The sequence below is a fragment of the Mixophyes fleayi genome, chromosome 9 (assembly GCF_038048845.1).
Source record: "Mixophyes fleayi isolate aMixFle1 chromosome 9, aMixFle1.hap1, whole genome shotgun sequence".
Taxonomy (NCBI): Eukaryota; Metazoa; Chordata; class Amphibia; order Anura; family Limnodynastidae; genus Mixophyes; species Mixophyes fleayi.
Genome location: NC_134410.1, coordinates 2,729,522 through 2,873,700, shown reverse-complemented (window position 1 = coordinate 2,873,700; position 144,179 = coordinate 2,729,522). Strand labels below are relative to the sequence as shown.

Sequence of the window (144,179 nt, the reverse complement as noted above, 5' to 3'; positions counted from 1 at the left end):
TACTATGTTCTCCCCGTGTTTGCGTGGGTTTCCTCCGGGTGCTCCGGTTTCCTCCCACACTCCAAAAACATACTAGTAGGTTAATTGTCTGTTAACAAATTGACCCTAGTGTGTGTGTGTGTGTGTGTGTGTGTGTGTGTGTGTGTGTGTGTGTGTGTGTGTGTTAAGGAATTGAGAGTGTAAGCTCCAATGGGGCAGGGACTGATGTGAGTGAGTTCTCTGTACAGCGCTGCGGAATTAGTGGCGCTATATTAATAAATGATGAAGTGGACATGTACTTATATTATCCTCGCTCCTACAACATATACTGTTATATCATCAGCTATTGTTGAACTACAAACAAAATCTGAACCATGGAACTACCTAACAGTGAATAAAATGGAACATGATTATTTGTTGCATTTTTTAATGTTACATTAAATAAAACCCATCTTAATAAGTTATTTTCCCATACATGGAAACTAACTGCAGAATGACATATGAGAAAACGTTTCACTCCTACGACTCCTACAATGCTCAGTTAGTCTGTGTCATTAAATTACCATGTCCATATATTACACATTGACAAAGACGCCTTCTCCCAGTGGTATAATGTAAATTATTTATTCTGCATTGAAACGACAACACAACTGGTGGGATCCGTAACTTAGATACCTCTTGCCAATCATGAATTATAAATGCTTACAAAACATCGCTACGTAAATCAATAGATTATAAACTCTCTCACCCAAATTACCCCTTTTTTCTCCCTCTATGTGTAAACGCTGGTGAGTGGGGCCCTCTCTGCGTATTGTGCGGGTCTCCCAGTATAACCACAATACTGTATTACGGAATACGCTGAGAGCATTGCTGAAGCAGTAGAAAGCCTAGTTAACAAAATATGGCAACAACATATCAAAATCATTTTGTTTTCAAAATGTTTTATTCAGAGAGGAATTTTTTTTTTAAATTCCACAGTATTTGAAAATATTTTTTTTTTAATTTTTAAAATAAATTTGATTTTTAGACATTCATTTTTTATTTTTTTTTACACTAGAAGCCTAAACATTGACTTTAATTTCCACTGTGCATCTGCAACCTGGCAAAACGTTTCATGCGTGCACACATCTTCAAAGACTGGCCCAGTTTACCAGCAATAACTGTTTATTCATTACTGAAACTCTCAATAATAAGAACAATCTCTTTGGTATGTATCAGCGATGACTGTTTAACAATTACTTGCTACAAATTAACAATGACTATATTTGTATTTCTAAAACAATGATGGGTCTAAAAACCATAAATCTTGAGTTATAACTCAATTAATATGACTTAAACGGGCAATATCCTCTCAAAATAATATCTGTATTAAAACCACCACTCCCCAGAGAAATGTATCTGTTTTATTTTTGTGATCCCAGAAATAACTCTTGAATTCCAGTTCTCTGGCTTTATATATTTTCAAAATGCTGTTCTTGTGGGGGGGGGGGGGGGGGGGGGGACAGGACATTCTGCAACCTGTATGCAGAGATCAGGTGTTAAACTACAATCCCATCATGCACTGCATGTATGTCTCCATTAGCAACGCTAATTAATATTGGTCTCCACCCTGCGCTTTGATCATGTATAGACGATGATAGCAGATAATGAGAATTGCATCTGTCCAAAAGACATAGTGGGATTGTGCAGTGATTTATATGTAGAAAGAATGATCTGAGAGCTGCATCCAGCAAGCGACAGAAGTTGTACTGTGCAATATTTGGGTTAAAACAGCAGATTGAAATTTAAAAAAGACAAAAACACAAACGGTTGTAAGAAATTTTAAAAAATAATCCAGATTTTCCCGCTGAATAAGACTATTTTACATGTTTGGAAGAGCTGGATATCGCAGTAATACGCAGCTTTCACTTGTAGGGCTTCTGTTAATCCAATGCAAGTTTTATACAAGCCCATAAACAGCAGTAGTGGAAAAGACAAGCGCAGATGTTCACCTCTAATGCAATTTCCATTCAATTTCCTAAGTGCCGTCCCTGTGTGCAAACTAGCTTAACGTTATGTTTAGCTTGCAAATTCTTTTAATAAATAATGAATGCAATAAAATGGAGAGATCAATGGAGAGCTGAGAAAATCATAAAAAGGGCCCTTTATTCAGGCTGCTGCTGGCTTCAAACTTTAATCCGGAGACAAATCAATACCAGTTTTTTTGCTGCGTTTCCTCAACCTGTCATACGGCAGCAGATAACCTGAGAGGAGATACCTGATATCAGTCACCTGAAACCGGAGCGCACTGAGAGACGCCGCTAAGCGCAAGGCTCCCATTTAACTCTTCGCAGGACTGCAATAGAAAAACACTCAATGATAATGGGCTCAATATGTTACCGGGGGGGGGAAGGGGGTCAAATTGCAAGTCCTGAGCGCATGTTCTCATCCTGCACAGTCCTGTGACTGATTGTTCTATACACTGGATAGAATTCTCTGCATCATGTAATCCAGAGATTTGTTTATAGTAAACTAAAAACAATAACGATCCTGTTTAGAGTTGATTTTATTGGGTGCAAATCCCACCTAAACAAGGTTTCTCAAAATATGTACGCCCATATTAAAGCAGCAATCCCAAATAGAATTTATGTTTTCTCTAGATAGCTCGTTAAGCACTTTCTAAGCAAGCATCTGTCATTTTTGTTAGCTACAAATCATTATCTCCTTTTCAAAAGCTCTCTGGTTGTCAAACAAAAATGGCTGCCAGACACAGTCAGTCTGCTACACAGACACAGGCTCACAGCTCTCAGCATGTCATGTGATGGCAGACAGGGTAAGAGGATTTTACAGTGCAGCCAGAGGTCAGAGGGATGTTCCAAAGCCTCTCTGCTCACTACATCATGTACCATGTGACTGTGGTTGCCATGGCAGTCCAGAATCACAAACCATTAGTAGCAGCTTGAAGAAACAAACCAAGATAAAATGGTGTAATACTAACATTCTTCTTATATCTCCCAAATCTTTAATACAAACAACCTGATACAAGGGTTAAATTGAACTGTCTTTAAATGTACAGTAGCCTGCACACAAGCTCGATAATGTTTAACTGTGAATATTTAATGTTGCAGATGGTAAAGAAAAACAAGAGTCAGTAATTGGACCAGCAATTTTCTCTCGCTGTACATTAATGACCAGAGGCTGCACATTGGATGTATTTAAGCAATGTCTTGTATTTAGAGAGTCGACCACTGAGCACTGTTAGATATGTCCCCTCAGGTCACCTCTACTCTGTCACACCCCGGACTCATTAGTTCACAAGGCTGGGGGGTCTCCACACACAAATACAGAGACTATTAGAGAGATACTTAATTGGGGAAGAGGCATCACAGAAATGTGGATTCAGTATATCAATTTGATAAATGCACGTAGCCACCCTCCCACCACTGTACATCCCCATGGACTATGTCTGTCTGTATGATTATATATATATATATATATATATATATATATATATATATATATATATATATATATATATATATATATATATAGTGATGCTGACACTGGGCAGATGACAGACACAACAACTTATTGCATGGATAAACTGTTTTTATTGTTCACTTCACAAATAACAGAGCACACTTTCCTAAGGATGACACAGGGCGACCCTAACTCTGGCTACACACAGTCCTTCTGCCTAGTCACCAGGCAACTAACTGGTAGCGGTGGTCCTGCACAATAGAATAATACAGGTTTAAATACAATAAACACCTCCCTGTCTGTAAGAACTTACCCTTCTCTGCAGTACCTGCAGGCTCCCCGGGACCTCACCTGTCCCCATGAAGGAGAGGTGTGTCAAAATACCCGTCTGTCACAATATCTGTAGATAAACTCCCCAGGACAAAAGAGAATTAGAAAACTGTCCCCAATTGATAAATATGTGATTTGCAAACATTATTTTTTTTTTTCTTGCACAACTAGAAAACATTTATACTTATACGCGTGTCTTCTGTCCAGCACTAAATGTTACCCCACCTGTTTTTCAGACAGCAGAGTAGCATCGTTGCCATAATATGAAAAACCTAACAGTGGTTGTGATCGTCTGCTGTGTTCTGTGGTAGTGAACAGGGGATAACAGGTGGAGTGTGGGGTCTGACTATTTTCTTTCCAAATGCCCTTTATACACATCAGTTGAAATTTCCAGCTCACAAGTAGATAGGTTATAAAGAAATTTAACATCATTATAAATAATAATAATAATAATAATAATAGAATATGAAAATTGTCTTAATATCAGTAGGGGTTATGAATTAAAAATAATAATACAAAATAACGTTGAAGTTCTAATAAGGTCTTTAGACCATTAAATTTGCATTTGTGAATGTTGAAGCAACTTGTATTTTAGTTTTATGTGTTTTCTGCTCCGTTCTCCTTTAACACTTGGCACATAAATAATTCTACACCAATAAAGAAACCACAGAGACGACTGGGTTACACTTCTGGAAAAATGAAAATTGGACGATGTGTGTCTAATATTTAATCTGGGAACTGCAGGCTTAAACAAACCTTACATTTCTATTAATTAAAACAATGCAGGCCATAAATCAACACAAGGGAGCAATAAGCCACCGTCAGAACACTTTATACAAAGTCTAAACCCAGGGGGATGTTTTTGTTTAAAGATTTAGTCCATTCGTGGAGGTCTAGATAGGGACCCGAATCTGGAGAGAGAGAGAGAAAAAAAAGAGACAATCTCAGCTAAAATCAGCAAATTAAAACACAAGGAACGTTCTCCCAGCTGCAGAACGTGAATAGGATCCGTCTGCTCTATACAGACAGGACACAAATTGCTCCTCTGGTCTCATTGGCTTTTATGGTTTATTAAATTAAAGACTGGATATTTTTGATTTCCTTAGATAAATTTGCACCTGTCAGGCTGAGGGAGGGGTCGGGGGGTAGAGGGGTAAGATCCTGGGGTGGTTGTATTTAACAACAACTACGTTACATACAAAATATTTTAATCTGCACCACATTAAAAATGTTTACTTATTATTAATACAATCATCGTTTACTTAGAAGTGACCAGTGTGTCGCATAGTCCCGGCAGGTTAGATTGTAAGCACACATTCTCCCGTTCACACTTGGCTGGTATTACTAATCTATACATATTGATGGCCAATACTGTGACCCCTGTAGAACATGTCATGGGGATCACTGGATGTGATCCTGTCTGGGCGAGGGGGAATCATAAGTTCCCTAGTGCAAATCCTAGTGCGAAGCTCACCGTAACCCTATCACATCGCTTCTACACACCCCGAATAGTGACACAACATCAGTTACCAACAAGTGGCCCTAGGGCCACAAAGTGTATCAGGTTTCCCATCACCGCTTCTTAGGGTGCGAGGCCTCCCCAAAATACTGCAGGATCCCCACCGCTAACGTGGGGTGCGGTGAAGTAATAGAAAGTAACAAATTTGACAATTTATTTCATTCCTAACCTCTCATGGGAACAAACAGACCGAACCTTCCCTTGTTATAACGGAGTCTTCTTGCGGCAATTCACATTAGATGTTTTGTATCCCTGACCACATTATTATAACACATGTAATATGTGAATTATCTGCGAATGTACATATAATATACAATATACAGAGCAGGAAAGTTACTCGTTACTTGTGAAGGATCTGAACAGCTCACGGACAACAGATATTTGTACTTTTATTGGAGTTGTAGGACATAAAAATGGATAAAGGAAAACACCGACGTATACAACGATCCTCCATGGGACAGAACACTACAGCTATGGGGAGATCGGGCCGGACGCTCCTCTAACACTTTAACCGTGTGTTGGGCATTGTGTAGATGATTACAGTTAATTAAAACAATTATTGTTCCGCTTCCTCACCATCACCATTTAATAACTACAATTCTCATTCTGTGGACCTGCCAGTTAATTTGCGATGAGGAGAACTCAAACAGTCCTAAAACTACGACGCCCGTCCCACGCTCCCCGGATTTTTACCTAAATCGAAACAAATTTTCCGTTAATAAATTCAAAAGTGTGTCTGATATAAAGACGTTTCTGTACAGCTTTACACAACATCCAGCGTCCTGGATTGTATTTTCCTGTAACGTAATAGTTGTGTAACATTATAATCTACTAGAGACAAGCTAATTAAGATACTTTTCACAATCAATCTAACAAAACTGGGGTTCTTAACCTTTTTGCGGCCCAAGATCCGGATAGAGGTTGAGCGTCAGTTTCAGGAAACGCGGTTCAGTATGAAACACTATTTCCTTTTACGTCCTTGTTCGTTTTAAGTCTATTATATTATTATTTTTTCCAGCCCTTAGGATATTTGCGACTTTATCAGAATAATATCAGCATAGTATTAATTAGTATGAAATACACAATGCTCTTGGTGAGCTATATAAGCAATTTTTTTGGACCTGACTTGCACGATAAGAGCCCCATAAAAGTATATGGACATAAGACTATGGAAAGGTAACAGGTATCTTTGCATTTTATTAAACCAGTATCCTCGATGTTACACAAGCAGATCATAGTAGGCCCTGATTCTCTTATATATCCCAGGAGATTGATAGGTGACATGTCCCGAAAGCTATAATCGTTTATTATCCTCTTCTGTCATTCTCGTTACAATCAAATGTTAACGTGAAAAATGCTTCACCAAACTCACTATTTCCTATTGATTTTTTCCTTTTGCAAATAATTACTCGTTCAATACTAAACTTGACAGCGCAGGCTCAGTATTAAATTACCAAGTCACCCCCCCTCCCCGAATCTCCTTCCCTCTGACCACCTTCTCCTCTCCCTATTTCTAACATGGAATAAAATCAAGAAATGTGAGAATTCGAGTCCTAAACCTGCTTTATTTATTTTTAACTAGCCACATTAGAAGAGGAGGACGCTGGCACTTTAAAAAACCGCTCAAACCTCTTTGGTGATTGCTGACAGAGTATAGGACATTAATGCATCTGTCATGATAACAAGCTAAGAATAACATCGAGACATCAAACCGGGAGCAGAATCTATCTGAAGTGATTCATTCAGATCTGTCTCATTGATTTATTAAACACAGGGCAACATCTGCAGCCTCACACAGCCGCCTGGCGAAATTAATGCAGGATCAATTCAAATGGAGAAAAAGTGCAAAGAGAGATAAATCAAAACACAATTTGCATGCGGTTCCACAATCAGGCTTATTGGGTGCAAACGTTCCCCTTCCCCAGCAAATGTGCTCAAACATTATATTTTATCTCTGCAGAATGGCAGCGTGATTTGAAGCCACAGAGACTTGAGCAGGTTCAGATGCTGAAAAGGAAGAAAAGGAACAGGAGGGTGGGGGGTGGTTTAAGGGGGGGGGGGATATAAAATAAAAAAAACTGCTCATGAATAACCTTTTGAATATGCAACAGGAACAGAGAGCATTAATGCGTTTCTCTCTCTCTCTCTCTCTCTCTGGCTAAGACTGTGGGTCCAGACACATGAATATAGATTAGGGGGAGCATCCGAAGACACAATGAGTTTTTTTTTAACAAGTGTGGCTACAAGATGCATTGAATTTGGACCGTAATATTAACGCAAACTATGTGTCTTCACTGGGGGGTTAAAATAAAGTCTATAGTTCTGAAATAATAATGCAAAAATGTGCGTCTACCATAACTCATAACTAATATTTTTTAATAATAATAATAATAATAATAATAATAATAATAATAATAATATTTGTGTTCGATATTTAGAATACTTAAGATGGGGCCTTTCAAACCATCTCTAATGGAAGTAAACAAAATGTTAAAGAGCTGCACAATCAGCAATTTTATATCATTATAAATGATACCAGAAATGTTAATATAGATATAAATGCCTGTAAATAATATCTATATAAACGGTGAATTCTGATGTCATCACTCCATTATCATTAGGAAAAATAAGCAATAACGCACTGCAGATAATAATGTTTATTAGACAACACTTTGGATTTCTGGGACCTGTAGAAAAGCTACAGCATGGACCTATATTATATGGTCACGGAGGTCCCCAGTGCCTAATATCCATATAATCTACATTAGGGAGTGTAATATCCCACATATAACACCACGTCACTGCTTGACGGTTAGCATCAAACGTGTGCCAGCATAAATCTGCATGTCAAGAGGTTACAACGCTACGTGCACTGTACCACGCTATGGAATAGGTCTGCAACCCTATCAATAAGTGAACATGTTTCCGGCAGATGAGATTTTTGCACTGATAAGAAAAGATATTGTTTCGTCTGGACTATCAGAAGATAAACCAAAGATATAATATAGATATTGTATAAGAATTGAGTACACCACTAAAGACATCTTGGATATCAATATGGATCTAGTTCAAAATTATTTTAAAAGAAAAAAATGGAATAATTCATTAAATCAAAGTGACCGCCATTATCATAATCATCATCATCATCATCATTTATTTATATAGCGCCAGCAAATTCCGCAGTCCTTTTATCCATATTGGGTGCAAGAGGGGCCAAGGTGTGAAGGGTGAAAGGTCAACCGGTCATCACATCAGCAGTGAGGAGCATGAAGACGCATCTTGTATAACGAGAATCATTTCATCAACAGATTTTAATCCTTTTACACACCATTAATTTCACCTAATCTCCTCTGACTTCTTCCCCTCAGTACACTCGCACAAAACACACCAGGCGCCTGTAGCGAAACAACGTCCATTATTCACAGACATATATTTATCCGCTAACCCTTAATACACAATCCAGTATCCTTCTGGTGTAAGAAAGCCTTACACCGCTAAACACGTCGGTGCACCAGAAACACACAGCGCTCGGAGAAAGTGTCCATTTGCCTTCAGTAATTATAATCCTGGCATCATCAGTCTAATAAAAGAGAGCGTATTACTGAGTGTTTGGCTGCGTTCACAGACACTGTGTCTGGTCCTTCCACCAAATAAAATATTGTCTTTATTTACAGACCTAATTAATTTCTATGGGTCTGTGTGTTTTCCAATCAGCCCAGTCGCATAAAATATCTCTCTGGACGAGTAAATCAGAGCGACAAGCCAATGGGAACATGTGTTCAGTGCAGGGTAATTCTGTTTTTGGATGGTCATATCATCGATTGAACTTGTCAGCATCTAGAAATTACACAGGAAAAACGCAGTGTTTAACTCAGTCGCATCTCCCTGTGCCAGTGTGGGGAAAACACACGGACTTGTAGCTGGTAAATCTTCATTAATAGCGACGGAAACACTAACTGCTTCAGGGAAAGTTGGTTTTGCATGGTCAATTATTATTATTATTGCCGTTTATTCATAGAGCGCCAATCATATTACGCAGCGCTGTACAGAGAATATGTAACCATTCACATCAGTCCCTGCACCGTCGGAGCTTACGCTCCAGATTCCCGCCAGTTGCCCCGTGTACGGAATTAGAGAAAACTTCCAGAGAGTTTGTGCTGTTACATTGTTCATTATCGCAATCGTTCAAAATAAACTTTATCGATAAGCTGCTTTAAGAACAAAAAAACACAGAAGCAGTAAGTTTGTTTAATAAAGGATCATTAGTATCCATCACTGAATTACAACAAGCGCTAATAGACAGATAATAATTATAAGAGATTAAAAATGAAAAGTAATCTTCGCAATGGATGCTTAGCCCCAGGGTTGAACAGATAAAAACTCTGATATTCAGAAGTTAAAACTGAAAGTTTCCCCTGTTGTTAAATATATGAACACAACTATCCCTCCCACGCCTGAAAAATATGCTATGATGACTTTATCCCTTTATGCAAATATCACAGCCGCTGTGTCTCTCCCGAGTAACTTTTACAATGTCCTTTTTATCAACTTTATACTGATGCATCTTGTGTATCTGTATAGTGTATCCACACCGATACAGTTGCTGAAAGACATACTGTATATCCAAGTTATAAGTAATTCAAATCTTACAACATTATACAGTGTTAAACACTATGCAAACTGCATCCCAGCAACAAAGAGAATATATATTAATTAAAAAGATAACGATCATAGGTCTTATGTAGCAATATCACGCTATAAATCACAGAGGAACGCTTTGGTCACATTCTATCACCTCTCTCGAAACACTTGTTTCACATTTTTTACTACAATTGTTTCTGTGCATAGATATACACACACATTATATATAATATATATATATAATATATATATATATATATATATATATATAACATTATTCACACAGATATACATAACTTATCAAAGTAAATAACTTGTTAAATCACAATTATACAGGGGCATATGTCAAACTGCATTTGTTTTCAAGGTTTTCTACCTGCTATAATGTCTTAGATATACTTGCTGTAAATTCATCATGAAGTATAGAGCGTTGTTGAGAATAAAAGTTTCCAAGGCTGCTCATTGTATGAATGGAGGTCTGCGGTCACTACCCCCCTTCCATACAGACATTCCACTATTGTTCCTGCAAAGTTTGGAGGGAGTTTGTAGGAATGTCCCCTCTTGCTGACAATTGTGTGATGCAGACTGCATGGGGTCACGCTCACAAGATCAGTACTGGTCTTTTTCTGATCTCCGTGACAGACCATTTATCCACTAAAACAGTTTGTGTCAGGAACATAACACATCAGTAGTGTGTGCAGGAAGTGTAATGCACCCAGAGTACACAATCACAGGTTGCTGTTGTCATTGAAATCAGCTCTTATAAGAGTGTTTGCATTTCATTGTGCTAAAAATGTCAAAAAGCAAAACAAGAGCTAATTCAATTACCAAAAGCATCAACATAATTTATAAATAGATCTCTGGACCTATAATAAACATCTGACTACAATGAAATAGCAGAAACACCAGATCCATTTATAGGAAGCTGACAGTAACATTCACATATATATTTGTAAAACTTTCTAGATAACGTCACAAATAAATATATATTGGATAGGTGCTTGAGGAGGGTTTTACTATACCCAGATGTTTAAATATAAAATATTATTTTTATGTCTTTTAGTAAAACTCATAAGACGCAGGTTGTAACAAAATTAATATTTCAAATATATGAAGTTCTGAAAATGTATTTGATTGTTTATACAAATATTTCTGGTCATTGCTAAAATTATTTACATTTTGGCTACAGTTGCCTATAGGATAATCGAATGCAGTGCGCTACGATGGGGCAGAGAGTTTGGACAATGTACTGAGAAACCTGCTAGTACCCCTGAGTGCCCAGTCCGCCATTTAATACCAGATATGTATGAAATAAACATGTTGTTTGTCTCATTGTATTAAGCTGAAATGCACAGAAGGCATGTAGTGTGTGACTGAGCGCATGTCCCTGTTACAATGTTACATATGCAATCTCTCTCTCATATATATATATATATATATATATATATATATATATATATATATATATATATATATATATATATATATATATATATATATATATATATATATATATATATTCTATTCAGTTGACCCAACAACACTACCAAACGGTATACAGCTTAATGAACTATAAAAAAAAAATATTATTTTTTTTCTAAAAAGATGTTTATGGATGGAGCTCAAATCCCCATGCAATGTATCTGATAAGGTTCTGTAAATCTAAAGCACATTGGTGCAATTCACAACGAAATCTGGTTGCAAGTAATTAGGATTAAGCTAAACCAATACCCGTAAACAAATTCTGTTCCAAAAACGCTACACAATGCACAGCAGGTAACATATATAGTCTGAAAGATATTATCCAGTTAAAACATGTCCCAATGTAAATCAACGAGAAGGTGCAAAACTTACTGTCCCAAAATGCATTCACTCAACAAACTGATGTCAGGGAAAATGGATTTATAGAAACTCTGAAACACACTACAGAAACCTGCAGCATCTTATCAGATATACGTTTGCTTTTTCACTGTAAATTTAACAAATATTTATGTTCAGTATTGATGATTAATCACATATTGTATAAACACTGTTTGGTTTTTTTCAGTACAAAGGTACATGGAGATAATGATCACTAATATTTATTTAAATAGTGCCAGCATACTCTGTAATGCTTTACAATTGGGGACACACACTGAAATAAAAACAAACTGGGGATTAAAAGGAAGACAATGCGGTTAGAGGGCACTGCCTGGTGAGTTTACAATCTATAGGGATTGTTACTGCCTTCATTGTGAAATGAAAGTCATTAGGTCACAGTATCAGACAAACTATTTAAACTATTCATCTCCACAATTAAGAGATTCAAGTTATGCAATGTTTAAAGACAGGGAAATATGTAATTCACTAAAAAATAAAAGTTAGAAAACTATAAACTTGTTTCATTGTAAAAACGACTCGTACAATCACTCAAATCCAATCAGACCGGCATATGCAATAATTTCTGTGTGTGTTTTTTTAACTACTTTAGTATGTGGTCTAAATGTTTGACATATATGTTCATTTAAACCTGCCAAGCACATAAAAAATATAAACTTAGAAGAAGAAAAAATATATCCAGATGTCAAATTGTAGTAAATGACATTATTATAAATATTATGAATATAGAGAAGTTACAGTTATAAATACATTAAAATAATGATGATGTTACAACAGATACACTTGACATTAACCTGCTGTCAGCACAGTTTTGAATGCAGACCAGCACTGTAGGGGTTAAAATTGCATCAGGTTTCATTAACAGGATAAACTCACATACCAGTTTAATGGCTGCACGCAACGCTGAATAATCCTCTAAATTCTACACTGACTGATCGGTTTCATTTAATTTTGGCATCTGGCGTAGCGAACGCTAAAATAAATATATTTTAATTAGGAATCATCATGGCCAGCTCTTGGATACTTTATTATGAAAACTGACTTCTCTTTCATTTTGTGTCATTATGTCTGGGAGGATTGTCACATCGCACACACACTGTGTACGCAGACCAGGTCCTTTGAAATTGCTTCTGCAAAGGTTTGCACAATATAATAGAATATGTTAACGTAGTGAGGGGTATTCTGCAGCGTAAACATTGCTGTGTATGAGAATCCGGCTACTGTGCGCGGGGCAACATTTCCAGTCATTAAAAATGTATCTAGTAAACGATTGAAACATCTACAATAAAAAAAAAAGTTCCCATGAATATTGGATTGAGAGTAATGGAATAATATTGTCTGTGATACAGGAAGATTCAAGGTATCTTTTCTGTTCTCTGTCACCCCACAGGTAACTCATCACCCTGGGATTCTAAAGACCATTTGCCACTCGGAGTCTGCCCACCTAATTACCCTGTCACTGCCCTTCATCCTCACTCACACAACCACTAAACCACACACACAAGACATTTCTGCTAACCAGCGGTGTCTGATCTGGTCACTCTGCAGACCTTGGTGCACTACTATCCCCAGCAGGACAGATCTACTGTACTTTCTACTAAGGCAATTTTTCTGCATTTAAATAAACTTCTTCAATTCTAATTTCCTTGCAAAGCCTAGAGAACATGAATAAATAATGAAAATTAAAACACTATACAGAATAAGAGGAATAGTATTATACAGTTGGTTAACAGTGAAAAACAGGGACAAATCTTTAACACCTGGGACTGTCTGTGGTAAATGATGGGCAGTTGGTAAGTATGTACCTAGCGACATTAAGATATCACCTTCTCTGCAGCTCAAACATTCGCCATCTGTCAGTCATTCTGAGGAAGCCATCTTTCTTAAAGTGGAATTAAAAACTAAAGCTGCATCAATTTATGCGTTTGGAAGTAATAAATCTGTGTTTTAATCTAACCTCCCTGATATCCTACGACTTCAGCATTTGTCGTTAGGGAGCCGACATGTTTTGACTCAACGAAAGCAATACCGTGTTGCAGACATGGGGTTATAGACACTTCTAGGAGAGCAGAAATGTTTTCTTCTATTAATCTATTTGTTTTAAGAGCTGCAATATGTAAACAGACAAATTAATTCTAACACAGAACGCGTTGCATTTTATTTATTGATCTGAGTCAGTGACTTGAACAGTGGGACAGATTAACACAAATATGGCAGAATGCAGCAGGCAACATCTAAATCAGCACAAAGATGTGTCGTAACATTCCAAAAAAGGGGAGAGGATACAGGATACCTTTATGTCGGATTGACATATTTTTACGTTTTTGTTCTATTTTAGCTTTTTTCCACTTTCTGAAATCACAGTTTGCCATCCGCAGCCGTAATGTTCACATCAAATGGACCAAAACCTGATTTTAATACTTCCATTGATGATACAAACAGCTATATATATCCCTATCCTAACATGCATGGACCACTTGTTGCTAACCCTACATGCATATTTACTTGTTTAATGACACATTGTATATATATCTGTGATTAGATACAGTTTAACACCTCATGCAACCCTTTTATACAAGCTGCCCTATCAGAGATCTCAGGTCAGATAAGTCTATATACAGTACAGTATATAGGTAACTCAGTTTTCAGAGACGCAGGACACAATGTATAGAAGGGGCGCTGACGGACATCATATACAGAATGTCTGAGGATTGTTGTACAGTCACAGAGCTCGGAGCAGTGACTGTACCGGAATGATAAGATGTGTCCATATAGGAAGTGTCCAAACACTCTGTGGGCTAAACCGCCTCTGTAACATCGTATAAACAGATACACAGTGTATAAGACAACAGGGTGTGGGAAGGCACAGACAATCATGTAAATATGAGAGCAGACTGGGGTCATCCAGCCTGCAGAATATACCCTATATACTGTGTGTGTCTGTACAGAAAGAAGGGGTTTATACTAGCAAAGCTCCTGTAAGAAACTATTTGCTGGAACAGAAACACCTTAAACATTTTAGGTGAAAACTTCAGAGTGAACTGTAAAATATATCAGTGTGTATCTAACAAGAGGTATCTGGAAGATGCAGAGGTTACCTGATCACTAGATGTTTATAAACTAATAATCTGCACATTACTTATACAACAATAGGTGGATACACCTCCTACATTAAGGTCTATAATTCATGCTCGTCAGCACATATACTAGTACATAACACATACTCTTAGGAACCAGTATAGTGCGACCCCTTTAACTGACCATATACAACAGAATTATAATATTGTATACACAAGTACTTCCTATGTTCGCCTAAATAAAGTATGCATACCGTACGGGTAGAGAAAAGATATATATATTATTACAAAAGGAGTAAATGCAGCAGGTATATGTAGAGGGTTCAAGTATAGGTAGTTTACTGTAAGCTACATGAATGCAGATCTATAAATTGCACACACGACATACATAGGACAGGAAGACCTCCACAAAACAGGCGAGCAGGGACATATAGACACCTATAGACACCAGGTACATACTGTGCAATGCATGCTGGGAACCACCAATCCAACTACTTAACTCATCAAAGTATCTGACATTTCTCCACTGGTCGCTAACTTTCTGTGGTTATATAAAGATACCTCTATATATGCCAGTTATATATTGTAAAACTGTCTACAGGGTTTCTAGACTCTATACGATGCTTATATATAGAAGAGGGAGTGTAGACAGCAGGTGTAATATACTGAATATACAACTACTAAAAAGGACACTATAAGGTTCTCTGTGGCTGTGGGACTAGTCGCCAATCTTGTATATAATACCAAGATCTTTGTATACAGGACAGCTCATGGTACAACATACAGTAGCAGATATTATATATTATCTTGTGCATATACAGGTACATACTGTATAATTATGCCCCAGTCATTTGTATATACAGTAAATCAGATGGACTATTGATGTTAAATACACCGCCTATTAATCAGAATTAAATATTCCAGTATATGACATTTACCACACAGAGCAACAATACACAAGTATCTGGTAGGTGAATATACTTATAATATATGATTGTGTATAAAGTATATTGCAGAGTAACAACTATATATTGGATAAACCATCCTCAGTGCTGAGAATGAGCTGTAACACATGATATTACATATTGTATATACTTTATATGGTGTTCACCAAACAGCACCCTATAATGTATACCATGAATATAGTATATGAGGCATAGTACAACAGGTACTGGATTACTATGTAATACTAATATAATATATACCTGGCAGTAGAAGTACAGTGCTCCATACACAATATAATACTCACAACAAAAGTATAACAGCTACAGACAGTGTTAGACAGAGTATATCTAATAGCTGGGACTCACAGTGAGATATTAAGTACAGGCTGTGTATTAGGGGATGTATCACTTAGTAACTACTGTACATACAGCATACATTATACCAGGAGTCCAGCAGGATTGTAATAAGAGGTACAGTACTAAGCATATTGCAGGTACACTGTAGTAGTATAAGTGGTGCTGTACCCAATATAATACAGGTACCCAGCCATAGTATAAGAAGTACAGTACCGAGTACATTAGTTACCCGGCAGCAGTATAAGGGATCCTGTATTCAGCACTGATATAAGATATATTATAGGTACCTGGCAGTAGTATGAGAGGTACAGTACTCAGTATAATACTTGGTATAAGGGGTCCTGTACCCAGCACTGACATAGGGGGCACATATATAAGATATATTATAGGCACCCGGCAGCAGTATAAGGAGTAATATACCCAGTATAATACTTTGTATAAGAGGTCCTGTACCCAGCAGTGATAAAGGATATATTATAGGTACCAGTAGTATAAGGGGTACAGTGCCCAGTATAATACAAGTACTCAGTAGTAGTATAAGGGGTACAGTGCCCGGTATAATACAAGTACTCAGTAGTAGTATAAGGGGTCCTGTACCCAGCAGTGATAAAGGATATATTATAGGTACCAGTAGTATAAGGGGTACAGTACTTAGTATAATACTTGGTATAAGGGGTCCTGTACCCAGCACTGACATAGGGGGCACATATATAAGATATATTATAGGCACCCGGCAGCAGTATAAGGAGTAATATACCCAGTATAATACTTTGTAGTATAAGGGGTACAGTGCCCTGTATAATACAAGTACTCAGTAGTAGTATAAGGGGTACAGTGCCCAGTATAATACAAGTACTCAGTAGTAGTATAAGGGGTACAGCACCCATCATAATACAGGTGCCCAGCAGCAGTATAAGGAGTAATATACCCAGTATAATACTTGCTATAAGGGGTCTTGTAGCCAGCACTGATATAAGATATATTATAGGTACCAGGCAGTAGTATGAGCGGTACAGTGCCTGTTATAATACTTGGTATAAGGGGTCCTATAACCAGCAGTGATATAAGATATATTATAGGTACCCGGCAGTAGTATCAGAGGTACAGTGCCCAGTATAATACAAGTACTCAGTAGTAGTATAAGGGGTACAGTGCCCGGTATAATACAAGTACTCAGTAGTAGTATAAGGGGTACAGTGCCCGGTATAATACAAGTACTCAGTAGTAGTATAAGGGGTACAGTGCCCGGTATAATACAAGTACTCAGTAGTAGTATAAGGGGTACAGTGCCCGGTATAATACAAGTACTCAGTAGTAGTATAAGGGGTACAGTGCCCAGTATAATACAAGTACTCAGTAGTAGTATAAGGGGTACAGTGCCCGGTATAATACAAGTACTCAGTAGTAGTATAAGGGGTACAGTGCCCGGTATAATACAAGTACTCAGTAGTAGTATAAGGGGTACAGTGCCCGGTATAATACAAGTACTCAGTAGTAGTATAAGGGGTACAGTGCCCGGTATAATACAAGTACTCAGTAGTAGTATAAGGAGTACAGTGCCCGGTATAACACTTGGTACAAGCAGTGACACATACACTATATATATATATATATACACACAATATACCTGGCGTTGGTGCAGTCGTTGTACAGGGTCTCGAAGTCCCTCCTGGTGATGAGCTTGCAGCGGTTGACCCCCGGCTGGATGGCCCCCAGTCCCCGCAGTACCCGCACCTGCTCCACCGTGCAGACCACCGGCGTTATATCCAGCCTCTTCAGCTTGGTGTACACCGTGTGCAGCCCCCCCACCAGGTGCTTGAGGAACAGGTCAAAGACCTGGGGCAGACAGATGAGCTCCTGCCCCTCCAGCACGAAGGACGCCACCTTCACCCCGTGCAGCTCCACCATGCGGCACTCGCTGCTGCCGGCCCCGGAGAAGCCGCTGAGGATGCGGGGGGACAGGGAGCCGGAGGTCGGAGGTGCTGCCATGCTGCTGCTGCTCGCTGCCCGGAGATCTGTCACTCACTCTGTGCCGGAGTCCGGAGCGGCCACAGCTGACACCCGGCCCGGCCAATGGCAGCCGGAGCCGTGGGCCGAGCCCCTGCGCGGATTGGTGGAGGCCGGGGAGGGGCGGGACTAAGGCTGTGTCATTGTACCTGAGCCGTAGGGACCCCATGTGTCCGGGACTGAGGGGGTTACAGGGAGAGGGGTGTGGGGGCAGATGGGGGGTCCTGGGGGGGTGCAGCCTGCTGGGGGAGTGCAGAGGACTAGTAACAGCCAGCACTGCAGGGGTTAAAGTGGATAGATGCTGAGGACAGCGCAAGTCATGTCATTAAATAGCATCCAGCACTGCAGGGGTTACAGGGAGAGGGGTGTGGGGGCAGCTCGGGGGCAGAGGGGGTGCAGCATGCTGGGGGAGTCCAGAGAATAAGTAACATCCAGCACTGCAGGGGTTACAGGGAGAGGGGTGTGGGGGCAGATGGAGGGTCCTGAGAGGGTGCAGCATGCTGGGAGAGTGCAGGGAACCAGTAACAGCCAGCACTGCAGGGGTTAAAGTGGAAAGATGCTGAGGACAGCGCAAGTCATGTCATTAAATAGCATCCAGCACTGCAGGGGTTACAGGGAGAGGGGTGTGGGGGCAGCTCGGGGGCAGAGGGGGTGCAGCATGCTGGGGGAGTCCAGAGAATAAGTAACATCCAGCACTGCAGGGGTTACAGGGAGAGGGGTGTGGGAGCAGATCAGTGGTCCTTAGGGGGTGCTGCATGCTGGGGGGAGTGGTGAGGTCCATAGAACCAGTAACATCCAGCACTACAGGGGTTAAAGTGGAAACATGCTGGGGACAGCGCAAGAGTCGTGGCAATAAATAGCATCCAGCACTGCAGAAGTTAAAGTAGAATGATGCTGACACAGTGCAAAAATCGTGAAAAAATAGCATCCAGCACTGTAGAGGTTAAACTGAAATGTTATGGGGTAGATGCAGGAGTCATGAGAATCATTAATATCCAGCAATGCATAGGTTAATGTAAAATGATTTTGGGGACCATGCACGAGACATATCAATAAATAGTCAGCGCTGCAAGGGTTAAAGTAGAATAAGGCTGGGGACAGTGCATTAGTTATGTTAATAAATAGCATCCAGCACTGCAGAGGTTAAAGTAGAATGATGCTGATATAGTGCAAAAATGGTGAAAAATAGCATCCAGCACTGTAGAGGTTAAACTGGAATGCTATAGGGAAGATGCAGAAGTCATGAAATCATTAATATCCAGCACTGTAGAGGTTAAACTGGAATGCTATAGGGAAGATGCAGAAGTCATAAGAAATCATTAATATCCAGCAATGCATAGGTTAATGTAAAATGATTTTGGGGACCGTACACGAGACATGTCAATAAATAGCATCCAGCACTGCAGAGGTTAAAGTGGAATGCTACGAGGAAGATGCAGGAGCCATGCAAATCATTAATATCCAGCAACGGATAGGTTAAAGTAGAATGATTTGGGGGCCATGTAAAAGTCATGCAAATAAATAACATACAGCACTGCAGAGGTTAAAGAGAAAGAGTTATGGGAACAAATCATGTTTCCTGGGAATAAATAAAGTATCCTGTGAGGTTGCAACATGCAGGGGAGAGAGGAGGATTCCTGAAAATCAGTAACAACCAGCACTGATGCCGATGACAGTGCAAAGTCATGTAGATAGATGCCATCCAGTACTGCAGAGGTTAAAGTAGAGTGATGCTGGGGAAAATGTAAGTCATGTCAATAAATAGCATCTAGCAATGCAGAGGTTAAAATGGAATGCTACTGGGGATGTTGTAGGAGTCATGAGAACCAGTAACATTCAGCAATGCAGAGGTTAATGTAAAATTATGCCGATGACAGTGCAAGAGTCATGTAAATAAACAGCATCCAGCACTGCAAGGGTTAAAGTAAATGATACTAGTGAGACTGCAAAGTCATGTGATTAAATACCCTTCAGTAATGCAGATTTTAAAGTGGAATATTACTGGCGACAGTGCAGGGGTCCTAAAAATCCAGGACTGTAGCAATGTAGAGGTTAAAGAAGACTTATGCTGGGGGCATTGCAGGAGTCAGGGGAATAGATAAAATCCAGCACTGCAGAGGTTAAAGAGGAATGACACTGGAGACAACGCAGGACTCCTGACAATCAGTATCATCCAGCACTGCAGAGGTTAAAGAGGAATGACACTGGGGACAACGCAGGACTCCTGACAATCACCAACATACGGCAATTAAGGGGTTATTGAGGAATTATACTGGAAACAGAGGAGAAGTCCTGATAATCAGTAACATCCAGCAACAAAGAGGTTAAAGTGGGATGAAACTGGAGAGAAAGCAGGAATCATGTAAATAAATAATTTCCAACATTGCAAAGGTTAAAAAAATCATACTGGATACAATGCAGATTTCCTGCAAATTAGTAAGATCCAGCAATATAAAGGTTAAAGCAAAGTGATATTGGTTCAATGCAGATATTCTGTAAACCATTCAAATCCAGAACTGCAGAGTCTAATGCAGATTTATTTTGGGTAACGAGCAAAAGTTCTTAGAATCATCCAGCAATACAGAGGTTAAAATAGAATGATACTGGGGAGAATGCTGGAGTCTTGAGAATCGGTAATATCCAGCAATGCAGAGGTTAAGTGTAAAGCTACAGGGGGCAGTGCAGTAGTCCAATGAATAATGTCATCTAGCAATGCACAGGTTAAAGCAGAATGGTACTGGCACATAGCATCCAGCAAAGCAGCGGTCACATTCGTTTATAGAGGGGCAGTGGGGATCTCTGCAGAATCAGTAACATTCAGCAATGTAGATGTCGAAGTTGAATGATACTAGGTACGGTGCTGAAGCCCCAAAAATAAATACCCTACTGGGAGTAGTGCAGGAGTTTGATGAATAAATAACATCCAGCAGGTGCTCTAGTGACACAGGAATGATAGTGGAGTCCGTGGGGCAGTTCTGTGAATAAATAGTATAGAATACACCAATTCAGACGGTAATGCTGAATACAACTGGGAATAGTGTGTGACTACTGAGAATACATAACATCCAGCAATATAAAGGTTAAAAGAGATTTATACTGGGGACAGTGCAGGGGTACTGACAGTAAATAATATCCAGCAATACAGAGGGTAAAGTGTAATAATACTGGGACAGTGTGGGAGTACTAAGACTCACTAACATCCAGCAATGCAGAGGTTAAAGTGTAATGATACTTGGACAGTGCGGGAGGACTAAGACTCACTAACATCCAGCAATGCAGAGGTTAAAGTGTAATAATACTGGGACAGTGTGGGAGTACTAAGACTCACTAACATCCAGCAATGCAGAGGTTAAAGTGTAATGATACTGGGACAGTACAGGAGTACTAAGACTCACTAACATCCAGCAATGCAGAGGTTAAAGTGTAATGATACTGAAACAGTGCAGGAGCACTAAGACTCACTAACATCCAGCAATGCAGAAGTTAAAGTGTAATGATACTGGAACAGTGCAGGAGCACTAAGACTGACTAACATCCAGCAATGCAGAGGTTAAAGTGTAATGATACTGGGACAGTGTGGGAGTACTAAGACTCACTAACATCCAGCAATGCAGAGGTTAAAGTGTAATGATACTGGGACAGTGCAGGAGTATTAAGACTCACTATCATCCATCAATGCAGAGGTTAAAGTGTAATGATACTGGGACAGTACAGGAGTACTAAGACTCACTAACATCCAGCAATGCAGAGGTTAAAGTGTAATGATACTGGGACAGTGTGGGAGTAGTAAGACTCACTAACATCCAGCAATGCAGAGGTTAAAGTGTATTGATACTTGGACAGTGTGGGAGTACTAAGGCTCACTAACATCCAGCAATGCAGAGGTTAAAGTGTAATGATACTGGGACAGTACAGGAGTACTAAGACTCACTAACATCCAGCAATGCAGAGGTTAAAGTGTAATGATACTGAAACAGTGCAGGAGCACTAAGACTCACTAACATCCAGCAATGCAGAAGTTAAAGTGTAATGATACTGGAACAGTGCAGGAGCACTAAGACTCACTAACATCCAGCAATGCAGAGGTTAAAGTGTAATGATACTGGGACAGTGTGGGAGTACTAAGACTCACTAACATCCAGCAATGCAGAGGTTAAAGTGTAATAATACTGGGACAGTGCAGGAGTATTAAGACTCACTATCATCCATCAATGCAGAGGTTAAAGTGTAATGATACTGGGACAGTGCAGGAGTACTAAGACTCACTAACATCCAGCAATGCAGAGGTTAAAGTGTAATGATACTGGGACAGTGTGGGAGTAGTAAGGCTCACTAACATCCAGCAATGCAGAGGTTAAAATGTAATGATACTGGGACAGTGCAGGAGTATTAAGGCTCACTAACGTCCAGCAATGCGGAGGTTAAAGTGTAATGATACTGGGACAGTGCAGGAGTATTAAGACTCACTATCATCCATCAATGCGGAGGTTAAAGTGTAATGATACTGGGACAGTGCAGGAGTACTAAGACTCACTAAGATCCAGAAATGCAGAGGTTAAAATGTAATGATACTGGGGCAGTGCAGGAGTATTAAGGCTCACTAACATCCAGCAATGCGGAGGTTAAAGTGTAATGATACTGGGACAGTGCAGGAGTATTAAGACTCACTATCATTCATCAATGCGGAGGTTAAAGTGTAATGATACTGGGACAGTGCAGGAGTACTAAGACTCACTAACATCCAGCAATGCGGAGGTTAAAGGGTAATGATACTGGGACAGTGTGGTAGTACTAAGACTCACTAACATCCAGCATTGCAGAGGTTAAAGTGTAATGATACTGGGACATTGCAGGAGTACTAAGACTCACTAACATCCAGCTATTCAGAGGTTAAAGGGTAATGATACTAGGACAGTGCAGGAGCACTAAGACTCACTAACATACAGCAATGCAGAGGTTAAAGTGTAATGATACTGGGACAGTGTGGGAGTACTAAGACTCACTAACATCCAGCTATGCAGAGGTTAAAGGGTAATGATACTGGGACAGTGTGGGAGTACTAAGACTCACTAACATCCAGCATTGCAGAGGTTAAAGTGTAATGATACTGGGACAGTGCAAGAGTATTAAGACTCACTAACATCCAGCATTGCTGAGGTTAAAGTGTAATGATACTGGGACAGTGCAGGAGTACTAAGACTCACTAACATCCAGCAATGCAGAGGTTAAAGTGTAATGATACTGGGACAGTGTGGGAGTACTAAGACTCACTATCATCCAGCATTGCGGAGGTTAAATTGTAATGATACTGGGACAGTGCGGGAGTACTAAGACTCACTAACATCCAGCAATGCGGAGGTTTAAGTGTAATGATACTGGGACAGTGCAGGAGTACTAAGACTCACTAACATCCAGCAATGCGGAGGTTAAAGTTTAATGATACTGGGACAGTGCAGGAGTACTAAGACTCACTAACATCCAGCAATGTAGAGGTTAAAGTGTAATGATACTGGGACAGTGCAGGAGTACTAAGACTCACTAACATCCAGCAATGCAGAGGTTAAAGGGTAATGATACTGGGACAGTGTGTGAGTAGTAGGACTCACTAATAACATCCAGCAAGGCAGAGGTTAAAGTGTAATGATACTGGGACAGTGCAGGAGTACTAAGACTCACTAACATCCAGCAATGCAGAGGTTAAAGTGTAATGATACTGGGACAGTGTGGGAGTACTAGGACTCACTATCATCCATCAATGCGGAGGTTAAAGTGTAATGATACTGGGACAGTGCAGGAGTACTAAGACTCACTAACATCCAGCAATGCAGAGGTTAAAGTGTAATGATACTGGGACAGTGTAGGAGTACTAAGACTCACTATCATCCAGCATTGCGGAGGTTAAAGTGTAATGATACTGGGACAGTGCGGGAGTACTAAGACTCACTAACATCCAGCAATGCAGAGGTTAAAGTGTAATGATACTGGGACAGTGCAGGAGTACTAAGACTCACTAACATCCAGCAATGCAGAGGTTAAAGTGTAATGATACTGGGACAGTGTGGGAGTACTAAGACTCACTATCATCCAGCATTGCAGAGGTTAAAGTGTAATGATACTGGGACAGTGCGGGACTACTAAGACTCACTAACATCCAGCAATGCGGAGGTTAAAGTGTAATGATACTGGGACAGTGCAGGAGTACTAAGACTCACTAACATCTAGCAATGCGGAGGTTAAAGTTTAATGATACTGGGACAGTGCAGGAGTACTAAGACTCACTAACATCCAGCAATGTAGAGGTTAAAGTGTAATGATACTGGGACAGTGCAGGAGTACTAAGACTCACTAACATCCAGCAATGCAGAGGTTAAAGTGTAATGATAATGGGACAGTGTGGGAGTACTAAGACTCACTATCATCCAGCATTGCGGAGGTTAAAGGGTAATGATATTGGGACAGTGTGGGAGTAGTAAGACTCACTAATAACATCCAGCAAGGCAGAGGTTAAAGTGTAATGATACTGGGACAGTGCAGGAGTACTAAGACTCACTAACATCCAGCAATGCAGAGCTTAAAGTGTAATGATACTGGGACAGTGTGGGAGTACTAAGACTCACTATCATCCATCAATGCGGAGGTTAAAGTGTAATGATACTGGGACAGTGCAGGAGTACTAAGACTCACTAACATCCAGCAATGCAGAGGTTAAAGGGTAATGATACTGGGACAGTGCAGTAGTACTAAGACTCACTAACATCCAGCTATGCAGAGGTTAAAGGGTAATGATACTGGGACAGTGTGGGAGTACTAAGACTCACTAACATCCAGCAATGCAGAGGTTAAAGTATAATGATACTGGGACAGTGCAGGAGTACTAAGACTCACTAACATCCAGCAATGCAGAGGTTAAAGGGTAATGATACTGGGACAGAGTGGGAGTACTAAGACTCACTAACATCCAGCATTGCAGAGGTTAAAGTGTAATGATACTGGGACAGTGCAGGAGTACTAAGACTCACTAACATCCAGCATTGCGGAGGTTAAAGTGTAATGATACTGGGACAGTGTGGGAGTACTAAGACTCACTAACATCCAGCAATGCAGAGGTTAAAGTGTAATGATACTTGGACAGTGTGGGAGTACTAAGACTCACTATCATCCATCAATGCGGAGTTTAAAGTGTAATGATACTGGGACAGTGCAGGAGTACTAAGACTCACTAACATCCAGCAATGCAGAGGTTAAAGTGTAATGATACTGGGAAATTGTGGGAGTACAAAGACTCACTATCATCCAGCATTGCGGAGGTTAAAGTGTAATGATACTGGGACAGTGCGGGAGTACTAAGACTCACCAACATCCAGCAATGCAGAGGTTAAAGTGTAATGATACTTGGACAGTGTGGGAGTACTAGAGACTCACTATCATCCAGCAATGCAGAGGTTAAAGTGTAATGATACTGGGACAGTGTGGGAGTACTAAGACTCACTAACATCCAGCAATGCGGAGGTTAAAGTGTAATAATACTGGGACAGTGCGGGAGTACTAAGACTCACTAACATCCAGCTATGCAGAGGTTAAAGGGAAATGATACTGGGACAGTGCAGGAGTACTAAGACTCACTAACATCCAGCAATGCAGAGGTTAAAGTGTAATGATACTGGGACATTGTGGGCGTACAAAGACTCACTATCATCCAGCATTGCGGAGGTTAAAGTGTAATGATACTTGGACAGTGTGGGAGTACTAAGACTCACTAACATCCAGCAATGCGGAGGTTAAAGTGTAATGATACTGGGACAGTGCAGGAGTACTAAGACTCACTAACATCCAGCAATGCAGAGGTTAAAGTGTAATGATACTGGGACAGTGCAGAAGTACTAAGACTCACTAACATCCAGCAATGCAGAGGTTAAAGTGTAATGATACTGGGACATTGTGGGAGTACAAAGACTCACTATCATCCAGCATTGCGGAGGTTAAAGTGTAATGATACTTGGACAGTGTGGGAGTACTAAGACTCAGTAACATCCAGCAATGAGGAGGTTAAAGTGTAATGATACTGGGACAGTGTTGGAGTACTAAGACTCACTAACATCCAGCAATGCGGAGTTTAAAGTGTAATGATACTGGGACAGTGCAGGAGTACTAAGACTCACTAACATCCAGCAATGCAGAGGTTAAAGTGTAATGATACTGGGACAGTGTGGGAGTACTAAGACTCACTAACATCCAGCAATGCAGAGGTTAAAGTGTAATGATACTGGGACAGTGCAGGAGTACTAAGACTCACTAACATCCAGCTATGCAGAGGTTAAAGTGTAATGATACTGGGACAGTGTTGGAGTACTAAGACTCACTAACATCCAGCAATGCAGAGGTTAAAGTGTAATGATACTGGGACATTGTGGGAGTACAAAGACTCACTATCATCCAGCATTGCGGAGGTTAAAGTGTAATGATACTGGGACAGTGCGGGAGTACTAAGACTCACCAACATCCAGCAATGCAGAGGTTAAAGTGTAATGATACTTGGACAGTGTGGGAGTACTAGAGACTCACTATCATCCAGCAATGCAGAGGTTAAAGTGTAATGATACTGGGACAGTGTTGGAGTACTAAGACTCACTAACATCCAGAAATGCAGAGGTTAAAGTGTAATAATACTGGGACAGTGTGGGAGTAGTAAGACTCACTAACATCCAGCAATGCAGAGGTTAAAGTGTAATAATACTGGGACAGTTTGGGAATACTAAGACTCAGTAACATCCAGCAATGCAGAGGTTAAAGTGTAATAATACTGGGACAGTTTGGGAGTACTAAGACTCACTAACATCCAGCAATGCAGAGGTTAAAGTGTAATAATACTGTGACAGTGTGGGAGTACTAAGACTCACTAACATCCAGCAATGCAGAGGTTAAAGTGTAATGATACTGGGACAGTGCAGGAGTACTAAGACTCACTAACATCCAGCAATGTAGAGGTTAAAGTGTAATGATACTGTGACAGTGTGGGAGTACTAAGACTCACTAACATCCAGCAATGCAGAGTTTAAAGTGTAATGATACTTGGACAGTGTGGGAGTACTAAGACTCACTAACATCCAGCATTGCACAGGTTAAAGTGTAATGATACTGGGACAGTGCGGGAGTACTAAGACTCACTAACATCCAGCATTGCACAGGTTAAAGTGTAATGATACTGGGACAGTGTGGGAGTACTAAGACTCACTAACATCCAGCAATGCAGAGGTTAAAGTGTAATGATACTGGGACAGTGTGGGAGTACTAAGACTCACTAACATCCAGCAATGCAGAGTTTAAAGTGTAATGATACTGGGACAGTGTAGGAGTACTAAGACTCACTAACATCCAGCAATGCAGAGGTTAAAGTGTAATGATACTGGGAAAGTGCAGGAGTACTAAGACTCACTAACATCCAGCTATGCAAAGGTTAAAGTGTAATGATACTGGGACAGTGTCGGAGTACTAAGACTCACTAACATTCAGCAATGCAGAGGTTAAAGTGTAATGATACTGGGACATTGTGGGAGTACAAAGACTCACTATCATCCAGCATTGCGGAGGTTAAAGTTTAATGATACTGGGACAGTGCGGGAGTACTAAGACTCACCAACATCCAGCAATGCAGAGGTAAAAGTGTAATGATACTGGGAAAGTGCAGGAGTACTAAGACTCACTAACATTCAGCAATGCAGAGGTTAAAGTGTAATGATACTGGGACATTGTGGGAGTACAAAGACTCACTATCATCCAGCATTGCGGAGGTTAAAGTGTAATGATACTGGGACAGTGCGGGAGTACTAAGACTCACCAACATCCAGCAATGCAGAGGTTAAAGTGTAATGATACTGGGAAAGTGCAGGAGTACTAAGACTCACTAACATTCAGCAATGCAGAGGTTAAAGTGTAATGATACTGGGACATTGTGGGAGTACAAAGACTCACTATCATCCAGCAATGCAGAGGTTAAAGTGTAATGATACTGGGACAGTGCAGGAGTACTAAGACTCACTAACATCCAGCAATGCAGAGGTTAAAGTGTAATAATACTGGGACAGTGTGGGAGTAGTAAGACTCACTAACATCCAGCAATGCAGAGGTTAAAGTGTAATAATACTGGGACAGTTTGGGAATACTAAGACTCAGTAACATCCAGCAATGCAGAGGTTAAAGTGTAATAATACTGGGACAGTTTGGGAGTACTAAGACTCACTAACATCCAGCAATGCAGAGGTTAAAGTGTAATAATACTGGGACAGTGTGGGAGTACTAAGGCTCACTAACATCCAGCAATGCAGAGGTTAAAGTGTAATGATACTGGGACAGTGTGGGAGTACTAAGACTCACTAACATCCAGCAATGCAGAGGTTAAAGTGTAATGATACTGGGACAGTGCAGGAGTACTAAGACTCACTAACATCCAGCAATGCAGAGTTTAAAGTGTAATGATACTGGGACAGTGTAGGAGTACTAAGACTCACTAACATCCAGCAATGCAGAGGTTAAAGTGTAATGATACTGGGACAGTGTAGGAGTACTAAGACTCACTAACATCCAGCATTGCACAGGTGAAAGTGTAATGATACTGGGACAGTGCGGGAGTACTAAGACTCACTAACATCCAGCATTGCACAGGTTAAAGTGTAATGATACTGGGACAGTGCGGGAGTACTAAGACTCACTAACATCCAGCATTGCACAGGTTAAAGTGTAATGATACTGGGACAGTGTGGGAGTACTAAGACTCACTAACATCCAGCAATGCAGAGGTTAAAGTGTAATGATACTGGGACAGTGTGGGAGTACTAAGACTCACTAACATCCAGCAATGCAGAGGTTAAAGTGTAAAGATACTGGGACAGTGTGGGAGTACTAAGACTCAGTAACATCCAGCAATGCAGAGGTTAAAGTCTAATGATACTGGGACATTGTGGGAGTACTAAGACTCAGTAACATCCAGCAATGCAGAGGTTAAAGTGTAAAGATACTGGGACAGTGTGGGAGTACTAAGACTCAGTAACATCCAGCAATGCAGAGGTTAAAGTGTAATGATACTGGGACAGTGTGGGAGTACTAAGACTCACTAACATCCAGCAATGCAGAGGTTAAAGTGTAAAGATACTGGGACAGTGCAGGAGTACTAAGACTCACTAACATCCAGCAATGCAGAGGTTAAAGTGTAATAATACTGTGACAGTGCGGGAGTACTAAGACTCAGTAACATCCAGCAATGCAGAGGTTAAAGTGTAATGATACTTGGACAGTGTGGGAGTACTAAGACTCACTAACATCCAGCAATGTGGAGGTAAAAGTGTAATGATACTGGGACAGTGCAGGAGTATTAAGACTCACTATCATCCATCAATGCAGAGGTTAAAGTGTAATGATACTGGGACAGTGCGGGAGTACTAAGACTCACTAACATCCAGCATTGCACAGGTTAAAGTGTAATGATACTGGGACAGTGCGGGAGTACTAAGACTCACTAACATCCAGCAATGCAGAGGTTAAAGTGTAATGATACTGGGACAGTGTGGGAGTACTAAGACTCACTATCATCCATCAATGCGGAGGTTAAAGTGTAATGATACTGGGACAGTGTGGGAGTACTAAGACTCACTAACATCCAGCAATGCAGAGGTTAAAGTGTAATGATACTGGGACAGTGTGGGAGTACTAAGACTCACTATCATCCATCAATGCGGAGGTTAAAGTGTAATGATACTGGGACAGTGTGGGAGTACTAAGGCTCACTAACATCCAGCAATGCAGAGGTTAAAGTGTAATGATACTGGGACAGTGTGGGAGTAGTAAGACTTACTAACATCCAGCAATGCAGAGGTTAACGTGGAATGATACTGGGACAGTGCGGGAGTACTAAGACTCACTAACATCCAGTCATGCAGAGGTTAACATGGAATGATATCAACAATAGTGCAAGATTATTGCAAGTCCATAGGATCCAGCAGTGCAGAGGTTAAAGCACCGTGGTTATGGTCTTGTCTGGCTTTGGAGCAGTAGGTTCTGTATTCTAAATTGCAAATAACTATATAAACTGTAGATAAACATAAGAAATGTGAGAAGACTGCTCCAATTACTGCTGACTAGAATGGACGTTTAGATCTTACATGTATATCTTATTTTCTGAGTTAATAAATTCCTGCGTCGGTATCATCGGATACTAGGGAACCGTCATGTGATCCGTGGCCACTCTTACCTGGGTGGGCTCCTCTTGCTGTGAAAGCACCAAGACGTTGCCCATTGTGTCCCACCCTGTGGATACATGCACTGAATTGAGGCTGAGATGGGGGATCCCATCTGGCTGAGGTTGGTATCTATTTTTAAGGTGCTGGATCTATGGACTGTTCTGATGCTGGATCTGCGGCTGATGCCCACACACACATCTGGGGACAACATGCATATAAATGTGTCAGTAGGAGAAGCGCTGGGACCTCTCAGGGCCATGACTTGTGTGTCTAATAAGAAGATGTAATATGATTATCCCAAAACAGGACTGACCATCCTAGAGCCCTGTCTATCAATACTACATCAACAATAGTGAAGGAAGGCAGTGACACCTCCGAGCTAACACGGTTCTCTTGTGAAAATTCACTACAGTTCTTCGGCCACTGACTCTCCGCAGTCTAAGACGGATTCCAAGTCAGAGGAAGAAGCTACGGAGCGTGCGTCAAAGAGTCGGAGCCTATTAACCGCGGTGACATCTCTTACATAGAGCTTCCAATCAGAATCACAGAGCAGGTGCAAGTTTGCGAAAGGAATTGGCGGAACTGGGAACTAGAGCAGAGGCCGTAAGATCCAAGCAGGTCCAATATTGACAAAAGATGGAGGAGACACTTAAGGAGGTCCATCATGATAATTAGCTATTGAAGGGCAAACATGAAGGTATAAAGATTACGGTACAGGGACCCTATTAGAACTAAGACTTTTCCTGAGTCTGTCGAGCACAGTTAGAACTCTTCATAATCTGCTTCTTCACCCAATTAGCCCTGTACTTCCTTCAAGACCAGCTAGTGGTAGATGAGGCACATAAAACCTCATGCCTCAGACATCGGAGCCCTGTCCCTCCTGGGAGGCAGTGGTATATTTATAAGTCCAAACTGAAGATGGAAAAGTGGAGGATAAACAGTTTACTGTCTTCCACTCTACTCTTAGAGGTTTGATATTAGAGGGTTACCAACATTTTGAAGGATACTAATGTTAAGTACAAGTGGGGTCTTCCCTTTAGCCTCACCAAGAAGGAGCCTGATGAGGCCTGGAACTGTCTGACCAAAATTAATGTCCCATCTCCCCCAGGAGCTTTCAAGCCAGGTCTGCTGTCGCTACAAGTGCGGAATAACGCCTCCCCCCCAGGGCACCTATATAGGACCCATCCAAACCATGAAGTTCTACTACTACATTGTACTTAGTTAAATCTTCTTCTGTTGGGTTTGATGAGTAACAGTTTTAGAAACATGTTCAGTCGTTTTGGAAGTTACTCTCGGAAAAATATAACAGTTACCTATAAAATTTTAAGTTTTATCGTATTGTTATTTTATAAAACTTTTCTAAGATGTAAATGTATCTTAGCTTAGAATCGTAATACCAGTGAGTCCCTCATTATACAGATTCCAGGGTAAGACCACCAGAGATTAGGGATACCCGGTGCTTATGTTACCTTAAAACTTGTGAGGACGTCCCTGGTTCTGAAAATGAGGATATGTTTTTATTTTGTGGGTGGACTCATTTGTATTTTCTATCATTGTTATCTGAGATTTAGCATTAAAACCTTGAGAGATAGAATAATCTGGTTAGTTATTTAAAACTTTTTTGTAAGGGACCTTGACCTTAATTTTCTGTCTGTAACTTTACTGTGTAAATAGATTATTACAAAGAGTTTTTTTTAACAGGACTAGAGCCTTGTATTGTTCATTCCTATTTATTTAAAGCACTTTACATTAAATATTTGTTTTACGATGAACCATAACTGCAACGATTCAAACTTTTCTCCCTTTCCGAATCTGTCCATGACCTCTTCCTTTCACTTCCCCCTATGCTGAATATGACAGTAATGTATAGAACAAGTATTTTAGAATGTCTGACCCCCCCCCCCCCTCCAATAGGGATAAATGTTAATGTTTTGCATCTTCCCCAAAAAACAACCTAAACTTTTATTATTGTTGGAGCAGATGTCAGGTGATCATGTCCTCTTGTAGGAGACCCATTTCTAATGTACGATCCAGAACATCCCTTACTGTACACCCTGCTGAAAATCCATCTATTGTTTCATTCATGGATAGTGTGGGCACCTTTGGAAAGAGTTGAAAAATTACTCTAAGGTCTATGATACCTACACGAGAACTGACATGATTTTCCTAGAGTGACCTAGAATCCCAAAAATGAATAACACACAATTATATCCTACAACATGTTCCGGCTGCGCTCTGGCTGGCAGCTGATCTGTTCGATATATATCAACTTTTCCAACTACTTCTGCATTATTATTATTATTACCATTTATTTATATAGCGCCACTAATTTCGCAGCGCTGTACAGAGAACTCACTCACATCAGTCCCTGCCCCATTGGAGCTTACAGTCTAAATTCCTTAACACCTAACACACACACACACACACCAAGGGTTAAATGTATCAAGCTGAGAGTTTTCCGGCGAGTTTGAAAAGTGGAGATGTTGCCTATAGCAACCAATCAGATTCTAGCTATCATTTTGTAGAATGTATTAAATAAATGATAGCTAGCATCTCAGCTTGATACATTTACCCCCAAGAGAGATTAAGGTCAATTTGATAGCAACCAATTAACCTACCAGTTTTTGGAGTGTGGGAGGAAACCGGAGCACCTGGAGAAATCTCCACACAGATAAGGCCACAGTTGGGAATTAAACTCATGACCCCAGTGTTGTAAGGCAGAAGTGCTAACCACTGAGCCACCGTTCATGACGCTTTGATGAGAACTTAACTAACCAGCTTCAGAATTCCAAAGATCTTCAGAAGCTTTCACATAGCAGCCAAGAACTTTATGGGCTCAAAGAAGTTAGGAGAGATCTAAACATTGTTTTATCGGCGTTGTGTTGAGAGGAATTTGAGGTGGCTTAAACAAAAGTAGAATATAGAAATATTTTGTTTGATTATCACATACAATAGGGGGACACTTTTACATTTACATGATCCACAAAGAATTTGAACATTTCTATTAAAAATGATACAATTCCCCTCTAAACCTCTCCGGACATTAAGTAGAGAAATATTTTATTCCTTTCAAGGTGTCGCTTTCCCAGACTGGATAAGTCATTTGGGGAGAGACCTTGCCCTGGAAATAAAAGCCCAGAATTCAGGGAAAGCGCAAGGGCATGAGGCTTCTCGGTGGCCTAAAACATTTAAACATAAACTCACCCTCATCTTTACAAACTTTTTTAAGAAGTTCTTTAAAGGAGAGCCCTTTTTACTTGGGGCGCTGGAGGATATAATTACTCTTATACACAAATTATTGCGCCCCAACTGCAAAAGTTGTGAGGTATGGAAAGGGTTATGGAGACTGCAAATAAGTAACATCCAGCAATGCAGAGGTTAAAGTGAAATGATACCGGAGACAGTGCGAGAAGTTCTGTATCATCCGGCACTGCAGAGGTTAAAGCGGCATAGTTATATGTAACGGCGCAAAAACCTAGAGTATAATTGTCCAGCATTGCAGAGGTTAAAGAGGTCTCTTTAAGGATAAACGTGTTGTCCAGCACTGCGAGGTTAATGCAGAATTATACTTGAGGTGTCCTGTGCGTAAATAACTTCTGGCACTGCAGGGGTTAAAGAGCAATGGGTTTGGGCACAATAAATGTACATGGGGGCATTGCCTCTGTCCTTAAAACTAATAACACGGATATAGTGACAGTGCAGCTAATACATGTCCAGCACTGTAGAGGTTAAATCAGTCTAATTATTGGAAAAGTGCCGTTAGCCTCAGAATAAATGTTCTGTAAATGTTGTAATAGAAAGATACTGGGGAGAGGCTGGTGTCCAGCACTGCAGAGGGCGAATCACTGTGTTTATGGAGCAGTGCCAGTGTCCTGGAAAATATTGTGTTATAAATATAAATATTGTAACAGGTAATAGATAATATTATATATATATATATATATATATATATATATATATATATATATATATATATATATACAGAAAATCTGGTGCTGGTCCAGGACTTATGTGGGGTCACTCTTTGTTACTGAGACACCTGTTGCGGGGGTTAAACTAGCAAACAGCCTGTGACTGTACAAAATTCCTGATAAACATACAGGGACTGTTTTCATCAAGGAAAGTAAATCCCGATATGTGCTGTATATTGTGTAAAATCGCTCGGCACACTCCTAGAACTGGATTATACTCCAGTGAATTCAAGAACACTCGATTCATCTTCGAGTGCAAGCGACAATTAAGGGCGGAATGGGCGTATGCCTGTAGTCAGTGTACAGTGAGGGCGTATGCCTGTAGTCAGTGTACAGTCAGGGCGTATGCCTGTAGTCAGTGTACAGTGAGGGCGTATGCCTGTAGTCAGTGTACAGTGAGGACGTGCCCAGCTGGAGCGCACGCAGGAGCGGCTGATCCAAACTTTGGGCATCTCTCAGGTACATGTTTTTCTGTCGTATCACTTGTACCAGCAACAGGTCAGGTGTAAGTGCTGATTACTAGTGATGACGGCTGTGTATACAGCTATAACATGTGTTTGTATCAGGAGCAACTATAAAAATGTATTTTATGTACAGTAGACATTAATTACATCCTAATAAATGTGTTTCATGTATAGTAGTCATTAATAACAATTTGATAGATATATTTCATGAGGTTTTATTAATTAGTGAATATATTATTAACATTTGACTACAATTGAATACTTTTATATTTTCCTGTGTGTTCTGCTTTATATTCCACCTATGTATTAGATGTATTAGATGTATTATCTAGTAGAGCAGAGCGGACCTAGACCCGTATTCAACATGTGAAGTTTGTTTGGATCCACTTTACATTTACGTACTTATTAAAACAAAACAGCAACGCAATTTATGTCTGTTTTGTGGCCCCTAATGAATTAGGCCCCCACACTGTAAATAGTCCAGCAGAACTGGGCTAGCTGAGATGATCTCCTGATAATAAGTGCACTGTTGCCCTAACTAAACATAAGCGGTACAGCAGGGGTTAACGCCGTGTACTAGGAAGGAGGACCGATACATTTGCTGGACTTACTGCAACAAAGTATCATTCATGTGGAGCCCATGTTTCCTGATGGTGACTCAGAGGACAAGTCCCAAACACCTGACGGGAAGAGGCAGATACGTTACTATGTCCAGTGGTAATAATCCTGCTGGCCCTCCGGCCCCCGGGGCCGTATCCTTATCTGCCCGAGGACCACTCACAGAAACAATAAAACAGTATTAAAGGGAATGGGATTTACCACATTTTTCCCACAACAAGTGTACGAGATTATCCAAATTTTACTACAGTTTATCCCTAATGTGAAGACGTTTCCCAGAATCCTGTCTGTAGGTGCCCTGAGATCAGACAACGTTTATATAAGTGCCAGGTCACCCAGTCGTTGCCCGGGGCCAGTGCTGGTGCTATCATTAAGGAGAACCTAGGCAGTTGCCTAAGGCCCCAATGGTTAGGGAACACCAAAAACATACAGATGGCTGACATAGAGTAATAATAATAATAATAATAATAATAATAATAAACTTAATAAAGAAAATTCTGAAATTCAGATTTTTTTTCCCAAGATGCTGTTGATGACATAATCAGAGGTTATTTAGACAGATTGGTGTTAATTTATTTCAGTGGTTTCCTCGGCTATTACTGAGCACAGACAAGGTTTGTAGGGGAGGCGGGGGGGGGGGGACCTACAGAAACGTAGAGAGAACGCTTCCTTTGCCACATTAGAGAAGAGGATGCTCAGGGTTGACAGAATTCCTTATCTTGGTTCTAACATCCCGAGAGAGGGTTCTCTGTGGTTCTAATCCAGGTACTGGCAGTCTTACGATGGGCTCAACCAGGTGGTCTTAAAACGATTCATATCTATCTTCAATTTTATAAAAATGTTTTCTATTCGTATTAGTTACAATCACATCACTTACTGGGAGGGAAATAAATCCCTGAGAGGTGTCTACCGAGGCTTTAAATTCAGCCCCATAATATTTTCCACCCATATATACTGTACATTGTTCTACAGACTAAGCTTTCAGCTGGATTCCAGCTTGGAGTTGTCTAAACTAATTTATTATTCTGATGCACAATTTTGGGACATTTTGACCTCTCTTTAGATATAATTTTTTTCATAGTCCACTTACTTATTCCTATTCAGGTGCCATTTTTATGCAGCCTCTTTTATTATATATAAGACTCCGTTTCTGTAATCTAAATATTTCTTTTTTTCAGGAGTTCCACCTTATTCTACTTATAGGTCAATCCTACATTATCAATTCTGTTCTCATTACCTATAACCTGCTCACCAGCTACACTGTGCACGTCCTCCGTGGGCTCTCTGTCCCCTGACTCCTCTCCTCCGTTGTCTCTGCACCTCTCTCAGTGGCTGTAAACCTGGTAGCTGCTCCCCCACTAACAGCTCAGCACAGGACATGTATAAAACAGGGACATACAAGGTAGACAAAATACATTTTCACTTTCCTTTCCGTCTTCTACATTCTTCTCTCTATTGGTCAGTGATGGGGTCTGTTATAATATCAGAATTGTGTAATATTATTATGAATAGATTCAGCGCCATTTCAGCCGTCACATCTAATTGCAGGTGTTTATCTAAATTTGGAGTTGTGGTGTGATACACATCGCTCATTATACACTATTATCTTATCATCATCATCATTTATTTATATATCGCCACTAATTCCGCAGCGCGGAACTCATATCAGTCCCTGCCCCATTGGAGCTTACAGTCTAAATTCCCTAACACACACACACACACACACAGACAGACAGACAGACACACAATTAACCTACCAGTATGTTTTTGGAGTGTGGGAGGAAACCGGAGCACCTGGAGGAAACCCACGCAAACACGGGGAGAACATACAAACTCCACACAGATAAGGCCATGGTTGGGAATTAAAGTCAAGACCCCAGTGCTGTGAGGCAGAAGTGCTAACCACTGAGCCACCGTGCTGCCCATCGTCGTTACCACCAGTCTTACCTCCAGTGTTACCACTATTCTCGCACTTTAACCTCCATTTTATTATTTCCAGTTTAGCATGAATACTAACAGTTACAGTTACATTCACAAGTTTTACCTCCATATTAACACAACGCTGACCTCCTGATTAACCTCAACACAGTTTTTATCCCCAATTTTATCACCAATTTCACCTCTATAATAACTGTTATCTCCAGATTATTGCCAGAATTAGCTCTAGTTTAACATCAGTTTATCATCATCTTTATCTCCAGTTTATCTTCAATATTATCAACAGATTATCACAGCTTTTACCTCTGGATTATCACTATAACGTCCCGTACATCAGTATCACCACTGTTAAATCTATTAATTACCTCCAGTCTGTCACTACGTTAGCCTCAAGTTTATGGCTCATTTTATCAAATGTTTTTTAACCACTTTTATTTCCAGTTTATCATCACTGTTACCTAAACGTTCACTTTAACCTCCAGTTTAATGCAACTGTTATTTCCAGTTATATCTTCAGGTCACGTGTCGAGCAATTGATTGATCGTTTCAAAAACCAATCTGGCACAGCATCACAAAACACTAAAATAATGTCTGTCTGAGGTTTTGAACCAGGTCTGTATAGAACATCAGGATACTAGACCACTGAACCAGCCTGGTGACCATCACAACGTTTAACGGGGAAGTTTGTCTGAAGATTCAAACCATTACCTCCTCCATCACTGCCGGTAGTCAACCTAGCCGGTAGACCGATGAGCCAGCTCGTTTTTTAAGGAAAGGGTTATGACTTCTCTCATTGTCATCAAGACAATTACCCGGACGGGTGTAACACCACAAATTACTAGAAGGAAGACAGTCTTATGATTCCAACCATAACTGCCTGTAGACCGTTTGGCTATTAGACCACTGAGCCAAGGGTAGCAAAACTTTTCCCAATGGAAATCAATATCCAAACCCAGCTGACCCAACATCAGAAGTATCTAAAATTAATGCTGCTTGAAGATCCAAACCAGGTCCTCCATCAGTACCGTCAATAGAGCAATGGCTCCTAGATGGTTGAACCAGTTTATACGTTGAGAAAAGCGGTTGAGAGTTTTCACAATGGCGTCAATATCATACATCAAAAAATAAGTCTTTGTGAGTATTAGAATCATATCCCCCACCAGAGGAACTAGCTACAAGCCTAGCAGTAGACAATAGTCTGCTTGGGGTTTGGAAGCAGGTACGTCGGCATCATTGCCAGTACTGCACCTGGTTACTAAACCGACATATTACAAGTTATTAATAGGAAGCCTCTCAGTTGATTCTAACCCGGTCCTCCGCCATCACTTCCGAAATAACACCTGCTTACTTAGCCAGCTCCTGCTTCGACCTGGTTGTGAACTTCTCTAAACAGAAAAATCCATCTGCTGCAACATCAGACAGTGTAAGAGGGGAGTCTGTCTAAGGATCTAAATCAGGTTTTACACCAACACTAGCTGAACGCGGCTTCTACATCACTGAGCCTGTGGCTGGTGGTGAGAATTTTCTCATCAGTTGTACTGAACATCAACACCAGCCTGGTACAACTTCTTCAGTAACTACAGGAATTCCAGCTTAAGGCTTGAAAATAGTCCATGGACATTACTGCACATAGTACACCAGGCTCATGCATCAAGTGTGGGTTTAAGGCTTTTCTCACTTTCATTAAACTCCTAAACCAGCCGATGCAACATCAGAATTCACTAAAAGAAACCCTCATCTAGGACTCATCAGTGTGCCTGCTCCGTAATTTGATAGCTACATCAAAGTTGGCCTTCCACTGTTCAGTAGACGTTTTAAGCTCCATAAATGACCTCCTCTCTGTCTCTGTACTTGGAAGTTCCAAATAAAAACAGATACAACAAGAGACATTTTACTTTTCCATTGATTACTGGACTAAAGAAATAGAACGTAAAAAAAAGTTAATTAACGCTCTGTCACCAGCAGAGGGCGCCGTAGCACACCCTGACATTTGTCACCTTTGCAATTAACAGGTGAAGGACTTCTCAGCTGATTAAACCTGTTCCCTGATAACGTCCATTGATTCTTATTCACAATTGTTTTAGACAGGGCTAATGGAAACATTAACTATCCTAAATCAATTAAACACAGACACACAATGTCCACATTCTGTCCTGGCCATTTGTAAGGAACGTGACACTGTAGATGATTTGCTTAATATGACTCTTTGTCTGATGTTCGCTTTATTTAAGACAGCGGTTCCCAAACTGTGCGCCGTGGCTCCCTGGGGTGCCTTGGCGATCTCACAGGGGGGCCTCGGCCAGGGCCAGTGGTAAGCAAGGCGGGAGACTAACATGGTAATTATTTTGGCTTAGGGGTGACTTGAATTTTTTTTGGAGACTTTAAGGGTGCCTTGAACTGAAAAGTTTGGAATCCACTGATTTAAGATATATGAGGGGGAATAGTAGAAGATCCATATACCACCCCCAGCGCCATTCCTTCTTCTATACATTCTCTTCCCGGGACACTGGTCCATACAGGGTCCTCCAATCTGCCAAACTACTCCCCACACCGGCACCATGTCCCCCCTTTTTATATATATATCACACTTTAATACCTCCCAAAAGTTCTGGTTTTGGCAGGACAGTCCTGAATTGCGTACCTCAAAAGGCATGGGTTGAGAGTCACCAAGAGTGGGCATTTTTGGGGTGGATCAGGGGTGGAGTTTGGACAGGTCTGTAGGTATAAATATAGGAAAGTATTAACTATGTTGCAGAGCAGATTTAAGATTTGGTGATGAACACGTCTCTAGCGCTCCTTTATGCTTCTTAATTCATACTTGCCAACTTTTCCTCATTGGCTTTAGGAAGATCCCGGGGGAACTGGGCATGTGGGGGCGGGGCTTGACGAAGTGCAACATTTTGGTCCCGCCCCCTAAACGATTGTCACAATGTTGGCCAATTACAGCAGGGTGCAATATTTGCGTCATTAAGCCACCCCCTGCCCCTTATCTATTGCGGGAAACTGGGAGGTCTCCCGGACATTCCGGGAGAGTAGGCAACTATGCGTTGAAGAAAAGCAGCTAATGAATCTCTAGAGACTGAAGTGTCTTTTACATTTCTGTCTCCATTACTAAAGTCATGTTGTCTTACCTATCAGTCTTTGATTAAATCTTGGTCTCCATGAAAATGGCCACCTCCATAGGCATCAATACATGGACATAATTTCTGAACTGTGTAATCAGATGGCGAAGCCAACCACGTCTTGTACTGGCTCAGCATCAGGGAGAATGCCAGACTCTTCAGGGTGTAAGAGAGATCACCCCTATTTCAGGGAGTCTCCCTGACATTCAGGGAGAGTTGGCAAGTATGTTCTAACTAGCGTTGCTTTTCAACGTCCGTGTGTATACGCTCTAACGCCAAAATTTCCGTACACAGTAGGCACAAGCAGCTTAAAATTGGCACGGTTTGAGCACATACAGATGGGTAAGTTACTGGCATGTGGTTTTAAACTAACATTAATGGAATCGTGGAATATAACCGCGAAAGGCGAGTGATAGGTAACTCTGGGTTCTCATGGCAGAAGCTGTCATTGTGGCAGTTTCTGTTTCCTCTCTATCTCTCCTGCTTGGCAGACGTATCACTTAGCTCTCAGCGATCCCTGGTGCTTTGTTGTACCAACTCGCATCCAAGTGCCGCGTCTTGAAATGGAAGTGATGACTTCGAACATCTGTGTATCAATACAAACCCGGTTCTCTCTCCTGTGAAATTAAATGCATTGTATTAATGTGCGCATAATGCAGAATCAATAAATAATGTATTACCGTTGATTGCAATTGAATGTTTTTATAATTTTTATTGTCAGGTATGATAAATAATCAGTACATTTATACTGCATTAAATTAATTAGTGTGTCATCTTTGTTACATACATCAGCAGTGAAGTAATTCAGAGACATCTGGATGTAATGTTTAAAAGATGGTTTGTCCTTTATTAAGTGAACTCAGGGATATTAGTAATGTAGCTGGTGGTTAGAGAATCGCGGAGGGTGTCACACATTGCACCTTGTCTTAAAACAACTTTGTACTATAAAGTATTGTTAATTATCTTGCTGCCATGTGCAAATCATGGTGGAACGAAGTCTGCATTTCATTAGCATCAAATTCATCTTATAAGAGCAAATATGAGCCACAAACTAAAATACAATTTGTGATCATGCGGTTTCAATTACTTGTCAGATATGAATGATATCACTAAATAAATAGGAAATAGTTGTCAGAGGAAAATGAAAAATCTGAGGATCTGTGGGCGGAGATATCTTATGACAAGCCACGCCCACCACATGCGGCCAATCACAGGCAGTGGCTACCTGGAATTCAACTTTGTGCAAATAACTTTAGCCTCAGCTCATTTAGCATTACACAGCATGCTTCATAATGTACTTTGTAATATACAGTAGATTGGTATTTATTAGATTTTGCTGGAAGTCATGTATCCAGTTACAGGTCCATATCATCCTTATAAAGCCCCACTGGAGACTTTAAATATCAAGAAAGACTTTTCTTTCCTGGTATAGTATTCTCTTCTTATAGAGCAAAGTTCCTGCTGAGCCTCCCTCTCCTCTGCCTGATATACAATGTGCCTGCTGAACCCCCCCTCTCCTCTGCCTGATATACAATGTGCCTGCTGAACCTCCCTCTCCTCCGCCTGATATACAATGTGCCTGCTGAGCCTCCCTCTCCTCCGCCTGATATACAATGTGCCTGCTGATCCTCCATCTCCTCCGCCTGATATACAATGTGCCTGCTGAACCTCCCTCTCCTCCGCCTGATATACAATGTGCCTGCTGAGCCTCCCTCTCCTCCGCCTGATATACAAAGACCTATCTCGTAACCTATTCATAATTTGGAAAATTGTTCCAGCCACAGGACGATGGGACAGTGCCCTCAGATCTGGACTGCCCCTCTGTGGTCCGAATAGTTGGGACATATGTAATTGTTCAACGCACTTGTTTTAACAAGAAATAAATCTTCCTCTTCTGCATAGCATGTCATTTACATTCTGCTCTGATAGTCTACTAACGTTTCCAGAGAACACTACAGAACATTTCTCTGTTCCAGACCTCCACTGAGGTATGTATTATATTTATATATACATATACATACTCGGGGGCACATCAAATAGGACTATTCATTTTTACAGGAAGTCTGCTCTGACTTATAATATATTTCAGTAACTTACTACTCAAAACATCCAGATTTGTGCTTGAGAGTCTGTAATAGACCTGAGCCTTGACCTGAGTGCACTGCCACCAAGTGGTGATTGGATTACTGCGCTCTATGTCGTACTAAGGAACATCTCAGTGTCTGTTCTACAGTGGACTTAAATGAAGCAGCAAAACTTTCCACAACTTCATTATATAAACCTTAAGGTGCTGTAGGTAATATTATTATTATTATTATTAAGTAGCTCCATATTGCATGGCTGCAGCATTTACTATCAGGCATGTGCACTAATGGCAGTGTGTCTATGCAGCATTAATATTTCATGTGTCCATCTGGTTACACTACCACAGATTATTGTTCTCTCCTGTTGGGTTATCAGACCCTCCAACCTCACCCCTACCCCCAGATACATATTGCTCTGCTCCCAAACTTGCCTCTCATGTTACTATTGCAAACATCTTGGCTGGGTTCAATCATTGATGGCTACAAACACCGATCTCTACAATTAGAGTTGTCAGATCGGATGGTCCGTAATATTTGTCCCTACGTTTCCCATCATTTATGGTCAGTTTCAGTGCAACGGTCGTCAATTTGGTGTCAGTTCATAATATATTACTTTGTGTGACTAAAAGAGAAAAATCAGTGGAAGAAATTATTATTTGTATGAAGCAAAATCTTCAACTAGACCCTTTAATTAGTTCACATTAAATTTGTATACATAGGTTGCATTGTACAAAAATGTACTATGACCCACAACAAAAAAGATTGCATTCTAATTGTCAAGTGATAATTCAAAGTTTACACTTTTAAAGCAGTGATACCATGAACAAGTGAGGTGTTTGTTTAACATAAATCATTGCAAGCTATAAGAAGAATCTTTGTATTTATCAGTTTTCGTTAGTTTGTTTCTTTAGGCTGCTACTAATGGTTTATAATTCTGTACGGTGTCATGATTTCCATGGCAACCACAGTCACATCGCACATGATTTAGTGAGCAGAGGGGCTTTGGAATGTCCGTCTGAGTTCCTTCTGCACTGTAAAAACATCCCCCTCCACTGCCCCTCTGACAGCGGTGAGCCTGTGTGAGACTGGCAGCCATATTTGTAACCTCCAGAGAGATTTTGAAAAGAGAAGGACAGCTAAGAAAAATATGCGGCTTATAAGGTACTTAAATTGCTTTTTTAAAGAAAAAAAACCTATGTGATATTGAACTGTCTGCTTGTAACTCAAATACTATTCAGATGAATGTTGTATGTTGCAATGTTTTGTGCTACTTTTTTATAATTTGCCTTCTCAATGTTTCAGGTGCAAATCTACCCCAACCCCTACAATGGGTATTATTAGAAATATAAGATGAGATCTAGTTTTGGGCTACAGTAGCAGGTGCCCCACTACACGCGTGTAGCATGTAACAGGTGTCAGTGCTAGCTTTATATGTTCTTACTGCTGTGTCATGTTATACATTTGAGTCTTTTTAAAACATAGGAGCAAAGTGTAATAATCCTACCGCAAAGAATCAGCAATTAGCTTTGAACGGTCAAGACTAATGAAGTCAAAACCGTAATGAGTCCAATTAGAAACATCTACGGGGGAACTGACTATTTTGTCTTAATTGGAGCTTGGAGAACTCTCTTTTATCTCTTTAACGTGTGTGTTGCAGAATTATGTATTTTTAGAGCCAAATTATAACAAAAGTCCTGGTTTAATATCTAATAAAATAGGAAAACTACAGAGGGGATGATTTGCATCATGAAATGAAAGGATTGGGGTTTGTCTCAGTGTATCAGGTTGCGGAGTTGTTAGTGTATCACTATTGTTACATGTACCAGTTGCTGGTGTGGTGAGCTGATAGTTAAGCATATAATGCTCCCTTTCACGTTCAGCTCTTATCCTAAGATGCCGCCTTGTGTTCAGCTCTTGTTGCTTTTGCTGAAGCTTTGTGTGCAATCACTGACACGTGAGAGGCACCGTTCACAAATCCTTAACCCTGCTCTGACCTGCGGACACAGTATGTCAACACAAAGACCTGTCTGAACCTCACCTCAGCCTCAGCATCGACCTCTAAAGACCCCGGTCTCAGTGTATTATCGCCTTAATGGGCTCATTATAGAGACAGATGGATTTCTTAGGTTTGAAATTTGGGCTTATCGCTCTATCAATAAAGCTGTTTAATGCTGTGGTCATGTATCTTAAACACATTATAGGGCAGTTAAAATAAATGTAGGTTTAATATATAATTTGCAAAAATTATTAACTCAAGAGCCTTGTTTATATATGTATCCTCATCAGCTATGTATATATCGTCACTAATTCCGCAGCGCTGTACAGAGAACTCACATCAGTCCCTGCCCCATAGGAGCTTACAGTCTAAATTTGATAGCAGCCAATTAACCTACTATTATGTTTTTGGAGTGCGGGGGATGAAAAATGTAATTATTACAGTTTATTTATAAAGTTCTGACCTATTCCCAGCACTGTACATGGGGGGGGGGATAATACAAACAAGTGGCATGAAACAGAACTTAAAGTTGGCCCTGCCCCAATGAGCTTACAAACTAGTATGTGCAGGGGACACTTGATACATAAGGTAGAGCAATAACAAATGTAGCTGGTGGGAAGTGGGTGTGGCTACTGTACGGCAGAAGCGTAATCAGCCACCAATAATAAAGCAGACACTGGTGACTGGCGTTTCTGTGCCGCTACCAGCGGTGCTGTGCGGTTCGTGGTGGAGTTGAGGAGAGACAGTGGAAGGTGGAGACATGAAAGGTGAACCAGACTTTGCACAAGTGTTAAGATAGTCATCTCCTGGAAGCATGGCCGTCCTTCAACAACCATCTTTACCTTAACTTCTGTTCTGGTTGTGGAGAAGGCTGTGACGCTTGTGCTGTGCGGGCAGTCCTGTGGTCTCCTGCCTGTATGTTTGCCTGGATGCTCATTGTTGGATACGGATACTTGCTCCCTTTGTTGGTAGAAGGTGGCCGCACAGATCACCAGATGAGTAACAGAGACGGCAGCAGCAATGACCAAAGAGACTTGGAGAGGTCCTTAGGCATATCTGTACATCGCTGCGGAATTGGTGGCGCTATATAAATAAATGATGATATATAGGAGATATTTGGCTGCTGCTGTACTTTCCACCTGACTTTCTGATCAAATGAAACTGGGTTAAATGAATTGTAGAAGGCTGTGGAGCTTGGTCAGATAGATAGATAGATAGATAGATAGATAGATAGATAGATAGATATGAGATAGATAGATACGACATAGATAGATAGATAGATAGATAGATAGATAGATAGATAGATAGATAGATATGAGATAGATAGATTTGATATCTATCTCATATCTATCTATCTATCTATCTCATATCTATCTATCTATCTATCTATCTATCTATCTATCTCATATCTATCTATCTATCTATCTAATCTCAATCTACCTATCTCATATCTATCTATCTATCTATCTATCTATATATCTATCTCATATCTATCTATCTATCTCATATCTAACTATCTATCTATCTATCCATCTATCTCATATCTATCTATCTATCTCATATCTATCTATCTATCTCATATCTATCTCATATCTATCTCATATCTATCTATCTATCTATCTATCTCATATCTATCTATCTATCTATCTATCTATCTATCTATCTATCTATCTATCTCATATCTATCTCATATCTATCTCATATCTATCTATCTATCTATCTATCTATCTATCTCATATCTATCTATCTATCTATCTATCTATCTCATATCTATCTATCTATCTATCTATCTATCTATCTATCTCATATCTATCTATCTATCTATCTATCTATCTATCTATCTATCTATCTCATATCTATCTATCTATCTATCTATCTCATATCTATCTATATATCTATCTCATATCTATCTATCTATCTATCTATCTCATATCTATCTATATATCTATCTCATATCTATCTATCTATCTATCTATCTCATATCTATCTATCTATATATCTATCTCATATCTATCTATCTATCTATCTATCTCATATCTATCTATCTATCTATCTATCTCATATCTATCTATATATCTATCTCATATCTATCTATCTATCTATCTATCTCATATCTATCTATCTATCTATCTATCTTGGACGTACTCAGTTGCTGTAATCATTCACATGAGATCCTACCACTTATTACAGTATAAGAAACACTCGCACAGTTATACTATATATACTATAATTGTCTAGCAATCAGTATATTATATCTATTTACCATTCCCCATGTATGATTATGGAGTAAGGGAGCATCCTGGAATATATTTCTCCCCTCAGTCCTCATGTGTGACACGGCCTCTGGCCCAACCACCAGTGACCACACAAAGTCTGAATTACACCATCAGCTGCTCTATAGAAAGCTGAATCTTTGTGGCCAGTTAACGATCTGTCAGGATATCTATGGTTTGTCTCAGGGATACTGGAGACTGGACCCAGTTACCTCTGAACGCATCAATATGGAAAGCATAAAAATGTCTTGTAAAACACTGACATAAAACGGGCATCTCAAGAGTATCAAATGTCGTCTTTTCATATGAATTCTATGTGCTGAACACAGGTCACCGTCCCTGTCCTCGGTGAATGTATTATCAGATGGGAACTGGATCTTGTACAACGTACATTTCATGCAAATGACGGACAGATGTTCAACATCTTACAGGACCATTAATTCCCGAAAGCCTGACACCCCCTCCCCCGAGTGCATTACAGACAACGAATCCCAGACAACATATTTAGGACAGAAAGGCTCATTTAGCAACCCACAAAAATGAGGACCCAGGTTGCTTCTTCCACAAGTGCACCCACATAGGACAGCAGCATAACGCGTTTCAAAGTGTATGCTCAATTCCCGGTCTTTAGAAACACCCCTATAAAGCAGGTGCACCTACATTTTCAGGTGTGTCGTTTCTCTGGAAAAAGTGCATGTTTATGACATCACTGGACCTGGCCCTGTGTAAGAATCCACCAATTCACACAGTACAGTTCTACAGGGCAAGTTTGTAAGTCTGTTAGTCATTCACTGTCGGCTGTGTTAGAGAAGCTCCTCCTCTTAACATGACTGCCAGCTGTAGATGGTCGGAGAGGATGGTAAACTTAGTTAACTATAAATGCGCCACTTTGTCATGTACATTTTTCAGTAATACATACCCTTTGATATATGGTAACCTTAAATACTGTCTTTACTTGCACGTTAAAGGTGAAACATTAGCTTTGTATTGTTTACGGTTAGCAGAAGCTTTGTACACTGACTTTCAGGAGTACCACCATTTTCCCTTCTCCACCCTATGGCTTTGAGTTGTGATCACAAGCACGCTATGCAGTAGATGTGATGACTTATCTTACAGGGTAAATATATTGCACCTATAAATACACAGCTTGGTTCACTCACTGTCAGTAAAACATATGGGTGTGTGTACATTGAATATCATTTCTATATGTATGTTCTGCTGATGTGAACGGAAATGTCCTACATATACAGTATTTATAGCAATTAACAATTAAAGGTTTAATTATAACACCTAAACTGAGTGTATACTGCTTGAGTGTGCACCGTTTGATCGCAAGATCTCCCCACGCACTTTCCACAGCAAACATTGTCATGGCTTTGATCAATCTACTATGGTTAAGTATTTCATTGTAACAAATGTACCATAAGTATGGCACTTACATGTGGATGAATAATCAGGCACATTGGAGCATTTATCAGGCTGTGACACAACGCGTTTCATAGGTCTCTTCTTCATCGGACTCCAGAACACAATTACTCAGGTCAGAGAGAGCTCAGTATGTATAGAACAAAACACCCACAAAATGATCATAATTACAGGGATACTTTATATACTTAAGATACAAGATTACCATTCTTAATTGTGAGAATTTTAACGCAAATCTAAATCTAAAATACAAGTAAGGATAGATATAGAAATACAGGCACTGAATATACATAAATTGGAATCTTCTGGGTAAATGTATCAAGCTGAGAGTTTTTTCCGGCTGGTTTGAAAAGTGGAGATGATGCCTATAGCAGCCAATCAGATTCTAGCTGTCATTTTGTAGAATGTACTAAAGAAATGATAACTAGAATCTAATCGGCCTGATACATTTACCCCTTAGAGTCATATCGGAGTCATTTTCCTAACATCTGGTGGCTCGAAGTTTTATGCTTTATAAGTTACTTGGTGTTTATACCTGGTTCATAACACCATCAACATATGAAACAAGCAACTTCTACCCACCAGATTTATAAGTATTTTCTAAATTCCACAATAGTAACCCAGCTGTTTTATAAGGACGTGAGAGAGAGCCTATTAAAATGAGTCCAAGGTTGATTTGACCCCTTGAAACTTTTTAGACAAAGAGAAACCTATTTGGTGTAAACCCTAAATACTATTATCCCATCTAATTTTACTGATCGCTATGATATTAATGTCTTTTTGGGATGTATTTTTGAAATTCTATATTTTATTTATATTACATGTATTTTCATTTTGTTCTTTACATTATATCTTACATTTGTATGTATATTCTTACCTACATGTATAAAAGTCTCCCAAACAAGACATGCTGATGTATCTCTTCCCTACATCAGTGGGAGCGTCTTGACACTATCCAACTCCTTCCTTTGTCTGTTCAAGCGTCTTCTCCTCTGCAAATGTGGCCACTTGTCCAAATCGTGGTGCACAGCGGGTCCAAAGCCGTATCTACATCCCAAGTGGCCGCTCAGTCACAGACCCAATTCTGGGGAAATATTGGCTTTATTACAGCTATTATATATAATTATGGAACTATTCTTTAATGTCCATTAACATCTGCCTGCCTCAGACCGGACGTTATATAAGAGTCAAAAGCCCTAGATGGTCGTTGGCTGCACAACAGCAATGTCTTATTTCTCACCCACCTTTACCGACCCTGGATCCAGTCATCAGAATCGCTAAGGCTGCCATTAATTAGACGGTTTTCATTGTGATCTGCGTGTAGCATACACTGTAACGATGGGCCGCTCACCTGTAGGGAAATCCAACAGTAACAACAAATATAGAACATTGTTGCCAGTATTCTTGATAGTGTAACTGGAGAGAAATAAAAGATGATGTTTTCTGTAACAACCAATCAGATCTTGTTCTTTTCCTAGTTAGAAAATGAAAGATATCTGATTGGTTAGTTTTTCTGTACAGGTTCCACAAATGTCTCTGTGTATATTACAGTATATTTTTATACTATTTCCCCCCGAAAAGCAGTAAAATTCTATAAATATTTTCTGCAGCTGCTCCGACAGCATTTGTTGACTTATTTCAAAATTACTTTTTGTTTTGTTTTTTTGTGGCTTTATTGATGTGTTCAATTTGTCAATTGTTTGGAATATTTGTTTTCAGACTAACAATCCCCCTACACTAAGAACATACTGTGTACTGACAAGCAGTAACACATTGACTGTGTAATACACCTGGACGCTGCGAGCACAGATTTATATCCCTGTTATATCTTCATCTATAAAAGGCTTCAGATGTTCCCGGTATGGAGGACTAGAGACACAGTATTATATATTCTCTTTGTTGTTCTAATACCTGGCAAGCCAGGCATCCCATTTGCATTTATGTGCTTAACATATGTTCCAAATCCAGATAACAGAGTGTAAATAAAATCCCAATTCTCAGGTGTCATCTGTTACAAACTGCGCTAAATAAATTAACCCTGACTATATTAGTCACCCACTACTTCTAATGTACTTCTTGTGTTTTCAGGCAATATTGACCTAAATCATCCAGAAACAACAAAACGGAACTTATAAAATGATAGAAAAGTAATGTTGGGCCTGATTCATTAAGGATCTTAACTTGAGAAACTTCTTATTTCAGTCTCCTGGACAAAACCATGTTACATTACAAGGGGTGCAAACTAGTTTTCTGTTTTGCACATAAGTTAAATACTGACTGTTTTTTCATGTAGCACACAAATAGCAACTTTATATTTCAGTGTACAAATAAGTTATCAAGTATTTGTGTGTTACATGAAAAAACAGTCAGTATTTAACTTATGTGCAAAACAGAAACCTAATTTGCACCCCTTGCATTGTAACATGGTTTTGTCCAGAAGACTGAAATAAGAAGTTTCTTAAGTTAAGATCCTTAATGAATCAGGCCCATAATGTTGTAATTTAATATGTTCAGCACTTTCACTATTTCTCCTAATCTTCCAAGTATTTATGGATACAGGATTGTGTACAATGTTACCAAGAGCCAGTTACAGTTCTGTCTCAGCGGAATTGCTCTGTGGAACCTGTAACAATGTTACCATCGGACTTCCCAACCTGCTCAGACTGGATTTTGATCAGGTCAAATGAATTCTGAGCTAGCCCACTGGCCCCCCTGTCTGATCTCCATGCGCAGTTAGCTCAGGCAGCTTCTTGGAGGGGTGAAGTGGGGGCCTTAGGAGAGGACCCAGGGATGGCTGGCAAGGGGGGCAATTCCCGCCTCGGGACAGTCCCATAGTGGGCTAGCTTGGGCTGGGTCACTGGGCTACCTGCATTTATTCCTTTAAAATGTTCCTAACAGGCTGCTGAGCTGAATCTCGCCCTCACAGGCTAAAACTTGTTTGCCAGGCCCTGGCGGATGGGGCAACAGGTTAGTTAAAAATCACTCGAGACTGGGATTCAGTCAGGCTAGGTATTAGGCTGCTGGCCCTGACCACCAACCCACAGAACTAGATGACGGAGGTTTCACCTTTAGCAGCTGCCTTTCCCTTAGAGCTTGATGCGCTCACCAGTACTCAGATGCCCCCAGGACTTAGCTCCAAGAGTAGTGTGGGTTGATAATGCAGGACCACAGCGGCGGGCCAGGAGACTGGTAGAAAGCAGCGGGTAGTCAAAACGATAGCCAAGGTCAAGGGTCACAGGCCAGCAGGGTAGTCAATTAATATGCCAGAAGTCGGGGTCACAGGCAAGGTAGTTGGGTCCAGGATACAGGCCAAAAAGGGTCAGGGTCACGAGCTAACAGGCAGAGTCCAAAATCCAAGCTGGGGGTCATACACGGGAGATCCAAGAAAGTATCCACAGGACAGGGCAAAGGAAACAGGAGCAGGTCAGCAAGACAGGGTCTGAACGCTGTAACCGGCAAGGAGACTAAGCCCTCCCTGCCTTATATACTTAGAGCAGCCAATAGGAACCTGCCACCAGCCCCCATTCAGGGGCCGGCTAATACAATCAGGAGAGCTACTTAATCGACCCACATACTGTGGGATCTCCTGCACATGCGCCCGGCATTTCAGCTTGCCGGAGAGCATAGAGATTATTTTTGGCGTCCCGCCGTTGCCCTGGTAACGGTCGGCCTGAATACCAGAAATGATGTCCCGTTCGTCATAGCGATGGCCGGGACGCCAGGAGGAGGGACAGCGAGTAGCGGCGGTACCCGCGGCCGCCGCGGATGTCTGGCACTAGGGCAATAAAATATATTCCTTTAAACAAAATCCCCAGGATAATCATAGGAAAAGACCACTACCGTATTTCCCTGATAATAAGACACTGTCTTTTTTTTTTTTTTGGTCAAAAACACACCATAGGGCTTATTTTCAGGGTAGGGCTTATTATAATTAACATTGACATTGCTCCTTTTATCCCCATCATGCCCCTTAGTGCTGCTTTAACCCCATCATGCCCCCTCAGTGCTGCTTTAACCCCATCATGCCCCCTCAGTGCTGCTTTAACGCCATCATGCCCCCTCAGTGCTGCTTTAACCCCATCATGCCCCCTCAGTGCTGCTTTAACGCCATCATGCCCCCTCAGTGCTGCTTTAACCCCATCATGCCCCCTCAGTGCTCCTTTTATCCCCACCATGCCTCCTCAGTGCTCCTTTTATCCCCACCATGCCTTCTCAGTGCTCCTTTTATCCCCATCATGCTCCCCCTCAGTGCTGCATACCTGTTTTTTTCTGTGTCCTGCCTCCTGCCTCGCGTCTCAGCTCTCCTCCGCGGCTCTCAACAATGGCGCTGGCATGTCAGGGGGAAGGAAGAGGAGCACGCTCACTGCTGCAGCCTGTGATTGGATGCCGGCGCAGCATCCATGTCAGGAAAGGTGGGCGAATAGGGTACCAGTGTGTACCGTATCGGAGCGTCTGGAAAATGGCCCTCGTGATAGGGCTTAATTTCGGGGTAGGGCTTATTTTAGCTGTAGGAAGGGAATTTAGGGTAGGGCTTATAAAGTGACTAGGTCTTATTATCGGGGAAACACGGTAGTAATGTCACATTCCTTGGTCATCCTATGCAATGATACATTGCATGAACAGGTGGTGACCTCACAAGCTACAAGTCAAAAGATTCCAGTGTGTATAAGACGGAAGTTCCATCTCAGGACACAGAAATCTGACATCTGATTGGCTACTGCATCAGAGACTGAAACTATTACTTTGTTCACACTTCCGCCTCGGCAATATCCTGGGCAGTCACCTCCTTACTGAGGAGATCTTGTGAGAGTGACACTATGAGCCATAGTCTCACTCTCACTCGATCTCCTCAGTAAGCAGACTACAGCGCGCTGCGGGAGCACTATAGGGAGTGGAAGAACGCCTGCAGCCAGGACGGATCAGGAATAGGAGGTGGGGTATAAGACAGTCTGGCACCATCATGCTTTGTCAGAAGATAGCGGGCATAGTATACTGGGACTTGTAGTTTCACAACACCTGGAGAGCCACAGGTTGGCGGCGCCTGGACCAAGACAGACAGCAGTCATCTGCTTGGTGACTTTAACCCTCTCTGAGGTCAGATCAGTTCTCTGGATTCTGATCCGACTTTAGTTGTATTTGCCCTTCGGACTTGTGACCCTCCTCTGCCTGCCCTGACCCTCGGCCGACCTTGGATTCTTGCTGGCTGCCCGATCGCAGCTTGTCATCCGGATCTACCTGCCCCGGCCTTGACCTGTCTGAATGCGATTTCTCATCCTCTTGTGGCACATCACACGTGTCATCGCTCGGGCGTCACTGTCAGGAATCACGTTAGATTGTATTATTTTAGTGGATGAGAGTGGCAGAGAGAACACAAATATAGAGGCATTTAATGAAGTGAAAATCGGATACATAATTAATTACATGTAATAACAGTGTTTAATAAAATGTGCAAATTGCTTTACGTTGTACTGTCACCTATACATTAAACTGAGAAAAAACACATCACACAATCAACATGTTTTGCTGTTTCTGTCACAAAACGGTGTCTCGTATTCACACATTTACAGGGTCATACGGAGGTGAAATAACAGTAACCAATGTTGGGCACGTACCAAGTATTCATGACATTCAACCCACCTAATGGCAATCTGTACATACACTGAGCCCAGGCTGATGGCTTCAGTACGGTCTCATTCTCAGGAGTCCATATTACTCCCGACACTACCATGATTTAGGCAGCATAGTCTTAATTTGTGGGGACAGTACAGCCATCCTGAAGATCCTGATATTTACCGCAATTCCAGGCCAGTTGGTGTCCTGCTGATAAGTGCAGCTTCACATACCCTGAATGCGCAGCAAAAATGAGACGGTTCCGATTCCTGGGGAGTGGGCAGAGACTCCGTTCAGCAGCATATTAGGAACACTTGAAAGGAAACAAATGCAGATAGCCCAGTGACCCAGCCCAAGGTAGACCACTATGGGACCGGCCTTGGAGGTAGATGCCCCCCAGCCCAGCTAATCCCTGCCTGGGTCTATATGGTCCATACACAAAAGTGCACAAATACTCTCTACAAACAAGAAGTGAGAGGGGGAAATATAAACAGGATATCAAACGTCCGCCCTTCCGTCACTTTGGAATCTCCCCTTTAAATAGAATGTTTCAGATTTTCTTGTTAAATTTCATGGCATAAAGTAATTGTGAGAGTGAGGGGACATGGGAGTGACATTATTACACCTGGCATTTTTGTGTGTTTGGAGCTTGTCTTTATATTGGGCACATTGCACCTAGATAGAGGCTCCTCCACCAAACTGAAACTGAAATGTGGAAGATGTAATAGTATAGGACAAGAAGTGACCTTAGCCAGCTCTGCTGTAAACCCTTAGGTGGAGTGGAAATACCACCCAAATCCTCCCATTCATCATCATCATCATCACCATTTATTTATATAGCGCCACTAATTCCGCAGCGCTGTACAGAGAACTCATTCACATCAGTCCCTGACCCATTGGAGCTTACAATCTAAATTCCCTGACATACACACACACACAGACAGACACACAGACAGACACAGAGACTAGGGTCAATTTGTTAGCAGCCAATTAACCTACCAGTATGTTTTTGGAGTGTGGGAGGAAACCGGAGCACCCGAAGGAAACCCACACAAACATGGGGAGTACATACAAACTCCTCACAGATAAGGCCATGGTCGGGCAGTCCTTTAGTTCCATGTCATTGTGTGTGGCCTTAGCGGGTGTATGAGTAGGTACTGTTCAACCTCTCATGCATTCTCCACTATCCCTGGCTTGATCTTGGGTGTGGGCATAAGGTACCGGAGAAATCCCGCTCATGCATGTCTTACAACAGTATCTGTTACATGGACACAGGGGGTGTAGGGTGGTGCTATAGTACAACAGATATAAAAGTAAATTGGATGCAAAACAATCTCTCATATGAAAAACATCTAAAAAGCTTTTATTTACTCCAGAACAGTACTTGGGCTACAATAATGAACAAACGTATCTCCTTCTGCACAAATACTTGATAGCTTATTTGTACACTGAAATTTAAAGTTGATATTTGTGTGCTACATGAAAAAACAGTCAGTATTTAACTTATGTGCAAAACAGAAAACTAATTTGCACCCCTTGCATTGTAACATGGTTTAGTCCAGGAGACTGAAATAAGAAGTTTCTCAAGTTAAGATCCTTAATGAATCAGGCCCTTCATTATTAACAGGTGACATTAATAGAATAGTTTTTTTCTGTGTGTTCTTTTGTGACTTTATATCCCCCATATGTGTTGGACGTATCCTGCAGCGTATTGTCTGTTAGATCAGAGCGGATCTAGACCCGTATTCATCACCTGACGTATGATCACATCCGCACATTGTTCAATAAGGACATGTTCACATTACTTTTTGCGTTTGTTAATGAATCAGGTCAGGAATATGTTAAGCTCTGCGTCTGTCTTGCCCTGCAGAGGTTGCGATCATATTCACGGCACTGCGTAGACTCTCTTCTCTCCAGAGACTAAGCTTTAACCTGTCAGATAGAACGGTGTAATATAGAGAAACACACAGCTGCCTCGTTAGACTCGTATTATGCTGTTATTACGGGCTCGACCATTATCACAGTAACGTTGTGCAGATTATGAAATGGTTTTCCTTTCGTGCATCACTAAACACTGGAGCTGTCCGCTGATATTACAATCATTCTGTCAGTAGCCTGGAAGTGTTAGAAGCTGCCCTCTCTCACATCTCTCCCCTGTTCATCGGGAACGTGACAAATTCATCTCAAGCAGCCACAGGAGAGCCTGCAATGACCAAATCCTCAATGTTATCTTTATATGACGCAGTCTGGTCCTCACCATATACTGTCCCATGTGTCAGTGACTTTCAGTCTGTACATCACTGGCAGGAGGGAAGAGACCAAGGGCGAGTACTGAGACATGAGGTCCAGTTTAGAACGCTGAGGTCCCGCTACTTGGAGGGTTCCAATGTATCAGTTTCATATATAGGAGCAGATGTCTTATAAGGAGATTTATACAGAATATATTACTCATGTGAGTTTAGTAAACCCGCCATGTAAACAGCCTGCAGGACATGGAAACACCATTCTGATGTTTATATCACTTGGTGGATTGAATCCGTTCTACGGTGCTTCCCACGGGTACACGTCCTGTTAATGGATATCAAGATATTTGGCCGGATTCAGAGTAAGATGCAAAAAAACCACAAGTTGCTAATGAAAAAGCTAAATCTGCGGAATCAGTGGCGCTATATAAATAAATGGTGATGATGATGATGATGATGAGTATTTCTGGCTGGATTCAGAGTCGGAGATGATTCGGGATCAGACTGAATATCATAGAAGTCCGTATTACTACAGACGCACCCTCAGACACGCACGTCACACTTACACCTATGTAATAAACCTATTATTTTATATGCTGCAAACACCAATGCTATTAAGCATCATTTAATCTTCAACAACCAACTAATAAATCAGTAACAACCTCCCGTCATGCGTTCCTTAAAATAATAAAACATTTTTATTGAGAAAAAATTCTGGCAAATCTACAGCCGGGTGATTACTAAAGTATCAAATCTGATCATTTGTTAACATCTATTTACAAGCAGTTCGCTATTTCCGGCAGTGGCGGAACTACAGGTGGGATGCACGGGGGCCCATGGCGATAATGGGGCCCGCTGCATGGGGAACTAGTGAGCTGTGGGCAGGCCCCATTATCGCCAAGGGCCCCGGTGCTCCCCCACTGCCGGAAATAGCGAACCGATATTTCCGCCTCTGATTTCCGGTGATCATCCGCTACTTAAACCACTTGTACTTTTTCTGCCGTATCTCCGTATGGATCGGTACAAACTTGCTCAACCACGACCTTAAAATACTTGGTCTACATTACCAAATCCCTTCCCTCTGCCGTCATACCTAGTGATTCACAAGGAGTCATAAGTGCCAAAAAGTCAAAGGTCTGCATTTGCGTCCATTGACTTTCTGGACATGCGCATTGTGCAAAAATGCAAAAGATGCGCATACGGGCGTATGTCTCACTCTGAATCAGGCCCAGGGTGTCTATTCTCAATGCATTTACATTGGGTAACATATATACACTGCCTGTATTTCATTATCGCCCTCCTGAGAGTTTATCCATTGAGATGCAATGAAATCCGGGCTAACAACGACCTGGGGACGAGATGGAGCTGGTGACTTGTCCACTAACTGCGCTGATTAATTATGAAGATGCTGCTTTAATGCAGAGAATCCATTGGCAAAATGAGTCCCCATTTTGTGGTCTGTTGTGCAGAAAATATCTCATGCAGTTAATGCGCTCAGTCATCCGAGCGAGGGATCGGCATTCCTCATCCCGCTGCTATGTCATCATAATCAAAGAACGGAGCGCGGATTCCTTACAGCCTGTTAGTGCACCAGAGAAATATTGTTAATGAACTAATTCCAAATCCAGAGGATTCTTCAGGTGTTTTTTTAATAAACTGACAAAATATTCTGTTTTCATCCAGTTTCTTAAACACCGTTACTAGACAATAAGGGGAGGTCTAACCCCGTTTATAAAGAAACGTCCTTTATATTTCTGCCGTATGTAAGTATCATGAGATGATGACAATATTTATAAATGTTTATGCTGCAGAGATGGGTCTAATTTTGAGAAAACTGTAACAGAACTATTATTTTTGTCTCTGTCCGACCTTCATCCTTGCTCCCCAGGGCCCACTGTCAATCTTATTCATGTGTAATACTTCTCTCAGAATACATCCATTGGGGGCATTGCTCAGGGTCTTCATTAAGTCCTGCAAAGATCCGGATGTTTAAATATTAGAGATGCTCAGGCTCAGTTCCCCGAGAACCGAACACACCCGAACTTAGCAGATCCGAGTACCGAGCTGAGCTGGCTCTGTATTTCCGTGCGCCCTCGGAATTGAAAATGAGGCAAAACGTAATTGTTACGCCGTCAGATCTAGGATCTCGCGAGCTTTGGATTTTAAAAGTACCGCCCTCCACGGCAATCCAGCGCCATTTCACAAAGGGACACAGAAGGGGTAGCACAGTTCTTGGCAGTCTATAGTGCAGTTCATAGGTAGAAAAGAAAGAGGAGGGGGTAGCAGTGTTCTTCAAAGTCTCCAGTGACATTCAGGAGAGCTCCATCGCTCCATTGCTAATTGTCATTGCTGAAATACAAATAATAGGTCTGGCAGGCTTGGTCTTCTAAATCTGCAGTCTTTGTTTTAAAGTGTATGAAAATAATATTGTGACCTGTGAGGTGGTCAAAATTGACTGCAAATGACTTGAAATTAGTGTTATTGAGGTTAATAATAATGTAGGGGGAAAAAATAGGGAATAAAATAGGGATTTTAGGAAAAAAATTGGGAACCAAAACCAAAACACGCAAGAGTGGTTTTGCCAAAACCAGAACAAGAGGTTAATCCAGATCCAAATCCAAATCCAAAACCAGAACACGGAGGTCATTGAACATCTTTATTATCTACACGGCAGGACCCAAGCAAAGAGGTGGCAGAAACAACTTCCTAAGATTGGTCGAGGACAGTAAGACGACGTCCATCTTAAACTTTCCCCTGTTCTAGGTGTAATTTTGTGACGTCATCCACTTATTTTTGGGACTATTTATATGAGAAGCGCACGGATCTACGGATCAAGATGGCGCGTCTGTGAAGAGCTCAAAAAAGGCCCAAATCTTCTGTTCAGAGAAACTTGAGGGCTTCTGTGTGTTCCTTCCTGACACAAGGAAAAACACGATTCCACATTACGGGATAAGATATTTAAATAATCTTCAGGGAGTGGAGTGTTGGCGATAGCCCTGATGTCCCGATGATAACTTACTTCATTCATAAACACTGCTCAAGCGAACAGCAATTGAGAAGGAAAATGGAAAAACTGGAATTAATTAAGGAACTAGGTATAAAGTGCTAGTAGACGGGACTTTGAAGTGATATTATTACTTGTCCACGTGTACCTTGGACCATCCTTTGTACGCATGAGGCAGACGGATAGGCACGCTTACGTAAAAAGAAATGTGGGCAACTTACTGGTTATTGGTTTCACTGATGGGCACCTTAGTGGGCATTGCATTTACCAATGGTCAATTTACTGGGTATTACTGCTACAGCTGGGAATCACTGGCATTTATCATGTGCATGGGAATTATCACTGATATATTATAACTTGCCCACTGGTGTATTACAAGTTGATGGGAATTAGAGCTGTATATTAGATGTCTCTGCTGATTATTTCTATCTCATTAGATTTTTCTGACCCTTTGTAACGGAAATTTTCGTCTTCTCGACTAGAGATGTTTGGAAATTTCAAACTGGTTCGAAATTCAATGGCATATCACCAGTTCGATGACCAAACATGTTTGCTGTACAATCATCTATAGACCCTAAATCGATTCTGTGGTTTGAAATTTGCGGATGGTGGTTTTTGTCTATTGTTTGAGGTTAAGATTAATGTTTTTCATTTATTTGTTTTAAAACTATTTAAATAACATTATAATTATGCATTACCCAGAGTGGCTTTGTGGACGGCCCTTGTGGCCACCAAAGGGATCTGTAGTCCCTTTTTAAAGTTCCATTTGTTATATTCAGGTGCAAACGCAGGATTTGTAGAGGGGGGTTTCCACACCACGCAGCGTGACCAGCATACATGGGGGTGGCTATAATATTAGACAGTACTTGGCTGCTCTCCAACTCTTCCAATCCCTATAATACACATGGGCAATGCTGCGTGCACTACTGTTAGGTGCACACAGCTCTCCCTTTTCAAGCAGAGCTGTGTGAAGCGGGAGCAGGGTCCAGCCACCTCAATTATACAGTGCCCCAGGCTTGGAGGGGGGTTTCCAGGCACTAGGAACCCCCCTCGGTTTGCCTATGATATTCCTCACGGAATATGGAATAAGATCCTGTGGGGGCCGTGTGGACTGAACCCCAGAGTGCATGCAGCCTTACTTTAGGACACTGGGGGGGACTACCTTGGTGGCAAAGTTAGTTACCCCTTTTGAATCTTTGAACACCTCTGGAAGACCTACCAACACCCCCAAGGGCCCCCACATCACCCCCAAGATAACAGATTCTGCTCTGTACACATTGCCTCCTCTATAGTAAATGCTCATCTGACAACAAAATTCAGTGTCAGTCTCAAGCTTTTGAAAGTAGGATTTCCTCGCTCGCCATTCTGGATTTAAAAAAGAAAAGCACATCCACACGGTCATGACGTGTATTTATAACACCCGGATCTCGTCTGAATACGGGTTTTTCTGGAACACGAGGGATGGATCTCATTCCTCACCGCAGTTTGTGTTCAGGAACTGCTGAATAATTCACCAGAACTCACTTTAGTTTTGCATTTTATGATTAAACTGTGAAAAACGTGGCAGAATGTGAACAGCAATACATCTTTAATGACTCAATATCATAACATTTCAATTCCCATCTATTCTTTCCATTGGCTGCAGAGGAAATGATGAGGAAATTAAACTGAAAATGGAGCCTAATTATTATTTTATGATTCAAATCTTATTTTTGTTCTTTGATTTTGCACACAGCGACAAGGTACAAGAAATAACCCCTTCACCTCACAGCCCACACTAAATGGATGCTATGTATTTGTGGCAATTAACATATTATGAATATTATAATATTATATTATAAATATTTAAACATATTGTGATCCAGCTATTTATTTATAGGTATATCTAAATACAAACACTGACAATATTTATTTATAAACTCTTAGGTTTTGTAGACATTTTTTAAACATATGGAGCTAATTCATTAAACAAATGTAAATTGCATTTATTTTTAAACGCACGTATTTATACAAGCGGATGTATTGCAAACGGGTCTAGGTCCGCTGTGCTCTGACAGTTACAACACACTGCAGGATACGTCCAATACATATGTGGAATATAAAGTCCTAGCAAAACGCACAGAAAATAAAAAGATTCAATTATTGTCACCTGTTAACAATATAGTCGTGACTCGTTAATGAAAAAATTAATGACTACATATTTCCCCCAAGGAAATACATTTATCATGATCACTTGGCAACAGCCAGCAGAGATCACTGTATTATTATATATCAGACAGGTGAGTACACATGATTATATAACAGTCAGCAGATAACACAATTATACAGAAGCAATGTACCCATATGATAATACAAGTTAACCCGTGCATGATACTCATGCATTCTAGTCAAATCAAGCTACTTAAGGTGTTAAAAAGGTTCTTGTCATGCATTTGGGCCATAGCCCAGGCCTCCTCAGGGGAAGAGCGTTACTTCCCGACGTAAGCGCCCTTTTTTAACGTGGTTTTGTCCACATGTCACCACCTCATCATTCTTCTCATCACCACATCCTTCATTTTCATCGCCACATCTATCCAGATGTCTATCCAGACACAGGGATCTCTCTCAGTGGTCCCGAGTATCACACTCCTCTCGCTCTGTCACCCCTGGCAACCACCAACCACTCCCAACTGTCACCCCCGGCAACCACCAACCACTCCCAACTGTCACCCCCGGCAACCACCAACCACTCCCAACTGTCACCCCCGGCAACCACAAACCACTCCCAACTGTCACCCCCGGCAACCACCAACCACTCCCAACTGTCACTTCTCCTTCAAGAAATATATATATATTTTTTTTTTTAAATCTTTATAAACACTTTTAACAATTAACAAATTAAATTAACAAATTAAAAACATCTTAGTATACCAAATTTCAGCCCTTTCTGAATTTTTTCCCCCACACACACTAAGAATTTAGTAGGTCAGTGTATAACTCCGCCCAGCAGGTGGCGCTGCAGCTTGGTTTTATTTTTACACACACACACAGACAGACTAACACACGCCACTAGGCATTTATATTATAGATATCGGCCCTTACGGACTGGCCTGTGGATTGCTGGAATGGGTTCACTGGGACTCTCAGTACAGACAATAACTTCTAACCCCCTCACTGGCTGATCTGGTACAACGTGGGGGAGCGCGGGGGACAGAGAAGAGGAAGTAACGCCGCAGTCTGTCTTTCTTTTCCATTCATCCAGCATTATCAGAACAGCGGGTGTAATAGTAGTTATATTACATCCTTGCTGTATAATCCGTACACACTGTGTGATATAAGGTATCACTCAGCGTCTCCCGGCCGCACACAGGGAGGACTGGACTCGGCTCAGCAGCCTATGAGGAATATTTTAAAGGAAAAAAAATGCAGGTGACCCAGTCCAAGGTAGCCCACTATGGGTCCGGCCCGGGGGGGCAGAAGCCTCCCTGCCCCCCAGCCCAGCCTGCCCTTTGCTGCATATTGCCCCTAATTCCCGGAGACAGTACCAGGTCCTAAAGATCTGTCCCTGGAAATATTCCTATTTTTTAATATTGACTTTTCAGTATTCATTTAAATCACTCATTATATATTAGACTAAACATTACCACATATTTCTTATTCTCAAGGCTTTATAAATGGATATTCATATATAATTATTCAAATTATATTGTATTTATTACATCTCTATTAAGTGGAGATATGGAATGAAAGTTTTTGATAATCAGTAAACATGACATGATGGGGGGTTGTGGAGAACTTGGGGTGATATGATGGAGAATACCCCAATAACCCTGACTCTATGGCACCTGGAATATACAGTAACTAGAGCCAGGCAACCTGTGTCCAGAGGTTGTACAACTACAACTCCCAGCATGCCCTACAAGCCACACGCTATATGACGCGATGGCTGGGGCATGATGGGAGTTGTAGTTTCGCGGCGGGAGCTCAGCAGCGCGCTGTACAATGAGGAGAAGGGCAGGTGCCCGGGGTAAAGATGGCCGCCCGCTCCTCAGCAGTGATGACGCGGCTGACCGGCTTCCCTGGTCACATGACCACTACTCCCTGGCAAGATGGCCGACGAGCTGCCTGCTGAGTTCGATGTGGTCATTCTGGGAACAGGTCGGGTGTAATGATGACGTCATGTTGTGATTAGCGGGTGTGTCTGGGGGTGACACTGGGGGGTCATGTCTGGGTCTAAGTCATTTACCTGCTTCACTCTGGGCTCATACATAGGGATCAGCAGTCAGTAATGGGGAACTATACATTATATATCTGTGTCCACAGGAGGGTCCAGGGTCAGGCTGTCTGCTGCAGGTATCTATGTATGTCAGTTATACAATACAATGCATAACACATAGGATTCTCAGTTACATAGTGTCACCTGAGACTTACATACAGAGGAACGCCACACAGGCGGGGAGCAGTCTCAGGGGCATCTGGTGCAAGTATCACTGTATGTCAGTTACACAATGCATTACATATAGGTTTCTCAGTTACATAGTGACAACTGAGATGTATGTACAGATTAACACAAGGCAGGTACTGGTCTCAGGGCGTCTGTAGGGGGATCTGGTGCAGGTATAAACCATTACTGGGTATTACGTATAATTACATATGTCAGTTACACAATCCATTCCATATAGGTTTTCTCAGTTACATAATGTCACCTGAGACTTACATACAGAGGAACTCCAGTCAGTCAGGTACCTGTCTCAGGGCATCTGTAGGGGAATCTGGTGCTGGTATAAACCATTACTGGGTATCACGTATAATTACATATATGTCAGTTACCCAATCCATTCCATATAGGTTTTCTCAGTTACATAATGTCAACTGAGACGTATATACATAGGGACTTCAGGCAGGTACCGGTCTCCGAGCATCTGTAAGGGGTTCTGGTGCTGGTATAAACTGTTACTGGTTATCAAGTATAACGCCATGTATGTCAGTTACACAATCCATTACACATAGGATTCTCAGTTACATAGTGACAACTGAGACGTATATACAGAGGAACTCCACACAGGCGGGGAGCAGTCTCAGGGCATCTGGTGCAGGTATCACTATATGTCAGTTACACAATGCATTACATATAGGTTTCTCAGTTACATAGTGACAACTGAGATGTATGTACAGAGGAACACAAGGCTGGTACTGGTCTCATGGCGTCTGTAGGGGGATCTGGTGCTGGTATAAACCATTACTGGGTATCATGTATAATTACATATATATCAGTTACACAATACATTACATATAGGTTTCTCAGTTACATAGTGACAACTGAGATGTATATACAGAGGAACATAAGTTAAGTACTGGTCCCAAGGCGTCTGTAGGGGGATCTGGTGCAGGTATAAACCATTACTGGGTATCACTTATAATTATATATATGTCAGTTACACAATTCAGTCCATATAGGTTTTCTCAGTTACGTAGTGTCAACTGAGACTTGCATACAGAGGAACTCCAGGCAGTCAGGTACCAGTCTCAGGGCATCTGTAGGAGTATCTGGTGCAGGTATAAACCATTAGTGTGTATTGCATATCATTCAGTATATATCAGTTACACAATGCATAACACATAGGATTCTCAGTTACATAGTGACAACTGAGACCTATATACAGAGGAATTCCAGACAGACGACTACCTATCTCAGGGCATCTGTAGGGGGTTCAGGTGCTGATATAGTCTGTTACTGGTTATCACGTATAAAACTGGGTACACATTACAAAAAAATTCCCCCGACGCGACAACTTTAACGATTTTACCAACAACTGAAAGTCCGGATCAGCAGCTGATTCCTGTGTACACATTTTACACGATTTACCTTCTGATCTGTGCTCTTCATCTGTCATAACCATCAGTTGAAAAGATCATGACTCTGTAACCTTTGTTGAGATCTGAATGCACTGCTGGTCCTGAGTGCAGACACACTTCACAATTTGCCCAACATCGTTCATAGGGATTTTTAGTCCATTTATAAAATCAAATCAAATGATACGATGAGCTTTAGTACAATAAAACACGATTGTGGGAGTGTACATGGTAATGCAGTATTGGACCTAACACTCGTTTAGCATGTGATTGGCTTGATAATCAGGTGAAAAGCCTACCCAGCTTAACTCCATATATGTCAGCTACACACTCCGTTGCAGAGAGTATTCTCAGTTACATAGTGATAAAATATGGCAGTGTGCACTAAATAAACTTCTATATGGTTTTCTGACATCCAATAAAAAATACCCATATAACTAATAAAATACATGATTACTGGATGTCACATATAAATCCATGTTTGTTACTTACACAATGCATTACATAATGACAACTGAGCTGTGTTTACAGACTAACTCCAGGAACAGTGTGAAGCCTGACAACTGGGGGAAAGGAGAATGGGGCAGGACCAGTAGCAGCTGGTTATTATTATTATTACTGTTTATTTATATAGTGCCAGCATACTATGCAGTGCTTTACTGTAGCATGATGGGAGTGGTAGTTCTATAGTAAAAGAGCCATAGGCTGCTTATTACGTCAGCAGTATGAGGTTCATATACACATGATAATCAGTGCCCTGTACAATACAATGAGTGAACAATTGGGATCAAACCAAGTAAATAAACAAGACTGGGTATTAATTAACAGACAAACAGAGTGGTAAGAGGGTGCTGCTTACAATCTATAGGATACTGCATGTTGGTGCAGACAGATTGCAATGTCTTTGTATATGTTATGGATCTTGGTGTGTTAGTCTTTGTATGTAACAGATTATAGTGTGTTAGTCTTTGTATATTTTATGGATCTTGGTGTGTTTGTCTTTGTATGTTTACGGATTAGGATCTTAGTCTTTGTATGTTTACGGATTAGGATCTTAGTCTTTGTATGTTACGGAGCTTGGTGTTAGTATTTGTATGTTACAGATTATAGTGTGTTAGGTTTTGTATGTTGCAGATTCTGGTGTGCTACAGATTATGATGTGTTAGTGTTTGTATGTTATGGATTATTGTGTGTAATACCCCATTCATACTGCACCAAAATCCCGGGTTTTTGCCGGGGCGAGCTCAAACGACCTGGGTCTTGGTGCAGTATGAATGGTACAAGTCAAAAATCCCGGGTCTAAAAACCCGGGTCTTCAACCCGGGATTTATCGAGGGGTAATTCCCGGGTCGGACCCGGGTTGCCTGCACTATGAATGGTGCAACCTGGGTTTTTCAACCCGGGTTGCACAGAAAACAAGCTGATTGGCTGTCTGCCTGTCTCTGGAGGATGATGTCATCGGTGGGAGCCCGTGGAAGATTAGAGAAGGAGTTTAGGAGAAATGGTGGATGACATCACCATTTTTCAGCCAATGAAAACTGCTCTGGTGATGACTCCCACAAATTGCCAGGGCACAGACTTGTGCAGTATGAATGGGGTCAACCCGGGAAATTCCCGGGTCCGAGGTGCAGTATAAATGGTGTTTCTGAGCTGAGACGCTCCGAGCCCCGGCAAAAACCCGGCTTGAAAAACCCGGGATATTGCAGGGGCGGCAGTATGAAAGCGGAATTAGTCTTTGTATTTACGACTCTTGGTGTGTTAGTCTTTGTATGTTGCGGATTCTGGTGTGCTACAGATTATGATGTTTTAGTGTTTGGTATGTTATGGATTATGGTGTATTAGTCTTTGTATGTTTTACGGTTCTTGGTATGTTAGTGCATGTTACGGGTTATAGTGTGTTAGTCTTTGATTACAATGTGTTAGTCTTTGTATGTTACGGGTTGCAGTGTGTTAATCTTTGTATGTTTTACCGATTTGCAATGTATTAGTTTTTGTATGCTAGGGATTATGATGAATTAGTCTTTGTATGTTACGGATCCTTGCGTGTTAGTCTTTATATATTATGGATTTTGGTGTATTGGTCTTTCTGTGTTATGGATTATGGTGCATTAGTCTTTGTTTGTTTTATGGATTGCAATGTGTTAGCCTTTGTATGTTAGAGATTATGATGTGCTAGTCTTTGTATGTTACAGATCTTGGGGTGTTATTGTTTGTATATTATGGATTATAATGTGTTAGTGTTTGTATGTTACGGAGTTTGGTGTTTGTCTTTTGTATGTTATGGGTTGCAGTGTGTTAATCTTTGTATGTTTTATGGATTGCGATGTATTAGTTTTTGTATGCTAGGGATTATGATGTGTTAGTTTTTGTATGTTACGGATTCTTGAGTGTTAGTCTTTATATATTACGGATTACAATGTATTAGTCTTTCTGTATTATTGATTATGGTGTGTTCGTTTTTGTATGCTACGGATTATAATTTGTTAGTCTTTTTATGTTCGAGATTATGATGTGCTAGTCTTTGTATGTTACAGATCTTGGGGTGTTAGTCTTTGTATGTTGTGGATTCTGGTGTTTTAATCTTTGTATTATTGACGGATTATGGTGTGTTAGTCTTTGTATGTTATGGATTATTGTTTGTTAGTCTTTGTATTTTTGATGCATTATAGTGTGTTAGCCTTTGTATGTTACGGATTCAGGTCTGTTAATGCCGTTCATGTGTTAGCAATTATAATACCTTTATCAGTCATTAGAAAATAATTACTGGTTTTAAATTTGTAGAAAGGTTGGTGAAAACATGTGTAGTTGGTTTTATTTACACCACAAGTGTGGTATTTGAGCTAATTATTTCAGATGTTGCTCACTTTTGGCTGCCACATTTCTGTGAACATTTACCCTACATACCTATTCAAACCCCATAGCAGCCAATCAAACGTATGCGTTCTTCATGTAACCAGATAATTGCTGATTGTTTGATATGTATTAATGAACATCTTTTTCTTTGTTAAAAGCCTTAGTGACTTACATCAGTAAATATACTGCCCTATTAGCAGTTTGTGCGTACTCTAACAATTCAACCGGGTAGCCCAATTCGGCAGAACGAACAGCTGCACCCAGTGGTTAGCACTTCTGCCTCACAGCACTGGGGTCAAGAGTTCAATACCCGACCATGGCCTTATCTGTGTGGAGTTTGTATGTTCTCCCCGTGTTTGCGTGGGTTTCCTCTGGGTGCTCCGGTTTCCTCCCACACTCCAAAAACATACTGGTAGGTTAATTGGCTGCTATCAAAATTGACCCTAGTCTCTCTCTCTCTCTCTGTCTGTGTGTGTGTATGTTTGTGTGTGTGTGTGTCTGTGTGTGTGTGTGTGTATGTTAGGGAATTTAGACTGTAAGCCCCAATGGGGCAGGGACTGATGTGAGTGAGTTCTCTGTACAGCGCTGCGGAATTAGTGGCGCTATATAAATAAATGGTGATGATAATACAAATTAGCTGGATGACCATTTATAAGCACCAACAGGATTCTCCTCTTACCCTTAAAGAATGTATACAAGATCCGTGTGGCCAGCGGTCCGCAGTCCTGTAGAGGAGGAAACGGTCTGTCCATTAATAATTGGTAATAGCGCATTAGGGAGCACTCCGGCCGCGCTGTACTCGTAAAGAAAGATATATTCTTCCTCCATCATTGTCAATAAGCTGTGTATAGCTTCAGCCTCACTGGTTAAAACTTATCTTCATTTCAGCATCTGATTTTTCATTTGCCGATTGTCCATTTTTAAGCATTGATTTCTCTCTTGCGCTGATGAGGATAAATGTGCGGAGCTCCAACGCTGTTTAAATGATTAGAAAAAGAGTGTAACTTTTGGAAAGTTTGTTTACTTTATCTTGTCACAGTCAGAGGACGGGCGCATCCGTCAGTCGTATCATTAGGCAGCCTTCAGATTGCGCCAGCTCCCGGTAACCTGAGGATTACACTGGAGCGATAACGTTCTCTGGATAAGGGGGAAATGCGTCCTATTTATTAGTAGGATTTATTTTGCTCTATTATTTTGGAAATGTTCAGTAAAACATATTAATAGAAGTAATTCTGCAAAGGTGTCATCATTTCTCTGGATATGTACATTTAGCACACGCTGGGAAAGCGGAATAAATCTGAATGGCAAGCCTTGGAGGTCTTTGTCAGGCATAATAAAGATGTAGAATAATATTTGGGCTCTTTCATAGGTTTTGTTTGGCCAAGTTAATGGGGGCACAGTCACATTCTGTGATTTTAAACAAAAGTTTGTGCTCTTTAATCAGTGTTCTAAAAATAAAATGTCTTGTTATCGCTTATTGACTTAGAGTCACAAACGGCCTCGGTGTATCGCGTATTCATCTTGACATAGCTCTGCGCTTGCTCAGAAACGGCCGTCACGTCGGTGAACGCGGTCGCGTCCGATTCATGTCCAAACGCAAATGACAAGTCCGACTGCCTACATCTTGAAGGGGACGGACGGAGCGGACGCAGGAAGGCAGCGTACAGTAAGGTCTTGCCAAGGTCGGGCGCACGCACATTCTTCTGATCATGGCGTCTTTTTAGCTACGTGTTTTTTTAGCTGCATCATTTGCACCAGCTACAGCGCAGGTGTAAGTGCCGACTGATAGTGATGACTGCACTTGTCCATGACAGCACATGTGTTTGCAAGTAAGACAAACAATAAAAATGCATTTTACAGTGCACATTAACAACATCCTGATTAATAATTGTAAATTAATTATATAAAATATATATTTTTTTTGCATACGTTCCGTTTATACTGCACATATACATGTGTGTATCCTGCACGGTCTGCATACGGCACGTAATGTATGGTCAAAGCGTATTTATACCCAGATGCAAATGGAAACGTTTCTTGAGGTCCGCTTGTATTTAAATACGGACGTACATGTGTGCAAGTTACGTCCATTTTTCTTTTTTTAAAATGCAAATTGCATCCACATTGCGTTTGAAGATGAATCCGGCCTTTAGAGTGTAAATTCAGCAGGTTAGAAGACTAGTGTGTGTGTATTTCTCTGTACAATGCTAACTAAAAAAGGATAATATATAATGCTACGTAATATATGCCGCTATGAGGCAAGGTAATGCATGAACTCTTATTATTTAGGCTAATTGCAAGGCAAAGCTTATTTGGATAAGGGTAGACTAAGAAACGAGGACTTTACTAATGCCCCCTTGTACTGCACTGTGATACTATGTTTCCCTGCGTCTCTTCCTTACAGATATCATTCATTAGTCATTAGCTCCAACTTGTACTCTGATAGCTGCAGCCAGTAATACATCATTTATTCAATTAATAATGGATAACTGAGGGACACAATAAGTCGCATTTGACAATGATTTTTCTGCGGGATTATTTGGCATTCGTCACGTGTGACTAATTATCAGATGCCAATTCTTCCGACTTGTAATTGTGGATAATGTAAATGCGAGGCAGTTATTCTATTATAAATGCAGTCACAGTAAATTTTCCTCCTCTATGCAATCTCCCTTCCGTTCTGATGTCCGCGGGTATAAATTACAGATGAAACGACTTTCAAGGTAGAAGGCAGGAATCCATTTTGAAACGTTCTGTAAAGTAGAGAATGATTTATGGTTTCATCCGATTTTGGCTGAAAGCGCTCGAGCCGCCAGGTCATCAGAACTCTGTCAGGGAATGTATTATTTATTGTTCTATCGGGGAGCACCGCTGTAAGTACTTTATTTTATGTTTGGGTTCTGTAAGTACAATGTTAAGAAAAATCCATTTTTGATTCCAGTTTGGTTATGAAAATCTATCAGGCGGGGGAAAAAAACCTAAAGAAAATTTTTATTTGAGCGAAATGAAATAATATGGAAGAAATCCTGAGAAATGTTTTATTTGTTAATAAATAAATTCCTTTGTGGAATGATGTTAGCGAGGTCCAGGTTGGTTCCTGTCTGACGTATGTCGATCATATTGCAGTTTGGGAAATACTTGTAAGGCTCTGATAACTCCGCTCCGGAGAGCTGACATTTAATTGAGTCGCTGGCAAGTAGGTGTGAAAAAGGTGGATACATTTCACTGAATTTAACCTTTCATTGGGAAGAGAATATCAATCTCTGCTACTACACATCTGTTGTTCTTATTCTCATAGAACAAGTAAACCTGTTGTTGGATGGTATTATGTAATGAAGCATATTGCATTACTGAATTAGAAATAAAATTGCTTAAATTAATGAATCTGTCCAGCAAGCTGTCTGAATCACGACCTTGTAGGCTGTTTGTGAGGGGCTGCTGCTCTGTCTTGTATTACTCTGGAATAGACAAGGAGCGTAGGCAATGCAGAAGCCTGAATGATGGTCTTGCAGTCTCCTTGGTAACAGCAATGCACTGTACAGATTGGAGGATTCAGTCTAATTGGTGTGGCCATGTTTTCCTTTATCAGATCCCTAATTGTACAGTTGCCATTGTTCGACTTCTCTTGCCCCAAATCCTTTTATCCCTTATAGAGCTCTCGTGTCATGAATGAGGCTTATTTAGTTAATGTAAGTTACAGCACCTTTAAATTAGAACTAAACACAAAAGTAAAAACAAATGAAAAGCTGTATATTTAGTGTGATGGTGTTACATGCTGACGTGTGTCAGTTCTTGTTTGTTGGGTGACAAAAGGTCCAGCACACTTCGTGTTCACCCTCTCTCACCCACTTATGAAATGACTGACATAGAATTTGTGCAGCCTGGAAGCCACTCCCACTGCGGCAGCCGCAGCTCAGAACGTTGGTACGCTGGGAGACCCCTAATTGCTACTTAGACACATGTTACAGATCGCATGGGTGCGTTCTTTCTGCAGAAAAAAGTATGTGGACGTCCGGATATTATATACATGTGTGTTTGTTGAACAGCTCATTCCAAAACCAAGGGCGTTAATATAAAGTTTGTCCCCCCTTTGCTGCTACAGCGGTCTCCACTAGATTTTAATTTAATCTGTACCATCCCCTACCAGGTCCCAACAAATCTCACTCACACAAGTTTAACGCAGATTAAAAGGACCACAGCGAAAATAATGTCCTAATCCGTGCGGAGCAATTTTCTAATAACACTCTAAGTGCACAATCGGCGTTACCTGCATGACATTAGCCAGATTAACTCCTTACTATCTTCTTACTGATACTGTGAGATGCTGCTGTAATGTTTATTATTAAACTGTCAGCTGCTTTATAGAAGCACCATTATGTTTCTATATATAAATATAATATACTAGAAGAAATTGTTTGCAAACATTAATCTGACCTAAAATATGTACATTGTTCTCTAATACATTCTAGGAAATGACAGCTAGACTCTGATTGGTTGCTATGGGCAACACTTCCACTTTTCCTTTATAGAGGTTATAGTAAATCTACCCCTAAGTCTCCTATCCCCGTGTGAGCCCATAATGCAGTGACATGTGATCTGGCTGCTGTTTGGTCATACATGTATGGTTATATCGCTCATTGATTCGGCTGTGCAGCCGTTCCTGAACACTATTGTGTAATTGTCTGTGCTCCGCATCATGTAACATTTAGGTGATAATGCAGAAGCTATGCTCAAATAGTGACCAAACCAGTGAAAGATATTTAACACCACAATCGGCTTACACTGAACTAACAGAGGTGTATTTACTGATCCATGTTAGACACTTGGGATGTGGGATGGAGGCTTGCAGAAATATGGCAGTGTTCAGTGAGTAATTTGAAAGTTGTTTTGAATAAACTGCGTTGTTCTCAAAGTTAAGGATAAGCAAGAAAGTGCAATTTACCATCTCTTTCTGTTTGAGTTTAAATTCAGCATAAACATTACAATGCATTATTTTAATATTTGATATTTCTTTATGTGTAAAGTCCTCCCTCCTCTTCGGTATGTTGTAGATTTCCTGGCTGCCAGGAGGTTTTCGGCTATGAGTATAGGGCGAGCGGTGGGATGGAGGTCTGAGGCTTATTCAGTTCCCAGAGACTCTTACAGTTATACTGTTTGAACAATTTGCTAGAAAGTAAAATTAAACATCGATGGCATTAGAGCTCCCGTCACTCTGCATGTACCCTGCCTCTCCATAATCCAGCGCAGTTCTACCTTCTAAACCCGATAAAAATGTTCTTATTTCCGCAGGACTGACAGAGTCCATCGTCGCGGCTGCCTGTTCTCGCATCGGACAGCGGGTTCTGCATCTCGATGCGTAAGTTATTCTGCTGTAACTTGTTTAATGGGACGTATTATTTAGCAATTTCATGAAATGTTTCAGTTTTCTTCACTGTTATATTATTATTATCGTAGTTTTGTAAGGCGCCACAGTGCTCCGCAGCGCCGTACAGTAGGGAAAACAGGACATACATAAAACAGGGACATACAAGGTAGACAAAATAAATGCAGACATGAAAACAAAGGGTATGGAGGACCCTGCTCATTAGAGAGCTTACATTCTAAAGGGAAGAGGGCACAGCTGGAACAAGAGGAGTAAATGTATTTCAGAGTTGAGATTGGGATAGTTGTGAGGGTGCATTAGTGTGAATAGTGTTATCGAGGATAAGGTCACCTCTAAATAAGAAATGGGTGTTCAAAGAGCATCTAAAGATTTGAAAGCTGTTGGAAAGTCTTATTGAGCGTGGTAGGGAATAAGTGGGGAGAAGCACGGGAGAAGTCCTGTAGGTGGGAGTGAGAGGTGGTTACCAGAGACGAGACAAGGCGCAGGTCAGAGGTAGATCTAAAACAGTGGGAGGGGGAGTATTTTGATATGAGATTTGAGGTGTATGCAGGGGTGTTGTTGGTGAGGGCTTTGTAGATAAGAGTGAGTAATTTTAATTGAATTCTGGAGGACACAGGAGCCAGTGTAGGGATTTGCAAGGTGGTGCAGCAGATGTGGAGCGGTGAGAAAGGAAGATCAGTCTTGCCGTAGCATTTAGGATGGATTGAAATGTTGATATATGGGTGCCAGATAGCAGGAGGTTGCAATAGTCAAGACAGGGGATGATGAGAGAAGGGATAAGAGTTTTGGTAGCATGTTGAGTAAGAAAAGGGCGTATTTTGGCAATGTTTTTTAAGGTGGAGTCGACAGGACTGGGAGAGAGTCTGGATTTGAGAAATAAAGCAGAGGGTGTAGTAAGGTGTGACACCAAGGCAGCGGGCTTGGGAGACTGAGGAAATTGTGGTGTTATTGACAGTGAGGGAGATTTGAGGCAGGAGGGAAGATAATAAGATCTGTTTTGTACATGTTAAGCTTTAGGTAGCGTTGGAACATTCATGTGGAGATAGCAGAATGACAGTTACATAAGATAGTACAGAAGGATAAGAGAAGAAATATAGATTTGTGTGTCATCAACGTAGAGGTGGTACTGGAGGCTGTATGTGCGGACTAGTCCTCCAAGACAAGAGGTGATGTAAAGGGCCAAGAACTGAGAACTTTCTCCCGCTATATTAATGTATGGCTACACTGTCTGATTCAAGAATGACGGCAGAACCCAGCGTCTGTGCCCAGTCAGTTCCTCCTCCAGCGCAATTCATGTTTAATGAAAAATTGTGCAGTTGGGATAATAATCCTAAATAGTGACCTGCTGAAATATTAATTATGTGGAAATTGTTTGCAAAACGGGGATCAGTCTTGAGCTGAGATGCATATTTCGGGGTACACCTCACAGGTGATTATACACCTGCTTGTTGTGCTCACCACATGACAAGGAAAGATTGCGCCAAGGACTGCGCTTACGTTACACTGGAAGCACCAGAAAGTGTTAGACCGTTGTTATGGGTCCTGTAAGCCCTGATTTATATTGATTATTGAATCACTATTCTGAGATCTGTGTAACAGAAGCAGCAAAGGCCTCTGGGTATGTAGCCTTATAACACTGCAACCACCAGATTTATTATAATAACTTCACTGAATAAAAGGACACATGGATCCCTTCATAACATAATAATGGTTTTGCTGTTTGTGCAGAACTTTGCCACTTTATAGCCCATACACAATTATACCTGTAGTCTCCGATGTCGTACAGTGCCAGTAACTGTTGGCGCACAAGGTCCATTAAAGAGCACTGAGCATCACCTTTGTTGATTTATGTCTCCGGCCGCATCCTCGCCATCAGCAGCAGCTAATCTTATTCAGAATAGGCCCTTGATTGCCTGGTTGTCATAAATTCCTGCCGACTGATTGGAAACTAAAGTCAGCTTCTGCCAAATGGTAATTGAAGGAGGCGCGTTGGTGTGTGCCAGCGATCCATCTCAATAACTGTAGCCTGTGGTTCTCTTCAGAAAACCACATTGACTGTAGTTATTAATGAGATGTTGACATGTGAAATCTCAAGAATAGACATTAAGTGATTTAGAAAAGTAATTTGCAATTCAAACGGCGGAGAGACGACGTTCAGGCCGCAATCGGTCCAGCTAACGGTAAACCGGCGGGAGGAACGTTGATTGTGTTACTTTTATTCTTCATTATTAAAAATGTATTTAGTTCCCACTAGTAATATTGGTCTTTGTTTAGCAGCATTTCTGGTATCCCATTTCCCGTATTGTCTGTGACTTGTCATGAGTGTAAGTTTCTAGTTCAGGTTTCCAAAGCCAAATAGAGGAGATTGAAATGATCTTGTGGGAATGTCCGTTTCTATTTTCTTCATATAAATCCCCCAAACAGTAATAGTTTCCCTACAGAGATCGTTCTCCAACTAGTTCCTCTTCTAGTTATGTTACATGTGCGCTGTGCTGGCAGCGAGAAGCATCGTTAGCGCTTATTCGGTTAAGTGCCTCCACGGTTCCCCATCCTACACCCCTTTAGAGAATATTTAACCATACTGACCCTGTAACGGCGATCCAGCGCTGACCGCTACCTCCGGGAATTTCTCCTGAATCCTGTCTGCAAGCTGCACAGCTCTTTAGTATCAGTAAACTGAACCCGTCACACGTAATCATTGGGCACAGAATATATAGCAAGTAGTGCACCCTAAAATGTTTTGGGTTTTTTTCTTCTATAATTATTTTGTTTATAATTGTTTATGTATTATAGTGTCGCCAGATTAGGCAGCACTTTCCAGAGAATGTTGTCCAGTCTGTTTTTTTGTCAGCAGCCAGTTAACCTGTCACTAGGTGCTTAGAGTGTGAGAGGAAACCCTTAAAAAAGGATTTAGAGTACTAAGACCCCAAGGGGTTTTCAGAGAACGCTTGAAGGTTTGAAGACTAGAGGAAAGTCTTACTGTGTGAGGGAAGGAATTCCACAAAGTGGGTGCAGCCCGAAAAAAAGTCCTGTAACCGGCAATGGGAGGAAGTGATGAGTGTGGAAGAGAGGCGCAGATTTTGTTGAGGTGTTGAGTTGGGAGATATTTTGAGACAAGTGAGGAGATGTATGTCGGTGCAATTTTGTTGACGGCCTTGTATGTTAGTAGAATAATTTTATATTGGATTTGTTGAAGCACAGGCAACCATTATAGAGACTGACAGAGTGGCTCAGCAGAGGAATAATGGTTTACAAGGAAAATCAATCTAGCCGCTGTGTGCAAAATAGATTGTAGGGGTTCAAGTCTGATTTTGGGAAGACCAGTAAGGAGGGAATTACAATAGTCGATGCGGGAGATGATGAGATAAGGTTCAGGTTATTGCAGTGTCTTCTGTCAGATATGTGCGTATTCTGGAAATGTTCTTTAGATGTATGTAACATGATTTCGATATAGAGTTGATGTGGGGAACTAAGGATAGTTATGAATCAAGGATTACACCTAGGCAGCGAGCTTGTGGGGTGGGATTTATGGTCATGTTATCAACAGAAATAGATGCCAGACAGGAAACTTCTGTTTTTGGGTTGGAATAATATCCATTCAGTTTTTGAAAGATGGAGTTTGAGTTGGCGAGAAGACATCCAAGATGAAATGGCAGAAAGACAGTCAGTAACGTGAGACAACACAGATGGTGAGAGATCAGGAGAGGATAGATAAATTTGTGTATCATCCGCATAGAGATGATACTGAAATCCAAAGGAGCTTATTAGTTTTCCAAATAAAGGGGTGTAGATAGAGAACAGCAGAGGACCTAGGACTGAGCCTTGTGGTCTCCAAGTGATAAAGGAAGCGGAGCAGAGGTGGATCCAGAGAAATTAAAACTGAAAGAGCGATTAGATAGTTAATGGGAACCAGGATAGGACAGTGCCTTCAAGACCTAGGGATTGTAGCGTTTGTATGAGGTAAGAGTGCTCAACAGTGTTGAATGCAGCAGAGAGATCCAGGAGATTTAGAAGAGAGTAATGGCCTTCAGTTTTTGCTGTGATCAAGTCATTGACAACCTTGGTCAGCGCAGTCTCTGTGGAGTGTTGAGAGCGAAAGCCTGATTGAAGAGAATCCAGTAGGTTGTTTGCTGTAAGAAAGTGTGTGAGGCGACTGTAGGCAATTCTCTCGAGAAGCTTGGAGGGGCACGGGAGCTGGGAGATGGGGCGGTAATTTGAGAGAGAGTTTGAGTCAGAATTTTGTGTTTTCAAAATTGGAGAAAACACTGCATGCTTGAATAGTGATGGAAAGATACCAGTAGAGAGAGAGAGAGAGATTACAGATTTTAATTAGAGGGGGAATGAGCACAGAAGGCAGGGATCTACCAATTTGTGAGGGAATGGGATGAAGAGGACAGGAGGTAGAGTAGGAAGATAAGAGGAGAGTAGAAACTTCCTCTTCATTTGTGGGATCAAATGAAGAGAGAGTGTCAGAGGGTGCTGGGAAGGAATTGAGCTGATTACTTGTCGAGGGAAACGATACATCTCAAGTCTGATCTTATCTATTTTGTCCTTGAAATAGGAAGCAAGATCCTGGGCACTGATGGTAGTTGGAGGATTTGGGGTGGGGCAGGGTTAGAAGAGAGTTAAATTTGTTGAAAAGGTGTTTGGTGTTCGAAGCCTGAGCGCTAGATGAGAGATAGGAAGTATGTTTGTTTTGCAGTGTCCAGAGCATTTTGACAGGACTGGTAGATAGAAGTATATGTAATGAATTCATTAGAGGTACAAGATTTACACCAGTGACCTTCAGCTTTATGAGAGAGTTTTTGCATTGTTCGTGCTACTGTAGTTTGCCACGGTTGGCAACGAAGTCTACACGTAGTATGTAGAGTCGCTAGAGCCACTTGATTAAGGGCAGTTGCTACTAGGTATGATGAAAATGAGGAAATGCCCTATCAGGGGAGGAGAATGTAGAAATTGGGGAGAGAAGGTGTTGGAGAGAGGTGGAAAACTTGACACTCAATAGTTGATATTCCTGCGGGTACGAGGAGGCTTGGAAGAGTTTGACACCAGGGAAGGTAAAGAACTGGGGGTGAGCATGTAGCTAATAAGGTGATGATCCGAGAGGGGGAAAGGAGTGTTAAGGAAATCAGAAACTGAGCATAGTCTAGAGAAAACAAGATCAAGACAGTGGCCATCCTGATGAGTAGCGGATTCAATCCACTGGGAGAGGTCAAGTGAGGAGGTTAGAGAGAGTAGTTTGGAAGCAGCATTGGAACTTGGATTAGCAAAAAGACTAATCGTAAATAAATAACATAAAATAAAAAGTTGTAAACCAACACAATGATAAAAGTCTCTGAGTCCGATGCACATGAATTATCACAAGTCCATTAAAAACAGAATAGATTCCAAATGGTGGGTACCAAATATTTGCTGTTCTGTAGTAATTAGTAAACAAAGTCCTTGCAATTCTGTGTATCCGGTGTATAGAGAGGATCTGTGTCGCTGGGGCTCCTGTATGATAAGATCAGATTCCCAGCGTGCGTTCCACTGTGGAACACACAAACAGTTCCTGGTCCTGTACAGCGTCTGTAATGAGGAGGCGCTAATGCGTTTCGTCACATTGACCGACCTTTTCAAAGGGAGAAATCCTGAATTGTGATGTCTCCTATTTGTATACTGATTCCATGTCACGTCTTCGATCCTGAAGTGTTTGTGTCTTCCACAAAACTCAGAGACTTTTATTGTTTTATAACTTTTTATTTTATTTATTTACTATTAGTCTTATTTATATGGATTTTGTTGTGTCATCTATGGTTTGTACTGCTTTGTTATTAAGATTAAATTGTTCATATATATTAGGTTTGTGTCTTGAGCCAGTTACATAATTGCAAACCTACTGATTTATTCAGTTATCCATTTCAAATTCACATAGTACCGTTTACATAACCACATCCAATACATTTGATGCTGGACCATATAGTTCACTTTCTGATCCCCTGTGTCACACGTTCTATAGACCCGATTTCTGATTACACCACGATTTAGCCACATAAGGGCTGTTAACATTGTTAACCCTTTACATATAATATCCTGTATCTATATGATTTTGTTGTATAACGCTTGATAGGTTTGGACAACCTACAGATCCATAGCGGCTCCTTCCCTCATTAGCATAAATCATCCCAAGTGTTCAACCTGTGCGCACAATTAACACTTTTCTAATCAGCTATAATGTGTCTGTGCAGTGATTGGATAATAGTCTTCTCTATGGGAGTTGTAGAAAAAGAATAATGTACTTTACTGTGAACTTCTGAGTTTTGCTACTTTCATCAAACTAATTCCTCCTTGGTTAAATACTGTCATTAATACCATATATTTTCTCCAGGTATTATATTTAGATATATGAATACACCTATAGCAAAATCTAGCCAAGAAACATAACCATCAATCTGTACTACTCCGAGATGAGTTCTAAGTGAATCCTCTGTCTGTACATTTATAATTCTCTTCAAATACAAATCATCAGATACTTTAACTCTCTCGGACAGTTTGAGATTAATTACAAAGTACTTTTTTTATTGGATCCTTTTAACGTAAGACCTATTCTTGTATCTTGCAGGAGAAATTATTATGCTGGGAACTGGGCCAGTTTCACATTTTCTGGGTTACAGACCTGGATTGAAGACTACAAGGTAAGTTTGCGATTATCAGTAAAAGCTTATTACCTTAATAATGAATGCAGAACGCAGAAGTTGTCACTGGCTTAGTTAAAAGTGCTGCCCAAAACTCCGGCCAGTACAGTCCCTCAAGGTGAGTACACACCTGTGTAATTATTATCGTGCAGATCACACGAGGGTTTCCTCCAGGTGCTCCGGTTTCCTCCAACACTCCAAAAACATACTGGTAGGTTAATTGGCTGCTATTAAATTGACCTTAGTCTCTGTCTGTGTGTGTTAGGGGATTTAGACTGTAAGCTCCAATGGTGAAGGGACTGATGTGAATGAGTTCTCTGTACAGCGCTGCGGAATTAGTGGCGCTATATAAATATGATGATGATCTGATTGGGGTTGATTTTGGCATATTGTGATGTAAAAGCAGATTTTAATGCACCCACACAAGCTTTCATGCTTTACAATAGGTTTTTGTTTGTTGTGACTCATTTATGAACAAATAAATTAGATTTCAGACAGTCACATTCCTGGTACAGGGCTCCATACTTGCAGATTGCTTCTGATGTACCAAATTAAATTAACACAGAAAAATGTTGTAATTCTTATACCACCCTCTCAATGTTTACCCTATCTGTCTATCACACTTGCAAGTTATAAAGATAATAGATGTATAACTCTGTATTCCTGTAAATAAGCCCGTCAGTGGGAAGAAGGAACTTACACTTCAATAATAACAGGAAAACAGCCACAAAAAGTGACTAAATGGAGAATGTCGGAAAAGTGATCATAGTTATTGTTATGATACAAATGTAACATTTTCTGATGAGAGAGCAGAAAACAGGACGCATCATAGCACACACAGGATCTTCTTGCTTTGAATTTACAAAATATCTCTAGTGGGCTTTACTCTCTATCTTTCATCAATATACATTCCAATATCAGGTGACGGACGTACATCCACTACTGCACAGACAAAGCGTAGGGTTGTCGCCCCAGCATACCCTTGTATTTGTATCGTTGTATGTATATGTGTATGTATATATCTATCTATATATATATATACTACTCCTGATGAAGTTCTTTGAATGAACGAAACGCGTTGAGCCCCTACACCACATCTGAAAGACCACTGGCTGTACTGCTACACCCTGAGACACATACCATTAGAATATCCTGCACTGAGCTTCTGTGTGGAGCCTGCTGAGAGACTTCTACTATACAGGGGGATGAGACTGCAGACCAGTCACTTACAGATAAGCCTTTTTAAAGCATATATATTGTGAGTTTGTACTCTTAATGCTATATTTGAATAAAATGTTCATGTGAAAAATATTACACCATATGGCTTTTTATATATTTCCTTATATGATGAGCGGATAAGTTTGGTGTCGCGGTTGTTTTAGAACATACATTTTATCCATCGTTAAGGAGAATTGGTTGCAGATCATACTCCGGGAATTCTAAGGAGCTACTATACAGATAAGCGGTTTGATTTTATATATCTGGTACGCACACCACTTCTATTTATTCTGCACGATCAACTTTTGAATATATCTATCCTGTACTACAGTGATCTATAGCCATCTGTGGTGCAGATACAGACACCGTCCTGTTCTAACTACTCTGGACTATTTCTGTGTACATTTGTGCTTATATGTTTATATATATTATATACACCTGAAGGCGCCGCCCTTTACCATTTATATCCTACTATATATATATATATATATATATATATATATATATATATATACTGTTTAATCTCTCTTTCTTCTTCTTTATATTCCCAGCAACGAGATCTTAGCACCGATGACAACACAACAAGTGAGGAAAACATCTCAGAGAATGCAGAACAGATTCTCCTGAACCAGCGGGATAAAACCATCCAGAACATAGAAGTTTTCTCCTATTCCAGGTAAGACAACGTTCTATCAGATTGTTTTTCTGACTAAAGCACAGATTTATGATGTATTTATCCTATAATTACTTAGCAGATTTCACCAAAAGTTTCTTTGGAAGTAGTTGTAAAATGCATGTGAGTGAGTAGTGTTAATAATGTTTGCAGACAAGAGATCTCTCTGCGCTCGTCCACACCAGTGACCTGAGCGATGGAAAGCGTCAGTGGATCGCTACTCTGCGATGTAACCCCAGTGGTCCTTAGTCACTGGGATCCTTTACCATGGATGCAGCTCGCACTGATTCCGTGGTGAGAGAGGATCCAAGTGATTGTTACCATCGGCTGCAAACCGTTATTGCATTTATTATTATTATCATAGATTTGTAAGGTGCCACAGTGTTTAATGTTTAATGAGAGGTGCAGGTATAAGGCGTACCAGGGGCAGGAGAGACGGGAGAATGAAATAAATGCATTATGCTGAAACACCGGTACATGGGGCTATTTTGTTCCTGAATAGAGTGATACATCTTTGCTACTTCTAGCGATTTACTTCTGATATATTGTGTCCATCTGCAACGCTTTAAAGAGGTTTTGTTTGTGCGGTTGTATATTGTGATCACTGTTTTAGTGTCTGTAATGTATTACCTCTTCTTACCTTTATTGGGGCTGTTATATCCCGTTTAATAAAAAAAAATTAAGAATGTGTGATAGTTCATAATAGTGACCAGTAGGTGGCGTAGTTCTGTTGCTGCTTATAGATTATGTTGCACAACTTGTATTGATGATAATTATGTGACGTTTCAGTGGAATCAGCTGTTCGTGCTCTGTAAGTTTCCAGCCCATCTTGCGCTTTGTGATGATTAGGCGTTTCTCCTGCGCCTAACTACATTCATTCATACCTGGCGAACACGCATGATGTGTGGATTAAAACATGCAAGGTTTGTTCACACTGGTCCTTGTCTGCAGCCTTTTATATAATTACTTTGCAGCTCGGTGACTTCTAGAATAATTATTTGTACTTTACAGTATGTATTGAATCCGAGCAATGTCTGAGAGATCCGCAGGACGGCTACAGACAAGCCGTACTCGCACCCAGCAGACTTCATGTCTCAGCGTCACCAGTACTTTGTATAACACACAGATGCTGCCTTCACATTGACAACTGACACCGTCAAGTGAAATTCAAATTACAAAGAGTCCATATTTATTGGTGCATTGAACAGTAACAGGTGTTGTTTATTCTCTGTAATATTCTTCCCGAGCTTTGTGGCTACAGAGTCCTTGAGGAAATTTGGTCATAAATATTATGACCGCTCCACATAAAGCCGGACGGCCCAGGTAGTGCCGGGGAACAGGATGGCACTTCTGAAGCAAATGCCGATTTTGTTATTTTATGTAAACAATCAATCTTCTACATTGTGTAATGTGTCATTCCTGCAACTGTCGGAAATAACACCGAAGGAAACGTCTGCTGAGGACAGAGTGTGGCAGAGGGAGTGTTCTGTGTAGGAAAGAGCGATGTTATCCCAGGATAACTTGTACAGCATACAGACATATCGCGGACATTGTTACTGTGTTAATGGACTGTGTCCTAATTTCTGGCAAATGTAGAATAACTTCCCAATCTGCAGCAGGTTGTCAGGCGCCTCTCGATCTGTTATGTCGCAGGACGTCTCACTGTTCTATAACACTGTCACAGGAGTGTGCAGAGTCACACTCCCTATTTCTGTCTATCTATATATATATATACTCCCCGTGTTTGCGTGGGTTTCCTCCAGGTGCTCTGGTTTCCTCCCACACTCCAAAAACATACTGGTAGGTTAATTGGCCCTGGTCTGTCTGTGTGTGTATGTTATGGAATTTAGACTGTAAGCTCCAATGGGAGAGGGACTGATGTGAGTTCTCTGTACAGCGCTGAGGAAATAGTGGCGCTATATAAATAAATGGTGATGATGCGGAATATATATATATATATATATATATATATATATATCTATATCTTCATTTTGAATAATGCAACATATACCAAGAAAACGAGAGAAGCAAACAAGACTGGACCTCAAATAGGAGATTGATCAACAAGAAAGCAGAGATTGTGTGGTCTTATCTAATAGACGAGCGGTTCCCAAAGTGCGCCGCGGCTCCCAGGGGTGCCGCGGCGCTGTCACTGGGGTGCCGCGACCAGCCAGAGGAAAAAGAAAAAAACCCCAAAACTTACCAATCTGCGCGGCGCCGGGACCCAGCATCCTCCTCTCTCCTGCAGCGCGCCCGACAATCAGTGACAAGCTGCAGGAGAGAGGAGGATGCTGGGTCCCGGCGCCGCGCAGATTGGTAAGTTTTGGGTTTTTTTTCGTTTTTTTTTCTTTTTCCTCTGGCTGGTCGCAGGCGCTGCTTTAACCCTTTCATGCACTATGAAGTTTTTTTGTATCATATGTGATGTGCCACACTGCAGAATAATGCTTAAAAATGTAGTACAGGTGCCCAGAATCCCTTCTCAAGACCAAACTTTAAATTCCAATATAAAGAGAAACCATTTCTGGCACTGAATGAACACTTGCATTGTCTGTGTTTTGCGCCGCGCGGATTGGTAAATTTTTTTTTTTTCTTTTTCCTTTGGCTGGCCGCGGCGGAGGGGGGCAGAGTGAGAGAGGAGCATAGAGAAAGGGCGAGAGACTGTCAGAGTGAGAGGAGGGCAGAGTGAGAGACGGTGGCAGAGAGGCAAAGGCAGAGTGAGAGGGGCAGAGAGAGTGGCAAAGAGATAGGGGGGCAGCGGGGACAGCGTGAGAGGGGGCAGCTGAGAGAGGGCAGAGTGAGAGGGGGCAGCGTGAGAGAGGGCAGAGGGGCAGAGTGAGAGGGGCAGAGTGTGAGGAGGCAGCGTGAGAGAGGGGAGAGTGGGAGCGTGAGAGAGGGCAGAGTGAGAGGGCAGACGGGGCAGCGTGAGAGAGGGCAGCGTGAGAGGGGGCAGCGTGAGAGGGCAGAGGGGCAGCATGAGAGAGGGCAGACGGGGCAGCATAAGAGGGGGCAGAGGGGCAGCGTGAGAGAGGGCAGAGGGGCAGCGTGAGAGAGGGCATAGTGGCAGCGTCAGAGGGCAGAGGGGCAGTGTGAGAGGGCAGAGGGGCAGCGTGAGAGCGGGCAGCACTTAGAGAGGGCAGAGTGAGAGGGCAGACGGGGCAGCGTGAGAGAGGGCAGACGGGGCAGCGTGAGAGAGGGCAGAGTGAGAGGAGGCAGCGTGAGAGAGGGCAGACGGGGCAGCGTGAGAGAGGGCAGAGGGCAGCGTGAGAGAGGGCAGTGCTTAGAGAGGGCAGAGTGAGAGGGCAGACGGGGCAGCGTGAGAGAGGGCAGAGTGAAGGGAGGCAGCGTGTGAGAGGGCAGACGGGGCAGCGTGAGAGGGGGCAGCGTGACTAGATGCAGAGGGGGCAGAGTGTGTGGAGATGAAGGAGGTAACAGTGTGAGTTAGTTGTCAATTATTCTTTGACTGAAATATAATTGAAAAAAATATATATATAATAATACTGCTCGGTAATTATTTTGGAGGGGTGCCTTGAAAAAATTATGGAGACTCTAAGGGTGCCGCAAACTGCAAAAGTTTGGAACCACTGTAATAGACTATAGAGGACTCATAAATCCACTATCAAAAGATATAAAACGAGAAGGCAGAAGACAGCTGATTGCTATAACCCATCTCGAAAAGGAGAAAATACGTTTCTAATGTTTAATGTGAGGTGAGACGTACCGGGGTCAGGAGTGGTGGGAGAATTAAATAAAAGATGATGCTTTTCTCCAAAATTATTCACGACAATGACATCACAACCAGATATCTCCCAGTTACTCAGGGGTTTAATCCACCGACGTTCCATTTGGGACGCTTTAAAACGCTGCTCTGGATCTGCTCTCAGTCCTGCTCACCTGTATATTCAAAGCGTTGTTCTGATGCAGACAGTCCTAAGCAGCTATATGCCCCTTATACTGCACATTAATCACTGTACGTTATTGTTAAGTCAAAATGCTTGAAGGACGTAATTGTGCTGAGTTTGTTCAAGTTTACTCTTAGGAATTAGCAGGGTTGTAGCGCCATAGAAAAGGGCAGTCTGTTTGCCAGCAATAGAAATAAGCAGGAAAAATATATATTGCAGCACCGCAGTGTCGTATAGCGTACTTGTGATGAACTGGCCAATCTCCCAGCGAAACGCGTCAAGCACAGACATTGGGGCTATTGATCCACTACACACGGTGCTGTTCATTGGACCTCAGTTCTAAGCACATAAATAGGTATGGTCTCCAAAATTGTTGACTAAGTAACATCGCAACCAGATGTTGCCCAGTTTTACATAATATTTGTGCTACATTAGGGGTCTTGAAACACACAAGGAGAGCAGGCCAAAAAATGCCTGTAAATGTTATAGCTAAGCTTTGTTACCCCACCTGATTGATCAGACAAAAGATGATGCTGACTGATCCTCTTACGTTCCTTAATTTGCTTCTATAACACAGACCTCATCATCTGCTCATTGGAACGTCGCATCCCTTTTCTTGTACGGTACAAATAAGGAAACACACGGACAAGCAGCCTTTTAAAAAATAAATAGCAGAATAAACCCCAAGACTCCTATTTATAAGGTCGATTTTCTGTGCCGCATCTCCCCGCTATTACACACGAAAAGTGATCGTTCAACGAGGCAGAAAACAAATCCTGAGCGTGTTCAGCAGAAAATCGTGCACCGAGCATGTTATCCACCTGAAATCTTCATTAACCCGACAGCATTAACCTAAATTAAAAACAAACCAGCCACCTTTCCTGTATTTTGTTTTGTCCGGCCCAGCGACTATGGCGACAGTCTGGTTTACGCCGTGGGAAGTGTACGTTCCTCAGTCATGCGGCACCGGTTCTGTATCTCTTAGTGAGGTGGTTTGTGTTCTGTGGGATTTATCAGATGACTGAGCAGAATACAGCACAGAGTTCTCCCCGGGCTCTGTGTGTCTTCTAGAGATCAGTAAACAGAGGTCATGTCTCCAGCTAACTTTCATCTCAGCACAATGGTTCTGGCCACTATATACTGCTATATGTTGGGGTTACACCCCTGGTCATTTGGGCCATAGGTGGAGAACATTGTTAGAATGATTAATGTCGCCTCCTTTCTGTATTTTTGGGGAAAGGTTTGGACTTATTAATCATTGTGCGTTCTCCAGACAGAGCTGGCCTGAGAATGGTACCTGGGACAAAGTCTTCTAGGAGTGTAGGAGATTACTCCCAGCATGACCTGGAATCCTGGTCTTCCATGCTCTGGAAAAACACCTTCCTGCAGCGTACAGACTACAACATGTTCTGGTTGTCTCACTTCACCCCTTTGTCAAAGATTTCCTTTAGCCTTTAGTTGGTCACTATGCTGATCTTCATTAAACTGAATTTTCTCCTTCAAAAGCATGGTATGTTTTGCTAATTTGACAGCAGTAAATAAAAGTTCATTGAGCATCTAAAGGAGATTCTGACGTTGAAACATTTCATTAGCGGTCAACATGCCTGTTTCCGATCACCGCAACTTATCCCTCTTAGACCGGCCGGCTGCTGTGTCTCTGTATTAGCCATCTGGAGTAACCACAGTCACTCGATTGGTGTTTAAGGGGTGCACAGGCGTGTGGCCGCGCTAGAACCGGATCTCGTCCCCCCAGCTCCTCTCATCTCCTCTGTTAGATTAATTCTTATATTTACATTATGATGGAAGCAGCTGGCTACGACTGAGAGACCCCATCCGCTTAATTAGGTTTTATGGTTTATTTTCCCATAAAATCCCTTTTTTTTCCTCTTAATAATTATATCTTGTAGTAGAAATTAATATTAATGACCCTTGCCTCACTTTTTCATCTTCGTAATATAGATGTGAATTGAGAAGAAATATCACCTTCTTTTTTTTTTGAGAGAGAGAATCCTCTGTCTGCGCGATTCATCACCGTGATTAGTCTCTCCTTCTTCCTGCAAATCAAAGGCGTAATTGAGTTTCTGAGGGTAGATAGATTAGGCAGAAAAATCATTTTACACTGGGCACATTTAGCAGCGGTGTCAGGAAACGGAGAGATCCGTAAAGTGGATGCACAATGGAAAGTCAACCTGCGGCTCTCCAGTTTTTGTGGAACTACAATTCCCAGCATGCCTTTCTAGAGAGCCACAGATTACCAAAACCTTGTCTACACACGGGGCTGCTCAGATATGTCATCTAAGGCGTCTTCATTGTGTCGGTGGATTGAGATCTAATAGCAGTGTCGTTTTTTGTGAGCAGTTGAGTCGGGTTTTATGGCAGTTTTTCAGGGTTTTTTGGGATAATTTTTTTATTAGAACTTTTCATCAAATCAAGAAAGAAGAAAATGAGAATTTATTTGATACATTATACTGGGAGCACTGGGGTGTCAAAGCTGGTGCACAAGGGGTCCCAGTCTTGTTAATTACCCTGGCCACTTAGCCCAAGGATTGGGATAAGCTTCAGCTCTTTACTAGTTTGCGGCCCTCCCCAAAGAGCGCTTATCCTGCACGGACCACCCTAGAGTTAGCTTTTACATAACATGGAAGACCCCATACTCCTGGTCTATTTGATATGGTGAAGATCAGCCACGGCTGTGTTGAGCTGGAGTTGGCTGAGGATTTGGGGATGGGGTACGCTGCTAGTTTTTTAATTGATTACTTTTTAATGCACAGTGCAGCATTTGTGCTGTAAGCGGAGGTAACTGTCAATCACTCTGCTCTTTCCTGCAAGTGACTGACAGTTCCCTCCGCTCAGACCGCAAATGCTGCCAATTCATTCATTTCAAATGAAGTGTTTTATTTAGTATCTCCAACATGTGTCATTCAATATAAACTGTGGATCTCACCATAACCTTCTATATTTACAATGACTGTTGTTTGCCATGGTACTGCAAGAAAAACTTATCAATAGTTTGGTGTTTAACGTTGACTTTACACATAGAGAACGAACGCTGTGCGGACTACACAATGACAACAGAGTCAACCAGCGCTAAAGGATACTGTTAATGTTTTATTTTGTATAATTCCATGACAAGTACACATATAATTGTTTTTTTTTTCAGTGGTGCTAAACTATAACAATAAAACTATATTCTAAACATATGTCCCAGTCACCTACATGCAGAGAGTTTGTCTGTGTACTCAATATTCATGAGATTATATGATATCATAAGTACCTAGTGAACGGACAAGCTTAATATTATATCAGCCAGCAGAATGAATGGATCTTAATGTATTGGGGATTGGTATACTGTTTATTTTTCTGTATATATGCAGTCATCTCTATGTCCTATTGCATGGTGAAATGTTGCTCTTTTTCAGCATTCTGTTTAGTTTTCATGTTATGCTTTTTGTATTTATAATGAATCCATGCTGGAGTATAAAATGGGAGATAACCCATCTGGTTCTGTTAGTGGTAAATCTGTTATTTTGTTTACAGGAATGAAGAATTGGGAGATGTGGAGGAAGTTGGTGCCCTCGGTGTGAATCCGGAGCTTTTGACTACGGAATCCACAGTAACGGACTCCACCGGTGAAGGTGCTCCACCGGAGACTCCAGCCACTGACCAGCCGGATGTTCCATCAGAGGTCCAGGACAAACATGAGCCAGAGAATGCAGCCAGCAGTGACCACGAAGAGTCCGCAGGAAGTGACCAGATTCCCAGTGATGTCACCGTCCCGGCCTCTGAGACAGAACCCAGTGATGTCACCGTCCCGGCCTCTGAGACAGAACCCAGTGATGTCACCGTCCCGGCCTCTGAGACAGAACCCAGTGATGTCACCGTCCCGGCCTGTGAGACAGAACCAAGCTCTCCTTCAGCATGCCAGAGAGACCCCCAGAAAACCATCAAGTATTCTGATATTGTCAGGGAAGGACGGAGATTCAACATTGACCTAGTTTCAAAGGTTGGTGTGTAGGACGGACCTCTGCTTTGTGCATATATGAGAGTTTATGGTTCAAAATTGGAAACGGCTTATGGGATTCAGTGGACGTGACCAAATTTTATAAATTTGCATTTTTCTTAGTAGTACCCATGACACAAGCTAGACTACACCAACCAGATCACTGCAACATTCACAGGATTAGACCAACTTGTACCCAATCAGAGCCTTAGAACATTCACAGGACTAGGCCAACCTGCAGCCAATCAGAGCATTCATAGGACTAGACTAACCTGTGTGAGGACTGCTGCTTATGAATGAGGTTCATCCATTTAACCTGTTGTCTTATTGTTGTGTTTGAAGTATACTAGGAATAAATTTACAGTTAAATAAGGACAGTGTAAGATGCAGCACTTTAAAAGGCGTGAGGAAAAATGAGCTGAGAATTTACCATAGTAACGGTAAAAATGCGCAGCGGAACATTGCGGCTAATTGAATTCCCCCTTAGATGTATTTGTTTTTATTGATCTTTTCCTGGGCAGCTCCTGTATTCTCGAGGTTCGTTAATTGATCTACTAATAAAATCCAACGTGAGCCGCTACACGGAGTTTAAGAATGTTACCCGGATCCTAACCTACCACAATGGAAGGATTGAGCAGGTTGGTTATTTTACTGGCTTAGCTGTATTGTGAGGAAGGCAGGAAGCACATTCGGCGCTAGCCGTGGTATATGCTATTTGTATACACTGAAGGAGCGGCCTATTCGCGTCATTCCTGGACTTATAGTGAATCTAGTCTGTGAATAATTTCATACTAGTCACCTATTTCTGTCTAATAGGACTGTATTTTAAGACCAGTGACTTTATTACCATATCTGTAGCATGTTTAAAGGTCCAGATTATATCGACCTCAGAATTCTCAGTTTTCTAATTAACACTATTTCTCTTCTGTTCGAGTTTTGCTTATAGAGAAAGATCCCGTCTGGTCCACACAAGGTGCGGTGTCAGTCCGTCTTGGACAGAAATAGCCAAAATTGGGTGTCTAGACTTCACATAAGACTCTCATCTGACAAACAGCGGGAATTTGTAGTCTCAAGGACTAGAAGTAGTCAGACAGATTATTTAAGTGTTGAACAATAGAATAACTGTATATGGTATTTTGAGCATAGTTTCTGCTCACTGGACTATTATCTTTGTATTGTCTATGGAGAGTTTATCATAAAGGTTATTGGAGTTGGAAATGTGTTAAACAGCCAGATACAGTATGTAGCTTCCCTTATGTCCATGTAACTGGTTGTAAAGCAGAATCGCGGCTTTTTCTAGGTGCCGTGTTCCAGAGCGGACGTATTCGCCAGCAAGCAGCTGTCCATGATAGAGAAACGGACGCTCATGAAGTTTCTTACGTTCTGCGCAGACTACGAGGAGCATATAGAGGAATATCAAGGTAGGGTCCAGATTCTGGTGGTCTCGTTATCCAACTGATATTGCCGGACCTCCAGGCCTCTATTACCAGGCCTCTATTACCAGGCCTCTATTACCAGGCCTCTATTACCAGGCCTCTATTACCAGGCCTCTGTTACCAGGCCTCTGTTACCAGGCCTCTGTTACCAGGCCTCTATTACCAGGCCTCTGTTACCAGACCTCTATTACCAGGCCTCTGTTACCAGACCTCTATTACCAGGCCTCTGTTACCAGACCTCCAGGCCTCTGTTACCAGACCTCCAGGCCTCTGTTACCAGACCTCCAGGCCTCTGTTACCAGACCTCCAGGCCTCTGTTACCAGACCTCCAGGCCTCTGTTACCAGACCTCCAGGCCTCTGTTACCAGACCTCCAGGCCTCTGTTACCAGACCTCCAGGCCTCTGTTACCAGACCTCCAGGCCTCTGTTACCAGGCCTCTGTTACCAGGCCTCTGTTACCAGGCCTCTGTTACCAGGCCTCTGTTACCAGGCCTCTGTTACCAGGCCTCTGTTACCAGGCCTCTGTTTCCAGACCTCTTTTACCAGGCCTCTGTTACCAGACCTCCAGGCCTCTGTTACCAGACCTCTATTACCAGGCCTCTGTTACCAGGCCTCTGTTACCAGGCCTCTGTTACCAGGCCTCTGTTACCAGGCCTCTATTACCAGGCCTCTGTTTCCAGACCTCTTTTACCAGGCCTCTGTTACCAGGCCTCTATTACCAGGCCTCTGTTACCAGACCTCTGTTACCAGGCCTCTGTTACCAGGCCTCTGTTACCAGGCCTCTATTACCAGACCTCTGTTACCAGACCTCTATTACCAGGCCTCTGTTACCAGGCCTCCGGGCCTCTATTACCAGGCCTCTACCTCCGGGCCTCTATTACCAGGCCTCTATTGCCGGACGTCTTGTATAGAAGAGCGACTAATAACATCCATTATATAGGTAGAAGTCTCAGGACATTATCAGAGCTGAAGAGATTTCAGATACATTTTAGAATCGGGGAATTTTTTTTTCTCTTATGCAGATCAGACTTCCTGTCAGTAAGCTTGATGAAGGACACGGCAATCAGCCTCTTAGACAGAAAGTAGCTGGCAATCAACTACTTAGGGAATATAAATACAATGTCAAATATCTCTTTCAGGGACTTTTACATATACCTTTGTGAATGTATTTAGTGTCTTATTTGATGATATGATGGCCACCTACACTGGCTGGGATTGGGGGAGGTGTTAGCGCCCAAGCAGAATGGAAAAAACTGATTGTCCTACTCTTGTCTATGGCGGCAAAGCAATAAATAGGAGGACTGTAATCTCCCCCCACCCATAATTGTTTTCAGGAAGCAGTGTATAAATTGTGTCTTACCATTGTACATACCAACATACACAAACCAAGAGTGCCCAGAGTACTTTATACAAATTTGGACAATTTGGTTGTGTGATCCAATTGCTGAAGCATCACAGATGAGATGAGATTTATTGATCTGTAATCATTGCACCCTCTGCTGTTCTTCCTTCTAATGAATGTTTTCCAATATTTGGATTTCACGTCGTGAGGAGCTGGGATAGGATAGGAGGGCTGAAATAAATGGGCAATCGTCATTATTGTATGTCTGTGGCTGGTGACATTACATGGCAGATCAATTGCGCTTTCATGTGCATACTGGGCGAAACTGCGCTACAGTAGGCTTATTATGCACCGCGGTTTTCAACTTATAGAGTTTAAAAATGCATCTTTTTAAAGCTTAGGTTTTATTACTCCATATGTTCAAACACTTTGCCGTCCATTATAAAATGTAATTGATGAAGACTTTTCTCCAGTAGTTGACGTGTGATTGTTTTATTTACACTTCACAGAGTACAAGGATTGCACGTTTTCTGAGTTCCTTCAGTCTAAGAGGTTAACTCCAAGTTTGCAGCACTTCGTCCTGTGTTCTATCGCAATGGTGTCAAAAAACACCAACACGGTGGACGGACTGAAAGCGACGCAACAATTCCTCTGGTGCCTTGGACGCTACGGCAATACGCCATTCTTGTTCCACATGTACGGTCTGGGGGAGATTCCGCAGTGTTTCTGCAGGTCAGTAAATGCTTCTCACCGGTAACTAGGAATGAATGTAACGCTTCTCATCAGTAACTACATATGAATGTATCGCTTTCATCAGTAACTACGTATGAATGTAACGCTTCTCACCGGTAACTACGTATGAATGTAACGCTTCTCACCGGTAACTACGTATGAATGTAACGCTTCTCACTGGTAACTACGTATGAATGTAACGCTTCTCACCGGTAACTACGTATGAATGTAACGCTTCTCACCGGTAACTACGTATGAATGTAACGCTTCTCACCGGTAACTACGTATGAATGTAACGCTTCTCACCTGTAACTACGTATGAATGTATCGCTTCTCACCTGTAACTACGTATGAATGTAACGCTTCTCACCTGTAACTACGTATGAATGTAACGCTTCTCACCTGTAACTACGTATGAATGTAACGCTTCTCACCGGTAACTACGTATGAATGTATCGCTTCTCACCTGTAACTACGTATGAATGTAACGCTTCTCACCGGTAACTACGTATGAATGTAACGCTTCTCATCAGTAACTACATATGAATGTATCGCTTCTCATCAGTAACTACGTATGAATGTAACCATGTATGAATGGAACGCTTCTCACCGGTAACTACGTATGAATGTAACGCTTCTCACCGGTAACTACGTATGAATGTAACGCTTCTCACCGGTAACTACGTATGAATGTAACGCTTTGCTTCTCACCGGTAACTACGTATGAATGTAACGCTTCTCACCGGTAACTACGTATGAATGTAACGCTTCTCACCGGTAACTACTTATGAATGTAACGCTTCTCACTGGTAACTACGTATGAATGTAACGCTTCTCACCGGTAACTACGTATGAATGTAACGCTTCTCACCGGTAACTACGTATGAATGTAACGCTTTGCTTCTCACCGGTAACTACGTATGAATGTAACGCTTCTCACCGGTAACTACTTATGAATGTAACGCTTCTCACCTGTAACTACGTATGAATGTAAACGCTTCTCATCAGTAATGCTCAGATTCTGTACCTGACACCTGTCAGTCACACTGTATACTGGTACAACGTGTCAGACAAAATGTATAATAAATACACAGTATGTTCTTTTTTGTTCCCTTCTGATATATCTGCATCTGACACTGTGACAAGTTACAAGGTGTTACCTGGTATCCGCTTATTTCTCTATTCTGCTTGGAGATAGCAGTGCAGACATCTAACAGATTAACAGGCTCTTAATCATTACAGCATCCCTGTTGTGTTATGCAAACACCCTGCTATATCTCCCGCTTGACTCCTCTCCGGCGCTCTGCCTCCCGCTCGACTCCTCTCCGACGCTCCGCCTCCCGCTCGACTCCTCTCCGACGCTCCGCCTCCCGCTCGACTCCTCTCCGGCGCTCCGCCTCCCGCTCGACTCCTCTCCGGCGCTCCGCCTCCCGCTCGACTCCTCTCCGGCGCCCGCTCGAGTCCTCTATGCGGCTCCGCCGCCCGCTCGAGTCCTCTCCCGCACTCCGCCGCCTGCTATAGTACTATCCTGTACTTGAAGAAAGATTTTACCTGAAACATGTAGTATATTGATCAGTAAATATGTGAATATATCCCTTATACTGAGAACAAGTGGTTTACCAATAACTTCTCAGTAATACATGTATATAGTAAAAGGCCCCCACAGCACCCGGTCATTGGGGTATATTTACTAAACTGCGAGTGTGAAAAAGTGGAGTTGTTGCCTATAGCAACCAATCAGATTCTAATTATCACTTATTTAGTACATTCTACAAAATGACAGCTAGAATCTGATTGTTATTACTATGAGGGAAGAGCTCTATGTGTCTCAGAATATAGGTCAGAACTGGGGACAGATAATAAATATAAACAGTTTGATGTATGTTTGTGCAGAGAATATACCTGGCGGTAGATGGGGGGTTGTATTAGAATGCCTCACTAGTCATGTACTCTTATATAACACAAAATAGGAAGATATATAGGCGTTAAGGGACAACCAGTTTTGTTATTATGTGGTGAAACAATACATGAAAATACTTAGTCTACATAGAATAGGCAGCTTCTGTCTGTAGGTGCTGAACCTAAAAACCAAAAAAGAAAATTAGAGAAGCGCCACATATAGTGTGAGAACGTTTCACAAGGTGATGAGTTATAACGGTACCAAGTGGATTCGTACAAACCTATAAAATATAGTATAGAATATAGTAGGATTATCTGTTCTACTGAGTGATATGTAGGATGAATTCCTCCTTTTTAAGTGGTCATCACCTTTGCACAAGTCTCTGTAGACAAAACGTGTCGGAGCCGGTGGATTTCCTCTATACGGTAACCACTATTAGGACCTTTCTACGTGGTCGGGGGTCCGTCCCCTTTGGAAAGATCTACGTGGTTGTGAGGAATTCACATAAACTTCATTGTTAATATTTTAATGTATGGGAATTTGTTTGTTTTTTTATGATTCATTTTATGATTAAAAATTTCTATTTGATGAACATCTCAAGTGATAATCTATTAATAGAAATGTCATTTATGAGATGTTGATGATTGGATTCGAAGCTTGGAGCTTACTACACAATTATAATTGATCACTTTGAAAAACTATGTGTGGCGCTTCTCACTTTTTCTTTTTGGGCTACATAATACATTTCTGTTACATTGTTACACTATGTATACTTCTCTCTTTCTCATTAAGGTTCTTAGACAATTTTCGGAGTTCAGAGTTTTCCCAGGAATTTGCTCTTGAGTAAAAAATAAACTGAACATGTTTTCCATCTGCAACGTTATGCTGTTTATTGTTAGTGGTGTGTTTTAAACTTGATGTTTGAATTTTATCTAATTATTTGCATACAGATAACACATTTAGATATGGAACTAGCTAATGTTTATCTTCTTTGCATTGCTTGTGAGAAGCGTCTGTACCTGTAGTCATTAATACAATTATCACAGTAGATTTAATGACCTTTGAATGCTATGTCTCCTAATAATATGATTGTCCATGAAATGACCCCGTCCTTTACACATGTAACAGGTGAAGCTGCATTAGACACATGGGCTTAGTGTGATACATTGTTACCCCGATCTGGTGATCTATGAATGGACAGTCTGTCCTCGTTGCTGATAGATGTATATGGAGCAGGAAAGATTAGTGGAAAAACACTCTTAGTGGAATTCTTTCTCTGTGACGTATCGTAGTTTATCTCTGAGCTTATCTGGGAATACGGAGATCATTGTTGTTAGTTTATTACTATTAGCAGGAAAACACAAGGCGGTACCAGTTATTCCTACATCAGTACGTGTTCCTGTTTCAGAGAGATGGTTCCTTGGGCTCCCTCTGTGCCATATGGTCTCGTTAGTTGTGTTTGTTTGCAATTATTTGTTTACTTGAAAGTCTCCACACGGTTACAGTCACACAACTTGACGGCTCTTGTAGCAACGTAGAAGCATTTACTGACCGATGAGACCTGTTCGGCATGTTTCTGCCTGGTAACCTCAGTCCCTCTTTGATCTTGTTTGATGTCTATGCCAAGAATGTTTAATTTCCCTATTGTATTAGCCTCTACCACCTCTGTTGGGAGCCAATTCCACCTATCCACTACCCTTTCTCTGAAGTTATGCTTACAACATTTCTCCTAAACCTGCCCCCCTCCAGTTTTAGTGATGTCCTCTTGTTCTAATACTTCCCTTGTAACATGCTCCCGTCTGCACCTTGTCAGAACATTGATATATTGGAAACTTTCTAACCTTCCACTCCCATCCCTGCTCCAAACTATACATACTGGGATCCTTCAGTCTTTCCTGGTACATTATGTGATTTAGACCATGCAGTATTTGAGTTTCCTTGGCACAATCTATAGTTTATTTCAGTCCTGGAGATTTGGCCTCCAGAACTGACCACCTCTCTCTTTCTGCTACTAAATGCTCTCCCTATACAACCGGGTGTCCGACTGGCCTTGCGCTTTGGTCTTCTACATAGCCTGTCTATCTTTGTGTCCTGACCCTTCCCCTAGTCATCCTAGGTCACCAATACTCTAGCCCCAGTATGTCCACTCTGTTATATCTTTATGTCATGTGCAAAAGAAAGCAGACATTACCGTCCTTACCAGTAGTAATGTCACTGACAGATATTGAAGAGCACTGGTCCAAATACAGATACCTTCTCTGAATGAGCTTCATTTACCACAACTCACAGCACTGGGGTCATGAGTTCGATTCCTGCCCATGGCCTTATCTGTGCGCAGTTTGTATGTTGTCCCCGTGTTTGCGATGGTTTCCTCCAGGTACTGCAAAAACATACTGATAGGTTAATTGGCTGCTAAAAAAAACTTAACAGTCACAGACATTTTTTCAGCAGCCAATTAACCTATCAGCATGTCCTTGGAGTGTGGGAGGAAACCGGAGCACCAGGTGGAAACCAACGCAAACATGGGGAGAACATACAAACTCAGATAAGGCCATGGTCGGGAATCAAACTCATGACCCCAGTGCTGTGTTGTAGACATGCTAACCACTGAGCCACTGTGCTGCCCTTACTACAAGATGAGGGAATGATTGACTATAGTCACCGTTTCTCAAGCAGGAGCGCTCTTGTCACAGGCTGTGATACCTGGACCCGGTTATATTGCTGTTTTATCTCTCATCTTATTATAAGTCAAATCCGTCCATCACGGTGAGGTGAAAATTGTAAATACAACGACGGTGGGCGGCTGTTTCAGCCGTTAGACGGATCTCCCATCTCTGATTCCACCTCAAAATTATATTTCGGACTCCCAAATGTGACACATCTGCGCCTTTTATCACCGCACGGGTAATGAAGGATATTTCGGCACTATTGTTTAGTATGTATAGTAATGTGGTGGCTGCAGTGTCCATACATCACCGTTTACAGCTTTTATCTGCAGGTTATCAGAATAAGGTGTCGTTTCCCGGGTGATTTCTAACCGCCGTCCCCACATTCAGGTTTAATGTAAACCTCTTAGGCCATTCTCCCAGCCAGTTACTCTCTGCGTTCTCATCAAGGCTGCCGTCGTCTACGGCACACATGCATATTTATGTCGATGATTCAAAGACATTTGTAAGTCACCTCCCTGCATTATAAACGTCTTCTGCATAAGCAGAGCGATGCTTCACGGCACCCAAAGATGCCAACGTGCCTTTTAACCCTGTACCTATCTCATGTAGGCATTAAAATAGGGACTGTCTGATTTTATTAAGGGTTATTTCCCCTTAAAGTTTCATGCATCGGAAGACAGCAGTCGCTGTGGAAAAGAATCTTGTAGCATTTGGTTGGTGATACAATTTATCAATCTTGTATATCATTTGGCGATACATTGTATCAATGCCACAAGTATATAGACAATGTATGTAGTCACTACAAGCTGTTGACTGCTGTTAACAGCCATTTAGGTGTTAGGAGTCCCCCCTACATGTTTTTCAATAGGTTTACAGACAGGAAGTCCAATGTGTGTAGATAAAAAAAAATAGCAGCACCAAATTAGTCGTTATATCAAAAAACCTTTAGTTTAGATGTGTTTAAGAAACTGTTAAACTAGCAAATATATATTTGTTTATGAATGGTAATTGTAGCTCTTGTTTTTTTTTTTTTTTTTTTCAATAATGGTTTTTATTAAGCTTTTAATTACAGGGTACAGACATAAAAGAAAAAGTACTCATTTTAAAGAACAAAGGGTGAGAGGGGGAAGGTAGGGGGGGGGGAGGGAGGCAGTACAAATCGATACATATCAGTTGCATAAGAAAAATAAATAAAAAAGAAAAAAATTGTATAAATCCCAACATCGTAATAAATTACCAATTGTTGAATATATAGCCTGTTACCACTTCCAGATTTTACTGTGACATATTGTGAGGGGGCCTCGAAGCGGTTGATTAAACTGACGTTTTGGAGACAAATCTGTTCCAATCAAACCATATGATGTGGGGAGATGAGGCAGAAGAGGTGTAGGGTATTCCCATGGTTTCCATGTCGCAGCTTAGCTGGACCTTAGAGATTATTTTAGATATGGAGGGTAACGTAGTTGATTTCCATGCTTGGGCTATCACTGCACGGGTAGCTATAAAAATGTGGCCTATGACATATCGATCCCCCAATAAAACTTGTGGAGGGAAAAAGTGTAGAAGTGCTACTTCTGGAGTATTAGGGATCAGAGTTCGGGTGACCTTAGCTACCAAGATATATACCTCTGCCCAGAGAGCACGTGCCACGGGACAACTCCAGAAGACATGGAATATGTCCCCTATTTCCCCACATTCACGCCAACAGGCCCTAGTCTGGGCTGGCCACATTTTATGCAATCTATCAGGGGTCATATAAAGTCTGTGGAGCAGCTTATAGAGCATCTCCGTGTGGTTCAAACACCTCGACATTCGATGGGCAGTCTGATAAATTCTATTCCATTGATCTGGTTCAAATTCCCGGCCAAGATCTCTCTCCCAGGCTAATTGTGAGGGGGCTTTCGCCGCCTGTTGCCTTGTGTTGAGGTGAGTGTACCAAAAGGAGACAGCTGCTTTGTTAGTTCCAGTTGAGAGTCTGGAAAACAAGAGGGCTGGAGGGTGTTGTAAGGGGGTGTCTTGTGTGCAGACTGCATGTAGCCAATGCCTCACTTGGAGATATTTATAGAAATCTTGATTAGGGATTTGGAATTTTTCCCTCAAATCAGAGAAAGATAATAGGGATGTGTCAGAGTAAAGCTTTTTGACAGTAGTAATGCCCTTTGAGCACCACAGGGATAGATTTAAATTAGGTATGAGTTTAGCTAAAGCAAGGATAGAGAGATTAGAGGTAGGAAGGGAGACGGAATTAGATGCCTTAAGAAATTTATCCCAAATTATAAGAGCATCGCTCGTAAGACGTGGTAGGGTGGCCTGAGAGGGTCTCCAGGACTTGGGGATCCAAAGGAGATCTGCCAATGGGAATGCCTGATTAAGGCCTCTCTCCAGGTCAACCCAGGGTTTGTGGGAACCTGGAAGAGACCAATCTCGGAGCTGAGCTAAGATGGCTGCTTCCTGGTATTTTACCAGATCCGGTAGGGCAAGACCCCCTATCTTTTTTGGACGGGACATGGTAGTATGGTTAAGTTTAGGTGGTTTACCCTTCCACACATAGGAGGTAAGTAGACCACGTAGTTTATCCATGTAGCTTTTGGGCAGCTTAAAAGGCAAAGTCCTAAATAGATACATCATTTTAGGTAGGAGGGACATTTTAAACGTGGCTATCCTGCCCAGCCAGGAGATCTCATGATATTGCCATGATTTTACTAGAGCGTTTAGTTGTATCAGCAGTGGAGTGTAATTAGCCTCAACCAGGGAGTCTAGGAGGGGAGTGATCATAATCCCTAGATAGGGCATAGAGAGGGACCTCCAGGAATATGGATAGGCCGCCTTCAGTCGTACCAGGAGAGAATCTTCTATATTGATAGGGAGGGCGTCTGTTTTGGACGTGTTCAGTTTGTAAAAGGAGACTCTTCCGAATTTCTGTAGCAAATCATGTAAGAGTGGCAGAGAGGTCTCCGGACTAGTCACATATAGCAAAATGTCATCTGCAAATAGGCATAGTTTATGGGTGGTTGCGGCTAAAGTGATGCCTGGGAGTTGAGGGTGTTGTCTAATTTGCTCAGCCAGGGGTTCAATAGCTAAAAGAAAAATGAGAGGCGAAAGGGGGCAGCCCTGCCTAGTGCCGTTGGAGAGTGTGAATTTATCTGATGTAAAACCATTGCTATAGACCGCTGCAGAGGGGCCCCTATACAAAGCTAATATAGATTGAAATATTTCACCGCAAAAACCAAATCGAGCAAGGACCTTTCCCATATAGCCCCAATGGAGCCTATCAAAGGCCTTTTCCGCGTCTAATGACATAACTAACAATTCATGGTGGTATTTATTGGCCTGTTCTATAATATTGATAGTTCTACGAGTATTGTCCGATGCTTGTCGACCGAGGACAAAGCCTACTTGGTCTGGATGGATCAAGGTCGGAATGAGGGGGCTAAGCCTATTAGCGATTAGTTTAGCATAGATTTTTATATCTGTATTAAGTAGGGCGATTGGTCTATAGTTCTGGCATTGGGTTGGGTCCTTGCCCGGCTTGGGAATCGTGACAATGCGTGATTCTAGCATCTCTGGCGGAAAATTCCCTTGGCGAGTGCCTGCGTTATATAACTGTTCTAAGAGTGGGGTGAGTTCAGTCTGAAATGTAGCATAAAAATTATTGATGAATCCATCTGGTCCCGGAGCTTTATCTTTAGGAAGGGCTTTTATAATATGCACAATCTCGGACTGCGTCCAAGGTGCATTCAAAGTGGTTAACGAATCAGTGTCCAGAGATGGTAGTTTTAACTCACTTAAAAACTCTTCAATCAAAATCGAAGTCGGTTGGGGAGAGGAATCACAGTCACAGAGGTTATACAGTTTAGAATAGTAGGCCGCAAATTTATTAGCTATATCCCTCGGATTAGATGTTCTAATACCCGATTCGTCAGTTAGATATTTAATGCGGTTTTGAGCCCTCTGACCTCGCAGTTTTCTAGCAAGCAGTCTCCCTGCTCTATTTCCTGATACATAATATTTCTGGCGTAATCTACTTAAGGCCTGCTGGGTGCGGAGGAGTAATAAGTTTTGTAATTGATTCCTGGTTTGAGATAGTCGGGCCTTAAGATCTTCTGAGGGATGGGTTTTATTTTGAGACTCAAGAGAGGACAACTCCGCCTCCAACCTCATCTGATTACTCAAATACGCCCGCTTAAGTCTGGCTCCAGTCTGGATGGCTGTGCCACGTATTACCGCTTTGAGCGTGCACCAAAAGTTAAACACGGATGTGTCCTCAGGTGAGTTAGTTTCAATAAACATGTCAAACGTTTCTTTAAGAGCTATCTTTGCTTCAGGTGACGTCAAAAGGTATGGGGCCATACGCCATGAGCCAGGGGGAATTACCTGCTGAGGATATCGCCAGGTCCAGACTACCGGGGCATGATCAGACCACGATATGGGGAGGATCTTAATTGATCTGGTATTTTGAAGAGACCATTTATCTGACAAAATCAGATCAATTCTGGAATAAGAATTATGCACGGAGGAGTAGTAGGTATAATCTCGCTCCATTGGGGCATAAGTCCTCCACACATCGTAAAGTCCGAACTCTGCCAGGAGCTTAGCAAAGGCAGCTGAGGGGCCAGTTGTATTGTCCATTGTACGGGTAGATGGTTGCGATGATCTATCTAGTTTAGGATCAGTTACAATGTTAAAATCTCCCATAAGGATAAGAGTACCCTGTTTATGTTTTTCAATGTCTCGTAGTGTGGTTCTAAGGAAAGGAATTTGCCTTGAATTGGGAGCGTATAAAGAGACAAGCGTGACTAGCTTACCATCTAGCATACCCACTACAATAAGATATCTTCCATTTTTATCTTCGAAACTAGACTTAGGGACGAAGTTAACTTTGGAGCTAACCAGAAGGGCCACTCCATTGCGTTTGAAAGGGGCATTTGCTGTGAAGCACAGCGGGAATCTGTGGTCTTTAAAGGTAGGGGGGGCTCTAGCCAAAAAATGTGTCTCTTGGACTGCGACAATATCCGCCTTTTGCTTATAGAAAAAGGAAAGTGCTAAACGTCTTTTAGTCGGGGAGTTCAGTCCCCTTACATTCAAAGATAGGAACTTAACCATTTTGGCTTACTGAAGGACTCTGAAAACCTCAAGCAGACTTCAGGATTAGTAAGGAGAGAAAAGTACTTGCCTAAGAAGGGGAGGGGGCGGCGAGGGAAAGGAGAGGAAGAGAAGGGGGGGGAGGGTAACAAGACACAAAGACAAACATAAATAACCCCAAAATTGGGATTAAAGTAGTTGCCAGAGGGGGAAGTCATCTGGCAAAATCAGTAACTATGGGGACATGGCCCTAGGAATGAAGCACCCACCCAAAACCACAACACAATTGAATATTATGCAAATAATCAGCAAAGAAAAACCTAAACAAAACATAGATATAAAGTCAAAGGTTATCACCCGTAAAGTTAACATTTACTAGAAACATAGGAAATCTTGCTATAACTTTGAAAAAGGTATACAGAGTCTAAATGTAATCGTCATATAAAGATATCAACTGACTGTAAATAGGTATAAGGTATCAGCAAGAAATACCATATAACAACATTCGAAAAATCCCAATCAGCGCTGGAACTGCTCACCGACCAGAGATCCACGATCCAACTTGCCGCAGGAGTCTCGCTCATAGGGTAAATAAGGTCCATAGTTCACAGTAGTAGTGGCCCGAGAGCCTAAAGGACCTAGCGTAGAGCTGAGACACTCTAGGATGCAGTCGGACATTAAGTAAAAGCAGTATCAGTAGTGAAGAGTTCACCTAGCCTTTTCCAATCCCAGCTGACTAGGCAACTTGGGATCAAGACGAAGAAGTTGTCGCTGCCATAGAAGTTTGAATGTCCCAGGACTGCAATAACTGACTGCCATCTTCTACCGTAGCTATCATGTGGGTGGAGTTATTGCGCTGAATAATGAGTTTGACTGGAAAGCCCCAGCGGTACTGAATTTGGTGTTCGCGCAGTGCTCTCGTGATAGGTTGAAAGGAGCGACGCTTGGCTACAGTGGCCGGGGAGAAATCCGGGAACAGTTGCAAGTTTTGCAGGACCTCTTCCGCTGCCTGCGATCTGGCTGCACGTAGGATCTTTTCTTTAATATGGTAGAAGTGGACCCTCATAAGTGTGTCGCGAGGTGAGGACTCCAGTCCCGCTCTCGGTTTCGGGAGTCTGTGGATACGGTCCAGCAGCAGATCGTGATCAGAGGCTTCAGGGAGGAGTTTTTTGAACAGGTTTTTAGCAAAGTCTGGAAGTTCTGAAATGGAGACAGATTCAGGAACACCCCGCAGCTTTAGATTGTTCCTCCGGGAGCGATCCTCGACGTCGGCCATCTTATCAGCCATCCCGAAGACATAATTTTCAAGTTTTTCATGAGACGTGATGAGCGCATTATGAGACGCTACAAACTCCTCCATCTTGTCTTCAATGTGAGAAGTTCTCCCTCCTATTTCCGTCACTTGCGCCTTAACTTCTCGGATCGAGGAGCGCATTTCGGATAAGACCTCAGTTTTAAACGAGTCGAATAATAATTGCATAGACTTAATGGTAGCTGGGGCGTCTTGGTCCATTTGTGCCAGGGCTGAGGAAGATGGGGACTGAGTCGGAACTGGCGAGGTTGCTCTAGATCCCGGGTCTTCTGGACCTCTGTGTTTGGGGAGCGCCCCTGGAGATGGAGAGGACTGGGGTTTAAAGAACTGTACCGCAGAAGGCGTCTTTGTGGATCTGTGTCTTTTAGGAGCCATCGCGAAAGCAGGTCTCAAGAAGCGTGGAGGTGTGACTGGATAGTCTAGGTAGTTCAGAAGATCGCGCTGGGGATTTTTTCGGCAGTTGAATGTTGTGAGAGGCTAATCAGGCATGATCGTGTTAGAAACGATACGGGTGGTAACAGGCTTACGGGGTCCCGGGTGGGTGATCCATCTCACGGTCTCATTTAATACATCTCCGTGTATATCGTGTTTGCAGACCTGGTGCCTCTATATAGAACCTAGATAGGTGTGTAGTTGAAAGGCTTAGCAGGATCGTAACCTTTTACTCTCCAGACAGATGGGGACCAGCCCTCACCAGTATGATAAGCAACAGCAAACCTGCAACCGGAAGCGCCCGACAGGGACCTCAATAAGCGGTCTCCCTCTTATGGTATTATTGCGTCAGTGATAGTAGCAGTTGTAGCGAACACTGTAGATGGCACTGTAGTCAGGCTCTCAGTCGTGGGCTAAGGCAAGAAAACAACTTGTATGCCCTTTCAGTATATTCCACACTGGCACATTTGTATATTGATCCCAAGGGACCCTGATTAATATTTAGTGTGGGCTCCCCGCAGACACCCCCAATGGAGCACAGCCGTGCACTGACCTGAGAGGGGGGCACTGGACAAGTTCCACAGTGAATGCTAGGTGCGCTGCTCCAGCCCAAGCGCCACCTGTAAACCGGAAGTGCAGGAGTCAGGGACTTCTAGTTGTCGCTGCCGGGAGAAGCAGTGTCCAGAGGGCCTCGATGGGGCAGAGCTGTATGTTGCCCTGACCCAGGTCTACAGCGAGGGAGAAGCGCTGTGTTTCTAGGCTCCGAGTGCCACCCGCGAACCGGAAGTTCGGAAGTCAGGGACTTCCGGTTAGCGCTGCGGGGATGAGGGAGAGTTGGAGACTGGAGAGGCTCCGATGGGACCGCCAGGGCCCCGCTGCAAGGCTGAAGGTCGCGGGAGGTGAGTGAAGCCTCCTAGGGGGGCGGGGACGCATCCAACAGAGCTAGATTGATCTGGGCTCCACACTCGCACCAAAGTCTCCAGGCTGGCAGGGCACTTGATATAGATAGCAGATAGCCACAGAGAGTGGGCTGGAGGTCGCCCCGGAGGAAACAGCAGCAGGTCCAAATGCGGGTCACACCCGGCCAGGTCTCTCCTTTCCTCTAGGCCCAGGTTGCGTTAAGACGGCTCAATAGGACTGGGAGGGGAGTATGAACCCCCAAATTTCTCTAGGGGAGGCTACCCCCGCGCAGGCACAATTTGCAAGCCTTTGTGGAGGCAAACAGCTGCGGGATTATCTTAGTTTTAGAGGTTGAGGGGAGAGCTAGAAGACTGCACGTCTGCACAGTATGGCTGCCAGGCCACGCCCCCGTAGCTCTTGTTTTTATGTATAAAGAAGGGAACAATGCGCACTGTATCACCAGTCTCACTTTATACATATTCGGCCAGTCAGGATCTCTTTGGACGCACACTTGTCGGGGGATTCTCCTTTGTGAGCGAAGTTTCCCACTTATAGGTCACAAATGAGTGTGAGTGAGCTGCACATCCTATACGTCCCTAAATATATGTACAGCGGTGGAGAGGGATCATTATCGTCGTCTCCCTATGGCTATTCCCTGTGTTGTGAGATGGTGGAACCGGCCTAAACGGTAGCTTAATATGTGTAATTGAAATCCCACCAATCCCTAAAAGTCTACCAGTCCTCTGCTTAACCATTGCACCATGTAGTATACCTCACCCTCTCTCATCCATCTCTCCCACACTGGCTCACCCTCATGTGTCACCCGTTCGTCTGCCCCTTTCCCTTTAGATTGTAAGCTCCAGTGCGCAGGGCCCTCTTCACTCCTGTTCTCATTACCTATAACGTTTGCTCACCAGCTACACTGCGCACCTTCTTCTTGGGCTCTCTGACCATTATCTCCACTCCTCCATTTTCTTTGTCTGGCGCTAAACCTGTTGTGCCCACGCTAATGGGCACAGGTCATCCTGTGCTGTATGTACCCCTTGTACCCCTGTGCCCATCCAGGCTATCACTAGCTGTGCTGAGAGTTGTAGTGTTGTCTTGTTGCGTGCCCTCTGTACGGAGCTGTGGGCCTCATGTGTTACCCTATAAGTGAATAAATAATAATATGTGCCACACATTAAGCATCCACACTTACAGTTATATATTATGGTTAATGTCTGATCCTATGTCTGTAATTACTGATACTCCAAAGATCATCTGCTGTTGGCCGACAACTTATGCACAAATCTCCGTCCTGTTATTTCACATTAAGGTGGATTTAGGGCGTTTGTTTGGCCCCTATACCTCTGTATCAGACCTTGGTCTCTGCTGGTCCCGGCTGTGTATGTTTTCTCCCCGAGGAAAGCTCTTTACCTGGGATAAACAGCACCAGGGTCTGATTATCCATCACCCTGAAGCCTGTTCTCCTGTGATGGATGGATAGATTGCCAAAGTAACTCAATAATCTTCATTTTTTTTTTGCAGGTTATTCACAGATCATTGAACATTATCGTTAATAAAGCTACAGAACGCTCATGTGCCCTTGTACATATTGTGTCTCTGGCTCTGCAGGAAAAAAAGAATTTTAATTTTTCCGTCGCCTTTCCTGCATTAAAATCAAAGCTGCTCATATTTATATCTGCTCCTGTTTTGTGTATATATAATATAATATTTGCTTTAGTACCTCTTTTCCAATCCAGCTACATATTTCTTTCTTCTATTTGTAAATGACTTATTTTAGAAATACAAGATGCTGCTGTGACTGAGATTATGTCGTCACCGGCTGGTAAATCACAGCAAGAAATATATTCGTTTCTATGTTAGGGGACATTATTGTATGTTACTCTATACTACCTAGACTAAGTACACAGAATAGTCTTCTCAAGATCGCTACTATCTACCTATATGGACAGATCTTGTGTTCTGGTGTTGTACTGAATTTATAGAAAATAGACAAAAAAATAAAATAGGATGATTTGGTAGAACTGTCATTACCATCCAGTCACAGTGTAATGCATAGATGTAATTGGGCAGAAGTACATGTGTAAACCCTTTACAAATGCTTTTGTTGTCAGTGTCTACGTCTGTTGGCCGTACAAGCGTTGTTTTATTTAAAGATGTTTAATACTACAATCTTACTTCATCAGTGTGACAGGAGCCTCACATCACTCATCTCCTGACATACTCTGTGCTGCTGGGGGCCCTGCTCCTTCCTCTATATAACTCTCAGTCTGTGACTTCCTGCTGCCTCCATTCCCCTCCTCACATCATGTCACTGCCCCTGTCACATGCAGCCCTGTCCTCACTAACACATCACTCATCTCCTGATATACTCTGTGCTGCTGGGGACCCTGCTCCTTCCACTATATAACTCTCAGTCTGTGGCTTCCTGCTGCCTCCATTCCCCTCCTCACATCATGTCACTGCCCCTGTCACATGTAGCCCTGTCCTCACTAACACATCACTCATCTCCTGATATACTCTGTGCTGCTGGGGACCCTGCTCCTTCCACTATATAGCTCTCAGTCTGTGACTTCCTGCTGCCTCCATTCCCCTCCTCACATCATGTCACTGTCCCAGTCACATGTAGCCTTGTCCTCACTAACACATCACTCATCTCCTGATATACTCTGTGCTGCTGGGGATCCTGCTACTTACACTATATAACTCTGTCTGTGGCCTCCATTCCCCTCCTCACATCATGTCACTGTCCCTGTCACATGTAGCCCTGTCCTCACTAACACTTCACATGAGGGGACAAGTTACTGCCTCCCACAAGATCAGTACACTCATGCTCTGACATACTCTGTGCTGCTGTTGTCCTTCTAGTTTCCCTTTAGCTATTTAATATTTGTGTTGGGAGATTTGTGGAAGTGGGCGTAGGCCTCTCTATCCTTTGTGTCACCACAGAGTCCACTATTGAAGCCGTCCAAGCATGTGTCAGCGAGTCACAGACCGCCCACTGCGTAATTCTCCGAGTAGTGAAGCCTCAGGAACTCTAGTTTAGGTTCTGTGTTTTTGGAATAATTGAGACCTCGTGGAACTCCCACAATTCTTCTAATGGACATGAGTGGCACAAGGTTTAGACATACATTGTATATATATCTACTGATTCAACTAGGTTATTATAGCAGCAAAGCAAGTTTTTTGTTCTTTACTTCATTACGACTTCTCGGAGTCCAGTGTATCTGACCATCAGTACATGAAAGGGGCACAGCCACCCAAGTCGCATCCAGCTGTACATTATAATATAACTTAGAGTGTAATATATGGAGTCAGGCGATCTCCCGCCATCTCCCCCCTCTCATCTCTCCCTGAGGCATGTGTGCAGGATTCAGAAAATCTATATCCATCTATAGCCGTAAACTGTCAATTAAGCAGGAATCGCTCATTCATATTCTCCGCCAGTACGTTGGGGAAAACGGAAGGAAGAAAATTCTGTAGATTTCATATTTTATATTGGGGGTTAATAAAACGTTGTGTATTGGTTTTACAAACAGAAATAGACAAGTTATTATTCCATCGGAATGAATGATTTCTGTTGGAAATAAACCAGTTGTAGTTTATTCATTATCCTTTTTAATTGCATAACTCTTCTTGTGATATTGGAGGGTTGTTGTACTGCAGTCGTATCTCTCCACAACATCAAGTTATTCATCACCTTTCAACGCTCACACGGTTATGCACAAGAAGTAACAGATTTCATATCCTGTACTGATGAGATCTAAAGGGAGTGAAACAGTTGTGGTAGGAAGTTGGAGCTATGTCTCATCTCTTGTAAATTCACGCACAAAATTAATGCTAATAACATTTTCGGTGGCTATTTACATATCGCTACCCAAGATTCTGTCTGAGTGATGTCACTCGTTCCTCGCGAATTGAAAACCTTTCTTCTCATAATACTGTTAATTATATTGGTGCTGCGTGCACGCCTCGTTCTGTGTGTTTAAAATAAAATCGTAACTGTGCAACACTTAATAAAAGAAGGCCGCCTGGACTTAATGTGTTAGCGAGGGCGTTCATCTTACCGGTTTTCCATCCGTCTTTAAAGGGTTTAATTCTATGAGGCAGGAAATCTAACGTGTCCCACTATAATCTGTATGTTAGGGTTTCTGCCACATGCATCGCGTGGTTTCCCAGCCAGCGTGGTGTCCGAGGTCGGAACGTTTTGATTGGCGTCTCCGCACATCGAACCGCCGTTCCCGGCGCAGCTCTCCGCGACCGTCTCTCCCCAGCAGATGCGACAACCCTCAAGCCTATTTTCTTTCCTGTTACATTAGTGTTTAATTAAAGAAAACAACTAGTTGCAGGCATTTACTTTCTGTGAAACGTAATGAAGATTTATTTTGGGAGTGACCTTCACCGTATTAGCTGAAACAGTAATCAGCAGAATTAATAGAATAATCAAATTATACCCAAACTCATAAATCATCATGAGTAGAGCTGTCAGGAGTGCAGCTATTAATGGGCCCTATTGTTTTGCAGCTGTATTAAAAATTACAACTGCTGATTCTGGCTTTGATAGGAGCTGAAATGGCATTTAAAGGCTAGGCGGGATGGGCCCAGGAGCGAACATTTTCACAACTGTTAATTTAGCTGTAATATGATGTGAAGTCACCAGGGCAGAGTTGAAGCGGAGTGCACTCTGGTTCTGTCTTTCAGCAGAACTCCCCTCATTGTCGGTGACAGCAGTAAGTTAATTAGAGTGCAGAATATCGCTTTAACCGTCTGTCGTTCGGGGTTAATGGCATCAAAGGCTCACCAGGCTGCGGCCTGAATAGACTGTTGTGGATGAGGAGCTCCTAAGCCGCAGCAGGAATCCCACGTATTTACATTACAGCGCAGAAGAGTCTTCAGCTACCGCGTCTCTTGTCACGCTGATAGCGATCACTTGTTCTGCGTGTCTGCAGAGCGCGTTAAACATTTGTCCTGTCAACAGTTCCATCTCCCTGCAGACAGTCGTGTTTCACTACAAGCTGTGAGGACGGGACACGTTTATTTATAAAGATAAATAGTTTTATTTACAAAATATGTTTTACAAGCAAGAAACAGAAACACAGATATTATTCTGTTTTCAAATGTTTAGCAAAACATTGAGGTAATTTAGGCTGGATTCTAATTATTGCTTGTAACAAATATTTGGGAAAGCAAAGGGAAATATATTGTATCAATTACCCATCTATTCATTCTGCATTTATTTGCATATTGTAAAGCAGTCTGTGACTCTCCAGCATGTGGACCATATATAACAGAGATTGACAACTAGAAGTTTCTGTAAGCCAATGTTTTGTGGATCGCGGATGCTGTCCTCTGAAAAAGTCTTTATATTAATGATATTTTCACAGTGAATGTGAGACGTTTGAGTGAAATTGACATCTAGTAGAAAAACTTATACTTATTAAAAAAAAAGTTCGTTATGGATAAAGTTATAAATATATATATTTATGTAAACGTTTCCATACCATGACAGAACTTGAGTCTGACGTTGAGGTTATATTTGAGGATAACAAGCTTTCCCTCTGTTAATTTGTGTACAAAGTGATTTCAATGTCCCATGGGATTACTGAGCTGAAGACTATCTCCATATTCAGCCTTGCCTTAAATATCTTCACTCGTCGTAACTTCCTGAAACTTTTGCATAAGTTGTTATTTTATATAAAGAATCTCGTATTGTGGGTGTGTGTTGGTTTTTCAAAAGGTCTGTTGTCCTCACTCCCCCTGTATGTATGTTATAACTGCAACCAATGAGACGAGTATAAATAAATGTTATTATATATTTTCATTTGATATAATGTTTATGTATGTGTATATGATATCCATGATATTAAATAATGTATTATAACAAGATGTGCGGTATTTTGTATAAAATGTAGTGGAGAATTACAATAACGTAACAAATGTAACATGTGGTTATATATATAATAAATATATATATATATATATATATATATATATATATATCTGGTGCGCTGTGTCCTTTCCGCAGGATGAGCGCGGTCTTCGGAGGGGTATACTGTCTGCATCACTCTCTACGTTGTCTCCTAGTGGATGAAGACTCCCAGAGGTAAGGGCATCCTCAGTAACCTTCTTTTATTTACACATAAAGACTACAAGAAAAATGCTTCAGTCGATTAAAAAGAAAAAAAAGAGGAAAAAAGAAAACTTCAAAGCTCCTGTTGATATTAATGACATATCAACCTTGATTAAAAGTAATCTGTGTATTGGTTCTCCATAAGGAGGGAAGAGGGCCACAGTAAATTAATTTTCCCAGCAATATTACTGCAGCCCCTGATCACCCAGGCTTGGAAGACAAATCATTTGAGCTGCCGGGGGGCGGGCGATGAGTGATGTTCGTTTTCCTTTTGGCCTTAGCAGTCTAATTGATTTTCATCAGATGACACAAAGCCCTCTGTTATTGCATTTTTAAAAATGGAGCTTCACCTAAACACTCATCAGATTAATCTCTGCTGATAATGCATGTCACTCTAAGAGAAAAGACTTTAATGAGTTTTAGGTAGATTGTTGTCATAAACTACTCTGTCCTTTTTATCCCGCTGCTGAAGGTTGAGTTAACCCCTCGCTGGCTGCTGGCAGTCGGCAAGATGGCCGCTAACGTTTCTGCCTTCAGGTCAGAAAGACATCAGGGTCCCCCCCTTCTCCCCGGGCCTTTCATGCTCACAGAATAGAGTCATTTAAACATTATGGTTTCGTAGCTCTTTCCGCGTCCCGCGGATGCCCGTTCTGTTTCTCTGAGTTATGGTCGTAATGTTCACAAAGCAGATAAAGGAGAATAGAAAAAAAGATACAGACATTGCTCTGTCTCTTTACAGAGGTATTTTCCACGGGTGTAAATCAAACACTGCTCTCGGTGGACGGTGTTTAATAGGTGGGTGACGGCCGCTGGGAGTTTACTAATAGCGACATTTTCTGCGCAATTTATTAAGCGGAAGAGAAATGTATATTGTGCTAAATGGAACAAAGGACTTGGACTTGTGTCCCAAATATAAATAATAGATTTGAAAAATATGTAACTGATTAGGAAGGTTGCAGTTAGTTATAATGTGCTCCATAGATCAGGTGTTTGACCCCCACTAACACTCTCGAGATTTTGTCAGTTTATTTAGCTGATTTAGATTTAATTTTCCGTTAATTTCCGCTTCCACCACCCCCATCCTGTGCCAAAAAGCTGATTGTAATGAATGATAGGCCAATGATTTCAGCCAAATACTGATTAGTCCCCGTGATATACAGTTCTTCCACTTACTCACCTGTGATTGGACAGTATGTAAACGATTGTGGCCAGCCATATGCATATAACTTCAGGGCAGGAGTAGAGGATGATGTCACATGTGGGCGGGGCTTATTAAATGAGGACACAGAAGCTAACCTGTATTATGCCTCGCCACTCATAAACCAACTGTATGTTAATCTCTGCCCTATAGATTTAGGGTGGCATAGACTTAGGGCCGCAATGCTCATAGCTGTTTGCTTAATGGGGATTCAACTTTTGTAAGACGGCAGAGATGTGCATTTTCATAGGGCAGAAATGTGAACCAATCACAACTTTTCTAGAAAATAATTTGTACTTGGAGCATGTGACTTTTATGTTGCATGTATGTGCTGCTAGATCCGTGTGTTACTCACGTGTAATGGAATCTATGGAGGAAAGTTACCAGTGACCAGCTCTACGTCTGCCTTAATTATCCCCCCAACATTGTATAAGAAGGGACAATCAGCAGCAGCTACTGGTCTTTTCCAACAACTTTCTGCATTTCTCATGAGAACACCTTGAAACGTCTTTTTACTGACATTCCAAGTGACCGAAGATTGTACAAAACTGCACAAATGCTTCAGCCGCTATTTATATACAAATGAACAAGTAATAATATAAAGCTAAAAGTGATAGAAAACAACCTTTACAAAGACTGAACGTTGCTGCTGTATAAGACCAACTATTTCCCTGAACCAACTGATGAGGATTCCAGTCTACTAATCTGACTCGAGGAGGGATACAGGGGTCTATTTATTAATATCACTTAATGTGGCGATAGAAAATCACCTATAGCCATAATTTATGATTAAAATTTACCCAAGGCAACTTGGAGATACTGGTCCGGTGCTGTAAGGGTTAATGTACCGATTCGCTGGACCAGTCTGAAGGGACATTGGCTTTCTAATTAAAAAAAAAAAATTAAAAATACAAATTGTATTGTATAAAATAGATTAAAATGTTGCAAAAATATTAGCAATTGAAAAATGCTTTATTCTGAGGCTAAACCATTGTTTTCGTTCATTTTCCTCCTGGTATCGCTCTCTTGAGGTGTTGATAACAAGAGGGAGGATTGCGGCAGCGCTTGTACCGCAGTGATTCTTGATAAATCGGCGCTTTGTGAAAACAACACAGCGAACGGCTGCTGTTGTGGTTTATTGTGGCCTTGGAGGCAAAACAGTGGTTTGTAAAGCTGGGTACACACTACAGAAATTTCCACCAACTTTTTATGCCGAGCGATTTTACATGCGATCGATGTTCCGATCGCTCGGTCCATGGACTGCATACACACTAGCCTTGTTTAGGACGATAAAGGGAAGAGCGGACGTCCCTTTAGCGACTTTTTACAGCCATGTTGTCGTGAGCAATGAATGTAATTTCATACACACTGTTGTGGATGGGTCGGAAACTTATACACACTACACAACGGAAACGAGATTGGAACGAAAATATTAAAGGGTACGACCAACCAAATGAGGCGACAATCGTCCATTTGGGCAGACTTTCGACCATCGTGTCACTGCACACACTGACCCGACTTTTGAACGAGCGGTCGTAAGTCGGCTGATTGAGCCGATTATTGGACGAAAACCGTGTAGTGTGTACCCAGCTTAAGTGTGGGGGCTACTTAGTGTTGTTGTCTCATTATCCATTGTTGTTGTTTCGGTCAAAGTTCAAAGCCAGAAAAACCCATCAAGGGTGTGTAGGTAGAATTTGTATGATGCCAAAGAGCAGGGTGCACACGCTGTAGATAGCGACATTTAAGGACACGAAAGTTGGTAAAGCCTGGGTCCCCGTCCATCTATAATCGCTTACACATTAAACAGTGATAAAAACTTCGCCAAAACTTTTTAAGCCGCTTAACTTTGGAGGTTGTGCCATAAAATATATAGTTTTAATCAATTTGTACATAATTTTTCTTTGGAAGCCACTTAGAAAACAAACCCTTCTCATCCAGACCCCTGGAAAGTGTCCCTCAAAGTGGGCGAAAAAAACGCAATAAATTTATATTTCCTTAATAAAAAAAGATGGCAGACGCCATGAAATTTACATATCGGTGCTGAAATATTGCGGCAAAGCCTCTGTCAGTGCCGGGCAAGTCCATTTCAAGGATGCTGCCCTTAGTCCATTAGTTTGGATAATGAGGCCTATAAAGTACGTTTATAACTCATGGCTCGGCTGGAAGATGGATTCTACTTTCTATCCTTTTATCTAGACACATTGAGAGAAGGTCAATGGAGGGCTGTGTGTGATTCATTGTCCCAACTCCGGATGAGACCACACAAACCTGCGTACGGAGGATCACGGGCGTCTCTGCTGCGCGGCTTTTACATCTAAAGTGTGGGGGGGATCTGCTCTTTAATTAACTTTGTATTTATCTTTTTATTCCTAAAAGTAAAGACGGTTCTGTCCGCTGTTGGTGTTTTATGTTTATACTTTTATAGCAAAATAGACATTTTTATAAGTAGGAATCATTTAAAAAAAACAAAACTTTTCCCCAGCAAAGGTGAAATGACCTCTGACCCCCAAATGGACAAATTATAAAAGGCAGAATATACTTTGTCATGTAGCAAATTTAAAGCTGTACTACCACTGTCGTAAAAGATTTTACTATGGTGAATCTGCCCCATTCAACCACCCCGGGGACTGCTAGAGGCATTTTCGGGGGGATTTTGCCAGTTATGTGTTACAGAATCACCAAATAAATGTTATGGTGCGAAGAGGGGTGAAGGGGGGGGGGTGATTTGGATGTTGTCAGTTTTATGACCCATCTTGTTGGTTATTGTCCTCTGTTATCTGTCATTTCAGTCTCTGCACTGTCGTTATACAGATTTATAGTCAGGAAGTTTGATGTGCACAGGAAAATTGCTTCCCCAGTAATATACACTCAAGTTCTGATTAGTACAGAGAGTTGTGAACCACAGAGGAAAGTGAGAAAAATTATTTTCTATATTGAAATTTATTCAAAATTCCTCCCAGATATAAATAGTTTGAATGGCACTGAACAATATTAGCAGCTGGTGGTCAAGGAACATATTTAAGACATGTAATCTTTACATAGGAAGTCTGTTTTCCTTGGTTATTTATTCCCATGTTCTTCACAGAGACGCTGCTGCCTCCGTGATTTCATCCTACAAATAACCCTTATGATAATCATTTGCATATCCTGCTTAGTGCCACTGGCACAGTATGCAAATGCCTCTAATGTTATATATGGAAATATGGGACAGAATGAAATTGTGATTCTGAATTCTCATTGGTGGCTTTTATTGAGAGATAGCAATAATATATGTTCTTATGGGACAGTAAACTGCAGATCCCAACCCCCGATGAAGGTGTCGGGTCCATTCTGCCCCATTAGTCATTGTGTGAACAACACCACTGTGTGATATAAAGTGTTTGTTGTTAAGTGGCCACTTCTGAAACCTCAGCACCTGTTATCCTCTCCAGTGTTACAGATTACACAATGTAACACTGCGCACGTTACAGATTACATAATGTAACACTCTGTGTTACAGATTATACAATGTAACACACTGTCTGAGCACAGGTGGTAAAAGGATAATATTTGGGATGTATGTATTATAAATATACAAGGTCTTTGAATTTAACATTTATTTACATTTCTGAGGTTGCAGGGTCCCTTCCCAAACCAAAACACAGAATAATGCCACAATGTATACATTACCACAATAAAGCTTTGTATCTTATGGATAGTTTGTATGTAACAGTTTGTTTTAATTATAACATCAGCTTCTTAAACAGTAAACAGAGCAAACATATTGTAAAAATTCTGCACATAATATTATTGTTCCTTGTTTGGTTCCATAACAATAATAATAGTTAGAAACATTTACACAGTTGCCTCTTCCACAAAATGATCAAAAAATAAATAAATATATTTTTTTTAAAAAAACGTAAAATAAAAAGGACAAGTTCATTAATATTGGACGAGGAAGGAAAGTTACTAGATTGCTTTTCATTGGGAATTGATGGAAACATTACAGAGGATTGATTGGAGTATCTCATTTATATGGAAATGTAATGTAAAGTGACAGCGATCTGTCTGTGTCCCTGCGGCATCAGATAGGAGACCCTCAGCTATTGTAGCGTTTCTGGGAAGGTGGGGGGGGGGGGTGATCGATATACTTGAATAAGTCACCATTGCAGGAAAGGGTTAATCACGGAGGCCGCAGCCTTGTCACTGGTGTGATTAACACATTCATGTCACAAGTAAGTGCCTGGGTTTTATGCAGTGGTTTAGGAGAAATGAGGTCACCTCATGACCTGTAATCCCACCCGGACCCCCTTGTATGTGAGGCAGATATCATGTCCTCACCAGACATTGGAAGTAGCGTGTTAGATGCGTGTCTGATGTCACAGGGATCTGGATTTATTGCTGACACCCGTCATGAGTTCAGCGGACTTCGACATCCTCTGATTTAACACTTTGACATTATTTCAGTGTAAATGGCAGTGACATCACTCCATTGGTGGGATCAGGACAGACCAATCATTATTCTACCCTGAAGTGAACTGCAATTAAATAACGTCGCTCTTTCAATGTTAGATCTGTTCCACAAGATGATACATTCGTCCTGAGCTTACGATCTTTGCTTTCTGTCTGTGTTCAGCAGGAGACAACATCACTATAATAATGGATTTAAAGCCATCAATGGCAGTAATTCTGTGTATTCTACTTTATATTTTCCAGGTGTAACGCGGTTATTGATAGCAGAGGTAAACGAATAAGTTGCAATTATGTGATCCTGGAGGAAAGTTACCTACCTGAAACCACCTGCACGCAAGTCTGCTACAGGTGGGTGCGTAGGACGATTGTACAGAACATTACTGCATCCACTCAGGCTATGTGTGCGATATAATTCCCCTGTTCTTACACTGCACAGTATAACTTTTATAGAATTATAATAAATACTGTTTGTAAGATTAGCATGTTGGGGTGTGACAGTAAATGGTCACATTAACCCTGCATTCTGCACAGAACCATCACAATGATAGAATTCTTTTTTTGAATTAAAGTACAACTAAACCCTAAAATGTTCCCATTCGAACCATTAAGGTAAATACATTGTTCAGCGTTACCCTGCAGCACCATTAAACAGTAGTGTCCCTCCCCTCACTCCACTGCTGGCAGCTGAAGCTCCTCCCACATCTTGAGGACTGTGTCCTATGGGATCAGTCACTGTGACATCACTGGGCCCGCCCATCCACAATCCGCACTGTACATGTCTGCCAAGCAAGCCTTCCGAGCTGTCAGTCTCTCTCTATCTACTCTGTTAGAGAAGGTTTTCCTGCCTGACGTGGCCGCCTGCTGCAGAGAGGGGGTAGAGAGCATGCAGGGTATGTTATATCATTTACTCAGTAATGCACTGATGTACGTATATTAATGTGAATTGCTCTTTAAGGCAGCAGACTGGCTAAGGGATGTGGTTTTCCAGAGGGCATCTAAAAGTAACTAATATTTCACAAATGGGTCTCATTATTCCACTCCACAGGCAGATTTCTCGAGCTGTTCTCATCACTGACCGCTCCATCCTGAAATCAGAATCAGACCAAGAGGTACGAATAACAAACCACAGAATCATCATCTTCTTACTGCATGTTCTGTATTAACCCAGTACTGATTGTCTTAGATGTATTGCGTCTGCTGTTGCTGATCACGCACATACACTAAGGTTGGCACACGTATGTATTATGGATGGATGCAAATGGGTCCCTTCATCCTGTATGATTTTCAGTGTCATTTTAATGTTATGTGTTATTTGTATGGACAGCACAGTGGCTCAGTGGTTAGCACTTCTGCCTCACAGCACTGGGGTCATGAGTTCGATTCCCAACCATGGCCTTATCTGTGAGGAGTTTGTATGTTCTCCCCGTTTTTGCGTGGGTTTCCTCCGAGTGCTCCGGTTTCCTCCCACACTCCAAAAACATACTGGTAGGTTACTTGGCTGCTATTAAATTGCCCTTAGTGTCTCTGTCTCTGTGTGTATGTATGTGTGTGTTAGGGGATTTAGACTGTAAGCTCCAATGGGGCAGGGACTGATGTGAGTGAGTTCTCTGTACAGCGCTGCGGAATTAGTAGCGCTATATAAATAGCTGATGATGATTAACGTGTCTGTAGAGCAGGCCTGTCCAACCTGCGGCCCTCCAGATGTTGTGAAACTACAAGTCCCAGCATGCCCTTCCAGCTATCAACAGGTTGTCTACTGGCAAAGCATGCTGGGGCTTGTAGTTTCACAACACCTGGAGGGCTGCAGGTTGGACAGGCCTGCTGTAGAGCAACTTCCCTTCCCTGTATATGGAGGCTGCCATATTGATGACCTCAGCTGAGTTCAGCATAGAATGCGGCATACAGTAATCACATGATCTGGTCGTACCTATGTGTAATCAGCTGTGATTAATGACATCTGTAATTAGCGTGCTTCTGGTCTACAACAGCCTACAATGTGGCTACATACATACATACATACATACATACATGGTGCTTGTCACTGTCTATCATCGCTTCCCTATAAGACCTCACAGACACTGTGTGATGTTACGTCTGATCCGGTGTATGTCACACATGAGCAGAGCTGTCTAACTAAATGTATCAGTTTCTGTTTATTCTGATACATTTTAGGGTTTATCCTAGGTGGAGTATTGTGCCCCGTAGTGTATACATGTGGTACATATCACAAAAGACTTTGGTGATTGTGTTAAGGCCACAAATTATTTTCTTGTACACGGGGCACAGACCTGTGGTATAATACAACAGAGACGGCTACTGACGTCACTGGGACATATAAGATATTATGTGTATATAGGGGAAGGAATGGGAGCTGCCTTCTCCTTGCAGCGTAAGACTGGTCTGTAAATACCATCAATACATCGTAATATCCTAGACGCTCGCCCACTTCTGCCCCCGCTTCTACACCCTAATTCTGGACAAATAGCCATTAATAAAGAAAAATAAGTTATGTTTAAAATTCGACATGAACATGGAGTTTTTTGCTGACCCTCAAAACAGTCACCAATATTAATAGTCTACACGGTACATGCAGGCCCAGTAGGACCTCCATGTCCCTCTGTGATGTTGTAGTCTCCTCTAGTCCTGACGTGATGTTCTCCCATGGTGTCAATGTGCATACGCCGCGCCATCGTGTCCCATATACGTCGCGTCATCGTGTCCCATATACGTCGCGTCCTCATCGTGTCCCATATATACGTTGCGTCATCGTGTCCCATATATACGCCGCGCCATCGTGTCCCATATATACGTTGCGTCATCGTGTCCCATATATACGTTGCGTCATCGTGTCCCATATATACGTTGCGTCATCGTGTCCCATATATACGTTGCGTCATCGTGTCCCATATATACGTTGCGTCATCGTGTCCCATATATACGTTGCGTCATCGTGTCCCATATATACGTTGCGTCATCGTGTCCCATATATACGTTGCGTCATCGTGTCCCATATATACGTTGCGTCATCGTGTCCCATATATACGTTGCGTCATCGTGTCCCATATATACGTTGCGTCATCGTGTCCCATATATACGTTGCGTCATCGTGTCCCATTTATACGTTGCGTCATCGTGTCCCATATATACGTTGCGTCATCGTGTCCCATATATACGTTGCGTCATCGTGTCCCATATATACGTTGCGTCATCGTGTCCCATATATATACGTTGCGTCATCGTGTCCCATATATACGTTGCGTCACCGTGTCCCATATATACGTTGCGTCACCGTGTCCCATATATACGTTGCGTCACCGTGTCCCATATATACGTTGCGTCATCGTGTCCCATATATACGTTGCGTCATCGTCTCCCATATATACGTTGCTTCATCGTGTCCCATATATACGTTGCGCCATCGTGTCCCATATATACGTTGCGTCATCGTGTCCCATATATACGTTGCGTCATCGTGTCCCATATATACGTTGCGTCATCGTGTCCCATATATACGTTGCGTCATCGTGTCCCATATATACGTTGCGTCATCGTCTCCCATATATACGTTGCGTCATCGTGTCCCATATATACGTTGCGTCATCGTGTCCCATATATACGTTGCGTCATCGTGTCCCATATATACGTTGCGTCATCGTCTCCCATATATACGTTGCGTCATCGTGTCCCATATATACGTCGCGTCACCGTGTCCCATATATACGTCGCGTCATCGTGTCCCATATACGTCGCGTCACCGTGTCCCATATACGTCGCGTCACCGTGTCCCATATACGTCGCGTCACCGTGTTCCATATATACGTTGCGTCATCGTGTCCCATATATACGTTGCGTCATCGTCTCCCATATATACGTTGCGTCATCGTGTCCCATATATACGTTGCGTCATCGTGTCCCATATATACGTTGCGTCATCGTGTCCCATATATACGTTGCGTCATCGTGTCCCATATATACGTTGCGTCATCGTGTCCCATATATACGGTGCGTCATCGTCTCCCATATATACGGTGCGTCATCGTCTCCCATATATACGTTGCGTCATCGTGTCCCATATATACGTTGCGTCATCGTGTCCCATATATACGTTGCGTCATCGTGTCCAATATATACGTTGCGTCATCGTCATCGTGTCCCATATATACGTTGCGTCACCGTGTCCCATATATACGTTGCGTCATCGTGTCCCATATACGTCGCGTCACCGTGTCCCATATACGTCGCGTCACCGTGTCCCATATATACGTTGCGTCACCGTGTCCCATATATACGTTGCGTCATCGTGTCCCATATATACGGTGCGTCATCGTCTCCCATATATACGTTGCGTCATCGTGTCCCATATATACGTTGCGTCACCGTGTCCCATATACGTCGCGTCACAGTGTCCCATATCTGTCGCGTCCTCATCGTGTCCCATATACGTCGCGTCCTCATCGTGTCCCATATATACGCCGCGTCATCGTGTCCCATATACGTCGCGTCACCGTGTCCCATATACGTCGCGTCCTCATCGTGTCCCATATATACGCCGCGTCATCGTGTCCCATATACGTTGCGTCATCGTGTCCCATATACGTCGCGTCATCTTGTCCCATATATACGTTGCATCATCGTGTCCCATATATACGTTGCGTCACCGTGTCCCATATATACGTTGCGTCATCGTGTCCCATATATACGGTGCGTCATCGTCTCCCATATATACGTTGCGTCATCGTGTCCCATATATACGTTGCGTCACCGTGTCCCATATACGTCGCGTCACAGTGTCCCATATCTGTCGCGTCCTCATCGTGTCCCATATACGTCGCGTCCTCATCGTGTCCCATATATACGCCGCGTCATCGTGTCCCATATACGTCGCGTCACCGTGTCCCATATACGTTGCGTCCTCATCGTGTCCCATATATACGCCGCGTCATTGTGTCCCATATACGTTGCGTCATCGTGTCCCATATACGTCGCGTCATCGTGTCCCATATATACGTTGCATCATCGTGTCCCATATATATGTTGCGTCATCGTGTCCCATATACGTCGCGTCCTCATCGTGTCCCATATATACGCCGCGTCATCGTGTCCCATATACGTTGCGTCATCGTGTCCCATATACGTCGCGTCATCGTGTCCCATATACGTCGCGTCATCGTGTCCCATATACGTCGCGTCATCGTGTCCCATATACGTCGCGTCATCGTGTCCCATATACGTCGCGTCATCGTGTCCCATATACGTCGCGTCCTCATCGTGTCCCATATATACGTCGCGTCATCGTGTCCCATATACGTTGCGTCATCGTGTCCCATATACGTCGCGTCATCGTGTCCCATATACGTCGCGTCATCGTGTCCCATATACGTTGAGTCATCGTGTCCCATATACGTTGCGTCATCGTGTCCCATATAAGTCGCGTCACCGTATCCCATATATACGTCGCGTCATCGTGTCCCATATAAGTCGCGTCATCGTTTCCCATATAAGTCGCGTCACCGTGTCTCATATACACCGCGTCACCGTGTCCCATATACGACGCGTCACCGTGTCCCATATAAGTCGCGTCATCGTGTCCCATATACGTTGCGTCATCGTGTCCCATATAAGTCGCATCACCGTGTCCCACATATGTCGCGTCACCGTGTCCCATTACGTCGCGTCCTCATCGTGTCCCATATATACGCCGCGTCATCGTGTCCCATATACGTTGCGTCATCGTGTCCCATATACGTTGCGTCATCGTGTCCCATATACGTTGCGTCATCGTGTCCCATATACGTTGCGTCATCGTGTCCCATATACGTTGCGTCACCGTATCCCATATATACGCCGCGTCACCGTGTCCCATATAAGTCGCGTCATCGTGTCCCATATAAGTCGCATCACCGTGTCCAACATATGTTGCGTCACCGTGTCCCATATAAGTCGCGTCACTGTGTCCCATATACACCGCGTCACCGTGTCCCATATACAATATTAAACCGAGAAAGTAGGGAGTTATTCTTGGTTTAAATGCTGCAGGTTCTTATACATATTTTTTAAGGCACCTAACACTGGCCTATGACCGATCTTGCTACTTAGTCCATCTGAATTAAAATCCTCCTTTTCTTTGTAGATTTCTCTTCCAGATTATTAAAACATTAAATAAACGCCAACAAAGACTTGTCGCAGAATGAAGAATACTTTCTACTTTCTCATTTCCTCTGTTTTGTTACAGACACAACAGATGGTGTTAAGTTTTGAGTTGAGGTTTGACGGCATCAGAAATGTAATTGGCACAACATTTTCAGTAAATATAATTAAATAATTCATCATAATAAACCGAGTCTGTCACAAATATAAACGGAAGGAAACAGAACAGTCTCCATCGCTGTTTTCTGAGACTTCTGGTGATTGTTGCGCAGGAAGACTGGAATTATTCTGAAATATTAATTTAGTATAATTATACCTGGTGCCAGTAAAATGTGGTGGTATGACCAATTGGTGAAATGCGTTAGCGCAGTACCGGGTGCTGCACTTTACGCCAGCCAATCGGACTTATTTTCATTCTACATTTGCATGATCAAAACATAACCCCCAACTGTCCTGATTTTCAATGGGACTCTTCCGATTCGGAGACTGTGAGTGGGGCGGAGCTTGCATTGAAGTGGGAGGGAGTTTCTAAAAAGTGAGAATTATTGGTGGTAAAGTGGGTGTGTTTGGACAGATTGTAGGCAGAATTTGGGGTATACAGGATGGGGCTTATTTTGTCCCAATTTTGCCACTGCAAATGTTGAAAGGTATGATCAAACCAATGTCTGATTACAGCATTGTCTGCTACTTGCACTGTTACTTACAAAGCCTTTGTTAGCTATATCAGCACCATCATTGCATTAAAGCAGAAATATTTTTCTTTTCTCTGTGTGAAAACAATTTAAAGCATAAATTTTGCCGCGTGGTAAAATTGTAAACACAACGTTAACATTTCAGAATGCAAAGGTGGAAATGGCACCATTAAGTATTGTATCCTAGTTTAATGCAGGTTTGCGACAGGTTTGAATGAGACCTTAGACATTAACATCAAACGGAAAAATGTGAACAATAGACTTAATATATTCGTTATAGCAAGTAATTAAGGTATAGAAGCACAGCCCTAATATTATTGTTATTACAGAATAATCGAAGCCAGTATTTAAGGTAAACAATACAATTCCCTACATGCAGGGACTGGGTGACCTGCGCTCCTTTTTTAACATATGTCTTTATATTTGGTGACATTGTCTGTGTCACATACCTCATTGTGAAAGTGGAATGAACAGCGGTACTCCCTACCGTACTATAGATAATATTTTATGTTGCGATCACATTATTTCATTACTGTTCCTCAATTTTCACTTTCTATACCATCGGAGAGTAATACCTTGTCCATGTATATGGCAGTGTTTGGTTGAATGTTATTTTTGTGTTGCAATATGAACACTCTACATAGACATGTATGATTGTTATATGAAAGGAACGCTTGCCGTGTAAGAAGTGTGAATGTGTGTGTATATGTATATGTATATGTATATATATATATATATATATATATATATATATATATATATAATATATATATGTGTGTGTATATGTGTATATATCATCATCATCACCATTTATTTATATAGCACCACTAATTCCGCAGCCAATTAACTTACTAGTATGTTTTTGGAGTGTGGGAGGAAACCGGAGCACCCGGAGGAAACCCACGCAAACACGGGGAGAACATACAAACTTCTCAAAGATAAGGCCATGGTCGGGAATTGAACTCATGACCCCAGTGCTGTGAGGCAGAAGTGCTAACCACCACGCCTTAATAAATATAAATATATATATATATATGTGTGTGTGTATGTATGTATATAACAGTCAGACTGTGAGTGAAATGTCCTTTCGTCCATTTATAGATCTCTGTACTGACGGTTCCCCCGGAAGACGGACAACAAGATGCTGTTTACATGACTGAACTTTCCTCTGCCACAAACACCTGCATGAAAAACACATGTAAGTGCTACGTGTGACATGTATGTGATATATATATGTACACTGAATGTCTTTACATCACACTGACATGTTTTGATAGTGAGAAGACAGGAGGTAGACTGACAGGAATTCTAGTAGTTTAAAAAGAAAACTGACGCCGGTGAAGAGAAATGACATCGAAGCTTCTTAATGAAAAGCACAAACCGTACTTAATATTTCTCACACACAGTGTGGTTATACGCTGCTTGCAGAGGTTTGTCACAATCTTACACTTCAGTATTGTCGCAGCCAATGTGTATTGGCCGACAACACACAAATATTGTTATTCGGACAATCTGATTAGAAGATGATTTCAACCGACTGATTTTTTTTCGACCTGGAAAGAACAGTGAGATGTAAACTACCAATGTAATCAGCAGGGTACGTGGGATATAATGATGATTTGTAACCAGCTGGCTTCATTGGTGAATAATTAGTTCACGAATCAGTGGTTAAATTGCTCTTTGCAACCAAAATCAGGTAAAATTACTTCAATGTGTTCATGGCTATTTGTTAAAACAAACACTGCTGGAAGTTTACATTAATGTCTTACCCAGGAAACTGTCCAATGTTAGAATACGTAATATTCCTGTGGTCGTGGTAACGTGGGATGTTGGTTATATCTTACAAGAGTCTGCACAGCAGAGGATTGTGGGTGATTGGAAGACGTATCATCACTACACATTATAGGATCACAGACTGTACAGCTGAAAGATGATTGTACAGACAGCAACATTGTGTTATATTGAGGACCTTTCAGAAACCTAATGGGAGATTGTGAAACGCGTTTCTTCAATATCTGATATATCCATCCTCACTGTTCTTTCCATATCTTATTGTTATTTGTAACAAATGTCACACAGTCACAATTGTCAGAATGACAATTAAATAAATCCAATGACTATTGGAAAATACCTTCACTTCAATATCATAAAACAAGAAAAAATAGAGCATAAAACTGTTTGTTATATATTGTGAGTCCAAAGAACGTAACTGCAGTCAGACTGGTAGTCGGGCAGAGTAATGGTTTGGGATATATAGACGCCACGGATGGGCGGTGTACGGATGTCACAGATTGCCGTGGCGAGTGTTGCGCCTGTTTTTCATGGTAGTTTTGGTTCACTTACTGACACATTCTCAGTTATGGTCTGACGATACTTCTGCACTTGTCTGAATATCGCACAGGGAGTAAAGTGAAGAATAAATCACACCTTATACTTTACAGAACTTGCGTAGAACACCGTAAGATTCTAATAAAGAAGATTCATTTTACAGCTTATTCTTTGTAAATTTTCTGTATTTTTGGGACCTTTGTACCCTCCGATCGGCAGCCATGTATTTAATGGTAATTTATAAGTTTTTACTGCGTTCTTCACCACGTGTGAGTTTTATCACCACAAGAATCTGAAGGACGGAAGTGGGTGCAGCATGGTGCCACAGTGGTTAGCATTGCTGTCTCACAGCACTGGGGTCCTGGGTTTGATTCTGACCAGGACACGATCTGTGTGGAGTTTGTATGTTCTCCGCGTGTTTGCGTGGATTATCTCCTTTTACTCCGGATTCCTTCCACACTCCACCCTCCCATATACATCCTATCATTACTAATCATATATATAGCATTATACCACCCCCACAATCCCCTCCTCTGTGTTTTATTGTGGTCCTGTTCTCTGCCTATTTGGTGCATTGATTCTAAACAATGATCTCCGTGAACAGAAATGTCTTATTGTCCTCCTAGCTGGTGTAAGAGAGGAAGGATCTGTGCGGCTGCTTCATATAATTATTGCTCCCTCTTCCCTGATTTCCTGCTATTTTATTGCAGAACCTTTATGCTTTCTCTTCATTACAAGTAAAAGTCAAACAACAAGAGAAGAGATTGTTGTATTTTGCCACAGTTTGTGGGAGCGAGTTTATCGCGTTACAGATCTGGTATCCTGCGTTATAAGACGCTGTCGCATGTGATAAGGGTTAATGGATGATCTCTTTATTACGGAGGCTGGGTTTGTCTAGGGAGCCGTCGTTCCCAGTTACCCGGCAATTTGCTTAAACTAGATAATGTCGGGATCTGATCGGTTGACTGAGTGGGAAGTGGAATCATTCTCTTCTGTCATAGATTTGTCCTCAGGTTCCTGCGTCATATTCCTGAAATGTCGGAACAAATGTACGTCCGTTTCCCCCGTGTCATTAAATTATCACTAGTAATTGTTGTATTTAGTTGTAACTCTTTCTTTAAGAGGAAATGTGAGAAGCATTATATGGACAGACGTTAGATTCCTATGTGTATCCAATTATTTCATTTACACCTCCTTGATGCCATGTTTCTTATGAATCATTGTTAATAATTTTTGAGACTTATGGTTGAAATACAGCACTTCTACGTATCCACTTCTCTGAGTCATTAAGGGTTAATAGTTAAAGAACAGAAGTAACCAGAGCAGCTTTAATGATAATGGTGCCGTTTATAGAGCCCCCCAGATATTCTCTTGCTGATCAGGAACCGTTGGAAAATAATTAGAATCAAAACAGAATAATGTAAATGTATTTATAAGCAAACGGTTTAGAAGTGTGGTGCAAATAGCGGTATTAGTTTTTGGGAGTCTGTTTGACGTTGGGGGGGGGGGCAGCTGTTGGAGACACATAGAGACCCCCCCCCCCTCCCCCCACATTCATCCCAAATCAATAAGACGCAGAAAATGTTTTGACTTGAAATCATAATGTTGTACATAAATAAATGACTAACACAATGGACACTTCATTTAAAAACATAGAACATTAAAACGTCTGATAAAATCCCTAAAAGTCCCTGAAACACATGTAATCATATAAAGGTTAGACACAACTTCAGGACATTTGTAATTAAATCTATTTTCTATTCATAATTGATATTTTAGGTTGACGAATGTTTGACAATATCCTGTGAAATTAAATTTAAAAAAAACTATTTCAAAAACATATATTAGAAGCCTAAGCGGTTAGTGAGGGGCGATGTTACCTGTGACCACTTAAAGTTTGGGCCGCCAAACGGCATCAGCGGCGCCCACTTCTGGAACGGTTCCTGCTCAGTTTTTTTTTAGGTTTTTTTTAAGACATTATGATTCGAATTCCAGGGGGCAAAGCCTGTTAACCTTAGTTCCACAGTTTGGGACCCGCGTGTTACTGGGGGCCTGGGAATGGGGATAAATATTTTACCGTAACATCCACATTCACACTTTTTGGGTTAGTTTAGGCACTATATAGAGCTCCCTGTCTTCCTCGCTCGGACCATCGCTCACACGGCTCGTCGCCCCCCTCCTGCCCATACATTGTTTTCACAAAGAATTCATCCGAGAGAAGATTCTCCGTTCAGCTCAGTTCCAGCCTGAAATCCACATCTCATAAATCCCCAGCTCCTGTTTTTTTACTTCATTACCAACAAATGAGATCTGAGTGAGCGATTTCCCCTTCAAACAATTGCTTAAGATAAATATACAAATACATCTTGCTTTTGATCACAGCGCGGAGATGACAGTCAGATAATCGCCGTTGCCCGCCGAGTGGAACCAAACTCCTTCACTTGCCCTAAAAATCTCCAGTCTAATGATGGTTTCATGAACCAGGCTCATCCTTCTTCCTCCCCGGAGAATTACCTGAAGACAAATGCTGGCAAGCGCTGTAACTAATGCCGATCCACCTAAGTAAATCAAACCTAATCAGAATATACAGTGATGAGCTTTTATGGCTCCGTCATACCCTAAATGATAATAGAGAGGCTATATTGAAATTAAATGACGGCGGCTTTGATGATTTTATAACCGACTGGAGCAAAAATCTATAAAACCTATTCTAAATCAATTAGTCTACCTTAATGTTTCCTTTTTAACGATGTGTTTCTCGTCTGTTAAGGAATTTGATTAAAAGATACACATGTGAATAAGCTTGGTCGAGGCCTATAAAACGCAGCCGTAAAAAACCTGGCGTGGCGTTTTCAGGTGTCCGTCACAATGCAAATGTTTTAAGTGTGCCCCTAGGAGGCAGCCATATTGACCACGGAGCAAGCCTTCAGGACAATGCGACTGGACACGTCGTGCTAAGCATTCTGGGAAAACCGGATATAATCTGCAATGTTACAAATGCAACAGGATATTTAAATGGGTTGAGTTGTTATATATTTACACCTAAACCATCCAGTTGACAGTTGCAGATATTGACGTCACGAACACATTCTTGTAATTGGTTGTCATTTAATATTCCTAAAGGTTCCAATTCTTGTATTTGTCTCAGAGAGACCTATATCGAAGTTATCCTGTTGTTTGTCTACTGATCTCCTCATTCATATCCTGCCCCCAACTCTAACACATATAATAATTCTCTACTGATGTCGTCCGCCAGGTTGGTTCATTGTCAACAAAGTTGGCCGACTATTGACTTTAATTATAACTAATTAAATTATCTATCCAAGTAATTTAAATCTGATTAGATTGGAGCTGATCGTGAGAAATGGAACCCGGGACTGCTGGTGGTCTCCGCTGAAATATACGGAGGTCATTAGTAAAGCCATAGTACGTCTATACGTGGTTACGGCACTTTTCAGTGGCTACTAACTGCGTACCTCATAGCTTCAAACTGCGGCCACAGCCAGGAAAGGGTTAATTAATTTCATAGCAATTCTCAGATGTCGCAAATTGAGATTCTTCTTCTTAGTACATGAAACCTGTGATTCACATGCGGTTCGGTTTATCAATAATACATTTATTGACTTCGTCTTTGAAAGCTCGATAAATTGAGAAGGTAAAATATCTGTGTGTAGTTTCTTTATATCGTTACCTATCTGCACCTGAAAGTTATATTTTTCTCCATTTTGGAGGCTAATAAATGGCCCCCCATTGGACGATCGCCCCCGCAGCCCGTGTCACTGGATGGGATAATTGTCGAGCCGTAGAATACACAGGACCCTCTGTTCTTAGATACGATCGGATTACCACACCAAACCAGATGAGACTAATTATTATTAGACATGAAAAGGAGATTGTACCTTGTTAAGACTTTGATCTCTGATGATAAAGGAAAATTTCAGTTCATTAAAAGTTTATGGAAGTTGTACAGCAAAGTCTTTGCAGACATAAAGTGTCCTTTGATTACCAATGTCCATAAGACAGTCCCTTTGTAGAAGTGAAGCCATGTTTATATCTGTTGACTGTCGCTCCTAATAATTACACCTGATTGGGTTACAGCTTTGTGTATTCCGTTCAGTATTGTCGCTTAATGAGGAATCACATTAAGGATTATAGGAAAACAACACCTAGAAAGTGGAACTTAATGAAATGTATAATTTGTAGGTTTTCTTTTGGCTGTTTTTGATGTCCTAAGTTGATCTTTAAACATCATTTGCATATTCTAATATACACCAGACTATTGTGGGACTACAAGTCACAGCATGCCTTGCCAGCCAATAGGCAACCTTGGAATGTCCTTTTATCTCTTCTGTCGACCATAGACTGTTCTATAGAGTACAAAGAACATTATTACTACTGATCTGTCGCTATAACAACAGTTCAATGTAACACCCTGTAGCTCTCTGACCCCATTGTCTCTGAACGTACCTGTACTGCTACTGTGACCTGATGTCATGTTCTGATTACAGACCTGGTTCATCTCACGTGTTCCTCAGTGAAGACAACGGCCAGAGATGACCTAGAGCCGGTGATACGAAACCTATTCACCCTGGAGGCTGCGGAAGGTGAGAATTGGTGGTCACAGTGTGGGGACAAATAGTTTATGAATAATGCTGATATTAGGGGAGGATTCTTGTGTGAGTCACACGTGTAGGAAGGCATGTTACTTGTATGATGTGATCGTCATATCTAGGTACGTTTCTGTGAATCTGAATAAGTTGTTATAATTGGTTTGTCATTAACTCCACCCAAACGCTAATACTACGTACATTACTGATGACAACATCCTCTAATACTGCACCCCTTACTGATAGCCACACCCACTAATGCTGCACCCTTTGCCAATGGCCACACCCACTAATGCTGCATCCCTTGCTGATAGCCACACCCACTAATGCTGCATCCCTTACTGATAGCCACACCCACTAATGCTGCACCCCTTGCCGATAGCCACACCCACTAATGCTGCGCCCCTTACTGATAGCCACACCCATTAATGGTGCGCCCCTTACTGAAAGCCACACCCATTAATGGTGCATCCCTTACCGATAGCCACACCCACTAATGGTGCATCCCTTGCCGATAGCTACACCCACTAATGCTGCGCCCCTTACTGATAGCCACACTCATTAATGGTGCATTCCTTACCGATAGCCACATCTACTAATGCTGCGCCTCTTACTGATAGCCACACCCATTAATGGTGCATCCCTTACCGATAGCCACTCCCAGTTGGAACATGGGGACAAGCAGTATATTTTTCTTACTCAGCGATATATGTAATAATACTGACTCATTATTGTCCAGCTTTATAAAGTGGCAAATTTATGACATTTAAAACATTTATGGGGGAATGCAGTTGGCCGCGTTACTCTCGAAAGTAACGCAGCCTGCGCACTATTACCGTTACTTAATAGTGTGAGTTATTACTGTTAGTATGGTCATTTTTAATGCTGGTTTTTGCTCCAGGCTCAGGGAGCCACCAACAGAAATCTGGGTTAATATTACGCGGCCAATTAAATTCCCCCTTAAGATGTGATGGAATTGCTCAGTCTCAGCAGCATCATAGGGGTGATATTATATATGACGCAGTAATGTCTCATTTCTTCCCAGTGTCCTTTCATCCCGCTGTCATTGCGTTGTTTTATTTATTCATGTTTTACACTGACTTAGCAGCTAGGGTAACAACTTTTCCGCATTGGTGCTTTGAGCCCCACCTAGGTACTTGGTGCTGTCAGGACCCCGTCACTGCGGAACGCCCGGTCAGCCATGATATATTGCTCAGAAGCCCCCCCAGATTCCTCTGCAGGGACTGTGCCATCAGTAGGGTCCCCCACGGCACACAGCTGGTTCCCTGACACACGGCCCTTTTATCAGCATGATGAGGTAGTGGTCGTATTTTAATTAAAATGTCAGAGGAAATACTGTTGGCGTTATGGAGAATGAATCACCAGATAGAGAGCAGTGGTCCATAGCAGGTCAGAGGGACAAAGTCACCTGCGTGCGAGGACGACATTCATCCCTCCGCTAAGTGAGACACAAATAACTTCTCCGCCTCTCTGAACTTTTAAGATTTTTTGAACAGCGTTTTGCATTTTATCAAGAGACCATTTGTTCACAGGCTGTTGGACTTAATTAGCATTTTAAACGATTCCATAACCTTACAAAATACAAGATAAAAGACTCGCTAACGACATTCCTGTTAAAGCTGTGTTGACTTATTGGCCGTGCAGATTCTTTCCTTTATTCTGTATTAATAAAACGTTCTCCCAAATTAAACAGAAACTCCGCTCAAAAGTGGCGTTTCCTCTGTTCCTCTGCTCTGGATCTGCTTGTTGGGTAATAGTAGATGACATAAAACAATAATACTGGTTTAGTACCAAGGTTCTTGGCTCTTTAAATGATCAGCTGATCTCTGACACACTCCCATTGGCTGAACGTAACTGAAACGATTTACATAATAGGGATCATGTTTGGTTCATATAAACCAGATCTACAGTCTGGCAGTCCTGTGAATGGAGCATAGAGATCAGGGCTCCCTATGTCAAATGGGGGGGGGAGGGGGGGGGGGGTCATACATCGATTTTAGTGAGTGTCCCAGCCATGCTCAGAGGTCACCAGCGATGGATAAGATCCCGTTCGGTCTGCAGGGTCTATGCATTGTATAAACAGCAGCCTTGGTCATTTGCTGATTATGTTATATTACTGGATGCCTCTAGTACATCTAGATAATTCTCTGCGCTGGATGTTACCAGAAGACATCACATTTAGTAATAAGCATTGGTGTGGGGTCAGCGAGGACTATATACGGAGCAGCTCTATATAACAGATCCTTTCATCTGGTTAGCGGAATCCATTACCCTCCGGTGACTTCCTCATCATGCTTATTGCGACACGCTGACATTTGTCTTAACGACTTCCTTGACATTTCAACTTGACACCTCGCTCATGTTCCTTATATCACAGCAATAATACAAAACGTATTTAATCTCGCTGCACTCTGCTGAAAAACAATAAATGTATACATCCCCGTTCCGTCACCGCACATTATCCAGGCGTCACAGATCCAGCACCTAAATCTACAGATTATGTAGATGTATATTTAGTACAATCCGTAGTGTAGATGATGTTGGAGAGAGAGAGAAATTATTTTACCATTGTAATAAACAGAGAGAACATTAAGGATGTTGGGTGTTTAAAGTCCTTGCTCTGTAGATTTACAATGTATCAGCTCTTATTAGGCTAGAAGTGAGATATAGAATATATTCATATTTTATAAGCCTCAGCCTGGCCAGATGCTGACGGGGTGAGATGTTTAATGGGACGTGGCAGGTTAGATGTATGAGTGGCCGTTGCTTTTGAAGTCGATGTGGAGCTTGAAAAGTCACAAAGCAACAAGGACCTGTCACACGAGCCGTCCACCTACATCCACTTTGTGGAACCAAATTACGTAACAAAGCGCAATTTCCTCTCGTTTAGGCTACGTGGCACCTGCAGCTGCACACGGCGGAAACAAGACGCCATCGGTTGGTGGGTCTTTGTCAGTTCCCAACCAGAGATTCCACAAACAGACATTAATGTTTGCGTCATGGTGTCTGCGTGTGTTGTATCCAGCGCGGCGGTAGAAGTGAGGCTGTAATTCCACCACGTAGCTCTTACATTGATGGAGACACCAGTTGTGCGATAGAAACTGAGAGGAAGGGAGATATATTCGTATGTGTAGCGTCTATTACATGTGTGGTCTCCTCTGTGTTATTACAGCTTTCTGGCTGGACGCGATTAATATTTTTTGTAAAATTGACTCTAGGGAGAAAATTTATTAACCTGCGGATTCGTCAAATCACCGATTTGCGGCGATTTTGAGGAACATTTTATTAAAGCCAAAACTCGCCATGTTTTGCTTTTTATAAAATTGCTGTTTTAAATATGGCCATCGAAATCAACGAAAATCTGTGATTTGACGAATCCACAACTCCTAGGACTTCACTCCTAGGAACGTGAAGGCCTCAACTCAACATCTCTAATTTACTGACGGAAACCCAAAAACATTGATTTATAAAGCACGACAGAACAAATTGGCTCAACTGATTTGGTGAGTTCATAACTTTTCTGTTGAATACCTAGAACTGGTTAATGAACAACGAAGCCTCAACATGTACAACTAAGTATACATAATGTGTGAGGGGGAGGGGTGCTGTTCAGTCTGTATGTCCCAATCTTCCTCCAACAGCCAATAACTGACAGACTCCGATCTAGGAGCCCCCAAACTTAACATGACGAATATTTCAAAATATCCTTTGTTCCGTTCATCGTTTGATACAGTTTTTGTTCGTTATCGGTTCCGTCCTCACTGACTCAGTCACTGCGCTCCCACACGCGGTGAGTGCGATTCTGTGCTGCAGACACTGTGCGGTTTTCTTACAAAGAGTCTCCTTCCTCCAGATGTATCTTTGTTTTCAAACTCAGGTGTTGTATGTACGTCAATTGTTTTGGTGTAAGATGCGCATTTTCATCAGCATATGCGCAGTATTTTACTACGTGCTTTCGTAGCTCAGATCTTATCAAGGCCCTCAGCGGCTACGTAACATAAGGTTGTGGTGCTAGAACAACTGTTACTGAAATCCTAGCGTGCTCAGCCACCCTGCGAACTACAACTCCCAGCATGCTCGGCCACTTTGCAGACTACAACTCCCAGTGTGCTCGGCCACCCCACAGACTACAGCTCCCAGTGTGCTCTGCTCCCTTCCTATGTCTGTGTATCCAGCAGACTGATTCACCGCGAGTCCTCGCTTACCGAGTCTTTTACTGGTGTCCTGTACAGTGGTTTCTGTGTTTAATTTACTCTGTATGTTATATTGGACTTAGTGACTTACAGGACACAGGCCGGGCCTAGTATTTGACCTTATTAAATTGTATTAGTTCTGTGTTCTACAGTATGAGCTCAGCAGATGAAGAACACAAGGGGTGTTTGGTAAGCGATGAATTCCTTCTTGCAGAGACCACTTTGATCATGAAATAGAGAAAGTAATTAAACCACTAGAGCTCGCCGTTCATGCCTTGTTCTGTTCATTAACTTTACTATATTTGTCAGTCTGTGATATGGAATGTACTATAGACACTGAATTACGCTGCCCCTTGAAAGCAGTGAGAACATTATATTTTGAGTTCTGACTAATTTTTTTGTAGGTTTTCGAAAATTAACTTTTTAAACAAGACGTATAATTTTTGTTAGATGCCGATTGTTTTTTTTTTTAGTACAGAATTATCTAGATTAATATTTCTTGTATGTAGCTAGTAAGACGCTGCTAAAGTAAAGAAAGGAAAAAAAGTAGAGATATATATATATAGGTATGAAACAAATGTATTAAATAAGCACATTGAATTATCTCAGACATCCAGCCAGACAGAATCTGCTCTGCAAAGGAGTAACTTCCTGTTTGGTGTGTAGCTGCTCTTTATCTGACACACACTGCACCAACTCAGGTACTGTACTAACACACACTGTGTTAACAATAAAACCATACACTGCAACATGACAAGCACCTCCTAGCCTCGCACTGTCCCCTGTGCTAGGCTCCGCCATTTTCATGGGGCTACCAATGGAATCCATGCAGTGTGGCATCAATCTAGTTGGCGACATGAACATCATGAACCGTCGTGGCATGCTGACATTACCAGTTTTGATGGTTAATAATATTTCTAATAGTTATGTATTATTTTGCCCTGTGTATTATTACAATTCATCACTTATGTATGAACACCTCCTTTCATAACACAAAGAATGACACCAGACTGTGTTTGTGGAGTGTTGTTGCCCATTAAGTCACAGGGCACTGCAGTGTTTGAGTACAGACAGGCACTGGGATTGAGCAATCGCAATATTTAGAAAAAAAAATACAGATGTTGCACACCATCCTCTACATCAAAGTCAATAGCCCCGGCAAATATTAGCATTATTTATAAATAAATAATAATATTTGCACTGGTCACATGTTCTTAGGTCTAATAATGAAACTCGTCCCCGCAATGATGCGATAAAACGTTTAGACTTTTAACCCTTCATCTTGTTCCCCAATATAATAAATGGTGTAGAGGGCTTTGGCTATTTTACGATAGTACTGCATTATGGGAACAAATTGTATTCTGTTGTATAACAAAATATTACTTCTATGTAGAGGTCTTAAGCTTCTTATTTGAAAACGTCCAGCAATTGTTTAGCGCAATAGTCAGTTTTTCATTGGCCATGAGCCAATTAAAACTTCTCTTTACCTCATTTCCGCCAGTGTTACTCAATTTTTTAATTTACACAATTTTCAGTAACCCTACGTATTGTAGTTTCCTATATGACATCGCCGTTGATCTTTCTTTGTCTAGATCCTCAAAGTGTCCAACCAGAGAAACCTCAGGTCCTGTGGATGATGTATTTTAACATGAGAGACTCATCTGGGATAGAGCGTCAGTCGTATGTCGGACTCCCCTCTAACGTGTACGTCTGCAGCGGGCCGGACCCTGGCTTTGGTTACGATCATGCGGTAGAACAGGTGAGAATGTTGTCCGTGGCTCAGCCGGGTGGTTCCAAACTTGTGTGTTGCAGCATCGGATATATTATGTGGTTAGCGCTCCTGGAGTGTAATAAAGGTTTGATGAGGAACACGCTGGTCTGTGACTGTGATGGAGACATCAAATGTAGACAAAAGAAAGAAACCTTCTTTGTCACTTGTTAGTAGCGTTGGATCATTCTCCTATAGTGTCCTTACTAATAGTAAATAAACACACAGTGTATAGTAATCCTTTTACTTTAATTAAATACTAACCCAAATCCCTCGTTTTCCACTTTTCCACCTAAATCCACAGTGAAACTTATTTTCTTCCATTTATTTAATTTTATCACTTATATAGGTTTATGGTTACTTTGGTTTTCACAAAATGTATCTTTCAGTGTAGTGGAAGCTTAACTACCCGGGTGTTTAATTGTTGTGCCCATTGTTGTGCCCATTGCTGTGCCCATGTTTTCAGAGCAATATATCATTTATGATATTTGTCTTCTCGTTCTTTTATTCTTAACTGCATAAAATATGTTTTTTAGTTACTTTTGTCATCTTTGCTTATTAAACTAAAATATGTTCATTGGGTTATTTTTATTACTAGAACACTTAGTATACATAATAAAGTGTGTTAGATACGTTCTCTAGTAGTGTGTATCTAATGGTTACTTTAGTTTCAAATGACTCCTCGGTTTCTTTCTAAAAGCCATATGTACTTCTTTGCTGATTTGTTGCTTATCTTTATTTGTGTTTTGTATGTTGCAGGCTGAGAATATATTCCGTGAGATGTATCCAACTGAAGAGTTTTGTCCGCCAGCTCCAAATCCAGAAGACATCATTTATGATCGGGAGACCACTGAGCAGGACCCCGGAGAACCCAACACAACTGAAGACTGTAAACCGGATTCGTCACCTGAAACTGAAGCTGTAACAGAGACTACTGAGGACACAGAGGACCCGAAAACGGAATGATCCAATCTCAGTTTGAATGTGCTACCTGCAAACCTCCGCCAGTACCATCTACAAGGGTTCCTGATTCTCTGCATATCTGTTACTTCTATTTATCACCAAAAATCTGGCAAGAGAATGTCTTGTGTCTGTTTACCTGCTAATGTGTCTTAAATTATACACCTATATATATATATATTGCAAAGATGTAATAAATATCAAATGTTTTCATATTGCTTATATCATTAAAATATGTTTTACGCGTTATTTCCAGAAACGTCTCCTGAACTCAGGCACAGGGTACGTCTCTGAGGATACTGGACTTGTGTTTAGCCCTCTTGCCTGCTTTACACTAGCTGCTCAGTCTGATAACAGCCTTGGTGCTGACTGAGGGTACTCTGTATCTTTCCACGCTCAGATTCACTTAGGCAAACAACTGGAAAAGTACAAGTATACTTTATCATATATAAATGGGAGAACACACAGAATAGAAATAATCCAAGTAACAAACGCAGGGAGTTCACTACACAAAGAGCCTACTAAACAACTCAACCCTAAAGGGTTTCAGTGGGATCGATGGTTCACCCCGGAGCCACACATTAACTCCTCTATCAGCACTGTAGGGACCAAGTCCAGTGTCTTCCCGCTTTTGGCAGGTGCACATTGTAAAAAGGTCTGCAGTGTCTTCAAAGATCCCAGTTGCCGGGATAGTCACAGACCAGCCCAACAGGGACCATACCTCCTAGTCACATCTGTCTCAAAGTAGAAGATGGCATCCCCAATACAGCAATTTGTATAGATCTAGACCTTCCAGCATAGAGAATTAAAACAGGTACTGAGAATTACATCTGGAGTACAGAACAAGAACAAATCCTCCTTGCTGATTAATAGAGAAGGATTATATTAATTTTCAATAATAGTATTAACAGCAGCCATATGCACATTGTTACTACACTAGATATCAAATCTGTATGTTAAAGCTAGGAACAGCGCTACAAGTCCCTATAAAGGATTATCAATATAAAGAGCGCAGCGATGAACACTTCCTGTAGCGACAACATGACATTCTATCCAAATAGAGACAGAACTTACCTCGTTAACGCAAATTGACTCCCCCTTATACGCTATGCCTTCATGCTGTTTCTATTAATAGTTAAAAAAAAAAAAAAGGGTCTCCTTAGGGTGTTAAAAAAAAATAAAATGTGTAGAAGAAAAGACTCCATTTATAACCTTTATTATTAGTGAGCATAATCTGAAGAAAACTGCGCAGTGTGAGAATATCGGGGTAATGTTTAGCCCTGTCTACCCTGCCAGCTGACTGGTTTGCCCATAGGTAAGTCTTATGCGTTGCCCCTGGCCTTCCTGGAATGTTGGTTAAATAAATCATCTAGGCTAGCACACAAGGAGTCTTCACTCCTCTATCCACATGGTAGGGACTGAGTTCAATGTCCTCCTGCTTTTTACAGTTACACAAAGAAAGCACAGTTCGCAGAGGCTTCAATGTCCACATAGGTGCAACCCTGGACCAGTTGGTTAGGAGTAGTGACTCCTGAGGAGAAACATCCAATGCCCTGTGTCTTTTTAAACCCCTCTCACTTACCTGGGACCTCGCTTAGTCCTCATCTCACTTGCAGGCACCCGTAACATCCAAATAAAAAATATATTTATCCCAATATGCTAACAAAAGAAGTTTACAAAAAAAAAAGTTTTTAGACTATAAATGCCCATGTTCTCATCGTTCTGCAGAGAATAGGTTAATTCATTCAGCTGATCATGGCCGTGAAATATTGTAATTAATAGAAACTCAACATTTACCAGATGATTTTGTTCGTCTATACTCATCACCAGCAGCTGCGACTACGTCCCAAAGACCAAGGTGGGTTTTGACAGCATGTCCGAAAGAGAAATCAAATATTCATTAAGATAATGTAGATATATATAGAGAGAGGAAGTTGCTCGATTCATGTGACATGTATGTAACTGTGTCCGTCCACGTATTACACACGGAAATAAAACCAGTCCCAGGGCTCGGTTACTCATAAACACTTCAATAGAAGATCTAATAAGATTAATTTGTGTTCATAACAGTTCAGCTATAGGATCTTTTATCAAAAAACCTGTTATCCAGAAGTTTGTAAAAAAACTATAGAAAAGTGTAAATAATTGCTGTGGATCTGCAGTCACTGTGAGGAGCACAGCTAAACGATTTAATGAGTAAGGGATCACCAGGAGCAGTGTGGGGAAGGACAGGGATATATAAATGTCATTTTGTATATTTCATACTGGGTGCTCCTAATTGTGGAAAATCCCTTATCTAGAAGTCCTTTGTGCCAGTCATTTCGGATAATTCATTCCATATCTGGTATTTATTGATCTAATACCATAAATAAGATTTTAAAAATGTATAAAATGGAAACTAGACATCTTATCCTCTGTTAGTAAAGTACGCTTTAGTATGCAAATTGATTGGAAAGATTTCTTAATACAATTTTTGGGACACTATTGTATATTTGGGAATGCAGTAATTGCATGAAATAAAACAACAATTATGAAAAGTATTATTTTTCGCAAAATGTTGCCAAAAGTATTTTATCCCTTTCAAAACAATATATTTACGTTTACTGCTCTGACAGAAATAAGCTGTTAGTGGTTTAAACGCTTGTCGGCCGTGGAAACTGGTCTCGTCCCTAAAAAATAAAATTTCTCTGGTCATTGCTGGATTAAGACTAATTAAAACACCTATTCATGTGTTTGGAAGTGATAAATGGACAATATCCGGGAAGAACGACGCTGGACACGTACATAGCACAAAATAAATCCGCTTCTTTATACCTAGCTGCTTAGGGAAATAAGAGTTACTCAGTCTGGCCTGGGACATTGGGTTGGATATTCTAAAAAATATGGCAACATCAGCCAGGCAAATTATAAATTGTCTCCTGAGTAAACAAGGAGACATCTGACGAAAAAAAGGAAAAGTACAATTTGCCATCTGCTCAGTTTAGCAAATTAATTTTTCAGGTTAAAATGACTTTACTGCTTATTATTTAAGATACAGATCAGGTCATAGTAGCTACGACTGTCCCATCACCTCTCAGAGGTTTTGTTACCTGATTTGTCAGAAAAATATTACTGGTTAAAAAATAAAATAAAAAACATTCCTCTGTGGAAATATTTGGCACGATCTCAGGAACATCATTTTTAATTCAATCCCTACCAGTCTGTGCACATAAACTGCTTTCACTGGAATAAATGCAATTAAAATGAAGCAGGAGCTGACATTCCACAGAAATACGTTTCCTTCCACATATGGTTTGTGGCAGATTGCACATGGCCGGGTTGTTTAATATAAGTTTCTTGTTTATTGTCATTAAAATTCTGTTTGATATCCCAACAACACTTCAATGTTTACGGCCAGGTAATAAACAAAGCAAAAGTTACTAACAAAATGGCTTTATTTTTTCAATACATGAAAAAAGTATTTATATAATGAACCCCATTTTGTTGATAAATATTAGGTTCTTCATAGCAGAAACTAATGTTCAATACGGGGAGAGTAGTCACAAGTTATTGGGGAACCCACCATTTACCATGAACACCGGACGCCATGTAAATAACCTTTCACTTAGAAATTCCCACCAAAAGCTGAATTATCTTATAATGTTTTATTCTCTGTCTGCCCAAAGGACACAAAGTAATGTTCTGTTTTCTGTGCATTTCACTAAGTTCAAAACACCTCTGTGTTGTAAATCTTCAGATCGTTGTCCCTGTTTTTCAAATGACAAATTGAATTTTACAAATGACCTCGTATTGTTGGGGGGCAGTGACCTGTCCACTCCAGCAGCACAGAGTATATCAGGGGATGAGTGATGTGTTAGTGAGGACAGGGCTGCATGTGACAGTGACATGATGTGAGGAGGGGAATGGAGGCAGCAGGAAGCCACAGACTGAGAGTTATACAGTGGAAGGAGCAGGGTCCCCAGCAGCACAGAGTATATCAGGAGATGAGTGATATGTTAGTGAGGACAGGACTGCATGTGACAGAGGCAGTGACATGAAGTGAGGAGGGGAATGGAGGCAGCAGGAAGTCACAGACTGAGAGTTATATAGTGGAAGGAGCAGGGTCTCCAGCAGCACAGAGTATATCAGAAGATGAGTGATGTGTTAGTGAGGACAGAGCTGCATGTGATGGGGGGCAGTGACATGATGTGAGGAGGAGAATGGAGGCAGCAGGAAGCCGCAGACTGAGAGTTATATAGTGGAAAGAGCAGGGTCCCCCAGCAGCACAGAGTATATCAGGAGATGTGTAATGTGTTAGTGAGGACAGGACTGCATGTGACAGAGGCAGTGACATGATGTGAGGAGGGGAATGGAGGCAGCAGGAAGTCACAGACTGAGAGTTATATAGTGGAAGGAGCAGGGTCCCCAGCAGCACAGAGTATATCAGGAGATGAGTGATGTGTTAGTGAGGACAGAACTGCATGTGACGGGGGGGCAGTGACATGATGTGAGGAGGAGAATGGAGGCAGCAGAAAGCCACAGACTGAGAGTTATATAGTGGAAGGAGCAGGGTCCCCCAGCAGCACAGAGTATATCAGGAGATGAGTGATATGTTAGTGAGGACAGGGCTGCATGTGACGGGGCAGTGACATGATGTGAGGAGGGGAATGGAGGCAGCAGGAAGTCACAGACTGAGAGTTATATAGTGGAAGGAGCAGGGTCCCCAGCAGCACAGAGTATATCAGGAGATGAGTGATGTGTTATTGAGGACAGGGCTGCATGTGACAGGGGCAGTGACATGATGTGAGGAGGGGAATGGGGGCAGCAGGAAGCCACAGACTGAGAGTTATGTAGTGGAAGGAGCAGGGTCTCCAGCAGCACAGAGTAGTGATATGAGGCTCCTGTCTCACTGATACAGAAAGGTTGTGGTGTCAAATGCGTCTCTATATGAAACAAGGTTCATACAGCCAACTTGTTTTAACTCTTTTATTCACATTGTGTTTCAGATAATATAATTGGATACCAGCTTTTTCATGAAAACAAATCCTTATTGGAAGAACATAAAATCAAAGTAAGAAAATTGATACAAAGTCATAACCAGATTATATAGAAAAGTACCATCTGGCAGAATCAGGTCGGACACTTAAGAAAACAATTTTTTATTTTTTAACTTAAACTGTGGGCAATATGTCCACATGAAGAGCATCATATCCAGGACCCATCTTGTCTATAATCAGCGCTTTTTGTAAATGAATGGCGGCTGCACAGTCCGCAACTTCCAAATGTTTTAACACGAAAATAAACATTCGAGTCTCTATGACAATGTATCAATATATATTTTTTTGCGTTCAGATCTGGTTAGATTTAAGATTATTTATTCAGGCGGGAAAGTCAGGATGCTCAGTTGTTGATACATTTCCCGCTATGTTTAGTACGTTTATGTCGTACATCTAGAGATGAATCTTTCTAGCTCCAAATCCTATTTCCTCATTTCAAATATGTTTTTATTGCCTGAATATGAGCAGATACATCTGTAAAGTGCATGTAATGTCCCATCAGCTCCGGTAACATATCTCCCCATAAATCATCGGGCCAGCAATGCACTGAGATGCAAAGTCGCCTGGCGGTGGGTTGTACTCCAGACGATTTATCATCTGAAGTAGTTGTACCGTTATTCATCTTAATTTGCATGCTATTTCTGACACTACTGAAAATCCAAGAATACTTTAATTTCTAAATCCGTGTCGTCTTCAAACCTCCCTGCTGCTTCCACCAGATGCTTCCTGCGTTTGATTTCACCTGCACAGCCCCAACGCCATCTGCCGCGGCGTCGCTTCTGCAAATGGAATACGAGCAAATATTCCGAGGCCAGGAAGAAAGTCGCTGGATTGAAGTGATTCCTCTTTTTCAGATACTTCTGCTGAAAAGATGTCTTCAATGATCCCCCATCAGTGTGTACACGTTATAGAATCTGCTCTTATATGAGACATCCAGTACAAATATAAAAAATATAGTCAGTTAAAGTGACGGTGTCCTGAACCTTAACTACCTCCATATTGTGAATAGTTTTCATTAACGCACATTAAATTGTGTAATTACTTTACCAGTAATATTACAGAGTCCGTTACAATGGGGGGAATATAATTTTGAACTCTTAATATTTTGGATTTTTGTGTTTATCAGCGGAGGATTGTG

General features: G+C 41.7%; 2 protein-coding genes across 2 annotated transcripts in view; one reads left to right on the top strand and one right to left on the bottom strand.

Annotated features, from left to right (window-relative positions):
• Window positions 1-18,219, bottom strand: part of DACH2 (dachshund family transcription factor 2) — a 378,568-nt gene extending 360,349 nt beyond the window's left edge. Inside the window, exon 1 of the mRNA XM_075186232.1 lies at window positions 17,812-18,219. Within this exon, the coding sequence (XP_075042333.1) occupies window positions 17,812-18,173 (362 nt within the window). The 5' untranslated portion in view covers window positions 18,174-18,219. The remainder of the gene's footprint in view (window positions 1-17,811) is intronic.
• A 44,999-nt stretch (window positions 18,220-63,218) lies between these two features.
• CHM (CHM Rab escort protein) lies at window positions 63,219-138,218 on the top strand. Its single transcript, XM_075186231.1, has 15 exons — window positions 63,219-63,306; window positions 73,144-73,210; window positions 79,839-79,911; window positions 81,681-81,805; window positions 89,239-89,704; window positions 90,223-90,339; window positions 91,002-91,122; window positions 92,989-93,211; window positions 111,535-111,612; window positions 117,533-117,637; window positions 118,335-118,398; window positions 125,230-125,326; window positions 130,965-131,060; window positions 136,870-137,036; window positions 137,805-138,218. Exons 1-15 carry the CDS (start codon window positions 63,258-63,260, stop codon window positions 138,009-138,011), a joined length of 2,055 nt encoding a protein of 684 aa, XP_075042332.1. The 5' UTR covers window positions 63,219-63,257; the 3' UTR covers window positions 138,012-138,218.
• The last annotated feature ends 5,961 nt before the right edge of the window (window positions 138,219-144,179 follow it).

Excerpts from the sequence above, each read along its gene's own strand:
- CHM (XM_075186231.1), top strand. The coding sequence starts at position 63,258 with ATGGCCGACGAGCTGCCTGCTGAGTTCGATGTGGTCATTCTGGGAACA. Across the intron at positions 91,123-92,988 it reads GCATATAGAGGAATATCAAG|AGTACAAGGATTGCACGTTT; the intron begins GTAGGGTCCAGA and ends TACACTTCACAG. Across the intron at positions 137,037-137,804 it reads ACGATCATGCGGTAGAACAG|GCTGAGAATATATTCCGTGA; the intron begins GTGAGAATGTTG and ends TGTATGTTGCAG.